At 37.6% G+C, this 144,179-nt stretch overlaps 10 protein-coding genes, 1 long non-coding RNA gene and 1 pseudogene across 16 annotated transcripts in view; 4 read left to right on the top strand and 8 right to left on the bottom strand.

The window, feature by feature from the left end:
- LOC145219386 (uncharacterized) overlaps nt 1–4,281 on the bottom strand; it is an 8,173-nt gene extending 3,892 nt beyond the window's left edge. The window contains exons 1-4 of the mRNA XM_080086758.1: nt 4,251–4,281; nt 3,906–4,060; nt 3,444–3,453; nt 230–319 (exon numbers count right to left, since the gene is read on the bottom strand). Coding sequence (XP_079942884.1) covers nt 230–319; nt 3,444–3,453; nt 3,906–4,060; nt 4,251–4,281 — 286 coding nt within the window. The remainder of the gene's footprint in view (nt 1–229; nt 320–3,443; nt 3,454–3,905; nt 4,061–4,250) is intronic.
- Nucleotides 4,282–5,265: 984 nt separating this feature from the next.
- Nucleotides 5,266–7,150, bottom strand: LOC145218522 (uncharacterized). Of its 2 annotated transcripts, none has more exons than XM_080085945.1 (2): nt 7,124–7,150; nt 5,266–6,503 (listed from the first exon to the last, which is right to left on the bottom strand). In XM_080085945.1, the coding sequence occupies exon 2, from the start codon at nt 6,428–6,430 to the stop codon at nt 5,576–5,578; it is 855 nt and encodes a 284-aa protein (XP_079942071.1). In that variant the 5' UTR covers nt 6,431–6,503; nt 7,124–7,150; the 3' UTR covers nt 5,266–5,575. The 2 variants fall into 2 exon arrangements, with proteins under 2 accessions (XP_079942071.1, XP_079942070.1); XM_080085944.1 differs by lacking the exon at nt 7,124–7,150 and adding an exon at nt 6,723–6,765 and having other exon boundaries at nt 5,266–6,435.
- On the bottom strand, nt 6,504–14,498 carry LOC145218521 (uncharacterized). 3 transcript variants are annotated; one of them, XR_013857636.1, is made up of 5 exons: nt 12,801–14,498; nt 12,144–12,284; nt 11,929–12,070; nt 7,069–10,706; nt 6,504–6,986 (listed from the first exon to the last, which is right to left on the bottom strand). XR_013857636.1 is itself a non-coding variant. In XM_080085943.1 (4 exons), the coding sequence occupies exons 1-4, from the start codon at nt 13,189–13,191 to the stop codon at nt 10,445–10,447; spliced, it is 936 nt and encodes a 311-aa protein (XP_079942069.1). In that variant the 5' UTR covers nt 13,192–14,498; the 3' UTR covers nt 6,504–10,444. The 3 variants fall into 3 exon arrangements, 1 of the variants encoding a protein (XP_079942069.1); XM_080085943.1 differs by having other exon boundaries at nt 6,504–10,706; XR_013857637.1 differs by having other exon boundaries at nt 6,504–10,706; nt 11,929–12,284; nt 12,370–14,498.
- LOC145219385 (uncharacterized) lies at nt 14,382–16,909 on the top strand. The gene is made up of 2 exons (XM_080086757.1): nt 14,382–14,391; nt 15,024–16,909. Exons 1-2 carry the CDS (start codon nt 14,382–14,384, stop codon nt 16,547–16,549), a joined length of 1,536 nt encoding a protein of 511 aa, XP_079942883.1. The 3' UTR covers nt 16,550–16,909.
- LOC145219384 (uncharacterized) lies at nt 14,617–29,275 on the bottom strand. The gene is made up of 4 exons (XM_080086756.1): nt 28,358–29,275; nt 28,202–28,277; nt 23,755–24,601; nt 14,617–18,250 (listed from the first exon to the last, which is right to left on the bottom strand). The coding sequence occupies exons 1-4, from the start codon at nt 28,836–28,838 to the stop codon at nt 17,762–17,764; spliced, it is 1,893 nt and encodes a 630-aa protein (XP_079942882.1). The 5' UTR covers nt 28,839–29,275; the 3' UTR covers nt 14,617–17,761.
- Nucleotides 29,276–45,031: 15,756 nt separating this feature from the next.
- On the bottom strand, nt 45,032–49,584 carry LOC145218519 (uncharacterized). Its single transcript, XM_080085941.1, has 4 exons — nt 48,893–49,584; nt 47,901–48,075; nt 46,159–46,330; nt 45,032–45,281 (listed from the first exon to the last, which is right to left on the bottom strand). The coding sequence occupies exons 1-4, from the start codon at nt 49,397–49,399 to the stop codon at nt 45,128–45,130; spliced, it is 1,008 nt and encodes a 335-aa protein (XP_079942067.1). The 5' UTR covers nt 49,400–49,584; the 3' UTR covers nt 45,032–45,127.
- A 2,028-nt stretch (nt 49,585–51,612) lies between these two features.
- LOC145218529 (uncharacterized) lies at nt 51,613–66,679 on the top strand. Of its 3 annotated transcripts, XM_080085952.1 has the most exons (6): nt 57,160–57,284; nt 59,757–59,859; nt 60,282–60,342; nt 60,582–61,715; nt 61,950–62,102; nt 66,510–66,679. In XM_080085952.1, the coding sequence occupies exons 2-4, from the start codon at nt 59,832–59,834 to the stop codon at nt 60,808–60,810; spliced, it is 318 nt and encodes a 105-aa protein (XP_079942078.1). In that variant the 5' UTR covers nt 57,160–57,284; nt 59,757–59,831; the 3' UTR covers nt 60,811–61,715; nt 61,950–62,102; nt 66,510–66,679. The 3 variants fall into 3 exon arrangements, with proteins under 3 accessions (XP_079942079.1, XP_079942078.1, XP_079942077.1); XM_080085953.1 differs by lacking the exons at nt 57,160–57,284; nt 66,510–66,679 and adding an exon at nt 51,613–52,275 and having other exon boundaries at nt 61,950–62,309; XM_080085951.1 differs by lacking the exon at nt 66,510–66,679 and having other exon boundaries at nt 61,950–62,309.
- Nucleotides 66,680–83,709: 17,030 nt separating this feature from the next.
- Nucleotides 83,710–84,966, bottom strand: LOC145219383 (uncharacterized; annotated as a pseudogene).
- A 15,710-nt stretch (nt 84,967–100,676) lies between these two features.
- Nucleotides 100,677–102,855, top strand: LOC145219382 (NACHT, LRR and PYD domains-containing protein 12-like). Its single transcript, XM_080086755.1, has 2 exons — nt 100,677–100,929; nt 100,984–102,855. The coding sequence occupies exons 1-2, from the start codon at nt 100,723–100,725 to the stop codon at nt 102,853–102,855; spliced, it is 2,079 nt and encodes a 692-aa protein (XP_079942881.1). The 5' UTR covers nt 100,677–100,722.
- Nucleotides 102,856–116,818: 13,963 nt separating this feature from the next.
- On the top strand, nt 116,819–120,336 carry LOC145218531 (uncharacterized). The gene is made up of 2 exons (XR_013857639.1): nt 116,819–117,042; nt 118,684–120,336. It is a non-coding gene; the product is annotated as an uncharacterized LOC145218531 (long non-coding RNA).
- A 6,690-nt stretch (nt 120,337–127,026) lies between these two features.
- LOC145219381 (uncharacterized) lies at nt 127,027–135,810 on the bottom strand. Its single transcript, XM_080086751.1, has 2 exons — nt 135,062–135,810; nt 127,027–128,555 (listed from the first exon to the last, which is right to left on the bottom strand). The coding sequence occupies exons 1-2, from the start codon at nt 135,728–135,730 to the stop codon at nt 127,371–127,373; spliced, it is 1,854 nt and encodes a 617-aa protein (XP_079942877.1). The 5' UTR covers nt 135,731–135,810; the 3' UTR covers nt 127,027–127,370.
- A 3,269-nt stretch (nt 135,811–139,079) lies between these two features.
- LOC145219380 (uncharacterized) lies at nt 139,080–142,914 on the bottom strand. The gene is made up of 15 exons (XM_080086750.1): nt 142,815–142,914; nt 142,521–142,628; nt 142,308–142,456; nt 142,220–142,244; nt 141,683–141,846; nt 141,269–141,404; nt 141,119–141,210; nt 140,906–141,068; nt 140,504–140,655; nt 140,357–140,445; nt 140,174–140,279; nt 139,956–140,108; nt 139,649–139,776; nt 139,474–139,559; nt 139,080–139,261 (listed from the first exon to the last, which is right to left on the bottom strand). Exons 1-15 carry the CDS (start codon nt 142,912–142,914, stop codon nt 139,080–139,082), a joined length of 1,833 nt encoding a protein of 610 aa, XP_079942876.1.
- Between the last annotated feature and the right edge of the window lie 1,265 nt (nt 142,915–144,179).

The raw sequence follows: 144,179 nt of genomic DNA, 5'->3' as shown, positions 1-144,179 counted from the left end.
AAGGAAATAAAACGTTTCTTGGGCAAAAGACAGAATAACAGCAAGATTTGAAATAAATGAAATCGAAACAATCAAATCGGCCGTAAGAATGGGTAACAATTTACCATCCAAGTTAATATATATTTGGTAGACAGAAAAAAATGCCATTGTTAGTTTAGTCCCCAGTCATTCGTGATTAAATACAAGAAGACACAAATGTGTTGTGAGACCCGTCCAATGAACAACTCACCACAACTTCTTACTGTTTCGATAGATTCATCATATGCGTCAGTTGGCGATCCTGCATACACAATGGAGAGGATCTCCTGATTTTGAATTCCTTACAGACAAAAACATTGATTTTAATCACTATTCTTCAAGGTTAACAAAGCATTCTAACAGACAATTTCTACCTTGTTTACAGTTTGTCCTTTTTTAAACTCGATGGTTTCGTAAGCATCGGGGTCTTTATTGACATAAATATGATTCATGTTTAATTTCTATAAAATCTGCAAAACGTAGAAACCTTACACATGATTGACGTTTTAGATGATCATTTTCAACTTGTTCATTAGAAAACTAATGCAGTTGCACCAACTGGTTGAACGCATACAACAACGTATTTGATTTTGTTTCTTGCATTATAAGTACTCTGCTCAGCCTGAACAGAAAGTGATACACATCATATGCTTATCGTTGAACGGTCGTAAAGTTGGTGACATTTAATACCTCGTTAACACCAACAATACACTATGATTTTAACCCACGTTTTGAAACGCTAGATTTGTAGGTGACACCTATCATGTTGCAATATGGGCAATACATTGCGTGGATAACCGGAACAAATAAATCTCTCAACAAAGCAATAGCGTTGACATGTATCAGCCAAAACTGAAAGTGTTATACACCATGTGCTCATTGTTTGAATGGTCGTAAACATGGCGACATTTGAAGCCTCGTTAACACCAATGATCAACATTAGTTTCAACCCACGCTGTTATGCGTTACTGAAACGCTAGATTTAAATGACAACTATCATGTTGTAATACGAGCAAAACATTGCTAGGTAACCGCAATAAAAATGTCCTATTGTGCACTGACGAGACTCTTGTGTACAATCGTATCACGACAAGAAAATTTTGTTTTGCGTATTCATCTAAATTTTCATCACTGTGCCTCAATTTATTTTAGACTTACCTAAATCGGGCGATGACCAGACCAAAAATGTCCTTATAACGTTTGTGCAAAGTTAGTCACATAAACGTTCCGTTCGCCTATATATTTTTGGATACAGTATTGTCATAGAGAGCTTTGGTCGTTCTTGAACTTTTGATTCGGTTGATGTTCCACCGCTCAATACACTTATAATTTGATCAAAAAAAATATTAACAGGTAATTGATTAAAGACGTACCCACGAAACCACAAAAACACCTGTTTCTAGTGTTACAATTTTTTGCATCTTAACAACTTTCACAATGTCACAGATATATAACTTACAAAAATTGTGGTTTGCCCATCTTTACCAAATTTTCTTGAAATTGTTATCTTGCAAGTAAAATCGGATACCAAACCAGACGAATACTTTGCCAGACTGCTGACAATCCGTCTTCGAGCCACCAACCTTGCCAAATTCAAACTGGAAGTAATTTATATTTAACGCCTATTTTCTGATCGGTCGTAAACTGGTGGATTTTATAACCTCGTTAACCATGGTTGTTGCAACACACATTAATAACGATGTGATGTTTTCTAAATCGCTTCGAGTGCAAAATGTATGAGATGATATAACATTTTTCGAACACATTAAGATGAAATTGCTTTTAATTTGAAAGCTTTCACAAAAATAATAATAGGGTAACACATGTTATGACACAGAAATGAGAAATGCACAAAAAGACACAGAAATGTCACATATGCATAAATTATTTTTAGCAATAATCGATGATTGGAGCATTTGTGTTTTAAGGCATCATGGTTAAATGCGGTACAACTAAGTAAGTGGTCTTCATGAAGTTGTTTTTAATACGAACCTATAAGGAAGTGATTGGGGCAATAAATGTTTACGTAAATACAAAGATTCCAGACATACGTTCCTGCAGAAATCGTCATGTGGGACAAATACTAATATTTAATTGTCACTCATTGTTCGTTTTACTGCCCCTAAAGACACAATCCAGCAATATCGATAAATTGACCTAACACTTAGGGAAACATTGTAAGAAGTGTGATGGTCTGTTGCACAAACCTAGCTGCAAATCAGTCCTAACATGCATCTGATTCAAATCGATTAAAAACACGTTTTCTTCTAACTGTGACAAATTCTAACTGGCGTTTGAATAGATTTGCGTTAGATTGGACTTGCTTAGATTCTGGCTGTGCTGTCAAAAACATTTGATTTAAAATTAAATTATCTTCGACTTGCCTGCGCATCAATACCAGACTAAACGCCACCTTCTGAATTGTTTGTGGGTATTGTCCCCAAGTAATTGTGTTCAAATGCAGATGTTTGTATCTTAACAACTTCCTTTCAAGGATTCATCCAACATCTTAAAAGGCAATTGGATATGAAACCGGACAAATACTTTGACTAACTGCTTACATTTCATCCACTGTACCAGCTAAAACGCACAAACTCAAACAGAAAGTGAGTTATATCATACTCCTTTTGTTTGAACATTCGTAAATTTGGGAATTTTATCAACTCGCAAACCACCACGGTGTAAATAAATAACGATCGTATGTTTGCTAAAAGTTTCGTAGTGTGACAGATTATATGATTTTAAACACATTAAATCCTTTTGATCTGAAACCCAGTAGTCCAAATAATGATATGGCAGCATATATATATGAAGACCAGACATGGGGTCGAATACACGCGTCCTGTATTCGAACACTTTCGAATACCTGCATGATTGTATTCGAATTCATGAATACTTTGGTAATTTTTGAATGACAGCAATTCGAATAACACAAGTCAAGTATATGTATTCGTGAATAGTTGACCAAAATACAATGACATCTAATTCGAATACTATTCGAATAAACCAAAGCATGTTTTCGTATTCACGAGTACTTACGCACTGTGTAAAGTCCAGCAATTCGAATTGTATTCGAATAATGCGAGTCAAATATTCGTATTCACGAATTGTTTCATAATGTTAAGTGACATAAATTCGAATTATATTCGAATGAAACGTGTGAAGTATTTGTATTCATGAATAGTTGACAAAAAACAACAACGTGCAATTCGAATACTATTCGAATAAACCCAAGCATGTATTCATATTCAGGAATACTTAAGAGTATTCGAACAAAAAGTAACGTTTGGGTTTATGAATTGCAAATTAATTGGTAAAAATGTAAACCAACAAGCTTTGTTTTGACACAATAGCTTGACTGATTTAAATCTCCGTTATATAAATTTATCCAAATTTACATGAGATGCTTCCCAAACATGCTTCACCTGTCATGTGCTGAGAACAACATAGTGTTGCAAGTTTTATAACACAATTGCATTTATGTAACGTCACAATCAAAGTTGTATGTGCCATTGTTTTGTAACATCAAACACTTGTCGAGTCAGGTCACACTCACTGCCAAATCGAATTGTATTCGAATCTATTTGGCAAAACTATGTGGCAACATATTCTAGGCTTCTCCTAGTCTGGAGGAAAACGACAATTCGAATTGTATTCGTAAAAATGTAGTCATGCATTCGATTTCACGAATTGTTACGTTGCCCAAGGCTGGCAACAATTCGAATTGTATTCGTAAAATATTATCGTGTATTCGAATTTGCAAATTCTTAGGTTGGCGGGGACCTACAACAATTCGAATGCATTCGAATACGAATTGCCCCCTGTCTGATTAACACACGTTGTTGATCATTCCACCATATAATAACACTAAGTTTTATTATACTTACCTCGATTCGGTAATCGTTTCCAAACAAATTATTATCCTGCAGCTTGAAAGGGTGAGTACCATAGTCGTAGGGATAGAAATCCGTGACTAAATTTGTGATTTCTGTTGATTTTGCATAACGTCGATCCAACATCGATTTCACGTCGGGATAAAAAACTAAAAATATGGTGTTTTAATTCTAAATAACTTTACATGTTGCTACATTGAAAAGGTTCAACCGGTCACTTTTCACAAACATTCCATTTGGTAGTTAAGTTTGCATTACTAGTAATAAACCAGAGAAACTATTCAATCATTCATTGGATAAAATTATTTGCAAAAACACTTTGTCAAGTGTTTGTCTTACCAATTTCCTCAATATATTTGCATAAATCCATTCTCTGCTTAATATTGCAAATTACTCTGCTCTCTGCTGGCCTCCAGTGGTGGTTAGTTTGAGCATGACATAACATAATGTTTTTTTTCTCCAAAAACTAGCCGTTGATTAAAAAATTCAATGCACTATACAACAAAATATTTGCCTGATATTCATAATATGTTTGACTTTTGAAATCTGATCTTGTGCAAGTATCGAATATTCCGAATGTATTCATTTTCATCCATTTTTGATCATCTGGAATTGAGAAAACACGTAAGAACAATTTTCTAGTGGAGAAAATAATCTTTTCACCCATAACATTTTCGTTGTTGTTTGACGACGTAACAAATCGTTGAATGCGGCCGCGAGAATACATCCACCACCAGCAGCTATCATGTCACAGTAAACCTAAATAGAATAAAAACGTGATTTAGGGAAATGAGTTTTGAGTGGTTTTTGAAGGCCATTTCTGAAACATACCCTTAAAAAGAGGAGAAATCTTAGAAACAAGGACGGTGTTGCAACCCTGTCTTGAGACCATTGTGTTATTTATATTTTCTGCAAAGTAAGAAAGTCAACTTTCGCACGCTTGTTTGTAGGTAATTGTTTTCAACTATTTGTATCTCAACAAATTTTTTTTAAGATTCATTCAACAAAAACTTTTGCAACTGTTAGCTTACAATGCAATTGGATACGAAACCTGGCTAGTACTTTGACTGACTTCTGAATTTTCATCCATTGCACCCGCGACCAACATGGAAAAACTCAAACAGAAAGTGAACTATATCAAACATTGTTGTTCAAACGGTCATAAATTTGTGGATTTTATCACCTCGTCAAACAACCCGATGCACGTCAATTTTGATGTCTAGTTTGCTAAAAGGTTCGCTGTGCAACATTTACGAGATGTTAATTTTGCTGCGGATGATATGATTTTAAACATATCAATTTGTACAGCAATAGGATGTATCTCATAACGACTGGCACCTAATTGTTCACAAAATTTGCAGTGGATTTGAATGGTTCGGTGAACAGCGTTAACTGTACAAAACGTAACCGTTTTTATTGTGATACATGTTTTATTTACATTGGTAGAAATAAAAGTCGGAGAAAACGGTGATATTTCAGCCAAAACATGTTCTTTCACTAACATCATATCGGTAAAGTCACTGCCTATTGCGAGTCAATAAGTGTCGGTTCAACATTAAATGACAACAAATCGTAACACATCAATGGGGCTTCTCATTAGTGGTTTAGAGTGAGTCAACATGTTAAATTTCAATCTCCACTACAAGCAAACTTTTTAACACATATTATCGATGAGAGTTCTCCTTAGTGTGAATCAATACGTGTGATTTCAAAGTACTACCACGAGCAAACCGTTTCTTACAAACATCACATTGATGAGGTTTTTCTTTAGTGTGAGTCAACATATGCCTTTTCAAATCTATACCACGAGCAAACCGTTTCTCACATACATCACATCGATGAGATTTCTCGTCAGTGTGAATCAACATGTGTGTCTTTAAATCACTACCACGGGCAAACCGTTTCTTACAAACAAAACATTGATAAGGTTTCTCTTTAGTGTGAGTCAACAAGTGTCTTTTCAAATGTCCACTCTGTGTAAATCGTGTATCACAAAGATCACACCGAAAAGGTTTCTCATCTGTGTGAACCAACATGTGCTTTTTCAAATCTCCACCACGAGCGAATCGTTTTTCACAAACACCACATCGGTGAGGCTTTTCATTGGTGTGTGTCAGCATGTGCTCTTTCAAATCACCTTTACGAGCAAACACTTTTTCACAAACGTCACATCGGTGAGGTTTTTCATTGGTGTGTGTCACCATATGTTTTTTTAATACTCCAAGCAGAGTGAATGTCTTTCTACAAACGGTACACTGATAAGATTTTTCTTTGGTGTGGGTCAACATGTGTTGTTTCAAAATCCAACTTTGGGCGAATGTTTTTTCACAAACATCACATCGATGCAGTTTCTCTTTGGTGTGAGTCAACATGTGTCTTTTCAAAATCCAACTTTGGGCAAATGTTTTTTTACAAACATCACATTGACATAGTTTTTTAATGCTGTGTTTCAGCATATGTCGTTTTACATTTCCACCTTCTAGAAACCTTTGATCACAGTCAAAATCCTTTGATGTCATCTCTCCTAAAATTAGTTATTCAGGGTATTATACAGAAAATGGTTGAACTGATTTGCGATGAATATGTTATGAGCTGAAACAACATAGAATTTTTTTGTTGATTGGCAAATGTAAATATGTCGTCGGGCGTTATACAGGGTGTCTATATCAGGGTAATGTCAGCTACCCAACATAGGCGTTAGCACCCTTGGAGTGAAAACGAAGATAATAACGTGAATCGTAGATAAGTGTTGTAAATCAGCTAATCGGCATTAGAACATCTGTTTTTATATTCATCTTGAACTGTAGGTACCTTGTAATGCTGGTTGGTTTGTGATGCGCGCTTAAACAAACTGCACCATTCAGGGGTGTCGAAATTTCTGTATACAGGAATAAAATATTCTCGTATTTGTCTACAAACAAACCAGCACATTCAGGTACCTACAGTTGAAGTCCCACCACCCGTTAAACCAAAGCCTTTATATCAGAGAACAGATCAATGAACGCGCGCCTGAAGGAACACCAAAAAGACCTAGCAAAATGGATTTCGTTGAAATCTTTGACACAAATTTGTCACCTTTCGGAACGTAGAAGCATAAATATATTTACTTCATACTAAAAATTTCCAACAACTTGCGTGCTAAGGTGAAACATACTACACATTAACAAATTTTTAGCTCCTCCAGCAGTTTTTAGAAAAGTATGCCGACGTACCGATGTCCCATACGAGTCACCTTCATCAGGGCAATGACATAAATTACACTGGCCAACACAATTTTTGGTGTCTTTAATGTTAAAACTGATATTGACTAATTTTGGGGTGCTGATTTCAAAAATCATTACGGTTTTCTTCAATCAGGTCAACTTTTTAAGTTATTTACAAAACCAAAATTTATGACCATATTGGTTCAATGACTTTAAAATCACGCTTTTATATGTTTGTTAAAGTTTTGTTACATTAAACACATCAATTTTCTACAGTGCAGTCGGTTTTATAGCATAAACATGTGTTCTATGCTTATGCTCTGTCTAAAAATGGTTGGTGTAGGCTAGTGGTAACTTTAAACTATACGTGTTTTATGGAGTGATTTCAGACTAGTAAAGCAAGGTGGTAAAACTAAAATTAATAGTGGCTAGGTCATCTATAAGGTGTTGCATGAATTACCAAGATGTTTTATTCTACAATACTGGTGAATACCCATACAACACAACTAAAAAGAAAAAAAAGATCTGTATCAAATGTTCATATCTTGCACACTTCGATGTGACTTTGGGGGTTTAGGACAAGCAATGGGCTCCACTTACCTAATGTTGATTGGAATATTGCAGTAATGGACAAAAACAGTAGAAAGATACTAACATTACTAGACATAGTACAAAACTAAGTTATTAAGCGGTCTGAAAAATTCGGAACGAAAATGAGTATAAAGCTACACTTCCCTTAAAACGTAGGGGATATAAATGATGAGAATTAAGCTGAAAGGTTCCAACAGGATATCAGTGAAACGAAACGTGTCGGGGAAGAAGGAATAATGTGGTCCTGGCTAATTACTGTTGGTAAATTAAACGGGACGATATTGCTGCCAGTCATTTCCAAAAGTTACAGAAGTACATGTGTAGGGTTGGCCTATATCCGATATACCTGACAACTTACAAATTCGAAACCTTTTTTTGTTTTTTGTGTGGAATTTTGTTTGTTAGGAGTGTCTACCTGTTACATTTAAAATTAAATCGAAACTTTGTTCTTGCAATAACGGTAATTCCACATAAAATACTCAAAACCAGTTTCACTATAGTGTATACATATAGATTGTTTTTCAAACGTGGATGTACCATAACATGAAAACTAGACGTGATACAGATAAACCGATTGCATTTTTGAAATCAGGGCACTAAAATTAGTCAAAATCAATTAAAACATTACTGACACCAGTAAAAAAATATTTTTTTGTTGCCCTGTGTTATCAACTAAAAGTTGTTATATAGCAACAAGGGCGGTAAAACAAACACAAAACGCGGTAGTAAAAAAAACGCAGTGCGCATCAATGGTCAAGTGGCGCAAAAGCGACCGATAAGTTATCGGCATTAGAACGTCCGTTTTAACGTTTATCGTGTTGGTGTGAAAATGTTTGTTCCACGACTCTAGGAAACCTCGCTTGTGTAAATCAGTTTCCCTCGCTAACACCTTGGCAGCAGAAAGACTAATGGTTTAATTGTGGACAGTAGTAATTATCCGTCGCTTTTGCAGCATTCAGCTGGGTGTTATCACTCGATCATTGGTGCAGACTGCGTTTTTTCCCACCGCGTATTGTGTGTGTTTTACCGCCCTTGTTGCAGGTGTGGCCACGTCGATCGTCTGCTTTTGTCTGGTCGATCGCACTAAATTCTCTACTACTAATCAAAAGCTTATTAAAAACAAATTAAAAATATAAAACAGCACTTCTAACATTTTAACACATCGCACAAATTGCAATGAGACAATAATTATGCAAATGTCACTTTCTTTGTTGCGTAACAATTGTTACTTTGGCACCACATTATGTCATAACAACTACGATGTTTGTCGTCACAACTTGGGTGTTTCCGAAGCAGTTGCAATTAATTGGGGAGATTTAAAAGTTCCATCTGATTACTTTGATGAAAAATATGTACATATGCGACGTTATATTGTTGTAAGAACTAGGTGATGCTTGACAAGAAAACTCATGATAAATATATAAATATGTGGTAATTGTCAACCAAATCTCATTGAGAAATTTGCGTTATTGCTTTATGTTAGTGGCAGCCAAAAATACTACAGATCAGTCGATCGTGTACAATTGAGTAAATTTTCGTTGATCTTAACGTCTAACAAGTTGGCCACCTCTGCTATGTAACAACTTTGTGTTCCCAATTTATGTCATTACCCTAATGAAGGTGTCTCGTGTGGGACATCGAAACGTCGGTATATTATAATAAATACTGCTGGAAGAGCCAACAATTTCTTCATACATTATGCCTCCAAACTTGTATTGGTCAACTCTCGACAGTCAGGTCTATGGAATATCAGATCCGTTTTGCATTCTTTTATTCTTTTCCACACATTATATCGAACATGAATCCAAATTCAAATCCAAAAATGCAATTACGTAACGGATCAGATTTCCTTACAAATGTTACCGTTGGTGCTCAATCCTATATTTAAATAGAAACAATAAAAAGTAATACGTTAATGATATGACAGCGTCTACATACAGATTCCGCACAAGTGCAGATTTCGCATCGCACAACGTAACACCAAGCAAGGCGCACGCAGTGTAAAGCGCAACAGAAGTGCCACATAAACAAGGCGCGCTGATTACACGCACCCTTTTTGCACGGAGCCAAGCGCCCCAAAGGCAAGAAATGGTCTGTTTGTGAACACAAGCAACGGTCCGTAACACCTACTAGACATTACTTCCCTCAATCCCAACACTCAATTTTTACTGTTTAAACAATTTTGCAAACCCTACATACATATTCTTTGGGGCATTATAATGTTTTCTAAACAATTCACCGGCTTGCAAACAGAATACACCCAGTCAGAAAAATTATCCTTTGCCATCCATGGTTTTTCCCCCGACATGGAAACCCGAAGAAAACGTTGGATGAAAAGTTGATACTGAGCCAGAGCTACCCCGAACCTATATCTACCTAACTTGCCACGAAACTTGACGCCGGACCACAGATAAATAATGGATAAAACTTTTCTATGAATTATCTTCGGACCTTTACCGCCTTTTCTCTGTTATTCTACGGGCCTTCTCCGATTTACCGATATTGTTCACCCAATTAACCATGGTAAGCAATACATATTTGCTCTTTGTTTGTACCACTGACCTTTCCAATAAAAGCAATACTCCAGTTGTGGTCCAGTTACTCGTTTAATTTTTATACAACAAATCATGATATGAATAGCAACTTTCAGCAAATATATGACATTGAAAATAGCACAGTAGACTTAAACGATATAATTAACAACTGCTAAATGTCGTAATGTTGTAGTTTCAAAGGTTTTTATCTGTAAAGCAACCCAAAACACAAAAGAAAATGTATCAACCAAGATTTACTACCCCATGTGCCATAGACAGGATTGTGAATTAGCTTATTGTTTCGAAACCACCTGGCCATAACACATGTGAAAAAAATAGGTGTGGTTAAACCGATTTCCGTGCATCTCGTCCTCCATCCCAGTGTGACACCCCAGCAAACACCCGCTGCACCGCATCTGCCAATATGATATATGATGCACCAGCATATTTTGTCTCCCTGATCACACCTACAAAAAGTTGCATTACTTTGTGAGAAAAATTGTGAATTGTGAGAAAGCATGAAATACGATTTGACATTAGAGCCAAGCTTGCATCGGTCCAAAACTCTAAATTACTTTTTATTACATAGTTTATGAGCCTTTAAACATCTCGAGTTGATTGCATGGAAAACAGAACCATAATGTTTATAAATTTCACTATCACTTGAATCATAAGTTTAGAAATATTATAACATTTGATTTAGCGATATTATATCTCGTCTAACTGCAACCTAAACTGTCTTTTCCTTTTCAAAAGTAGTGTTAACTTCATTCAAAAAGTTAAACAAATACTCATAAAAATTGTAAGTGCCACTTAATGGTTAGAACTTGCTACAGTTCGTGCTCCCTAATTGCTTTTTTCAATCTAATTCTTTTTTCACCAAGGCCACTCCAGGAATATTGTAGCGCTAAAGATTTTTTCATGAAAACTTTAATAAATTCTCTGACAGAAGCTCGAAGCGTTGCTCTCTCTACATGTGCTGCAATAATTGCAATGTCCTGTGTCAATAAAGAATACAGTAAGTTCCCAGTAACTTTTTCTTACAAACAATTTTTAAATGTGTCAGTAAAACTGTCACCTTGTGACTGAACTCTGAAACATGATGTGAATTACTCACTAATCTCAACCATACTGGAAACGCATTATTTAAATGTCACAATTTCTTACTTACTGGCATTGTTTTCATAGCTGCTGCAAGCTCTTCTTCATCTTCAGCTGCAATGGGCAGCTGTCAATTTACTCGTTTCTTAGGACACTCTATTAGTAATTCTGCATTAGCAGATTAAAATTCAATTTTGTACCAACTACATTTTGATTTTCATGATAAACACGATTTGCAATTTGTTGCAAAGGTTTAAATCCAGAACGTACACATGCTTTTGACAGTCCCAAATAGCTTTCGAATACAAAGCAATTAACAAGTTCGAGAGAACCATAAAGGTTATAGTCACCTGGCAAGTTAGTAATCCTATGAACGTTATAAGATACAAAAGCTTTGCCATAAATGTCATTCCAATTTAAAACAAACTAAAGAGTTGTTCATTACAAAAAAACAACTCCTCATCTGTACAGTTAGTTTTTAACAAATATCGCATTGGCAATGAAAACTGTAAAAAATGACAATACATTTTACGAGACATGATCTTTTTGTTTTTAAGGATTACAATCCCAATGTAAAGCATAAATAACCTAAGCTGAGATGCTTTCGAGTACGCTAAATCACGAAGGTTTCTCATCTTTCTTTTAAGTTCAACAGGAATGTTTTCTTTTACTTCTGAAATTGCTTCGTTTAGAACACACAGCTCCAGGAGACAATTTACCCAGGAACTGTCTGAAACACAACAGATATATATAACTATTTATTAAACAAATGCGGCTGAAGAACTGAGGGACATCTTTCGCACCTAGGGAGACACCTTTCCACCAGCTTAGCAAGCGCTTCATGACACCAAGACAAGTGAGATGCATGTAATCAAGTATAAAGTTGGAAACCATTTTGATTCCGTGATGTACCAGAACAGATGTTCCCTTATGGTGTTCATTGTCTGTTTGTGCCACAAAAGATTGATTAGTTCTTTTTTGGAACTTTTATAAGGCAAGCAAACTCTTCTATGACAATAATCACCCCACTATTTCACATCTTTCACAAGCAGAGTACCCAGTGTGAGTTTTTATACATTTTAAAGTGGATCTAGCAGGAGCATCACAAATGAATGCAACATGATTAGACAAATAAAATCTGTTTTTGTCAGATGTAAGAAGGTTCCTGTTAAGAAAGTCATTATCAACAAAAAAATCCTTCAGAAAGATATCTGGTGAGGACATTTCCCTGTTCAAAGACTTGTTGCTGCAGTATATACCAATGCAGATCGGTCGCATTTTAATTCCATACACTGTTGCTAGAATCGGGTATAATTTGTAGTCCGGCGAATGAACAAATAATGGCAACCCATCAATATTGATAATTAACATGTAACTGACATTCCCACGTTGATAGCAGGCATATGTGCACAGCACATCTTTGAGAGTGCTTATCCAATTATAAAAGTGAACATATTCACCTTGACCCATTTGTTGATAGTTTAATGCTGGAGTTGGAAGCAATGTCTTGTAGGATTTCGGCAAATTGTCATGAAATTGGTGCAGACTTTTCAAAAGTCGGGTTACAGCCAATTTTGGTACATTACTTGTTAATACCCAGTTCGTTAAAACCTGCTGCAACGTAAGTGCTGGTCTTTCGGTACAGTTATTATCAAATGTTGTACAGAGATTGTCTTCGCTTGATTCAGAGCAATCTTGCCAACATGGAGTTGTTTCACTTTCTGTGCTGTCGGATAACTCAGGTGTAACAATGTGATCGTCTGTGGCCAACTTGTTTCGTGACCACTTTTGCTGCCTACTTACAGTATCATACGGTTTGTACGCGGTTCTTTGGCTTTTGTAACGCGGCATTTCAGCAAAAGCTAGGCTAGATCCAACAGAACTAATTTCAGATTACTACCAGTTGTTGACACACAATTTCGGGAAACAATTATGGAAAATTTACTAGTATTCACTACCTCTACAACCGATTTTAACCACGCATCTTTCTACACCACGCCATGCAGTGTGTCTCCAGACCAGTGCTCTTCAACCTTTTTAGTGGCACGGAACCCTCAATGTGTTTTGTCAAACTTTGCGGAACCCACCATAAAATAAATTTAATGTAATACAAGTATCATAGAAAAAAACATGCATTTTGCACACCCCAAGCGCAAAAGTTGACTTCAATTAACGATTCACTGAAACGCATTGCCATGTTACTTGCATCGGTCGTTTCTACATTTATGTCGCAAATCGCAACTTAGCCAAAGTGTATCAAGACTGTGTTTATTACGTCACAGTTGATCAATGGTGTAACCAAGGTTAACTGGATCGTACAGGCGAGCATTGCTGTTCACAACAATGACATTATGAATCATTCGTGTTTGAATTGCTACACCAAACTGCTGTGAACCCCTGTGCAACTCAAAGTTCACGGAACCCCTGTAAGGGTTGTACGGAACCCCGGTTGAAGAGCACTGCTCCAGACATAACGACCGACATTTTGGTTATCCCGAATTGGAACTTTGCTGTGATTGGACAACGTCACAATTGAAATTTGTTTGAAACTTTGAGGTTAGGGTTGATTGGTTGGTGCGTTTGCATCACAATGCCTCACGGTTTTGTTACTTTCTCACGCTGTTTGTTTGTTTCATTTTTATTCTTGGTAGGCGGAGAACGCCTGAAAATAAGCCCGCCGTCGAGGTGCCAGGTTTTATTGCAATTCCGTTGATCATTAAAACCAAGCGAACTTGATCATTAAAATCAATGTCTCTTTTTGAGCACAGAATGGAATCTCGCATAATTAAAAAAAACAATGACAAGTAGCAACCTACCAGTTTTTATTCGTCAAGTTTATCACAAAAAGGATATTTTGTAACACGCCTTTTTGTGTGTGCTGATGATGATTTAATGCCAAATGTCGACAAACAAGCGACAGCGCATGTCGCTATCTACCAGCCATATCTGGCGTTTTTGTTTGTGCCAAGTTTGGCTTTTGCACGCTTGGCCGATGTCACTGCACAATACAGATATATCTCGCATTTCCGTGTTATGTAACAATGGCAGAAGGTAGATTTTCGACAGAAATGCAGAATAAAGCTGTTCCCAAGCCGGGGAAAAGCACAAGAAAAATTTCGACTGGGTAACGAGACAATCCAGTTATTCCACAATTTGATGTAAAACTTAAGAAAGACTCGAAATTTGAGAGGACTGTCTCAACTGCCAACAGAATCAGTCAGTAAATTAGAAAGTAGGAATATATATTTCGCCTAATAATGGCATCATCAGTTCCTGAAAAACGCAATAGATCAACACCAAAATATCAAGAATGTAAAACAAACACAATGTTCTAAGCAACTCAACAACGCGAGTGTCGCCAAACACAAAATCGTTAAAAACCTTGCAAAACGCCTGGAAAACCTAAAGGTAACACCTGTGAAAACCTGACAAGACCTACACCGTGGACAAATGTAAAGAGAAAAAGGGGGGTGGGAAAAAGAAACCAAGGCGCTCGCAACTAAAAGCCGATAAAACGATAAAATTAAGATAAAATTAAAAAATTAAACTGCCGTAAACCGTACCCAAAGGCCGTGCAATTACTAACCACAGACACACACAAGTATGAAACACGATCACAAAAATTATCGAATCTTGGGCAGCAACATCTTTTGAATATTAAGTGTGGCGCCAGTAAGTTTCAGCCATCAGCCAAAGATACTGCTCGTGCAAAGTAAACGAGTTCTGCCAAGACAGCCAACATTATTTAAAAGAATTGATCAAATGGCAAAAATGTATAGCACAATCTGGTTCGAAAAACTCATCAGAATTGTATGTTGTAGCAGCCGACGTGGTTGCATTGTACCCAAGCGTCGGCAAAGATCTTATCCAGCGTTCTATTACCGATGCATTACAGGGACAATCCGATTTTGACGACAACGATCGCAAGTGCCTGGTTGATTTCACAATGTACACTCTCGATGCTGTTGTTGTCCAATATGGCGATGCCCTTTACCGTCAACAAAAGGGCATCATTGCAGGTGACAACCACTCAGTCTCTATTGCCAATATCGCAATGCATTTTATCATTAAGTCCATCGCGGCTACCTTGAAGCGGGCCGAGGTGTTTAAACGTTATATCGACGACATCATTTGGGTCTCATCAGGGATCAAAACCACATCCCACATCAGTTCAAAGTTGCAGTACGCCTTTGCTAGGGAAGGCCTCAATCTTACCTTCCGCGTTCTCGACCCGAGAAATGACAATGGAAGAGTCGAGTTTTTAGATGTAGACCACGTGCATTCGTCATCGTCACCCTGTGGGTTTGTAACACAGGACCACGTGAAGGCAACGGCGACAGACAGATGTTTTCTACATGGCACTTCACACCACCCCAGGCATATCTACCGCGCTGTTATTTTGGGAGAAGCGTCTCGCCTAAGAAGGCTTAACGAAAAGGATGACGATTTCAAAGCGAGTCTGCTGCGGCTCGCGGTTAAATGCAAGAAATCCGCGTTTCCAGACCCCATCATCAGTATTTGCATAGAAACTGCAAAAAGCTGGAAAGACAGGTTCAAACCTCCATCGAAAACCCGCAGCACGGAAGTGGTCCCCTGGGCAACGTCGTTTCCCAGGTTCCTTCGCTTGACCAAAAAAGAACAAACACTAAAGCCTGAGGCAAGAGTTGTCTACAAGAAGCCACCTACGTTGGGCAACTATTTACTTAATTACAGGCGCCTGGCACATTATAGCCAGGAGGTCATTGCTAAATCGGCTCCCTGCGGAAGATGTGCTTTATGCGGACATTACGGTGCACATACATATATGGTGTCTACTGAACACAAACTTTGCATAGACGATAGAACAATTGCTCTGAGGCAGTCCCTGGATTGCAGCAATTTTGGCATCTATGTGGCCACTCGCAGGATTTGTAACAGCAGATACATGGGCCAAACTAAAAACAAATTTTCTACCCGTTGGTCTGGCCATAGAACAGTGTGGAACACGTTTAAAACCAGCGGTGACAATGACAACGCCTCGCTGGGCCATCACTTCGCCATCCACCACCACGATATATTTATGAAGAGACCAGATATCGCGGAATGTTTTACGGTCACCCTTGTGGAGCAACCCAATGTTGATCGTTTGGATCACTGCGAAGCGAAATGGCTGAAACTTACTGGCGGCGGGCTTAATATTGAAAAGATGTTGCTGCCCAAGATTCGATAATTTTCGTGATCGTGTTTCATACTTGTGTGTGACTTGTGTGTGTCTGTGGTTAGTAATTTCACGGCCTTTGGGTACGGTTTACGGCAGTTTAATTTTTTAATTTTATCTTCATTTTATCTTTTTTATCGTTTTATCGGCTTTTAGTTGCGAACGCCTTGGTTCCCACCCCCCTTTTTCTCTTTACATCTGTCCACGGTGTAGGTCTTGTCAGGTTTTCACAGGTGTTACCTTTAGGTTTTCCAGGCGTTGCAAGGTGTTTAACGATTTTGTGTTTGGCGACACTCGCGTTGTTGAGTTGCTTAGAACATTGTGTTTGTTTTACATTCTTGATATTTTGGTGTTGATCTATTGCGTTTTTCAGGAACTGATGATGCCATTATTAGGCGAAATATATATTCCTACTTTCTAATTTACTGACTGATTCTGTTGGCAGTTGAGACAGTCCTCTCAAATTTCGAGTCTTTTAACAATTTGCACAGTTATCGTCGGTATGCATGGCGGCTGTTGGAGGTTTAGATATTGCCCATCCACGACAATTTCTAACTTAAGAAAGAATGTGTGAGGAGTAATGTAAACAGCAAAAGACTATTTCATGAGTCGTGGGATATTCAACAACGGGGCAACACAATTAACATTAAAACAGACTTGATCCTTTCAGCTTGTTACAAACTGATGCTCATATATTAGAGGCCCAATCATTTGTTTTCGCGCAGTGTTTTCGTTGCGATGTGACGTACTTGCGTTCAATTGGTTTTACCTTTGTTTTTCGTGCAATTTACTACGCGCATTTAGTGTTATTTACCCTGGTGAAGGCGAACTGAAATGCATCTCATACCCTGATGAAGTCGACCTAAATTTATCTCATAATATCTCATCGACCGGAACATATTGTGTTACATAATTTAGTTTGGACTTGAATGGTTTAGTGAACAGTGTTACTGCACAAAAAGTAACTGTTTTCATTGTTACTCTGTGTGATACATGTTTTTTTTCAATTGGTAAAAATAAAACTCGAAGAATAAGGTGAAATTTCAGCCCAAACAAGTCTTTCCACGGTTGAGTTACTGTTTATTGTGAGTCAACAAGTGTCTATCAAACTTGATCAACACGCCAATGGGGCTTCTCCGTGATGGGGTTAGAGTAAACCAACATGAGGATTTTCAAATCTCCACTACGAGAAAACTTTTTTACACAAACATCACATCCATGAGATTACTCCTTAGTGTGAACTGATATATGTCTTTTTAAACTGCAACTTTGGGAAAACCGTTTCTCACAAACATCACATCGATGAGGTTTCTCTTTAGTGTGAGGCAACATGTGTCTTTTCAAAGTTCCAACACGAGCGAATTGTTTTTCACAAACACCACATCGGTGAGGTTTTTCATTGACGTGTGTCAGCATTTGCTCTGTCACATCACCTTTACGAGCAAACTTTTTTTCACAAACCTCACATCGATAAGGTTTCTCATTGGTGTGTGTCACCATGTGTTGTTTCAATATTCCAAACCGACCAAATGTCTTTCCACAAACAGTACACTGATGAGGTTTTTCTTTGGTGTGAGTCAACATGTGTCTTTTTAAGTTCGAACTCTTTTTAAAAGTTTTTTCACAAACATCACATCGTCTAGACACTGACGCGAAAACGACGATAATACGTTGATAAAAATCGTAGTTAAGTCCTACAAATGCGACCGACAGCTAATCGGCATTAGAACAACTGTTTTGAAATTCATTTTGAAGTGTAGGTACCTTGTAATACTGGTTGGTTTGTGATGCACGCTTAACAAAAGTGTACCATCCAGGGGTGTCGAAATTTCTGTATCCAGGAATAAAATATTCTCGTTTTTGTCTACAAACCAACCAGCACATCCAGGAACCTACAGTTGAAGTCCCACCACCGTTAAACCAAAGCCTTTGTATATCAAAGAGCCAGGCAGGTCATGAAACGGGGGCCTGAAGGAACACCAAAGATACATAGCATAATGGGTTTCATTGAAATCGGTCTAGGCAAGCCATGCAACGACGATATGAGTTTATCAATTTTGTAGCTGCTGCGATTGTCAAATAGACAGTTTACAAAAAAGTGTTTTTCAAAATCGTGGAACATTCACTGGCGCGTCAACATGGTGAATATAAAAACTGATGTTCTAATATGGATTACCTATCGGTTTTTATCTACGTTTTTGTGACATTGTCTTTCTCGTGTTCACGACTGTGTTGGTTAGCTGACATTATCTTGATGAAGACACCCCGACGTGTGATTTGTTGACGTTTGTCGGATGTTTACAGAAAGGTGTTTGAAATGTGCCTGGTAGTAACACCATATTCACTGAAACACGATGTTAGGATTTACACAGTTGTTTTGCATGTGTTTTTCTTTATCCGACATTCTACACATCAACAAATTTTTAACTCTTCCAGTCGTTTTTATTATAATATGCCAAAGTTTCGATGTCCTATACTAGACACCTTTATTAGGGTAATGGCATAAAGTGAAAACGCAAAGTTGCTATATAGCAAAGAGGGCGGTAAAACACACACAAACGCGGTGATAAAAACGCAATGATAGAGTGATAATCACATAACACCTAGCTCAATGGTGCAAAAGCGTCCGATAAGTTATCGGCATTTCGAACGTCCGTTTTAACGTTCACCATGTTGGTGTGAAAATGTATGTTCCACGAGAAAACGTCGCTTGTGGATGTCGGTTTTCCTCGCTAACACCTTGGCAGCAGAAAATTTATTGGTGTGATTATGCACATTAGCATGTTTTGCTCACACCGATTTTTTGCACTATTCCTTGCCACATCATTTTTGTGTTCTTTTCGGCGGGTCTTCAAAGACCTCCCCGTCTGGCCGATGTAAATCTCATTTAGACCGCATTCTCCACAAAGTATTCAGTACACCAAGCCCTTTGTCGCGTTTGCATCTATCTGACATGCGACGGATTATATCTGTTAACTTAGGAAGGTAAGGCAAAGTGACAGAAGCACGCTGTTTGGTATAAAACGTTTTTTTCGCACAACCTTGTTTTTTCGGTCACGGATAATCCAATTCGGGTAGCCGTTTAACCGCAGGGCCTCGTGTTCCCTTCGTAATTCCGTTAGGAGCATTCCTCGTCCTGTGGTCAAACGTCGGGCCTGATCTGTAAGTGCTTTTGACACAGCTATCTTTTTGCGTAGAGGATGGTAAGATGTGAAATGCAAGTAACGCCTGGTGCTCGTTGGTTTGTGATACACTCGCGTGGGAACTTTTCGGTCTGCGCTAGTAAATCTCTAAACCAGAAAGTGTAACCGGTTGGTAATTTGCAACTCCATGGTGAATGCGTTCCGTCCTGCCCGTTGAATGAGTGATTCAAAAAAGCTGTTACCTGGCAATTATTGATGATGCCGAATGTGTCAGCTACATATCTTTGCCAGAATCGTGGTGGTGTAACAAACGTTTGAAGAGCGCGTTCCTCCACCGACGCCATGATCATCTTGGCAACGACCACCGACACTGGACAGTCAATGACCGTGCCATACACTTGTTTGCAAAAATGTCCTCTAAAACACAGAATTACGAAGGGTAGACGAGGCGCTGCGGTTAAACCGCACCCGAACTGGATTATCCCTGACCGAAAAGATTGCATGGAAAAAGTTTCACTCCTAAAGGCGTGCTGTTGTCACTTTGCCAAACATTTCTAAGTTAACGGATGTAATACGTCGCATGTTAGATAGATACAAACGCAATAAGTTGCGTGGTGTACGCAATACCTTGTGGAGAGTGCGGTCTCAAGGAGATTTACATCGGCCAGACGGGGAGGTCTTTAAATAAGCGCCGAACAGAACACAAAGGAAATGTGGCCAAGAAAGATGCAAAAAAATCGGCATTATCACAACATGCTACTGTGCATAATCACACCATTAGTTTTTCTACTGCCAAAGTGTTAGCAAAGGAAACCGACTTCCACAAGTGAGTTTCCTAGAGTCGTTGAACATACATTCTCACACCAACACGATGAACGTTAAAACGGTCGTTCAACTGCCGATAAATTATCGGTTGCATTTGCACCATTGAGCTAGGTGTTATCACTCGACCATTGATGCGCACTGCTTTATTTGCCCCTGCGTGTTGTGTGTGTTTTACCACCCTTGTTGCTATGTAACAACTTTGTGTCTCAATTTATGTCATTACCCTGAAGATGGTGTCTCTTATGGGACATCGAAACGTCGGCATATTGAAACAAAAACTGCTGGAAGAGCCAATGTTTTCTTGATACCTTACACCTGGCAGCAACAGTTTTTTCCTACTACACATTACTTTCCTCAATGTAATAAAGACCAAAGTATAAAACATTAGGTTAACATAACATGTAAAGCAACTAATTTATATTCAATCTCAAATTTGCAAACCAAACATAAAGATTCTTTGTGGCATTTTAATGTTTCCTAAGCAATGTACAGACAAGAATAAACATTAGTGCAATCAACAATCTGCACATCAAAATGTATATAAGTTTGCCGGAACCATCTTGGTCCGCACATTACAGTCTAATTACAATTCCCAAGTGTTTAATATTCACCTGCATATGTAATAAGGGAATTACCTGCAACTTTCATCTGAAGCAATATAGCTGGCTGGAGTCAATGTAACGAACGAGTATACACTTTTCTGGTTGGTCATTTGTTACTAATTGCTTGCTTTGTGTTAGCACAGACACGCGCAACAAACAGATGTGTAAGTAAGTCAAAGCTGTATTAAAGCAGTCAAAGCTATATTAGCAAGTATAGATAAGATGTAACTTAATTTTGAGCTTTTATTTTTACCAATAATCAGGGTTGCCATCGACTTGAAACAAAAAATGAGAACAACCGAAAAATGAAATTTTAATACAAAACAAACGTTTTGAACAAATCTTTGTTTTTATACGAGCCATGACACATAGCATATGATAATATGCATAATTTTGGCCAAATACAATCTGTTCCAGCAACTCCTTGTTAATAAAAAAATACTTATTGCATCTCATAACAGCTCAGGTCTAGGTTTACGTTTACTTGTAGCAGGATTTGTGTAGTCAAAAGGCAAAAACGTTGCACTCAGACCTACAAAAAGTTTGTTTGCTTCATTTTTCCTGTCTAGTTTTGCGCTTAACAAATTTCGGGCGCTTGAATCGCGCAGAAATAAGCGAGAATTCGCCTACCATGCGTTTTTCTGCGTGTTAAGTAGCTTGATCCTGTAGTTCATAGTTTGTTGGCAAAAGTAAATGAAGATGCTCTATTTACCTTAAATATAATTATTTATGACATTGCTATGATTAAATTACATGTTGTGTTTGACAAGTTTGTGCATTTAACCCAGCACATGGTAAGCATTCAACTAATCTGAACAATAACATCCAGTATCATCTTGTATGATTACCAATGTACAAATCATGTTTACTCACAAAATATTATTTAAATTAGATTGATACAAACTGTTTTTGGATCGAAATTTTATGACAATACAGTCTTGGTGATTTATGGCCATCAACAGTTATTACGAGCGAAAAATGACGTCAAGCATTTCATTTGGCAAACTAAGGGAAGCGTAAACAATCGCTGTGCTAAGGGAAGGATCGCAAGGTAAGGTAAGACCACCTAGCATAGTGTAATCGGGTCTTTTCGGTCAGATATTGATGTCGTCAAACTTATATTTTTTCGAGGAAGGAACATGACTATATTTTTTCTACACTGTGTGATGAATAATGTTTGAATATTTGCCCCACCTTACATCGTTTAATCTATATTTTGAAAACTCAAGTGGTTTTACTAACGATTTGTAGATGGTGATGCTGTTCCGTATTTCTCCAAGTGTTTGACTACGTTATAGGTGTAACAACTTTGCAATCAAACGATCACGGCACCCTTAAACATAAATTATATTTAGCCAAACAATCAGCCGTTTACCAAGCATGTTCATGTGGCAAAGTGTCGCTACATGAATAATATTAATACAATTTCGTTTGTATGAGTTGCATGAAAACCAAAAGTAACGGTATACAGCAAATTTATTGTGTTGAAGCAAGTAACATTTCAACGGTTCGACAAACTACGAACAACAGAAAACACTACAAAAACATGATCATTTGCTTACCGATGGGCTCTTATTAAAACAAGTAAGATATGTTTTCGTTTGCAAATAGCTCATATTTAGAAATCCTGATATTTGTAAGAAGGAAATTAAATATATAATTGTTGTGAAAAAGATTGTCCTGCATGTACATAGAGAGTTCACAAAGTGTAGTTCGCGGTCGCGTGGGTTCTTCAAGGTACTGCGAATGCTACTCTCACGAATTAACAACGCAATAGGTTTGCGCTATGAGCCTAACTAAGTTTATAGTTAAAACTGCTGCCTCAAGATTCCTTGGAGATAAATTTCAGAAAACACCACTTGTGTAATCCGTTGACTACATTGTTGGTTTATTTGGTTATAAGCGAGAGAAATATTTCAAGAAGTATTATTCTAATAGAAATCGTAGTTAAATAGAATACAGCAATTAGCGGAAATATATATAAGAATTCAAAACCTATTTTAAATATTTAATAGTATGTTTAATGTTTCACAAACACGGTTAAGTATTAACTTGCATGTACGCGGCTGTGCTTTCTTTGTGGAAAAAAAAACATTGTTAGGCCACCAAAGCTGTAAAAATAGGTGGTTTTTCAGTCAAGGCAAATATTTTTGCGAAGATCAAATCGGTAAATTTACTGTTTATTGTGATTAGTGATGCACCGAAGTTTCAGTTGGCCGAAACATTTCGGCCAAATACGCTGTTTTTCGATGTTTCGGTTTCGGCCCTAACTTTTTTAAAAATTTGGCCGAAACCGAACTTTTTGATTGCAAGGAATTAATGCCCAAACTAGCATTTTCACCAATACAAAACGTCATAAATCAACTAATTGTTGTATCTATTAAATACGAACCACTTTGTCTGCAAAATATTACAAGTTTAGTAAAGCTTCCAGATGGTGTAAGTGATTTTGATTTGTCATAATTCACTTCACTCGCATCAACGACACAAGGTTCAGTTGAAAACATCCATAAAAACAGGATTTTAGGTTGGGCCTTATTCGGCCGAAATTATTCGGCATCGTGGCCAAATATTCAGTTTCGGCCCGAACCTTATTAGGCGGGTTCGGTGCATCAATAATTGTGACTCAACAAGTGTCTTTTCAAACTTGAAATAACATTAAATCTTTTTCCGAAACCAAAATATTAATGGGTTTTTGTTTTGTATGAAGCAACATGTGGGCTTTCAAATGTCCGCTTTGGGTAAATCGTTTATCACAAGTATCACATCGATGTGGTTTCTCTCCAGTGTGGATCAACATGTGTGTTTTGAAATATCCACTTCGAGAAAACCTTTTTTCACAAACATTACATCGAAGAGGTTTCTCGTTAGTGTGAATTAACATGTGGGTTTTCAAATTTCCGCTTTGGGAAAATCGTTTATCACAAATATCACATCGATGGGGTTTATCCATAGTGTGCGTCAACATGTGTCTTTTCAAATTTGAATTGATACTGAATTTCTTTTCACAAACTTCACATTGATGAGATTTCGTTTGAGTGTGGGTCAACATGTGTCTGTTTAAACTTCCACTGTCAGCAAATCTTTTTTCACAAACATCACATCGATTGGGTTTGTTCTTAGTGTGCGTCAACATGTGCCTTTTCAAATTTGAATTGATACTGAAACTCTTTTCACAAACAACACATCCATGTGGTTTCTCTTTAGTGTGAATCAACATGTGTGTTTTCAAATCTCCACCCCGAGCAAAGCCTTTTTCACAAACATCACATCGATGAGGTTTTTCTTTGGTGTGAGTCAACATATGTATTTTCAAATTTCCACTTTGGACAAAAGTTTTTTCACAAACATCACATCGATAATGTTTTTTAATAGTGGGTGTCAGAATATGTCGTTTTACATTTCCACGTTCCATAAACCTCTGATCAAAAACATCACTTAACTCGAAGTCGAAATCCTGTGATTTCATCTCGTCAATATAGTTGTTCAGATATTATAAAGAAAAGTTTTATCTGACTTTCGAGTACTATGTTACGACCTGAAACAAGATGTTAGCTTTGTTGTTCATCCGTTTGAAACCATGAAATATTATTTTACAATTGTTTTGCATAAATTTAGTAAAACAAACTTCCCACCACTGCTTTAGTGTGTAGACCAAAGTGTTAAAAATGCTGCAATGTGTAAATGTGCACATAAAATAAATTGTATACCATCCCAATAAAGAAACGAAACTTTTGTGGACATTTCTGGACTTGCTTTGTTGGAAACATTACAAAGTTAACAGAACCAAACAAAAGATTTTTAAACAGAACAAACACTTTTGATTACGCATAGTCTAATTTTCCACTGTGTTCAGTGTTGCCGCTAACTGGCATTAACTTGCTTCGCAATGCTGCAGTCAGCTGTGCAACAATTTTCTTTTCCAGCGTGTACGATTGCAACCGTCATTCATAATGGTCATAAACTGGGCCTGGGGACTGGTAACTGCTTAGTCCAAATGCTTAAACCTGTACTTTAAGATATGTGAAAAATCATTTCAATTGGCCAGGTACTAACACTCCGGTGAAAACACTTTTGTGCCATTTTTATTACCTTTTGTGGAAAATATTACAAGCAATATTAACTTATGCTTTATTTAAAACTGCAGTTACATTACACACTCAACTTAACCTCAGCAAACCGCTTGTGAAATATTATACCTGTGTGTTATAAACAATAAAGAATCGTCCTAACAAATCAATTCATCTTTTCATTAGCTTTACCTCGCTACTGAAAATCCCTCAACTGGGCTACTGTTTCCAGTTGCTTCGCATACACGAAGTAATTCAAGCAGTAATCGGTTATGCAGCTGCGTCCTCCGATGTTTGCACATTTTTGTATTACAGGAAGCAATTGACTAGTTTGACTCAGGGCATACAGTCAGGGACGAATGGTGCATGTAGCGTTTTTTTAATAGTACGTTTGGCAGCGTATGTTTTGACTGCTTTTTGAATGACAATTTAGGTGTCAACTATGCGTGATGTTACACACTCATTCAGCTACAGTGACGCGTGTGAACACTTTGCATGTGGTTGTACACAACAGTGGGACGAAGCGTTTTTCTGAATAGGGAAACGAAATTGCACAAAGTGTCAGTTAACACCTCAAATTGCGTGATGCAAGCCAACAAGTAGTTTACACGTTGTTTTTCCAAATGTTAACTATTTGATTACATTTATTCGTTTTTATATGATGCAAAATTATTTTTCAAACGTTTTTGCTTGGTGTGTTACGAAAAAGTCATTTACTCGTCATCACTAGACTGCTGAGGAGAAGTATACAAATCGGAGTACCAGAGAATCCTCAGCCGGGGTTCATTTGCCTTTAAATTAAGGGTTGTTAGTGTTTAAGTGTTGAAAAGTGTGGCTTCTAGGATATGTTCTTACGAGCGGAACCACGAATCTTAAGCATATTTACAACGCAAAGAAAAACTGCTTGAAGCTATAACATATTTTATAACACTGATGATGCGACATTGTTCAGCATAAAGGAAAAGAAATTCAGAAATTTTCCACATAGAAATTAAGGCAAACTTTGAAACAATTGAATTTTAGGAAATATTACCATCAAGAAACATAATCAAACGAAATACTGTTGGACAATAATTGCAATATATGCCAATCTCGCTTAAATTTGCACAAGGAGCAGACCAGAAAAATCTAACATGCGATGGAATCCCACGACAGGGATTTAATTATACTTTGTTTGAACAAATTCGCAGATATAAGAGACCTTTGCGGCGCATCATAATGTTTTCTTAACCTAGCATCGGCCTTATATATGCAAGTGAAAATTCTTAGCTGACGTTTTAATCTGGCTTACTATGACCAGTTGTTGCCCGTACACAAAATAATGTAGACAGAAATTAGTTGTGTAGGTGCGATCTCCGACGTTTGTACGTTTTTGTGTTACAGTAAGCTATTGACTAGTTTGACTCAGGGCATGCAGTCAATCAATCAACGTTTAGTAGCGTATACTTAGCCTGTGCTTTGAATGCCAATTTAGGTTTCAACTACGCGGCGTGATGTTACACACTCATTGAGCTACAGTGACCGTTCTGGTGAGCGAAACGTTGGCAAAAATACAAGTTCTTAATAAAACAACTAGTATTTTGTTCAGCATTACACCACGTGAACGACAAATTAGTTAAAAATTAAGTATGCAACTTGCTATCAGCTAAAACCAAAAAAAGCTTACAACGCTGTTGATACGATTATAAACTGTCACAAAACATTATTTGGAAAATAAAAATATATCACATTCATGTCAATTTCGTTTGCGGTTTTCGTTTCGTTTTAGGCGGAAAGTGTTTTTATGTTAACACGTGCCGTTAAATCCATTAATTCCGCGTGTAGATCGAAATGTTCGTAATGCTGCGAACGTTAACATAAAATTAGTTTTTTTGCATCCCACTACACTGTAGCGTTTCTAGTTATCCTGTCAAGTCTGAAGTACCTGTCAAAGCTAGCATATGTAACGTCACTTAATTTCAAGTATAAACGTTAATGTGTATGACGTTATTATAATAAACTTTTACGCAAGTTCACCAATGACGTTTTATGTACTAATTAGAGCTTTGAATTCAGAGACGAAGTTACTATCTTTTATAATAATATTAACTTCATCACATTTGCTTAGCCGAAAATAACTCTTTGGCGCGTTATACCGTTTACAAAACCAAACAAAAGTCTTTGAAACAGGGTATTATTTGTGCGATTATCTTTTTGCAAAGCCTAATTTTTCAGTGAAGGTACAAGCTATAACCGATATCAACTGGCTTCGCAATATGGCAGTTAGGTGTGCAACAATTTCCTTTTTCAGCATGTCCGATTGCAAGCGTCATTTCTATTGTTTCGAAACTGGCAAAACCAAGTGGTTGGACAGACCTCCAATAGCGCTGGGGAAAATCCCAAAGTTTGTCCAGTAATTTAATGTAGATCTGCATGTGTAATACGCAAAACACCTGCAACTTGAACATGAAGCAATATGTCTCGCTGTAGCCAATGCAACAAACAAGTAAACACCTTTCAAGTTTGCCTGTTGTGGCTTGTTGCAAAATAAGTGAGGAAAAGTAAGTAAAGTTTAAAAAAACACCAATTGAGTGAACATTGAACATTGTTTGATTAAAAAGGTGCATACATTTTTTGTGGTACATTGGAGTTATCTGAGGCATCTGGGTATTAGCAAGTTAAGATAAGATTTTAAATTATTTGTGAGCTCTTTTTTGCAAATGATGCACTTTGCTTGTATTCAGCCAGGAAATAGTGGATGCGGTTACACTATACGTAAAACGCGCACCAACCTACAAAGTTTTGATTGTGATGCCGTACTCGGCCAAACGTCTCAAATTATAAAAGTATGGTGTATGATTTCGATTCCTGATGTAATCAAATAGTATGTTTCAAAATTAATACACTGTTGATTGATCACGTTGTTTGTTTGTATGAGTTGCATGAAAACACAAATACCGGCATACAGTAAATTGTTTGTTGTTTAAACCATGCAACATTTCACCGGTCGACAGAAAACACCACAAAACATGTCATATGGTTTACCGATGAACTCTTATTAAAGCAAGTAAGATAAAACTGCTCAAATTGTAGTTTTCAACTTGCTCAGAGTTTGGTAAGCCTGATAGTAGCAAGAATGAAATTAAATATTTAATTGCTTTCAAACAGATGATCATGTATGTGAAAAACATCGGCGTTTACATTGTGACTCTGTGTGGTACATGATTTTTTGATCACATCGATGAAGTTTCTCTTTAGTGTGAATCAATATGTGTCTTTTCAAAGCACTACCACGAGCAAACCGTTTCTCACAAACATCACATTGATGTGGTTTTTCTTTAGTGTGAGTCAACATATGTCTTTTCAAATCTATACCTTGAGCAAACCGTTTCTCACAAACATCACATCGATGAGATTTCTCGTTAGTGTGAATCAACATGTGTGTTTTCAAATGACTACCACAAGCAAACCGTTTTTCACAAACAAAACATCGATAGGGTTTCTCTTTAGTGTGAATCAACATGTGTTTTGATAAAATTCCCATACGAGCAAACCGTTTCTCACAAACATCACATCGATAAGGTTTGTGAGTCAACAAGTGTCTTTTCAAATTTCCAACACGAGTAAACCTTTTTTCACACACGTCACATGGATGAGGTTTCTCATTGGCGTGTGTCAACATGTGTTGTTTTAATTTTCCAAGCTGACTAAGTGCCTTTCCACAAAGAGTACACTGATAAGGTTTTTCTTTTGGTGTGAGTCAACATATGTCTTTTCAAAATCCAACCCTGGGTAAAAGTTTTTTCACAAACATCACATCGCTTAAATTTCTCAATGCTGTGTTTCAATATATGTCGTTTTCTATTTCCAGCTTCCAAAAACCTTCGATCACAAATATCACTTTGATCCAAGTCCAAATCCGTTGGCATATTTCCAAAATGTTTCCGAATTCGAACCACAGGGCTTTTTAAGCCAATCACAAAGGCGGGTTTTCCCGGGTCATGTGACTTTTTAACCAATCAGCGTAGTCGACTCATTGAACCAATCAGAAGACAGCTTGCGTAGTAACCAGTCAATCTGCCTTGAGTTACTATATTTGAAAGTTAAGGTTGTGCTTGGTTTTATAATGGTATTACTAAAATAAAAGCATTTTAAAAGGCATTGTTAATAATTAATCACAAGTTTTTTTGTAAATAATTATCTGATATTGTTAAGTGGATTCCATGCAGCAAATTGTGGAACTTGAAGGAAAATTAGTTTTTTGTAAATCATTATCTGATATTGTTAAGTGGATTCCATGCAGCAAATTGTGGAACTTGAAGGGAAATTAGCAACAAAAGGAAATAAAGAAATGGCTTTTAGATTGACCTTACAATCAGCAAAAGAATGGGACGAGTGGCTTGAGTCTTTTTGTGTAGTTTCTGGTACTATACCAGCTATAGCTGGAATGTATGCAAAACATTTTACAACCCCAAAATATTTTGGGGAAACCTTTAAATGCCATCTTAATCAGTTTTCCAACATGAAATTGGTGCATCAAATTCAACACTTTGTGTCCTGTGTCTATGGATGTTAAGATTACACCAAGTCAACTAAGCATCAGATAAGTTGGTTTCTACTCATCCGTGTATGGCATTTAACGACAGACTAAATAATGCCTCACTTACAGTCCTGTTATGTGGTAGTCCAATTGGGGATGTATCAGGGATCAGCACCTCAGAAGCATATGTATGTAGGCGTTGCATTGGGTCAGTAGCAGGCACCATCTGTGGAATTCTTTAGTGATTTGGCCTCCACACATCTGCACAAGATCATGGTGGATGTTCAAATGCCATGGAAATCAATCCACCCACTTCATTGTCTGATAGCATTGCTGGACCCTCATAAACATAAACCAGTGACTGAATGTCCGGACTACACTGCAGAGAACTTTTCTTAAATTTAATAGTGTTTAAACTCTATCTCTTCTGCTCATTTTGTTGCACAAATAAGATCAGCACTTGATTGATTTAAAAGAAACTCAATTGGCAGCCGCAATGCTGGGAGCAAAATACATTGTTTTTTTTGGTACTGACATTAAAATGATATATTTTCTTGGTATGGTTGGTACAAAAATTCATTTCCTTTGTGTTTTACTTTTTTCCTGCAGCTTTTCCATGTATTTTTGTATAAATTGTTAAATGGTCTTCAATAAAATTTGTACAGCTGGTAGATATCATATTGCTTACTATTATTACCTAATTTGGTTTATAGATTGGGGCAATTGGTTTTTGATTAATTTATTGGATTGTAGGTTGATCTATTTGCTATTCCAGAACCTGCATGGATGCATGATCATATTTGTTGTTTAACCATTAGAATTTACTTTTCCATGGTCCAAAGTGATCACCTATAGCTTATGGTGCCTTAAGCCACTAGAACTCAGGCCTGTATGTGTGGAATCAAGGAAGAGCAGTTGCGCTGCCAAAACAAATAAAACCTTGAGAAGGGATGGACTACAGGAAAAAGCAGAGCAGATCAGAGACATCAAGCACTTCCAAGTTAAAAGGCATTTGCTTGACAATTAGCTATAACTAAAGTTATTGTACTAGTAAACATATTGACTATCATGGAGAATGTTATACCAATAGATTATTGGATCTACTTTATACAACTGTGTTGACTGATTATTTTTAACTGTGGTTACTGCATGCATAATAAACAAACTTTTGGAGGACTGTTGAAATGAGTGATATAGTGTTTTAATTTAGGTACAACTGTTTTGTTCCAAATAAAGAGTTGCAAATAAATAAACTAATGTAAACCATGAAGGAAAATAAATAGCCTGTGTAGCAAGGTCAAGACAAACTAATTTAACTTGCTGACCAATATGACTGGTAATATAGAGTGCTGTCAATACTAGCCAAGCTTGCTTACCCTAATTTAGAGTATTGTAAGTAAATAGGTGTTTTGTTTCTTACATGTCATTATAAATAAATAAATAAACAAAACTGGTGTAAACAAGAAAATATAAAATAACTGAGAAAATCTGCTCACATCAGGTGAGATAAGGAAAATAAATTTCTGACACTGCTACATAGCTGTTTTTAGGTGGTAGCTATTCTGTACAACCTTTTTTGGCACTATTATCATTTCAATGTCACAAGAAAAATAATAAATATGCTAGCACAATGACATCTTCTAATAATTTACTTTATACTGTAGTAGTTTTGTTTTAATCCTGCATTTGCTCTCAAGCACACTACTTCAATTTGCTATTCAAGATCACTTATGTTTTATTGTAAACTTACGACAAAATTCCAGCATGCACAATAAAAATAACATATACTTTGGTGGCACAGAACAACATTCCAAACTGAAAATACTGGGAGTTGTTTGGAACAACTATGCAAATGGCGTGCCTAGTGTACACTTATGTTAGAACTGCACTGTGTACAATTATAAACCATTCATCTCTGTAGGTTAGGAACAGTTTGTTGATCCCAAGGTTTGGCATGCATAATGTGTTTAATTGCGTTGATCATAGGTGCTTGCACTGGAGACAATGGGGGCATAATACACTGTTTTTATGCCATGCAAACTTGCCTGCATGCAGTGCTGATCATATACAAAGAAAAATTTTGACATTGATTGATTGAAGGGGTTGCGTTGCTATCCTAAACAAACACATAGCATTAATAATAGAAAATATTTTGCACAAAAGCTATTTCAGACTTAATAAAAAGTATGAGTGTATAATCTAACATTAATGAAGCATATATTGCACAAAAGTGATTTTACACTCAATAAAAATTATGTGTGTATAATTTACTGCTATACATAACCTAATAAACATTACCTTCAGTTCAAACATCCAAAATGCATCCGTCTTCACTATGTTCTGACTTGTAAAAACGTTTTTTTTAATCAAAACTGACATAAAACTTGCAACGTCGACAATACTGAAGTCAAAGTAACCGCTTAGCAACCTAGACGTGACGTAACGGCAACCTGCAGATTTCCGCTGCTGTGATTGGCTTAAAAAGCCCTGTGGTTCGAATTCGGAAACATTTTGGAAATATGCAATCCGTTGATGTCATCTCTCTTTAAATTAGATTTTCAGGTATTATAAGTAAAAATGGTAAAGCTGATTTACGATTAATATGTTATAAGCTGAAAAAAGACAAATTCTGGCAAATTAAAAGAAGTCATTCGACGTTTTATACTGGGCGTCTACTTGAGGGAAATGTCAGCTAGCCAATCAATCGTTCTTATAACAGCAATAGAGTGAGTTAAGTGCTGCAAATGCGAGCGATCGCTAATCGAGTTTAGAAACATCTGTTTTTGTATTAACTTCGAACTGTAGGTACCTTGTAATGCTGGTTGATTTGTGATGCACGCTTACCAAAAGTGTACCTTCCATGGGTGTCGAAAGTTCTGTATTCAGGAATAAAATATTCTCGTTTTTGTCTACAAACAAACCAGCACATCCAGGTACCTACAGTTGAAGTACCAACACCCGTTAAACCAAAGCCTGTGTATATCAAAGTGCCATGCAGGTTATTGAACGGGCGCCTGAAGGAACACCAAAGAGACATAGCATAATGGGTTTCGTTGAAATCGGTCTAGTTCAGTGGTTCCCAACCTTTTGTGGACCGTGGCCCCCTAAAAGTAACTTTTGGGCTTCGTGGCCCCCCTCAAGTAACCCTGTAGGACCTGTGGCCCCCCTAAAAATGTAAATGGCAATCTCGTGTTGAAATTTGGTACTAATTTAGGCTTTAAACAGGTCCAATAGCGCAAATAAGAATCTGTAATTGTGAAAACCTCACTATACACAAATAGTATGTGAAATAGTCGATTAAATTAGGGAATAATGTTAAAAAGAAAATGGCTTTTAGTGGGTGTTTCTGGTGAATCTACACCCGTGGCCCCCCAGAACACAGCTCGTGGCCCCCCTGGGGGGCCATGGGCCCTGGTTGGGAACCACTGGTCTAGTTGATCAATTCTGCAGCTGCTGCTGCGATTGCCAAAGAGACAGTTTACAAAACAGAGGCTTTTAAAATCGTGGAACACTCACTGGCGCGTCAACACAATGAACATGAAAACTGATGTTCTAATGTCGATTACATATCGGTCGCTTCACACTGTTGAAGAACAGTTTTTTATCTACGTCATTGTCTTTCACGTGTTTACTCTCTGGGCTCCAAAAATTGTGTTGGATATCTGACATTATCCTGATGAAGACGCCTGGTATAGGATGTCGTAACGTCGGACGATTTGTTAACATTCGAGAAATTTCAAAGAAAGGTGTTTGCATTATGCCTAGTAGTAACTGGTAACACTATACTCACAGAAACAAGATGTTAGGATGTACACAATTATGTTAGATGGTTCGTCGTTATTCCGTTTGAAACACTGGAATATTAGTTAAAAATTGTTTTACACTAATATAGATGACCACATTTGTTACGTTCCAGATCGTAAAAGCATAGATATGTTTACATCATACTAAAATTTTCCAACAACATGCTTGCTAAGGTGAAACATACTACACAAAAACAAATTTTTAGCTGCTCCAGCAGTTTTTTATTATAAAAAGGCGACGTTTTTTTTCTCAACACATAATATGCCGACGTTTCGATGTCCCATACGAGACACCATCATCAGGATAGTGACAAATAATTCGAGACAAAGTTGTTATATAGCAACAATGGCGGTAAAACACACACAAACGCGGTGGTAAAAACGCAATGGTCGAGTGATAATCTCATAACACCTAGATCAATGGTGCAAAGCGACCGATAAGTTTTCGGCATTAGCACGTCGTCCGTTTTAACGTTTATCATGTTGGTGTGAAAAGGTATTTTCCTCTCTAGGAAACCTCTCTTGTGAACGTCGGTTTCCCTATCTAACACCTAGGCAGCAGAAAAGTTATTGGTGCGATTATGGACAGTAGCATGTTTTGCTAATATCTAATTTTTCATCTTTCTTCGCAACATTCCTTTTGTGTTCGTTTCGGCGCGTATTCAAAGATCGTTGAGATTGAGATCGCACTCTCCACAAAGCATTGTACACTCTCCACAATTTTCAGCCCTACTGTTTATTGTGAGTCAACATGTGTATTTTAAATTTCCAATTCGGGTGAATGTTTTGTTTACAAACATCGCATCGATGAGGTTTCGTTTTTAGTGTGAATCAACATATGTCTTTTCAAACTTTCATTTCGGCTAAATCTTCTATCACAAGTTTCACATCGATGTAGTTTGTCCGTGGTTTGGGTCAACATGTGTCTATTCAATTTTCCACTTCGGGTAAACCTTTTATCACAAACAACACATGGGCGTGGCTTCATTTCAGTATGAGTCAACATGTGTCTTTTTAAATTTGAGCTATTATGAAATCTGTTTTCACAAACATTACATCGATGAGGTTTCTTTTTGGTGTGGGTCAACATGTGTGTTTTCAAATATCCACCATGAGCAAACCCTTTTTCACAAACAACACATCGATGTGGTTTCTCTCCAGTGTGAGTCAACATATGTATTTTCAAAGTTTCACTTCAGGCAAAAGTTTTTTCACAAACATCACATCGATGAAATTTCTCAATGCTGGGTGTCAGCTTGTGTCGTTTTACATTTCCATTCGAACAAATTTTTTTTTTCACAAACATCACATCGATGAAGTTTCTTAATACTGGGTGTCAGCATTTCTCGTTTTACATTTGCACGTTCATCAAACCTCTGATCATAAACATCACTTTGCTCGAAGTTAAAATCCTGAGATTCCATTTCGTCAAATTAGTTGTTCAGGTATTATACAAAATGTTTTATCCGACTTGCGAGTACTTTTTTAAGAGTTGAAACAAGAGGTTAGTATTTTCACCTTTGTTTTAGAAGCTTTGTTGCAAATCAGTTTGAAACAACGGAATATTATGTTTAAAATTGTTTGACACAAATTTAGTTGAACAAACTTACTACGTCCCGGAACGTAGAAGCAAACCCGTATTTGCGTTATACTGCAAACTTCCAACAACATGTGTGCAAAAGCAAAATATACTGTAAAATACTACCCTGGTGTAATGAGATTCAAATAAACAAACGAATACTAATGCGATTAACTATCTATAAAGCATAACTCCCAAGTGAATTTCAAACTAGCTCGCATCATGTTACTTAACGATGTGGCAGCCAGCTGTTCAACAATTTCCTTTTCCAGCGTGTCCGATTACGCCTCACTTAAATTGGTCCGAAACTGGGTCAAACCAACTGAGGCAAAATCAAATTGTTTTGACTACAACTCAATAATATGTCAGACTCAACCAGTAACAAAATGTAGTATACAATTTTCAATTAGTCAAAACCACAGAAAGCTTCCAATCAGTCAAAACTAAAGAAATATTGGCGAGACTGTCGGTCACCAACTTTTCGTTAACGTAATTTGGACAAACTAAGCGACTGTCACATCCACATCAAATTTAGTAAACGGTCAGGCTAAAAGCGTTTTTTTGTCAACACAAAATCAATTCATTTCGTGTATAAACCAAAATACTTATAATGCTGCAAAGTCTGAATGTTAACAAAAACTTACATGTCTCTTCATTTATGAGCGATATTCGTGTAACTTTAGCAACATGTCCATATATTTATTGATTTCAAACATATGGGCAATTCATTAAACAATTATACGCATGTGTACAGGAATTGAAAGTTCTATTATCGTTACAATTTTACCTCTCTCAATTGTACGTTCCATTATTGTGAACTGCAAGTGAATTCCAATGGGATTCAACGAAAGAACGATATAATAGTTCAGCAACGTTTTGGCAATTCGTCCCAATCTGAGTTTATTACAGAAAGTAAAAGTATTGGTATAATTTTCACACTTGAGTTTTGGGTAAACGCACTCTCCAACAACTAGCTAACTGTGGGGATGTTATTTAAAGGTAGTTACGTCTACTGTGGGAAGCACAAAAAGCAATCCCCGCCTATTAATTAACACAACATTTCGAACAACATGTTTTGCACGAGTTGCTGGTTGGTTCCAAGTGTATTTTGTTTTATTTTAATATACCATAAAAATTGTTTACTCACTGCGACCTACTGGTTAAATTATCTATTGTGACCCTAAACGCTAAAGTACAACTTAAAATCAATTGACAAACAAGTCGCTTAAAACTGCCAGAATATTTGCTTGCAATACCAACAACAGAACGTAACAGACTGCTTATCACACAAAAGTAGTCCTAAATTATCGTTTTATCATGCAGTAGATAATAACTATTAGCCGGTTTAACATGTTCACTGGAGTTTTAATGTTTACGCCTTTCGGTCACATATGTTGTTGGTGCAAGAATGTATTTATAACCATGCGTGTGCTGACCAGAATCTAATTTAACCGCGTACAGTCTCAAATATGTTGAGCTGGTCGAGTGGGAAAGAATGGGCGCCGTCTTATACGAGCAAGCAAACAATCATTCACTGTGACAAGGAAACAAAAATACGGTTGAATATAAAGCAGGTATTAAGACTCTATTTGACCTACTTGACAATACGATACTAATGACTGTTGAACACAAATCTTGTTGACACAAAAACTACTAAACCAATTTAAAAAATATGACAACATCTTTGTGAGGCCAGAACTGCTTTCGATATTAAATAAGGCATTGTTTTCACATGTGTCTTGAACAAGGAACTAATCACACTTGATATACGGAAGCTTTTATTTTGTGTTGAAGAAACACTTCACCATTTGTATGCATAATTTTAATTTCAGCGTTGGAATAATAGGCAATCGGAATTCAAATCCCTTGCATAAGGCAAAGACTAAAAAACATGTATGCGATATAATAGAATTAAATCGCAGGCAAATCTGAAGTGAGGGCTTTTTATGTAAACTGCTTAACCTACGGCTGGCTGTTCGAAATGTTTTATGTCCAACTTTAGATTGGTACGCACTTGATGCGGGTTCAAATTGAAGTAAAGGCAATTACTCTCACACAAAACACTGTATATTGGTATAGAAATGCTTTTGTAAGTTCATGAAAGAAATTAATTTGCAGCATGAAATATGTGAGAAGGAAAAAATTGATTACTAAAACAGAGATTCGAGTATTGGTAAGTAAATACGGGTTGTAATACTTTAATTCAAAGCCTAGAACACAAAAAGAATAAATTAAATCAGTTCATTTGATATGTGCACTGATAACCACAACAATAAAGCCTTTAAAACTATTTACAGATTTCAATTTATCGATAAAATATCATAATTGTTGAATCCAAATGGGATACCACCCTACCTAGTACTCTATACCGTCTTAACTCTTCGCTTGTAGTGTTTATCTGTACAACCTAATTTAAATGTAAACATTAAGTTGATATCCCTGTTAATTTGTAGGACATTTTTATGAGACTACTTATGTGCGTAACTTTTTTGTGTCTGCTTTTCTGTTTCCTACTTTTGTAACTATTTTTATCAATGGAGACGATATGATAATTTGTTTTATCGGCCGGTCGTCACATGTTGAGGCGGGGAGGGGCCTCTGCAAATAAAAAAAAACTTCTGATGTTTATTTTATAGGTTGGTCGCATCATTATTACAAGCTCAGATTAAACCAATGTCTTCTATGTGACATTTCGACAAACAATCACAGGGAACACGTGACCAAAAAATAGTGGACATGAAGCGAAGTGCAGAAATACCTGGCTGTGCAACACTGATAATCCAAATCAACAGTTGTGTGTATAGCGGGTTCAACAACAGTCGGTTCAGGGGCGCGAGAAACGAAGTTTGTGTTCATAGTGTTGCGCAGCTCGACATGCCCCACAAGGCAGGGGGTACAGCGTGTTCCCTGAATATCAATTTAACGGCCCATGAATACCAAGGTTTGAAAGCAAAATAAGCAACTCCGTATGAATTTTAACTGCATATTTAAACTGAAAATGTTGATGATGATTGCCCAGTATAACATGCAGCAGCACATGATTTTCCTCTACAGAGCGCCACAGCTCGACCAACTTTCCTGCCCCGAGTAACACTTGACATTTTAAGTTTTATTTCACAACAACATATGAGTGGTGTGCGAACATTAAATCAAGTTGGCAGCGCTAAGGAATGCGATCATTTAAATTCACAATTTATTCTTTAACTTAGCAGCCAATAAACAAACCAAACGTATTACAGAATGCAAAAACTTGTTCACCACTATCTGATTTGAATATTCGACCCCAAAAACAAAATAGGACTAAATAGATTTAAACCGGTTTAGAAATTCGGTAGGCGGAATAATCCGGCACTGGGGGGTTTGAAACTGGAATGTTCAGGCGAAAAAAACCAACCCTATGATTTTCTTTCCATTTAATAGCTTCAAACATACAAAACCATAAAAATAATACTTTAACTTTAGCTAATTTCAAAAGCATTGATGTGCCGAAGTCTCGGTGGAATTTTTTGAGCCCCGAAAATGGAAAAAACGGAAAGGCTATAGCTTGAGGTTTTTTTTCAATAATCGGGTCAAAATTTTGTCTCTCCTATTCCGGTTTAAACCGGTTTGGAGGTTCGGTAGGGGGCAGAAACCGGTCAAAATCAGTTTGAAACTGAAATATTTTGGCAAAAAGCCACGTAATTCCGGATTTTCTTTAATTTTTGAGCCCCGAAAATCGAAAAAACGGAAAGGCCTCAGGTTTTTTCAATAATTGGGTCAAACTTTTGTCTCTCCTATTCCGATTTAAACCGGTTTGGAGGTTCGGTTGGAGGCAGAAACCGGTCAAAACCAGTTTGAAACTGGAATATTTCGGCAAAAATCCACCCAATTCCGGATTTTTTTCAGTTTTTTGAGCCCTAAAATCGAAAAAACGGAAAGGCCTCAGGTTTGTTTCAAAAATCGGGTCAAACTTTGTTTCTCCTAATCCGATTTAAACCGGTTTAGAGGTTCTGTTGGAGGCAGAAACCGGTCAAAACCAGTTTGAAACTGGAATATTCCTGAGAAAACCCACCTAAAACCAGATTTTTCTTTCATTTTTTGAGCCCCGAAAATCGAAAAAAACGGAAAGGCTGTAGCTTGAGGGTTTTTCAAAAATCGGGTCAAAACTTTGTCGCTCCTATTCCGGTATAAACCGGTTTGGAGGTTCGGTTGGAGGCAGAAACCGGTCAAAACCAGTTTGAATCAGGAATGTTCCGGTGAAAACCGAACCTCCAAACCGGTTTAAACAGGAAACGGGAACACAAAATTTTGAACCGATTTTGGAAAAACCTATAGCCTTTCGGTTTTTTCGATTTTCGGGGCTCAAAAAATCGAAGAAAAAACCTGTTTTAGATTTTTTTGTTATCTGAAATATTCCTGCGAAAGCCCACCTAAAACCGGATTTTTCTTTCATTTGTTGAGCCCCTAAAATCGAAAAAACCGAAGGGCTATAGCAGGGGTGTCCAACCCATGGCCCGCAGGAAGGTTCTGAGTGGTCCGCGCGGTATTTTTCAAAATGTCTTATATTATAAACTTTAACGACTGCCCAATTTATGGAGATCTTACATTCCGAGGCTTGGCATTTATTGTTTGCTTTATTTCTTTGTTAATAGATTAATACACAACTGTTCAAGTTACTTTTATTGCATCACAATGCACCTTGTTACGCATCACAATTTCTGCATTGTTACGTCTACAATCTTACTCTTGCTTCAAGGGTCAGTCAATATTTCTTGCTTCATTGTTGTACATCTGATATCAAACACTCGTGCAAAACGCATTCAGCAGTGAAATATCTTACGCACTCTGCAGTGATATAGTTTAGGCCCAACAAGAAACGAAAAGCAAGTGACGCTAACAGAATATACTAAGAAAAGTGGACATATGGACAGCCATTTTAAGATTACAAATTAGCAGTAAACACTCAAGTGGCCCGCGCAATCATTCGTAAACCGCATGTGGCCCTTTGGCCAAAAAGGTTGGACACCCCTGGGCTATAGCGTTAGGGTTTTTCAAAATTCGGGTCAAAATTTTGTGTTTCCGATTCCGGAGACCACGTAGGATTATTCTCGAAGTTGTAACGCACAGCTGCTTTTATTTGTGTTGTTTCGTATTTTTCAAGTCTTCATTGTTGTTTTGTGGCTGATTGTTGCATCATAGACAAATAAAGTGGGTCAAGATTGTGGCTATTGTTCTAATTCATGCGACCGTAGAAGTTCTGCTAATCGGGGATATAGAATTCGCGATCAAAGTTTGACAGTCAGAATTGAACTTTTGTGCCAAGATTCGCGTGAAATAAAACACAAAAACAATCACAACTTTCTGGAACATATAGAAATAATATTGTTACTGCCAGTTCAGCAGTGTTTCGTCATTTTTGCATTGTTTGCAAACACTCATGTGATTATGTTACAAACATTTCCGCGTGTTTGTTTACGTAACAAAACCCAGTTATTACGTCAACCTGCTCGACTGGTTTCGAAAACAAGAACTTATACGCTCGAACCGCAAATAGGAATATACCCTTGTTGCAACGTGGATTTCCGATGTTTTGCAAGTAGGCTTCGATTTTGTCCATTCGATTGTAACTTTAGCAAACACATTTGTGATGTCACATTGAACCTTGAATTGCGGTTGTGACGAAAATCCCGCCTTTACTTCAACGTTATTTTCCACCCTCTTGACATTTCTCCCCATCTTCTGTCTGTCAGCAATACTTCTTCATTGAATGTCGGACCATATCATCTAGTTGTGTAGAAAGGTCGACATAATGCCATTGTCCGACTATATCGAGTTGAAGGTGCATTGGGCGCCTTTTATTAAGTCTAACTGTCCCCGTGTCAGACATCAGGGAGCCGGCAAACAGGCAATACATCAATCTAAACATTTCAGTCGAGAGGTTACAACGTTTCCGCAATCTGTCGTGGTCATCAGAATCCATTTAACTTGTTTGTCGCATAAAATACAGTTAAATTGTTAAAAGCAATAATATCGTCATGAAATCAATGCTTCTTTGTCCTTGTTTTATGCTAAGCGTGGTCGTATTAAACAGCTTGCGAAGCTTCTGATGAAAAACCTTGGGGTTGCAACTTCAAACTTTACAATCGTAAGTGCTGGAAACGTGATGAATAAAATCGACCTGGTTCGCCTCAAGTATAGAACCTGTGGTTGGATTCAACAAGTTGGCACCGGTTCTTTTGAACCGCCTTATGTAATTTAATGAGACCAGTAAACCAGTTAGCATTACTAGTTACTGTCAATGGACTTTTTGTAACAGAACCGGCTGAAAAATATCACTTTGTGATAGAACTGGCTGAAAAATACGACTTTTGTGATAGAACTGGCTGAAAAATACGACTTTTGAGATAGAGCTGGCTAAAATAATACGACTTTTGTGATAGAACTGGCTAAAAAAATACGACTTTTGTGATAGAACTGGCTAAAATAATACGACTTTTGTGATAGAACTGGCTAAAAAAATACGACTTTTGTGATAGAACTGACTGACAAAACGTTTGAATCCCACCACTGGATAGAAGTAACAGTAACAAAGGTTAAGAACAGCTGGTCCAGACACAGGTTGTGAACCGGCACAATTCTTGATCCCCGGTATCCTGACCGGATTCAGCCTCTTCTCGTGTTACAGACAAACACCGGTTGTCTCCATCGATTTTTTATCATTCTTGACATGCCAGGGTTTACAGACGTCCGACCTCTACCGCATAACACCTGTCCTTCACGCTTCGGTGATCACTCAATGACCTCTGTCTGTCATGCTTGACTGGCTATGTTTATTTTGATTTTAGCTGGTCATGGTTGAGTAGTCAAGTGTTAAGCAAGTCACGGTTTCATTGTGTTTTTAATTATGACGTAATAACCAAATCGCGACGCCTGAGTGGGATTTATTAGGGTTCGCGGTTTGAGCAGCAATTACCATGTGATGATTTTCGATTTTATCCCGAAATGACATCGGCTTAGATTAAAGTCCAAATTATGTTTATTGCGTTTAAAAAAGTGGTCGGCACCCGCCGTTACCGGGCCGAATAATTTTTCAGGTGAAATGCTTTAAAACGTTTTGCCGAAATATCCCGGGAATGATAAACTAATTGATGTATTTTAAATTGCTAAATATTTGTAGGTCGGTCCGCGATAAAATTTCCATTTCGAAAACGCTCCGCAGTAGAAAAAAGGTTGCCGACCCCTGGTTTAAAATATTGTAGCCCGCCAACATGACTTAATAAACAAACGCCAACATAAAGACTTTTTCGGAAAGCACGTGCTTAGTAAGCTTAACTCAGCACTCAGATAAAGCTGGGAAGTAGGTTAATGAATGAAAACGGAAAATCAGCAAATCCGACCGGAAATGCGCGGGGTATTGCCATAGCAACCAAAGTTCACGGGTCCACGTGGTTGAAGGTTGAAACTAAGCTTTCTGACCCGAGGGCGCACCACTAATGCAAATATGAAACAGCTATAAAAAATTAAGAATCATATTATGTAAACCAGGGGTCGGCAACCTTTTTATACCACGGACAGTTTTTAAAAGCAAAATTTTATCGCGGACCGGCCTTCAAAAAACTACAAATATTCAGCAATGAAAACGCCTGATTTATTTTATCATCCCAGGAATGCATGGGCAAAATGTTTTAACCCGGTAACGGCGGTTGCCGACCACTGATGTATTGAAGTTTTTCCGTCATCTTAGGGCCGCGCATAGTTTTAGAAGCACCAGTCAACTTTTTACATTCACCTAAACTTTACCCGTTTCCCCTTCAAACAACCTTATGTCCCTCAATACCCTGATACACCACAGCGGGCATCGTCACTGACCCTTAATATCAACAGGATATAGCGGAAGTGACGTAAATTCAAGGGTCCACCTCACTTACTGTTATAGAGTCCACTGGTTAAAAATAAGACATCGCAACTTGCATACACAGATCGCTGCTACACTTTTAAACGTTGGCCCTTGTCGGTGTTTTTGTGTTTTGGTCCTACGGCAGAAAACACCCGGAATACCTCAAGCAATATTCAAACAACAGGACACTTGACTCGATAACCAATGATTTTTTTGGGGCCTTGCTGTTTTTTACGAAAGTTTATGACTTGACTTGACTTGACTTAGTCCGTTTCATGACAAATATTTGAAATTTTTGCGGAAAGTTTGTTGGTTATTGGCGAGTTTAAGTGAAAATATTGCATTAAGCATTTTCTTACAAATGAAACAAAAACGTGCTTCGAAAAGCAACAATCCTATTTGAAACGCCACAAAGTTTACTTGTGCCGCCTCTTCAAGGCTATACAATCTTCTTTCTTTTTTAAAAAATAATCGGGTCAATTTTTTTTATTTTAAAACCGGTTTGGAGGTTCGGTAGGAGTCAGAAACCGCTTCAAACCAGTTTGAAACTTGATTATTTCGGCGAAACCGGATTTTTCTTCAATTTTTCCCAAAAACTGCGATACGAACAGTTTTATTATTCTAATAAATCATGTAAACTTTTCTTCAGGTCTACGCTTTCTTAATGTCGGTTCAAAAAACGATCCCGCCAAAATCGATCGATGTCGAATCAAACGGAGACGTTGGAAGAACACTACATCACGCTACCACGCCCATAAATGCTGGAAGCTCATTGACAAATCTAAAAGACGGTGACGTAGCCGACCATTGATTGTTGCGTCATAAACGTTGTACTTATCACGTCACAAACGAACGTGTGTGTGCGACACGGTTTTTTCTTGCTAAGTAAAGAACGCAAAATTTTTGAAAATGTATTCTCATTGCCTGAAAGTTTCGAAACAGTGTTTTTTTTTTTTAAATTGAAATATTGCCAGTTCTATTTCACCTCGGCAGTTTTATTTCATGAATCTGTAAAGCGTTTATTGTGTCATAAAATGAATTTTTAGCCTGCATTGTAAACTCTCAAACCAATGTATTGGTTTTGTTTACACATCATCAAACTGTATCATTGCTTGTACATCCTCAATATTGCAGAGTTTGTCGTCGCGGGTTCGAATTCCAACTACCGTATTTATTCCATTGTAAGCCACACAAAGTTTTTTACCCTACTGTTTGTGCGGCTTATAATTGAGGCTTACAATTTAATATCATATCGATATTATTTCTACACCCCTGCTTTTTGTTTTATTTCGCAAAATTCTATTGTATGCTGGCTTGACACGTCAACATACGCTCTGTTGGGTAGAACTATTTGCGTGAATAACAATCGTTGACAAATAGTTGTACCTTGTTGCATCATAAGAAGTATTATTAAACGATAGTACCTAACATCACCAAACCGGCTTACAATCGAGTAAATGCGGCAAAATGAATTTTGAAACGCTTTTCACTATTTTTGATTTGTTGAATTTATCCGTCAATATTCATGCAGAATATTGTGCAACCGAATTACAGTTATTTATCAATCTACTTTGCGTTGATTTGTTTCACAACAACAACATACCGTAATGGATGGGGTAAATGGGGTAAATCTGATGTAATATTCTTGGGTGTATGTTTTTCACGTTTACCTTTCAGATGCATCCGTCCCCCTTAAAGTCTCCCCCGTACAGAAAATCTGACGCATATGGCTATTAGGCTGGCAATACACTTTCTAGCCCACTAAATCTGTTGAGAGCAGTTTTGAAATGCAATTATTAAGCATCACGGCCACCAGTAAATATATTAAACATCTTCAATCGGAAATCAAACAGTCACCTTCAGTTTGTTCTCACAATTTGTCATTTTTGCTGAAACAGTGATTTTGTTTCCAGAAATGTTCGAAATTCATAGCGATATTGTCATATTTGGCCTCACGCTGCAACCCCCCCCCCACTCTCGTTTCAAATAACGCACTGTCCTATTACGTCACAACGGCATTTTCACGGTCATTGTTTTGCGTTTGTGACGTTGTTTGCTTGTGAATAAATCATTTTGTACATTTTAAAATTTCGGTTTTATTTTTTTCCTTTGAGCTATGCAGGAATCTGTAAAACAGCCGTGACGTCATTTTTCAGTCACGTGACTGGGTAGCCTAGCAACAATGAAGCTTTATTTTGGATCTGAGTTCCTTCTTGAAGAAGTCGTTCCGCAAATTGTAAATGACGAAATTGCTCAGACTGTTCATGTACAGCAGCTCCACAGAAATCATATAAAACATAGGGTTGCAACCACGTGACGTCATCTCCCTGGAAACAAATCGGTGTTAAGTTCGGATTAAAATGCTTTTTAATACGTTATCAAGCTCCCCAAGTGGGTTGTGTTCAGGAAATTACAACTATACACGAATCTGTTCCAAGTTTCATGAGGAAAATAGTGGTCTGGTGGCATGAGCACTTGCCGAAACGTTTAAATAATAAATCGTGTCACTTTTTACGTCTAATCGGGCCGTTATTTTCCTCATTAAACTTATTAACAGATTATTATTGAAACGTTTTGGCAAATGCTCTTTCCATCGTGGTGATATGACATTAGTTAAATGTCGCTTTTTATGTCTATTTGGACTGTTATATTTATCATAAAATTTAGAGTTATAAGTCAAATCAGGATTCTTAGGTTCGGGTTTGAATGAAACGGGAATAAACGGAATGATTCGTTTACAATACTTCTCCCAAACGAAACTAAAGCGAAGTAGTACGCTAGCCAGAACAATATTAAAATTCGGTTTCGTGATGGCTTACTTCAGGGGTGTCAAACTCGTGGGGTTCGAGGGCCACATTGCAGTTTGAAAATTACGTCAAGGGCCGCATGGGATTTTTAATCTATTTTTAATACACTCAAACTTAATGCTTACTTTTAGTTAGAGGAACAGTTTTACTATTGTTTCTATTCAATGACAGCACATGAGATTTTATTTATAAATTCTATTTCTGTAAATGTCTGTTTTAAGTAATAACTTCACTTTGAAAAGTTAGAAAATGTATTATATTTAGGCAAAAATCTGATAAAATATTATAACTGTTGTTGAGTGTTTGAGGGCCGCATGAGTGGGCTTCGTGTCCGCATGCTACCCGCGGGCCGCAAGTTTGACAACCCTGGCTTACAATCCCGCATTAATATCCTTACCGTGATTGGTCGTGCGCCATTGCGAGGTTTTCGATTTGCGCGGCAAGAAACGGAAGAACACAAATCGTGAAAACAGCCACCATTATAAATATTGTCAAGGTCACTCGTTCAAGGTCGCGGTTTAGGGACTGTCCCGCGGTCGATGATGTACTGCTTGCGGAAATTCTACCACCTGTAACGAAACAGACATGTTTTGGAGGAGTAAAACCTGGTAAAAGTTTTGAAGAAAAGTTTCGTTAGGAAAACTTTTTATTTCGTTATTTCGTTTGTTCATTAGGAAGACGCGTTAAGTGCAAAACGTGGTTGACTGTTTGCAAAGCACAGAACGGTAAAACAGGCGATAAATACTTTGTTAAATCTGAATCAGTCAGTTTTAATGTCAAGGAATATATATATTGTCTAAAAGGTACAATCATATAAATATATATTCATGTGTAAAAGGTTCCTATAATCAGTTCATTAAAATCGATGTAAAGATGAAACGATTGAGTAAAGCAATCATATATGAACTAAATAATGCTCTTCTGGGAAAAGTAATTATTTGCCCGACGTTTCAACGTTATATTTAGATCACCTACATCAGGGTAATAAAAGTAATAATAGTAATAACCGAAATAAACAAAATGAAAACGGGGCAAAAATGCGACACGATCAGAAACGTTACAACAAACGTTAAAAGTGCTCATGTGTTTAAGCAAGTGCCTGTAGCAAGCAGGGAGCAACACCCGTTCGTTATAATGTTCATGGTAACTGTATCATGGCTCTAGGAATATTCATTTTCTAAGGAAACTAAATAGTTGTCTCTGCCGAACTGCAAGAAAACAAATCTGCGACAATGTGGCTTAAACCTAACCGACCGAACTTGCCAGTCGTGCATTTAGCTAATTTTCGATAGGTGGCGTAAAGAGCACAAGTCCTATTGAAAACGGTATTTCTCAAAATATGCCCATGGTTAGGGCTATTACGGTTGGAGTTAGGTATTAACAATAAAAATTTGTTGAAACTAAGTCAAAAATTTAATTTTTAGTGTATAATTTAAAATAAAACGTATTTCCCAACCCACCCCTAATTAGCCGCTAAATAATTAATTCAGCTCCTGCGCCACCTATCGAAAATTAGCTAAATGTGCCGCTGACGTGAATCATGGTGTAAGTTGCTTTACCAACGTTTGCACGCCGAGAATCCGCAAGGTGTCGCACGAGCGCATATAAGCTTTAGCCACGTGACGGTCGTTATGGCAACCACGCACACGTAGGGAAGGATGAAGACGAGGATGACGAAGAACAACCCATGCGTGACCCAAGCTGTAGAAGAGACTTTAAACATGTATTTACGTAGAATGAGTTAACAAAAAAGCAAACCATCAGCAATTGCTGAGTCAGAAATAAATGTGATTTTAGCAGAAAATGCAGTTTAGTGCTACTAGAGCGTCAAACATGGATTGACATTATCTGCTAAACAAGTATACTTGAGTGAGTGAGTGCGGGTAAATCATCTAGTTGGAATGTGTAAAGATTAAACGCATCAGTTCCTATCCGTAATGTTGTGATCTGTGTTGCGTTTTTGTGGCTTCCACTAACCGTTATTCGCATTTTCACCACTCTTGGAAACTTTAACATTCGAATTCAGGTCTGAGTAAAGTAATAATTGGAACGCAACTCGATGCGTACTTTGGGGAGTCGTGGGTTTGAGATTGAAGGTTTGAGGACACTGAAGTACTTTGTCACAAACCGGGAACTTACGATTATTTGATTCGTGGAAATGTGGTTTGATTTCCAACATTGTGCTCATGGTCATGTAGTCCAAGCTGTAGGAGAAATGTTTGGTGTCACCTAGTGGCAGAACACCCAGCACCACAGACATACACCAGGTGGCGATCACGAGCAAGATGGCTCGACGGCGCGTCATCAACGAGCCCTAGAAGTGAAAAAATAAAAACAGGATCAGAAAAAAACACAACAAAGTATTTTACCTCTCTGAATCTAGTTTAAGGCAAACCTTGTCTAAAACCACTCGCAGAACATGGTTGTAAGCTGAACCGAAAATGCCAACCCGAAACTCGGCACGTACCCTTATTTTTATAAATAGCCAAACTGAGGTTTAAAAGGTCAAACTTTCAAGGTCAAATTACGACATAAATATAAGAGTATGAAGTCAGGCCCGAATTAACTCTGTTTTATTCAAACTTGATCCCGAACCCGGCCCGAGAAACCATGTCCGACTTACGACTCATGTTGAAGAGTTTTTAGGTTTGGTATCAGGCATGTAGAGTCGGAGTCAGACTGCTTAGAATACACTGGGCTACATTTATAAGTCTACATAATCAAAATGCACGTGAGGGCGCAGAGTTGGTGGCAAGATCATTTTTTGGGGTCCGAACTCGGATTTTTAAGCCTGAAATCCGGATCGTAATATTAAAAACTCGAAAGTTGTTCTTCGAATGCAACATTTTGGTAAAGCAAATATTTAAGGGAAGTCTAGAACCAAATCTTCTGTACCAAATAATAATAGTTCATCCAAAGACTTGGTAAGTCTTGATTTGCAGTGCAAGACATAGCTTCGTGCATGCAATAAGCAGAACAGTTGTCCGTGCTAAACCCGTTTGCGAACCCGCTTTTAAGTTTACTCAGCTGTGCATGTAATAAGCGCTGTGGTTGACTGCACGAAGCTCGTTAGGAAACCCGCTCTGTCGTTTCATCCCAACCCAATTCTCCTAAACTTCCTAAATTTTCACCTGTGAACATTTGAATGGCCAGTGAACGGCGAGCATTCGGTCAACCGCGAGGATCATGAGAGAAAAGAGTGAAGCTGACATGCAAATACTGAAAAGCATTCCGAGAAAAACACTTGACATGGAATTCTCAGTGTTCGCGAAATACGAGAGGTAATTCTCTGGTAACGGATAAAACATCACGAAAATTTTGTTGAACACTGCACTGGGCAGGATTATTGCGCCGACGAGAAAATCCGATGCGGCGAGGGAGGTCTTGAAAACGCTTTGTGGGTTGCAGAAGCTCGATGACGTGTTCATGGCGTAAAGAATCGTCATGTTGCCAATGACGATGCAAACTGAAAGGATGATTTCGAGGCAAACCACAACAAGCGCGCCTGACCAGCTGCAAGCCGTATCCGATGCGAGAGATGAGTTTGTGATGAAGTCCCAGTTGTGGATCGCTGGCGAACAGAAGGCGATGTGACCACAAGTCGAGTTGGCATTGTAAACAAATCTCTTCACACGCATTGTTTCCGGGTCGCTGCAGTGCCGTCACCTTTTTCGTAGTTCTCTCGCGTATCAGAAACTGAGACCAACACGTTTTTCATTTCGTCAGTAAGGGCATCGAAACCGTTTTTGTAAACATCAAAAACTCTTTGCAAATTTAATCCGACTTAGTCTCTGCAATACTTCAAGTTCTTATCTAATCTAAAACAGTGAGTCTGAAAAAAAAATGCATTGAAAACATGAACTCCCTGCCTCGTCAAGTAACTCTGCTGTAACTGTTACATCACAATCTACTGCAAGCAGAATGAAGTGCATTGTTCACGTTCTGTTTAAGAATAGTAAAGTTAAAACGGTATTGTTTGCATCACAAAGAAAGTTACGTAACTTCCTCCAACGGTGTAATCGGGATGTTTTTAACGGTGACTGTTTTGAAAATGTTACGTAACAGTTACATAATTTGAATTTTGAAACGTTAATTTTTACCAACACAAACAACTAAACACCGAAAAATTAAATCAAAAATAAGTGTTTTATTTTTTTAAGTCTTTATCTTTACATCCACAAACTATAGTGTTAATTGCGAACGGCTCAATTAGATATTTTAACAACAAAAGCTCCATCACGTTAAAGTCAAAAAGTTACTTTAGGTAAAAACTATTCAACGTTCAATTGACGAAAAAAACAAAACCAACACCTTTTCCCTGTTTTAAATTCACCTGCCAAGAAGACCGAAACACTGCGTATACAACCAACCTGCCAATACTTAAAAACATATTACTTTGTAACACTACATACTGTTTCTAAGTTTAATGGTAAAAATAACGGCCCAAACATACGTCAAAGCGACATGCTTAATTTTTCAAACGTTTCGGCAAATGCTCATGCCATTACTTTGTGGTTTTTATATCTAATTTACACACCCGCTCTGTAGTAAGTAGACACATCTCGCAGCAGTAAACATTAAATTCACAACATCAACAAAAACACGAGGCAACTTCCTCTCAATCTTGTCTTCCCGCGCGACTTCCTTCAATCGCCCATTCTTACATCACAGTCTGACGTTTGTCTTACGTAAGCAGTTGCCACTAGCCGCTAGTGACTAGCGACCTATATCTAGGGCTGTTATCAAACAAATAATTATTTGATTATTTGAAATTTTTAAATATTTGAAAATTTATCAAATAATTTTTTACACAATTTCAAATAATCAAATATTTTTTTCCTATGCAGTAAACCCTAGTTTAGGTGCAAAATTAATTGATTTGAACAAATTGGTGACATTTTTGTGAAATGGAGTGTAAACACAAGCACTGCAACATGTGTTTCTAGCATTATATACACTTACCCAAAAATATATTGGACTAAAGCATGATAATTTACTTTTAGGCTTATATTTTGGTATTAATTACAAGTAGTAACATTTATGGTTATTCAAGCAAGTGATTAAAACGTTAATGACTAAAGTTTAATGAAGTGTCCACGAAAAAACTATTAAATTAATGTGAACAAAATACCTGTGGAGAATCATATGGTTCTACCAAATGTGAAGAATAACTGAAGCATGTCTGTACTAAACTTTTTTATCAAAAAAAGTTTTATCATAGATTTAATGACAAGAGCACAACCACATTGTCATTTTTGTTTAATAAGTTTCCAATATCCTTATTCTTTAACGGTTCTGGGCCTTACATCGTTCAATTTTTAAATTATTTGAATTATTTGATTATTTGATTTGAAAGAAAAAAAAAATATTTGATTATTTGAAAAATTCAAAATCTTCATTTGATAACAGCCCTACCTATATCCCCAACTGTTGCCCACATGTCAATCAAAATTCGCTTCTTTGACGTTATCGTCGGTTTAGGTCTGGTAAAGTTGTGAGGTTTTGCGATCGAATCCGATTGATCCCGCGTGTTCCTGTTCACAGTGCTGGTTTGCTTTTGATCATTTAAGTAAAACGCTGTCACGTATAATGTATATATAATATCAGAATCGAAAAAAAAAGAGAAATGCACAGTTTGTTAATTACAAACATTTAGGTTTGAAACAAGTTGTATTAAAATTCTTTTGAAAAATCCAGTGTGTCACTTTTTTTTTTTAACATTTTAAGTTTTTACCGAATATGAATTAACCCAACCTAATTGCTGTTTAATAGCTAAATCACAAAAACGCTTTAAAACTGCCGATATATTTCAAGTGCATTTAATTTTGGTTAAGTACCTTACAATGAGCGTATCAATCCATTCATCTGCTTGTTACAAAACAATGGTAATTGTGCATCATTGTTACAATTGAACTTTGTTCATTATCTTTTACACAGAACCAACAAGTCACCAACAGAACATTCAGTTGCTAGTTAACGTGGATCAGTCATTGCATTTCTACCTCGTCTTCGTTTGAAAGCAAACTACATGTGTTACGGACACTGTTGCATGTGTTTACAAACATTTGGTTTCTTGCCCCTACCCTGTTTCGCCTCTTGCAAAAAGCGTGCGTGTAATCAGCGCCTTTTTTTCTGTTGGCAGTTCGGTAGCGCTTTACACTGTACTTCTGACTGGTCTGTATAGTTGTGTTAAGTTGTTGGACGTTGTCGAAATGTAAATGTACACTTTGGCTTTTATTAACGTGTAACTTTTGGATTTTATTTGAACACAGATTTGTGCAGCTAAGGTCACATTTTTTTGAAACCCGTTTTGTGTGATTATGTGGTCGTGATTTAAATTTACATATATGATGTGTGACAAAGAATAAAACAATTCAAAACGGTCTGAATCTCCTAAGACCTGATAGTTACGTGTGGACCAAAACAAGTTTGGAGGCCACAACATGGATTTAAACAACCAGAAAGTTGAAACAAAGTAAAGGCAGCATCCTGCAACTGTTTCTACAAAACACAAGTGAGTTTAGGAGTTGAGATTTGGTTGATGTTGCCAACAGCTAAAAGTTAAAACGATTTCGTTAACAGCGTTATTTTTGTCGATCAAAATGGGGATTTCCCGGTTTGAAGACGGTAACCCAAAAATGAAGCAAAAAAATAACTTTTTTGATTTTTACTATTTTTTTTACTATAATGATACAGCACGTGCATCAAAAACCTTAGATAACTTAGCAACAAAGTGTGGCAAAAGTACTTGCACTTAGCCTAATAGTAATACACAATACAAAATGTTTTACGGGACCAACTAAATGTGATACAAAATAAACTGTTCAAAATCAGGGTGTCGTTAGTCATCCTGTTGTGTTTACAAACTCCATGCAATTTTTTTCGGGTGACAAATAACTGTTTTATTCAACTTATTTTGTCAGTCTCAATATCTTTTAACTTAAAATTGCTCTAAGGTTTCTTTTTATGTCAGTTAGTTTATTGTCTTTTTATTTTTATCTAGTGATTATTATTCAAATCAGATTGAAAATAACTACTTAAAGCCCCGGTGTCATTTACAAACAATTTGCTTGTCGATCGTTTCTACTTTTTATCCCGCATTTTCTGCTCCCACAGACTTTGTTGTGACGAATAAATTTGCGTGTTTTTTGTTAGAAATTCTGTAGCATCGCTTGCACCTGGAGACCACGGCTGTTATCATTTAAAAATATTTAGAGTTTCACTTTGCTCAGTCATTTGGCCGTTCGCTTTTTGGCATTAAAAACCCTTTCTTTGGCGCAAAAGCATTTTGTGTACTGAGTTTCGTGCAGTCAACTGTTACAAATTTCAGTAATGCGACCTAAAATTGTTTGATATGATTGTTAGCGATACATCTTTTGGTTCCACTTCGTTACCACTTTAAATGTATTTAGTTGGAACTGTTTTGTGTTCACGTGAAGTAAGCCTCTCTGACAGAACTGCGTTTTCACATGCTCGTGATTCGTGATACAAAACGGCGTCGCATTTTACAATCACGAGCTGTTGCCTCATTTGCATACAAGTTTTTCCGCTTGGTGGAGATAAAGTGCAGTTTTACCAGTTCTGCAAGATTGCAGTGTGAACTGAGATGGTCGATCCAAGTGACAGAAACAGACCGGGATTCGTTTCACGAAATTTTTGAATCAAATAATGTTAAGAAAATGCTGACAGTGCACAATGTTTAAACATGTCAGTTTTTATTAGTGCAGTTGGTAACAAAACAATGCCGGAACTGGGTGCACTGACCTTAGTTAACTTATCCTTGTTAGTGTTCATTGATTTAATACTTCACAAAGTGTTCTAGTTTTTTTGTAGAAACGACCGAACGCAGGGCAACTTCGAAACTTATTTGTCGATAACTCAACTCTCTGTCGTTGCGCTGCGGTTAACGATTAAACAGATAAACTCCAACCTTGCTGCGCGGTATTGCGCGGAACTTATATCCCTCTTTCTACCGCAAATTTATGACTTAATGAGCCTGCAAACTTGATACGGCCAATAAATTTAAGATGCCCACCTTACCCCGCATCTATTTACAATACTTCGTGTTCATTTTAAAATATCCTACATCTTGTGTGGGTGACGTTGTCGTTGGCCGGAATGAACTCACAATCGACTTATTAAACGTGTACAACTACAACAAATGTTGACGGTTCGAGCTTTAGGGCCAGGGTGAGGGTTTGTAAAAAGATAACAATATGATTTAGGTTTAGATGCCCAATTTGGGCTTATTATTTTTATATGTGTGGTCACTAAATAACCTATGGTACCGCATGTTAACACACAAGAAAATTAGGCCCAAAAGGTATCTTAGATTAAATCATAAAGTTGTCTGTATTAAAAACCCTCACCCCTAAGCTAATAGCCCTAACCGTCAAAATCTTCGTTAGATTTTTTTTGAGTAGATTGCGTATTTTAGAGTAGCTCGTCTTTTCAGTTCAAGCTTCGGGTTTGACTTCACACTCGGGGTCAGTTGTGTCGTATATTTACTAATTTGAGGGAAGAGGCAATTGTGGTTTTTCGGGTTCAAGACAGCTTTCCGATCTATGTAAAGTTTTTGCCCATTGCTCCGCATTAAAAAATAAGCGTTAAGCTTTCGTCCCACGCTACGTTTTGACTCATGTTGTTGTTTTGGTAAATCTAAAATAATGCATTGCGTTGCAGCACGCATGGAAACTCCATCTATTAATATATCAGGTCTACTTGGCTGAAATCGATTCATGGCTCCACATCGAAAGTTTGCGAATTCCCAAACAATCGCCGACTCACTACGCGTTCTCGATTAATAGAGATGACGCGTTTCCTGATAGAAAATTCGTGGATCGGATTAATTAGGGTTGTCTACAGTGGAAAGTTTTTTAAGGAAGTTAACCTAAGATGGCCAGGTTTCAGGCTTGCTGGATTGCAAGCGGGTTTCTAAATTAGAATTATCTGATGCGCTTATTTCGTAACCACAAATGACACACAGACAAGTAACACTGAAAATCTTTAATTTACTCCACCCCTGCTGTCACACTCAGTCGCGTTGCCCTTAGCACCCTTCGCTTTTCCAACGAGATCCCAACTTCTCTGTCACGTTTTATTTGTAAATGTAGTCTTAATGGTGCGGCTGCTGCGTCTTTTATTATTGTCTCCAATTTTTCTTACATATTCTTACATTCGCGTATTTTCAATCGCAAGGTTTTTGCAGCCGTTTCCCAATTCTGTGGCACTAGTGTAGTGTTTCTGTACTGTTATGTACCATTTTTATTTTCATGTTTCACAGCTAAAAAGTTTGCGCTCACAACACAACGTATGTAAATCTGTTTCGATAATGATGTTGTTGGCTCCAAAATGGTAAAATTAAATGTGTGCATTGTTTTAAAAGTTTGGTTCTATCGTATGGTTTGTACGTAGCCTGCCAATTTTCTCTTTAATGTACTAAGTACTAAGATGTGTTTAAAGTCGTATGCGACGAATGGAAACTCGTCATATTGTTGTTTTTATATTATAATGCACAACGCCAAAAAACTTATGGGCCCTTCACTTCAAAGGCTGAATTAGAATCGATAACTTGTAAATTGGAGTCCGTTAATAGAAAGATTTTAAACTTTCGAATCACACTAATACCACACTTGGTTTGAGTGGGGAAACGCACAATGTCAAAAAAACTTTAGGATATTTAATGCATAAGGGTTCTTTACTTAAAAGGCTGGGAAAAAAGAAACAGAATTACCGATTTGATGGTAGGAGTCCGATACTAGAAACACTGCTCTAGACAATAAGAATTAAGTTGTTCGTGTGTGTTTCATGTCTGCTGTGTTTCGGGTTGGCACTGGGAGATATTACAATTTGTCCATGAAGCACAAAATGCTGAATAGCCACACAAATCCAGGTTTCAAACTTACGACTCAAACGTTGGTGCTTTTTGTGAAAAGTTTTGTGAAATAATGTGACATGATTTAGCGTGAAAACTCACCACATAGTGTAGCTGTGTTTTCTAGCGATAGTGACGTATCGCGGCGTCGGGTTGCCTTAATCACCCCAACTTCCTTTATAAACCTGAATAAATGTGTTTGGCGTTATGCTTGTGGTTTTCAAAACCATAGTGGTTGACTGTGGTAGACATAAAACATTTCTTAGGCACTATGTTGCTTTCTATGGAATTGCTTTTCACCAAATCCAACTGAATTGTTAAAACTTGGGCGGTAGTTTGCATGTATTCCACAGATGTGGTCAACACTTTCGAAACTTGTTACAGGATTGTTGTGTTTAGTTCATATCTTTTTTTAATACAACTTTGACCACAAATTGTTGACACGTAGGCTTGCCACACGCCTTCTCTTACACTCCACTTCGCAATGACCTTTACGCTCAACTGTCTCGTGTTTGTAATTACAAACTATTATATAACAATATTACATTTACTTATATAAATCACAGTACGCCAGGCCCATTGAAGGCGCTATACCGAATCAGCCGGTCACCAAGCATTCACCACCATATGGCAAGGCGTAGGCTAGAAAAATCTAGCCTGCGGTGGGATTCGAACCCACGACAGGAGTCTTTCCGGGACTCGCGCTCTACCAACTGAGCTAAACAGGCCCAGTGGAGAATCCGCCGAAAGTCGAATCACAAGCACCGTTGCCTGCCTCGTATGCTGTAGAGCGCGAGTCCCGGAAAGACTCCTGTCGTGGGTTCGAATCCCACCGCAGGCTAGATTTTTCTAGCCTACGCCTTGCCATATGGTGGTGAATGCTTGGTGACCGGCTGATTCGGTATAGCGCCTTCAATGGGCCTGGCGTACTGTGATTTATATATGAGTGTGCCGTGATCGCTGGTCTGCATAGACGCTTCAGGGCTGATCCCAGTTATGAATTTATGTTCATCTTAACATTTACTTATATTTACTAATTATAACCATAATAATAGTTGTTTGCAATGTGGTTCGCTATGTTTGAAAAACACCATGTCAATTGTCACAAATAGACTCAAACAAGCCTATCACGACAGAAACCAAACACTTAATGGCAAAGTGCTGTGCGAAACATTTTCCAAAAAATTAGCTTTTATTTGCCTGCTTGTTCGAACTCGTCCCGGTTTCAAGCCTAAATCTTTCTTATAGGTACACGATAAAAGCCACCATATTCAGAGGTTCAAATTCACGAAGAGCTTGAAATACGTTTTATGCCTAAAATAAATTATGTCAAAAACGCAGCGATTCCACACAACGAGTACAACACTATTATTTCACCGCATATTTTGCATCTTGCATTCAATGTGTTAAACAAGATGTTCTCTGTATTTGGTAATTACTTTAAATAGGATTCGCAATCAGGTTGTGGTGCAAACGTGTTTTTAATTCTTTACTAAGACTGAGAAAAAGGCGTTGCTTCAACCAGTCGTGGCGCGAGAAACAAAATGGCGGTTTGCAGTTTGCTATAAATTTGGCTGCAAGTGGTTGATGTCGACTAAAGAAGTGCGAACTTGGTTGAGTGAAGAATCGTGGAGAGGAAAAGATGCGAAGTGAGTTTTGTTTAACTTTAGTACTTATGTGTGCTGTTGAACTTTGTTCGGTTTCTAGTAATCATTTGGACAAACCATTGTTACCAGGAGATACAATTAACTCTATGTGCAATGTTATATCGTGTTTACTTTTGTCATGCAATCTGTACAATCTGTAATATTTCACATGGTTATTATCGGTGACGGTAAAAGGTTTTATTACATTTGGTGATTGTGATGTTGCAATGAGGAATAGTGTAAGGGTATGTGTACTGATTGTGTCTAAGTTTACTGCTGGTATAAGTTGTGCCAGGATAATGTTCGAAGTCACTGAATCTCAACATTGTTCAATTTGTTAAATAAAACCATCTTTAATAATACTTTGCAAAAATTGACGTTCAACTAAAATGAGATTATCATTACGTTGCAACGACTCATTTTGTGTTTTTCGGCAAAATTTTGAGACAGTTGTAGTCGTTGACATAACAACGATTTGCAACAAGCCTTATATCTAGGTGCTTGTTGGCACAAACTTGGCGATAAAAAGAGCAATTATGTGGTGTAAGAGTGCGTGTGTGTCTGATAAATACGTGGAGACGGATTCTTGTTTGTTTTTTCTGCTTATCTTGCTGTGGTGTAAATGTGTGTGACAGAACTCTCATTAATAGTTTGACATTTCAATATGATGCATATACTTTATACGACCCAACTCAATTTATATTAAACTACTTACACATGTCAAGTTTGTAGAGCTATACTGGCCAATGTAATTTCATTCCGACGTTTCGACGTCCTATACAGGTCGCCTTCATCAGGGTAAATAACACTGAATGCGACTCGTATCAGTACATGATAAACAAAGGAAAAAAGAATGAAACGCAAGCATGTCACAACGCAACAAAAACACCGCGCGATAACGAATGATTGGGCCTCTAATCTTTAAGCAGGTGCGTCGAAACGTCGGAATAAATTACATTTGCCAGAAGAGCTCTACAAACTTGATATTATGCCTGGCAGCAATAGTTTTTGTACTTATACATGTGATGCATTTGGCAACACCGGAAATTACTAAAAAACCGCCTGCAATTTTGTATGGGATAAGATTGCTTGAGCATTTTCTTCATAGTTTAAATAGACTTCATTTTTTACGGTTATGACAGTCCAATATGCCGCTGTGATAAGCGTAATAGTTATGATATTGGGCTGCCAAAAGCGGTTTTCGAAATTGACAGCAATAAATACAAGATGAAAAATAGAATGACGTTGTACATCACTGGTTCCTTCTGAAACGGAAAAATGCCGTAATTTATTCATTTTTATATTACTTGCGTTCCCATTTCTGGTGACCAAAATGCAGTTATATTTTTGTCGTTCAAGGGCACATCAAATGAGAAACGCATTTCTATGGTGTTGCCAAACGAAACGAACTTTTACTGAAACCGAACATTTGGCTCGCGTGGCTACCACACGACTGTATGTTGTATATATGTGGTGTTTATGGCGAAATTTAATTGTGAATGTTGAAAGCTGATTTCTTCGCAACTGAAGCAATAGTTTGTTTAGAAATGAAATTAAAAATTATTTAGGTCTTTTAATACCGCAACCAAATTACAATTACACTTGTGTGCTGGCAGAAACATCTTTAATGCAAAATACGTTGAAAAATATAGGCACCCTATTGAATGTGAGCAATCTTTGTCTGGGTGAGTACGCTGATTGGTTTGGAAGGCGCCTCTATTCTGTTTATCGCGAGTTAACAAAATTTACAGCTTGCCTGACAAGCTGTCTTGACGAAGCTGGTGGTTTATTGTTTTGATTTTATTTAAATTCGGTTATATTTAGGTTTCACTACTTGATCTCCATTATGTGTTTGTTGGTTTGTGGACCACTTTATTGCAAGGGTGACGAAATAGATAGGCAAACCCGGTATTTGATTTCTAGTTGGTTGTAGAGCTTATTGGGTTGGCAAAGTTGATATTGCTTCTCAACTGCTCGGACAAACTTAAAAAAATCTCAGTAACACGTGCATGGTAGGTGAACACGTGCACGCGATTCCTATTTATATTGTGCCGGAAAAATGTCAAAATAAACTGTGCTTAGCAAGTCCATTTGTTTGCAAAGAAACAACACTTATTTTTCGAGTTTGAGTTTATGATTTGACATGTACATTTGTTGTTTGACTTGATATCAAGTGACAACACATCAACCGATTAAACTAAATAACGCTCTTCTGGCAAATTTACTGTTTCTACCAACGTTCGTATGGACCTAATCCAATTTTGCCAAACAAAATATGTCACTGAAAGCGCGACGAAAGGTCGCTAGAGTTAGTTGACGGTTTGGCCATCACACGGTCATAGAAGGTCCGTTGGGCGGAAACATTGTCTTGCACTCGCCAATCCGCAACTGGAAGCGGTCACTTGTGGGTTCAGGCATGACTTTACCAAACTGACATTCCAACACACTTTTCCAACCACTTACTTCCGTTGACAGGACAATACCTGAGCTTACCAAGTGCAGCAGCAACACCTGATCTACCCTACTTATTCTACATGCTCCAGGTGCTCTATGTTGGAAGAGTGGGAAAAGAAGAGTGGTGAGCTTTGGTGTTGTTTATTTTATGATAAATAGATTGCAGTATTTTTCCCTTTTCTTCATTTCAACACATGGTCTGGGCTCTACCCGTCTGTAAATATTTTGTTTAGTTTGGAAGTTAAAATGTCACCAAAACATCTGTTATTATATTTGCACTTGGACATATAACGTAGGTGAATGTGTTGGAGCAACCAAACGTGTTTGTGGCAAACTTTTTAGTGTTTGTTTTTGCACACCCCTTATAACTGCTAGTGTTTATTTCTGCTTAATGCAAATCTTACTCTAAACTGATTTGGTAGAAAACTTAAATTTGAAATACAAGTTGACGGTGCATTGGTTTGACTTTGATGATGTGTAATTATATATTTATTGTTTTAACTTGCGACTTGTTTAATAACTTACACTCACACATGTAAATGCAAGACCTGATCTGCCCATCTTACTCGATGATCCAGTTCTGTTGGATTGGCCGAGCACAAGAGAGGTAAGCTTTGTGTCAATACGTTTAAAGCACAAACAATAAAATGTTTTACCGCTTTTGGTTGGATTCGAGCAACTTTGTCTTTTCGGTTTAATTTGCAACAAAAGCAACATTTGAGCAACTGCAAAGGACGCGAGGTTTCGCAAAAAGTTTTGTTGCTTTCCCTACATTGCTCTATATTCCATATAACGTTTAATATTTGGCAGTGGTACGTTCAGTAGCTAACATTATTTTTTGTGCAGACCGCCATTTCGGGGCTTGCTAGACGATCTTAGGAACTTTGCAGTCAATATTTGCTCTGGTGTGACACCTGGCGACATTCAAGATGAGACGAAGGCTGGAAGCAAAGCACTCGAATGCAGACGCACTGTGTTGGATGAAGGACAAAGTGTTAAGGTACTGATGTTAATGGCAAAACTATTTTGTTTATTCCACAAAAGACCGTTGCAAACACGCTTTACTGCTGGTTAATACCTCACAAACGCCAACTTGATTTAAGATTTTTAGTTTAGAGAGATTTTATTGCAGCCGTGCCACAACGCAGCTTTTTTACTTGGTAACCGTTTATGACATAATGTCAGTGTTTTGTAAAATACGTGACTTTGACAAGCTTTTGGTGATAAATATCGCCGCTAAAGAACTTTATAGTTAGAAAAATATCTGAAACCGCGTTTTTTTGTGTGAAATGTTTTGATTTTTGGGATTTCAAATTACCAATGGAAAATTAAAGGCATGATTTCAATTCAGAAAACTTTCTGCCATTTCCGTTTCAAATCCAATTAGCATCGTAACAAGTTTGCACAAGCACATGCTTGGGGACTCATAAGTTCCAGTTGCAGAAAACAATTACTGTATAAAATGCACGAAAAAAAGTAGCGATGTAAGTAAATGATTGTACTGCAGGCCTATAGAAGGCGTTATACCGAATCAGTCGGTCACCAAGCATTCTCACACATGGCAAGGCATAGGCTAGAAAAATCTAACCTGTGTGGGATTGCACACGCCATAAACTCCACTTCGAACTGCCCTTCACGTTCAATTAGTATGCCTTGTGTTTTTAAATGTAAATGCGACAGAATAACTATACATGTCGTGTTATATGTCCGTGTTTAGTGTTGTCATGCAATTTGTCCATTATGTCATTTTTTGCTTGACGTCTGCATTGTCTTGCACCCGCCAATCCGCAACTGGTAACGGTTCACTTGCGGGTTTATGCTGAAGACTTTACACAACCGACATTTCAACACACGTTTCTAACCACTTACATTTGTTGACGGGACATTATCTGCGCTTGCAAACTGCGACAGCAGGACCTGATCTGCCCATCTACCTCTCCATGGTCCATGGTTGCATTAGATTGGCCGAGAACAAGAGAGGTGAGCTTTGTGTTAATACTTTTATAACACAAACAATAAAATGTTTTTGCCGCTTTGTGGCATTAGAGCAAGTTTGTTTTTGGGTTTAATTTGATAAAAAAATATCATTTGAGCAACTGCAAAGAACGCGAGGTTTCGCAAAAATTCATTTGCTTTGCTTATATTGCTCTATATTCCATGTAGCGTTCTATATTTGGCGGTGGTACGTTAAGTAACTGACACTATTTTTTGCAGACCGCCATTTCGGGGCAGTTTGACGATCTTAGGAATTTCGCAGCCAATATTTGCTTTGGTGTGACACCTGGCGGCATACGAGATGAGACGAAGGCCTGAAGCGAAGCAATCGAATGAAGACGCTCTGTGTTGGATGAACGACAAAGTGTTGAGGTGCTGATGTTAATGGAAAAACTATTTCGTTTATTTCACAACAGACCTTTCCAAACACGTTTTGCTGCTAGTTAACACCTCACACACGTAAACTAGATTTAAGATTTTCGGTTTAAAGGGCTTTTATGCAACCGTGGCACAACGCAGCTTTTTTTACTTGGTAACCGTTACTGAAAAAACTGGTGATTTGTAAAAGACGTGATTTAACAAGAGTTAAGTTATAAATATCGCTGCTAATAAAACCTTATTGTCACAATGATTGTCATTGTTGAAAAGTTTTAGATTTGATTGAAATTATTTTCCCTGTGGCTTAGAAGTTTGAAGAATATCTGAAATTGCACTGTTTTTGTTTTATGTGTAAAAAGTTTTGATTTTTGAGATTTTAATTAACCAGTGCAATTCATGGCCATGAATGGACGTTAAAAATTTTGTTGCAATTTCCGTTTCAAATCCGATTAGTACCATGATTTCTGGTGCCGGTGGTGTTAAAGTGAATACACCTGAGATGTATCACTCTGTGATAGTTGGGCGCTTATGTGGTGCAGCATTCAGGCCCCGTGTTATTGAGGTGGGCGCTTATTAGGTGCAACCTTCAGGCCCCGAGGGTGTTGAGCTTGGCGTTCATGAGATGCAGCCTTCTGGTTTCCGTGTTGTTGAGACGGCGCTTATGAGATGCAGGCATCTGGTCCCCGTGTTGTTGAGGTGGACGCTCATGAGATGCAGCCCTCTGGTCCCTGCGGTGTTGAGAGTAGGGCGCTCATGGGATGCAGCTTGATGAGCCACTTTGTGTTGAGGTGGGCGGTTATGGGATAAAACAATTTGGTCCCTAGGGTGTTGAGATGAGCGCTCATGGGGTGCATCCTTCTGGTCCGCGTGTTTCTAAAAATTGCACACACGAGATGCAGCCTTCTGGTCCCTGTGGGGTTGAGGTGCGCGCTTATGTGGTACAAACTTCTGGTCCCCTGTTGTTGAGGTGGGCGCTCATGAGATACAGCCTTCTTGCCCCCGAGTTGTTGAAGTGGGCGTTTATGAGGTGCAGCCTTCTGTTCCCATGTTGTTGAGGTAGATGCCCATGAGATGTAGCCTTCTGGTCCCATGTTGTTGGGGTGGGCGCACCCAAGATGTCCACTATGGTCCCCGTGTTGTAGAGGTGGGCGCCCATAAGATGCCGCCTTCTGGTCCCCTGTTGTTGAGGTGAGCGCTTATGAGATGCATCATTGTGGTCCCCCATGCGTTTGAGGAGGGCGCTCATAAAATGTACAGCTTTCCTGTCTCTGTGTTGTTGAGGCAAGTCCCCCTGTTGGTTGCCGCAGTGTTAAGTGAAATGCAGTCTTCTGGTTCCCGTGTTGTTGAGGTGGGCGCTCATGAGATGCAGTCTTCTGGTTCCCGTGTTGTTGAGGTAAACGCTTATGAGATGCAGCCTTCTGGTCCTCATGTTGATAAGGTTGGCGCTCATAAAATGTACATCTTTCCTGTCTCTGTGTTGTTGAGGCAAGCGCTTATTAAGTTCAACCTTCTGGTCGCATGTTGTTAAAGCAGGCACTCATGAAAGACAGTCTTGGTCTTTGTAATGTTGAGGTGGACGCTCATGGGATGCAGACTTCTGGTCCCTGTGGTGTTGAAGGTGGGCGCTCATGTGATGCAGCTTTATGAGCCACTTTGTGTTGAGGTGGGCGCTCATGAGGTGCCGCCTTCTGGTCCCCGTTGTGTTAAGGCTGGCGCTCATGGGGTTCATCCTTCTGGTCCCAGAATTGTTGAGGTGGACGCTCATGAGGTGCTGCCTTCTGGTCCACGTTGTGTTAAGGCGGGCGCTCATGAGATGCAGCCTTCTGGTCCCTGTGTTTTTGAGGTAGGCGCTTATGTGGTGCAGTCTTCTGCTCCCGCGTAGATGAGGTCGGCGCTCATGAGATGCAGTCCTCTGGTTCCCGTGTTGTTGAGGCAGACGCATATCAGATACAGTCTTCTGGTCCCCATATTAACATGGTGGGCGCTCATGAGATGCTAAACTCTGGTCCCGTGTTGTTGAGGTGTGCGCTCATCAGATGCTGTATTTTGGTCCCTGTGTTGTTGAGGTTGTGCTAATGAGATGCAGCCTTCTGGTCCACGTGTTTGTAAAAATTGCACACGCGAGATGCAGCCTTCTGGTCCCTGTGGTGTTGAGGTGATCGTTAATGAGATGCAGACTTCTAGTCCCCGTGTTGTCGAGAAGGGCGCTCATGAGGTGCAGCCTTTTGGTCATCGTGTTGTTGAGGTGGGCACACCCAAGCTGCATCACTTTGGTCACCGTTTTGTTAAGGTGGTCGCTCATGAGGGGCAGCATTCTGGTTCCCGTGTTGTGGACGTGGGCGCTCATGAGATGCAGTCATCTGGTCCCTGTGGGGTTAAGGTGGTCGCTCATGAGGGGCAGCATTCTGGTCCCCGTGTTGTGGACGTGGGCGCTCATGAGATGCAGTCATCTGGTCCCTGTGGGGTTAAGGTGGGCGCTTATTTGGTACAACCTTCTGGTCCCTTGTTGTTGAGGTGGGCGCGGATGAGATGCAACCTTTTGGTCCCATGTTGTTTGGGTGGGCGCACCAAAGATGTACCACTATGGTCCCCGTGTTGTAGAGGTGGGCGCCCATGAGATGCCGCCTTCCGGTCCCGGAGTTGTTGTTGAGCATGTTGTTAAGTTGGGCGCACCCATGCTGTACCACGCTGGTCCCCATGTTGTTAAGGTGGGCGTTCATGAGATGCAGCCTTCTGGTCCCTAGGGCTTTGAGGTGGGCGCTCATGAGATGCAGCATTTTGGTCCTTAGGGCTTTGAGGTGGGCGCTCATGAGATGCAGCCTTTTGGTCCCCGTGTTGTAAAGGTGGACGCCCATGAGATGCAGCTTTATGAGCCACTTTGTGTTGAGGTGGGCGGTTATGGGATAAAACATTTAGGTCCCTAGGGTGTTGAGATGAGCGCTTGTGTGGTACAACCTTCTGGTTCCCTGTTGTTGAGGTGGGCGGTCATGAGATACAGCCTTCTTGCCCCCGAGTTGTTGAAGTGACCGTTTATGAGGTGCAGCCTTCTGTTCCCATGCTGTTGAGGTAGATGCCCATGAGATGCAGCCTTCTGGTCCCATGTTGTTGGGGTGGGCGCACCCAAGACGTACCACTATGGTCCCCGTGTTGTAGAGGTGGGCGCCCATGAGATGCCGCCTTCTGGTCCCCGTGTTGTTGTGGTGGGCATTCAAGATATGCAGCCTTCTGGTACCCTTGTTGTTGTGGTGGGCATTCATGAGATGCAGCCTTCTGCTCCCTGTGTTGTAGAGATGCACACTAACGAGATGTAGACTTCTGGTCCCCGTGTTGTTGAGGTGAACGCTTATGAGATGCATCCTTGTGGTCCTCATGTTGATAAGGTTGGCGCTCATAAAATGTACAGCTTTCCTGTCTCTGTGTTGTTGAGGCAAGTCCCCCCGTTGGTTGCCGCAATGTTGAAGTGAAATGCAGTCTTCTGGTTCCCGTGTTGTTGAGGTGGGCGCTCATGAGATACAGTCTTTTGGTTCCCGTGTTGTTGAGGTAAACGCTTGTGAGATGCAACCTTCTGGTCCTCATGTTGATAAGATTGGCGCTCATAAAATGTACAGCTTCCTGTCTCTGTGTTGTTGAGGCAAGCGGTTATTAAGTTCAACCTTCTGGTCGCATGTTGTTAAAGCAGTCACTCATGAGTGACAGTCTTGGTCTTTGTAATGTTGAGGTGGACGCTCATGGGATGCAGACTTCCGGTCCCTGTGGTGTTGAAGGTGGGCGCTCATGTGATGCAGCTTTATGAGCCACTTTGTGTTGAGGTGGTCGCTCATGAGGTGCAGCATTCTGGTCCCCGTGTTGTGGAAGTAGGCGCTTATGGGATGCAGTCATCTGGTCCCTGTGGGGTTGAGGTGGGCGCTTATTTGGTACAACCTTCTGGTCCCTTGTTGTTGAGGTGGGCGCTCATGAGATACAGCCTTCTGCCCACCGAGTTGTTGAAGTGGGCGCCCATGAGATGCAGCCTTCTGGTCACATGTTGCACTCCCGGGGACGAATCCCGATCAGGTTTTTATGTCGGTATAAGGGTCAAGCGCGCTGGACCATTTGCCCAAGTTCCTGTCCAGTTTGACGATCTTTGGAACTTCCCGTGTACAAGTCACTGCCGTTGGCTTGTTTCATGTCGGAAATCACATCTTCAGTACTTGCCAAAAAATACTCGAAGTCCCCCCCTATTTCAAAGCGTGTTGTGTGATGCACTTCATGTGATAGTTTTAACCGCAGTTTTACATTTTGACGAAACTGTGAAACCTAAATTTCACTTTATCAGCTGGATGTTTTTGGCAACCTAAATGCGTTAAGGACAATTCTAATTTCATGCCAAGCAATCCTATTCTCAAATGTATTTGTTGACAGGACATTACCTGCGCTTGCCAAGTGCGACAGCAACACCTGATCTGCCCTTCTACTTCTCCATGCCCAGTTTCTCCAACTTGGTCAAGAAGAAGAGTGGGCTGCTTTTGTGGTAATTATATTGGGTTCAAAGAACCAATATTTGGAAGCGAGTGGTAAGTTGTGTTTATTTTACTTTGGTGCCCGTCTAAATTCGAATAATTTATCGAAAATAAGTTAGTTTTTTTATCGAAGGGATCCCAGTTATGAATTTATGTTCATCTTAATTTATCGAAGGGAGTGCATTAGGAATAGTTGCCATTGGTATTTAAAGTTTGTAACGAAATCGAATACATGTGTCAATTTGTTTGACGCAGTAACGAAATTGAATAAATCACTTTAATAAAACACTGTTGTTTATGTGGCAATTTCTTAACTGGAATATCTTAGTATAACAGTTATATCCACATGTTATTTTAATTATAGAAGATTTAACAGTCTAGATGTGAAATCAAACTTTTACTTGATAATTGTCCCACAGATATGTATGATCTTTGTTAGTTTTGCAGCAAAATGTTTTGCTTACTGTCATTGCAGCAAATGAGAAAGTTTGAGAATTATGTTTTTTGATTCTTAATTCTTGATTATGAACTTTTATTGTGATAAGTTTGGATGTTGAACTAATGCGAGGTTCACTATGTATTTGGCGGTTTCTTGCTTTCCAAGCGTTCTGAGCTATACTTTGTTTGTGTTTGGTGCCTGGTGTGGTCGTCAGTCCTGGATCTTCGTATAGACTTACATCTCAGTTGTAACTAGTGATGGGCTGAAGTTCGTATGGCTAAAACACAACCGAATATACCCGAATATGTTTCGGCCCGAACTTCTTTGTTGAAGCACAATGTGCTTCACTGAAGGTGTTTTTTTATTTCCCACCAATATACTTGTTAGTCTTTATCCCATAGGTCAACGTTAAAGAACTCACGCCGTGTTGCTTGTTGCTGGTTCGAGCATGTCACATGGTGTTGTGCAAGGTTCCATTGAACGCTAAAAAGTTCCATCTTAACCACATAACGACAAATTCACTGCACAAAAACAAATCGAATATGTACCTTTGGGGCGTTTTTTATATTCTCGCAGACATACAACAAACGTACCGAGAAATTGTGTTGCAATGCTGACTCACGAATCGAGCGACGCTTTGCATCATATTATGACAGTGCGAGTTTTACCCTTTGTAGAGGTATTGATTTTCGCTTCGAAATCGCGCCAGTATTGGATGAATACCGATACCGCGCAAACCATAAGGTTTGGTCATCGATACACAATTATCGATCCATTTCGAAGTTGCTTTCCAGTTTAATTTCCAACAATATATCTGTTTTGTTCTAACCAAGTCCTTTCCTGACGCACGTTGTGGAGTTGTTACTTTACCACTTTTAATCCAATTACATTTTTCTAAACCGCCAAAGTAAATAGACAAATATGTTATCATACAAAACACAAACATCCATAGATAGAAGTGCTATTGACGATGCCCCATAGTTTAAAACCAAGCTTTGTGGGTTCACAATGTTTTAACAAAACGATTTTCTGGGATGTATTTGATGTTACAGGTTGCTTAGAGCGTTTATTTATATCACTGACAAATGTGGATTTGATAACACAAATGACTGAAGTACACTAAAAACTGACATCAGTCCACAAGTGTAGCATTTGAAATAAACTCTAATCTTCACGAATAACTACAGACATAGGTGAAAAATAACAACGTTGCTGAAATATAGTTAATCATTCTTTTGGTCCATAGCGGTGTTTTCCCAATTATTCTGAGATTAGTAATAAAAACAGAAACAATGTTTAGTTGCCAAAATGTGAAACATCGAAAGGTTATAACCACGATTTTATTTTCTTCTTTAACTTAAAAAAAGAACATTGTGAACTAATTTTCGCTATGCTTTTGTTCTGTATAGAGGCCATCGTCCTTAACCTCCCAAGCTCCTGAGCTTGTCGGGACAGAGTCCTGGTAACTTAACACACATGTCTTGCACTTCGGTTCGTTTGTTTATTACTTCTTGACAAAAGAAAGCGACACGCTGATATAAGCGAGCACAAGTCAAACAGAATAAACTTGGTTTTATATATACCCCGGATAAAGGCGTTAAATCATACATGTGCTCTTGTGATTGGCTCTTGCAGAATTCCCACACAAAGCAGCGTCCTATCACAGCACATGACAAAACAGTAAAAGCTCGCAAACACCAAATCACAAAGTCGCATCTGCATCCTAATTAACTGCGACAGGAAATATTACAAAGTCCGAACATGATTTGTCAATACAGTTGAATTAAGTTAGTACACCTTATAACTTCCAAGCAAGTTTTGCGCTAGCGAGTCAAAACGAGCTATTTTGATAAAATTACCGGATTTAGACCAATCCTGAAAGTTTAACAAGTTGCGCATTCTTTTGGACGTTTGAAAGGTTTTTAAGTGAGAATTTTTTTTTTCAAGTTTACAGTCTGATTCAGATCAGTTTGTTTTACAGCCGACCTGTTAAGTTTAAACAATTGTGTTTTCTGTTTTGCGAATTATGCACAATCCTGTCAATTGTGGATTTCGATTACGGTTTGTGTTGAATGTAGTTGGTTCAATAACTTGGTGCTTTTATTTGTTTTTTCCTATTTTTCCAGATGTAGAACAACAAACTTGTAATAATAGTTTTGTGTTAAAACTGTGGCCCAGATTGTGATGCAAAGACTCATGTTGTAGTCGTCAAATGTTTGTGACAGCAACAAACGAACGAAAGGAGAACACAACTGTGAAAATGTTACACAAAAAAACAGTTTAAAACGAAGAAAAAACGGCAAGTAATATTTAAAGGATGGGTAATAAACTATCTAAAAAAAGGTTATATTCTTCCCGCAAAAGTGATAACAAGTCGACCAAGTCCAACCTGTTCCGGAGACGTGAACCCCAATCCAGCTTGACGCAAGGACCAGATGATGCTAAATCTCAACCCAGCTTGACCCAAGGACCAGATGATGATAACTCCCAACCCAGCGTGACCCAAGTACCAGATGATGCTGAACCCCAACTCAACTTGACCCAAGGACCAGATGTTGCTAAACCCCAACCCAGCTTGACCCAAGGACCAGATGTTGCTAAACCCCAATCCAGCTTGATCCAAGGACCAGATGATGCTGAATCCCAATCCAGCTTGTTCTTAGGACCAGATGATGCTAAACTCCAATCCAGCTTAACCCAAGGACCAGATGATGCTGAACCCCAATCCAGGTTGATCCAAGGACCAGATAATGCTGAACCTCAATCCAGCTTAACCCAAGGACCAGATGGTGCTGAACCTCGGCCTAGTTTGATCCAAGGACCAGATAATGCTTCACCCCAATCCAGCTTGACCCAACGACCAGATGATGCTGAACCCCAATCCAGGTTGTTTCAAGGACCAGATGATGCTGAACCCCAATCCAGCTTAACCCAAGGACCAGATGATGCTGAACTCCAATCCAGCTTGACCCAAGGACCAGATGATGCTGAATCCCAACCCAGCTCGGCCCAAGGACCAGATAATGCTTCACCCCAATCCAGCTTGATCCAAGGACCAGATGATGCTGAATCCCAATCCAGCTTGTTCTTAGGACCAGATGATGCTAAACTCCAATCCAGCTTAACCCAAGGACCAGATGATGCTGAACCCCAATCCAGGTTGATCCAAGGACCAGATAATGCTGAACCTCAATCCAGCTTAACACAAGGACCAGATGATGCTGAACCTCGGCCTAGTTTGATCCAAGGACCAGATAATGCTTCACCCCAATCCAGCTTGACCCAACGACCAGATGATGCTGAACCCCAATCCAGGTTGTTTCAAGGACCAGATGATGCTGAACCCCAATCCAGCTTGATCCAAGGATCGGATGATAGCCAAGAACTTGACAACAAAAGCTTTACAATACCTGAAAATGTCCACTTTGAAAATCTTTACATTGGTGCTACAATAATTAACACGCAAGACAATTCACAAAGGTTAAACATCCCGGAACATCTGCAGTTTCCATCAGCACTGATGACGTTGCTCAAAACAACAGTGGAAGCCATCACTGATGTGGAATCATCATTAGCAAATTTTACCAAATGTCCAATAAATCCCGTCAACCTTGCCATAGCCAGCGAACCACAACAAATTGACAACGAGTTTCAAGCAGATGGACATTATCGACGGAAAGAGGAACTTTACAACGTACAACAAAGTGACATCACTGGTGAAGAAATGTTTGCTCGTGCAAAACAAACAGCAGAACGTGAAGTAAAATGGAAATTCGATAAGCATAAAGCAAAAGCAAAACAAGATTACGTGGAAAAACATGGGAACGTGGTCGGTGTGATCGGACAAGCTGGAATAGGAAAGACGACCTCAGCTAAAAAGTGGGCCATGCAAGGTTTAAGGGGTGAGTTGTTCGGAGAGACTTCCTTCTTCTTCTACATCATGATCAGGCACATCGACTTTACAAAAGAGATGACACTTCTTCAGTTTCTTCTCTCATCTATGTCGATAGAGTGGATTTACACGGACGATGAAACTAGAATTCTCAACGCCATTTGCAATGATCCAAATGTTGTGATGATTTTCGACGGTTTCGACGAGGCAGCTTTTAAATCATTTTCCACGGAAGTTCCCCAACCCCAACAACATTCAAAGTCCAAAGCGGAATACTATTTGAAGCATTTGGCGGGAGGAAACTTGCTTCCACGTGCTCGGAAGATTTTCACGTCACGACCAACTCAGCTATACAAGCTCCATCCTTCCTATCGACCCAGGTTTATTGTTCAAATACTTGGATTGACTCCAACATCACAAGATGAACTTGGACGTCAGATATGTGAAGGCAGATATGACGATGTACAACAAAAGCTAGAGCAAAACCGCAATGCATTTGCTTACTGCTATGTTCCAGTCAATTTTATATTGACTCTTGTCTACTTATTGTATTACGATGGGGATATTCAATTTGTTTCACTCACTCGAGTCCTTGCTTTTACTTGTGGCCAATATCTTACAACCAATCATTTGAGGGGCAAAGAAGGTGAGTTGGACAAACTGGCAAAATTGGCATATGATGCTTTTCTAAAGATGGAGATCGTATTCAAGGCAATGGCATTCGTGCAAGCAGGCATCGAGGAATCCACAGCCGATGCATTTACAAGCACATCAGTCACAAAGCACGGGAATCTCAAGCTGACGATATTGGATGGTCACAAAGTTCGATATTTCTCTCACCTCGTGTGGCAAGAGTTTTTTGCTGGTTTCTACCTGATGATGATCATGTCCCTTGACGAGTTTGAGAAAGTCCTCAAACAACTTGCAGACGACAGATGGGAAGTTGTTTCCAAGTTTGTTTTCGGGATTTGCGATCCTTTGGTTTTCCATCAACTCGAGCCACTTGTTCCTGAAAGTTCCCTCAAGGATTGGAAGAAAAAGAAATCTTTGCTTTTGAAATTCATCCAGTCTAAGCCGGAGCTCAGCAGTAAAGAAGAAATCTTGCAAGTTTGTAGCTGGGCTCAGGAGTCAAATGATCCGGAGATTGCTTCGTCGGTGGCCTCCCTACTTCCTGATGAACTCTACCTTCGTAGATCATCTCTCCTCCCAGTTGACTACGAGAATCTTTCCTTTGTGATTCAACACAGAGCGAAACCGGTAATTCTGTGTTAATGTGAATTGTGTTAAATTAGTTGCTGACCAAAAATGTAAAATATTCGACATAAGCCAACTTATCATTTTGTTTCTATAACGTCTTTCGTAAGCAAACCTATTTTTGACTTTTTCATTACAACGCACGTTCCCTTTTTCACATTGTTAAATTTGAAGTAGTATGTTCAGTCAGCTCTAATTTACAATTATGTCGAGATCACAGAACCTTACTCAGTCAATGCCAGGGTAAGATGGTCACACTAAACAGAGTTTCAACTGTAAACAACCTTAGACAAAATATAAACAATTAATTCAAGGCAAAACTGCACAACTTTAACGTTTACAAAAAGCACTGTGACACTCATCTCAGGAATAGCGAACCTTTTTAATTAAATTGGTCAAACATGACATAAAAATTCGGATAGAAAACAAAGTGGGTCACATATGTAGTCAATGTCAATGCTAAAAAGCTTGTTGCTGCATCTTCTTTGCAAGTCTTGCAATCGTAAGTAGTTTTCAGCTTAATACACTCAGCAGTCATATCTGAGCTGAAACGATTCCTGGCACTTGATTTTATGACATTCATGTGTTAAAACAAGGATTCGCATGAATATGTGGAACCGAACAGCGTCAACAAAGGTACAACAAATCGTTTCAATTTAAACATATTTTTGCCTCAATTTTGCCTCAATTCACTGTTGTGTTGCTTTTTAATCTTGGAAATCTGGTAACCCTACCGATAGTAATCGGTATAAATTTTTGAAACTACTAGTGGGTCACTGGAATTTACTTGGTGGGTCACTTTGTGACCCGTGGGTCAGTGGTTCGCCATTCCTGCTCTATATCATCACGTTTACAACCATAAAGCAGTAAAGTTGTTACAGAATTATTTTTATAACCTCGAATTTTTGAGAAAGTGGTTTGGGTGCGAGATCTTTAACGCCCATCCTTCCCAACTATCCCGGTTGTATCCTGTATTGGAGGCTACCTCCCTAATTCGTAAAACGGTCGAAGACCCTGCTCTAAGGGCTTATCGTTAAAACCAAATGTGATTTCACTACTGGCCAAATAATATATATTATGATAAATCAAACCTTTGAAAAGTACTGTTCAATCAGCTTAAGCTACTCTATACCACAGCGCAGCACAGCAGCATAATAGCACCAACAAAATAACGCACACTTGACTGGGACCAGGAGAGAACTGGTTCACAAAGCACGAGGGAAAACTACGTCACACGCCTCTAGCAAAGTAGCAAATCACGACCCGCCACGGGAAATCACCGAAGCGGGGATGCGTTCGAATTTTACTGGCATTAAAATACAAAAACAGTATTAAGTGAAAAAGGCTGAAAATGTAACATAAGAAAACAAAAGCAGAACAACAAGAAGTGAAAGGAAAAACGTGAAGCAAATTATGTAAGACAACAAAACAAACATTATGAAACATAAAAATATATATTAATAGACAAATCAGATTATTGTGAAAACAAGTGCAATAACTAGATATTAAATAAGCGTGTAAACAAAGGTGCGAACTTAACAGTGAATAACGAAACTAAGTGAACACCGGTTCACGTTACAAAATCACAACATCTTTATGGAAGGAAAGTCAATAAAACGTCACATGACTATCATCCAATCATTACCGACCACGTATGTCAGGTCGATAATATATTTACTTGTGTATTATGCTGACTAAAATTCATGGTAACATGTTTCGGTATATAATGGAGTCGTGGCTGAGAAGTAAAAATAGCTGTATATATCATATAAATATAAGGGTAAATATAATAAAAGAAGGCGTGGAAAATAATGTAAAATGTGAAATTGTCCAAATAATAGTGTTAAGTTCGAGACCATTTGAATGAATTTCATAACATCTTTAACACTTCTGTGGTTTCAAGTTGTTATACATTTTGTTGATAAAATGCAGTTTTTGCATGCAATGATATGAAAAGTCAGAAACGTCCACAAAACCATGTGCTACGCAAATGCGCCACTGTAGATTGTTTGAAAATAATAAATATGTTGAGTTAAATTAATGTTGATTTTTTTTTCTGGGTGAAACAAATTGCAACATTTACACCACTGTATATCAAGGCGTAATCCGATCATATGTTGTGTTGTGTTACCTATTTTTATTTACTTCCGTTTGTCACTACGACAAATCTGATAATACTTGTTTTGCATAAAAATCAGCTGAAGATACTCGACCTCTCTCGCAACGAGATCGACAACAACAAAGCAGCTTCAATTGCTCCTTGCCTTCAAAACATCGAACAACTAAAACTTGAGGAATGTGAGTTCGGAAGTGAAGGCTTCGAGAAACTCTGCGATGGAGTGAAACAGCTAACAAAGCCGGTAAAACCTTGTGAAATTTACAACATTTACATTTGCATAAACTTATATTACTGACCCTAAATTTGCATAAACCTGTATTACTGAAAAGCAAATATTCTTTCGAGGTATATATTTTGTTCAGTCAACCCCTTTTAAAAATGGTTGTCTTTTGAAATGTTGAGGTAAAAAATGTCTTTTTATTTAGTAGATACATTTGTGACGTCAGAATTTGATTTTGTCTTCACAATTAAAGCACTCTTTGAATGAACTCATATAGTGAAAGACAAACGAGAAATGCAAAACATTATTTCGTTGCTAGTTTACCCGCATGCCAGAATGATAATTTAGCTTTGAAAAACTTAGAAACATAAATTAGATAAACGTAAAAAACAACCTTGCCCATACAAGGCTAAAAACTCAACATTTTAGGAAAAAAAAGTTAATAATTTGGTCGCAACATCAAACACTAAAATTTCAGACAAAATTGAAAAGGAAGAAGACACAACGATTATGGTGTTAAAAAATTTATTGTGGTATCTTAGTTCTAGCCATTATGTCGTCATTCTGTTAAGAGAAAAACCAAACGCTTTGTACAAGCACAATCGAAATAAGTTTCACAATAACCGAAACGAAATAAGAGCATTGTTTAGTTTTTGCAATATACGCCAAGAAATTTTATCGAATTTAATCAATATTTATCGAAATATGAGCGTAAGAAGAGCAAATGCTGTAAGTAAGTATCATCTAGTAATCATATGCAGAATACACATAATCAACCAGATTCTTTTTGCATGATAGGCAAACAAATTCTTCTTATATTTTCTTTGTTACAATTAGTTTGGTTGATTTTACGAATGTTCAGGCCCTAATTCTGGCCCGAACGATATTTGTTGAAATAATGTCAAAATTATACTCAAAGTTTAGATTTACCACGGCCAAATGTGACCTAACGTAGAGACCCGAATCTAGCCTGTTTCATTGAAACTCAAACCTGACACTATTTCCAACTTAAGGTTATAATTGCCGATACAAAACCAACTTACTGACTTGTCCGAAAATGCAAACAAACAAACATACAAACCATAATTTAAAGAAAAGTACAATGCGTTAATGACGCTAATCTTCCTCGATTTTTAAACAAACAACTTTGTCACAGCCGGGTGTTGCTATAACACGGTGGGCAAGTTTTAGCATCCGCGAGCCAAATAACTTAGTGATATTGGGGAAGCGGGCCCGAACAATTCTCATGCAAAAACATAAAAACAATCACCAAGCCAGAAATAGATGCGCAACGTTGAATCGTTATGAAGCATACAAGTGAATGACACAATTATTGGATAATGGCCATGCAGCTACACCGTCGTTACAAGGCTTTATGTGACTGGGGCTCACAAAGAAAGGGAAATTTGCGTATTGTGAGTAAACACGACTGGTGGTGGAACGTTGGTGGGATAGTTTAAAGCGCCGGAAGAAATCATGTTATTTGTGCACTTTGGACAAATAATAAGTTGTTCAGACAATTAATTTAAAGGAAATGAGCGACAACTCTATTGAATAACTTTGATGTGAATGATAAAAACATAGAAAACAAGAAACAAAGAAATGAAAGCAATACAAAATAAATATCAAGATAATAAAAAAAAAAAAAAAAAAAAACGGCGCAAATTTTGGTTGAACAGCTTAGTTCATTAGATTTTGTCTTTGTGTCGTCTTTTATTTGGCGACAACTTAAATTTAAATTACGAGTTGGAATATGGCAAAACACAAAACTAACACAAAAGATGAACGTGGAAAAGTTAGCCATAACAAAACCGGCTACTAACAGACACTTTGCCGTTTGTGTCTATATTTCGGAATCAATATCCAAATGCGAGAATAATGGAACGTTTGGAAAAAACACTCCATCCACCAAGCAAGCCTTAAAATACTCAAAACAGATACCAGAACTGTAATGGCCTAATTCTATTTTTTTACTAACTCATACTGCCGTTGTTGGATGCGGCCAAAACATCGATCATCCATAGTGAAATATTGTAGCAACATCGATTACAGTGAAAAAGCTGACAAAGCATGTACACCTTTCGGATGTCTGTGCCAGTGCTCTTCAACCTTTTTTTCTGTTGTATACCTTTTACAATTTTCAAGCAACTTTGTATACCCTACAGGGGTGCACAACCTTTTCAGTACGATGGCTGCATCGCAGATCCATATTTTGATGCACAGATTCGTTGAACAGTATGCTGTTTAGTCTTGTCTGTGTATGATGTCATAATCTATATTGTGACGCTTGTGGTGGCTGTTTTTGGGTATTGTTTGCACACAATCGGCGTGCAAAAATCTGACGCGTCTGTTTACTAGGCTTGTAAAGCCCTTTCCAGTCCCACTAAATCTGTTTAGAGCAGTTTGAAAATCAAAATATTTAGCAAAAGAATTTTATTTTAAATACATGTACTAGCGGCCGTGACGTAAAAAAAACTTTGATGTTACATTTTGGATTACAAGAGTGTTCATCTCAATCTGCGAAACAAGCTTGAAATTAAATTGGCTATCACGCAGGCACCATCAGAAAGAGTTTACGACGCGGCCGTTACTGCAAAAAGGTTGTGTACGCCTGTGTTAGGCCCAGGAAATTCAGCACACAAAAGTGTATAAACGTAAGAAGTTAATCTAATGGCTAGCTTGTTGCTGCATTCTTTCAGCAATTTTGATATAATGTGGTCTTGACTTGTAAAATACCCCCTATATCAATTAATTTTTGTTTATTTGAGGTTATCTCAAAAAGATCGAAAAATCTTTATCCGTACCTATAGATATTAATGACATTTTTCGCAATCCTTTACTCCAGGAAAATTAAAAGCAAAATCTCTCCAGGTATGTGCTTTTTGCTTCATAATTCACATTACTGACGCAACAGTCGCAAACTGATGGTGATGGGACGAGTATCCGGTACTCGGTATCGAACGATTTTAGTGGTATCGATTCTCGTACTCGGTGTTGAAATATTTTATCTTAGTTTTCGATACCAACGTTCGAAACCCAAGGCCGATTTACACCATAAGAATACGAGCAACTTTTTGCCAATAGTTGCTTCGGACATATTTTACCTATATTTTTTTCGCTATCATGTGGAGAATACATTTTTCTGCAAGCGCCTGAACCCCGGCCACGGCAGATAAATTAGCCAGTGATACACAACTAAGTACAACACGATTTTTAAGTACTCGGTATCGTAAGTATATACATGTGGTACTGGGTATCGGTACTCGCTTCAAAACCTGGTATCGTCCCATCACTAGAAACTACTAATATTCACAACAAGCAGGTCAGTCTTACATAATTCAGGATGCAATGCCGACCTGCATTTCATAAAAACGCAATAGTGACCTTTAGTAACACTGATCTCAGCTGTATTCCCTTCGTATACCTTTCTTCAGTTGTATACCCTAATTTTGATGCGGTATACACTTGGGTATACAGTATACCCGGTTGAAGAGCACTGGTCTGTGCTATGAGAAATAAAGGTATCGTTATACTTGTGTTTAACCCGCTTCTGTGGGAAGCTGTTTAGCGACTCTACAGACCCGCGACTGTCGAAGCGTCTGAATTGTGCCTTTCATATTTGTCGCGCGTTGGGAATAATTCTATTATTGATCTTCACTAAATAAACAACGAACGCTCGCCTTAGGCGTATTTTGTAAAAGCAACAATTTCGGCGGGTTTGCAAAATGAAAAAAATTACAACAATAGGCGCCAACGAAATAAGCGATGTTTTGCAAAATACAAGCATCAAAAAATACAAATCTGATGGCAGTTATAATTAAATCCAGCAATAATACGACGCAAACAATATGCGAATGGTAACCAACTGCTTTTAGCATGAAAGGCTATGACAGAAGCGCTAGCGCTCTACCTATTGGACTTCACAGGTTTCATTTTAACTTTGAAAGTAAGAAAAGGTTTCTTCATACGCTTGAGGTTAATCTTTCATAATCTTTTGATCCCGACCTTGAAACGCAGCATTCAAAATTTATGTATTTACATAAAATTTCGATGTAACTCATAACACACTGTTTTCTGCTCACACTCACTACAATTGTGACTATATTTTCAAAGAATATGAAAAACGTCCCTATTTACATATATACACATGTTTTGTTTCTAACAAATAACTTTGCCACGACATTTTTTCCATCCAGCATGACATACAACAACGCATATAGTGAAACTAATGTGCAGCGCATACTTGTTTTACTCGTGTGTTGCTATAACACCAGGTCGCCCCACACACGTACAAGGTTCGATGTAATATTTTTTCGCAGAAACAAGGCCAAGGCGTTAAAACGGGATTGAGACAACGCAAATAACCTTAATAAATTTCTGAAAAAAGCTAGTAAAGCCTGGGTTGGTTTGTTATTTCTTTTGGCAAACGGAGTGTGACCATTCAACAGCTTACTTTATGTATTATCTTTTATTGATAAAATGCCAAATTTAAAGTGGAACAGAAATTATGTGTTAAAAAGTTGTAGCATTCAAAACAAGGCGTAATCAGAAGTTGTGTTGGTTTGTCTATTTTGATTTACTAGCATTCGTCATGAGTCACGACGGTAAATATGATGATATTTGTTGTATTAAAATCAGCTGAAGAAACTCGACCTCTCCTACAACGAGATCGGCAACACGGGAGCAGCTTCGCTGGCTCCTTGCCTTCAAAACATCGAACAACTTATACTGTATGAATGTAAGCTCGGAAGTGGAGGTGTCGAGAAACTCTGCGATGGAGTGAAAAAGCTAACAAAGCCGGTAAAGTTTGTTGAATTTCGATCTAAGTAATATACACGATTTTATATAATTACAAACGTTGCAACCGGTTTATTTCAACCTCATTTAATCTAAAAAAATGCTTTTTGTAAGTATGTAATTGTTATTTACAGGTATTTTTATACTGACAAACGGCGCTTTAAAATAGTTGCTTTGGGTGCGAAAGATTTTTAAATATTGAAAGTGATGATTGTCACTATAATATACCTTTGTTGCGACAGCATTCAATCTGTCGTCACAATTAAATCAACTGTAAAGTTAATGTGGTCACAATAATCAAAAGTAAAATTTCACACAACACAAAAAAGGTAGAAGACCCAGCAGTTCTGTCCTCATTTAAAATTTATTGTGGTGTTAATTCATATTAACATAAACGCAAAACGCTTCAAAAACAGAATTTGGTATCAAAACAATTGTAGCGTAACTTCGGTAAATTAAAAAAACATAATAAAAATGAAATATATGTGGTGGGGATAAGTGACGCAACAGAAAAGACAATGTTATGTTGATGACTGAAATATATTTCGTCTCAAAGCAGTTTGACCTGTTTCTCAACACAATTTAAAATAAATAATCAACTTTACACCACAACTGTTTATTGCATTTTTTGTTAAATTGTGAGTTCATTATAAGCAGTTGGTGATCTAAATTATGTAATTGTATGTGACTTAGCACAGGGGTCAGCAAACTTTTTTATCGCGGACCGGCCTTCAAAAAACTACAAATATGTAGGAATAAAAACGCCTAAATTAGTTTACAGTCCCCGGGAAACACGGGAAAATGTATTAAAGCATCTGGCCTGAAACCAAAACTACTCGCGGACCTGACTTAGCATGTGGCGCCACATAAAGAAACGTTCAAATGTAACTTTACTTAACTTGCGAATACCGCCTGGTATATCTGTTGTGTAGATGTGAAACTGAAAAGGAAATGTTCTATTGATTGACTGATATTTATTTAAATAGAAAGCAATTTAACCATTTTTTCTACATAATTGGAAATATAAACTTCACATGTATCTTGAATCCATGGTCGCTTTGACACATGCTGCGCATATGAATCCACTTTATCACATAATCATTACACAAAGCTTTCTTGTGCGATTAACTGAATGATGCGATAATCTGAATGCAATACACGTTTTTTACAGAAGTGATAATTTCCACTTCCATAGCTGAAATGACATTTTAACTTATTTTACGTCGACACAGATGCTTCCTTTCTCTTTTGTAGCATAGAACAAATGAAGTTTCTCTCTTTGAACCTGATCAACTGTCACAGCGCAAATTATGACATTAAATTTTCACAATTTCATTGTCGTGGAATGGTGCAAACGTTTTGTGTTAAAAAAGATTAGCAATGTGCACGCACACTTTACAACATGGCCAAAAGTTTGACCATACTTTGTAAATAATTGCTGCGCCAATTCTATTTTATTTTTTGTATTAATGTTTGTATTAAATCCGATGTTCGGATTTGTTTCTTTTCTCTGACGATTTGTAGAAGCGAAAAATAGTGAGACATGTAAGTTATCCAAATGAAGAAAAAAAAATAAAAGTTATAACAAAACCGGTTTGTCACGCAAATATACCTTTGTTGCATCAGAATTCAAATCTGTCGTCACAAGTAAATGAGAATTAAATCAACTATAAATTTAATGTGGTCGCAAAAATCAACACTAAAATTTCACACAACCCAAAAAAGTAGAGGATCCAGCAATTATGTCGTCACTGAACATTTGTTGTGGTGTTAATTAATACTAATAAAAACGCAAAACGTTTTAAAACAGCATTTTGCATTAAAACAACTATAGCGTAATTTCGGTAAATTCAAGAAACCTAAATATATAAAACGTGATGAGCTTTTTACAATAATTGAATCTGGTAATAATATATCAACGACGAACTGTGCAAAATATATAGTTTTTAGAGCAACAGACCACTTCTTACGTAACAATGGATGTTAAGCGACGAACAAACACAACTTTTAATGCAACTTGACCCAACACCCCAAAACGCCTACATGTATCATTTACGGAGATGTGACACTAAAAGGGATATCACAATATGCGCCAACGAACTAATCATTGTTTGACAAAATATAAGCATAAAACTATAGAATATGACGTCAGTGTTTTTTATTGAACTAATAATAATATGCAAGAGTCACGTGGGTACAAACTGCTATTTGCATTATACACTAACAACCGCATTTGTATGTGTGGATAAGTGACGCAACAGAACAATGTTTAAATGAAACTTTATCTAACTCACGAAAGCGCTCATGCACAATTGTTTTTTGTTTTTTGATTGACTCAAATTTTTTCGACACAAACCAGTTTGTTTTTCAACTAAATAATCAACTTCAAGTCTCAAGTCTTTATTATTTTTTCTTATATATTTTTTCTCACATTTCGTTGTTGCACTTTACGTAGGTAGTGACGTATATTTCGCAATTAGGTCACTTTACGGTGTTAGTCAGTTCAAGTTAAGCTATTAATTCTAATGAAGTGTTTTAAAGCATTGTGCCGCATAAAGTCATAAACTGGGTAAGAAAAGCGTTTGTTGAAGTTTTCCCGATGTGTTTTGATACTTACCAACCAATTTACCCAGGGAAATGTTGCAAAAATTTGCGGGATTTGCATTTTATTTTTTTTCCTTCATTGTAAGAACAGGGTATTACGGTAATTTACACGAATAAATTTGTGCATGTAAGCATGCTTAATAATCTAAAACGTAACTGAGAGCTACTAAATTTGAAAACAGTTTATTAACTAAATGTTATAATTGTCCAAAAAACTGAACAGCAGGATAATGTAGAGTCAGGGGAGCAAATCAATGCGAAACAAAACTGAAAACAAATAAAAAAATCATATTGATTTAAACAATGCAACTCATACTGCTGTAGTTTAATGCCGTAAAAATATCGAATAGTGAAATATTGTAGCAACATCGATCACAGTGAAAAAAATGACAAAGCATGTACACCTCGTTGGTAATTGGGTGCGGGAAATATAAGTATCGTTATACTTGTGTTTAACCCGCTTCAGTGGGAAGCTGTGTAGCGACTCTACAGACCCGAGACTACCAAAGCGTCTTAATTGTGCTATTCGTGTTTGTCGCGCGTTGGGAATCATTCTATTTTTGATCTTCACCAAATAAACAGCGAACGCTCGCCTTAGGTGTTTTTTCTTAAAAGCAACAATTTCGGCGGGTTTACAAAATGAAAAAAATACAACAATATGCGTCAACGAAATACACAAGTACAAGGTTTGATATAAAATTTTAACGTGGAAACAAAGGCCAGGGCGTTTTAACACGGGATTTAAACAACGCAATTAACCTAAATAAATTTCTTACATAAAGCTAGCAAAGCCTGGGTTGGTTTGTAAATTTTACAAATATAGTGTGAGGTGCCGCTTTCTCGACAAATATAGTGTGAACAGCTTACTTTTCATGTTACATTTTTTATTGGTGAAATGCCAAATTTAAAGTGGAACAGAAAATTTGTGTTAAGAAGTCGTGGCATTATAACAAGAAGTAATCCAAAATTGTGTTGTGTTGACTGCTTTTATTTACTTCAATTTGTTACTGCGATAAATGTGATAATAGTTGTTGCATTAAAATAAGCTGAAGAAACTCGACCTCTCCCGCAACAACATCGGCAACACGGGAGCAGCTTCGCTGGGTCCTTGCCTTCACAACATCGAAGAAGAACTTATACTGCACAAATGTGAGCTCGGAAGTGAAGGCGTCGAGAAACTCTGCGATGGAGTGACTAAGCTAACAAAGCCGGTAAAAGTTGTTGAAATATATGTTGTGTGAATTTTGTTTCTTAACAGCAAAGACAACTGTTGGTTTGAGAAACGGTAAACTGTATGAGCCAAAGCAAAATCACAAAATGCGCCAACGCAAAATAAATGTGTCGCATAATATAAACATGATCATAAAAAACGTTGATAGTATGGACTGATTTATTGGAAAAACGATGCAAGTCACACGGTGGTAACCAAATGTTACTAGTATTATTGAGTAACAGACCGCTTTTGTATGTAAAAATGGGTGGTACGTGACACACCATGAAAATGTAAATGTAATTTTTCCTAACTCACATATTTAAATCTGTACAAAGCAGTATTCACGTTTTTCTACTGGATTGACAAATGTAAACACTGACACACTGGCTAACAGTATATATTCACTGTCTTTGCAGCGAAAACTAGTCAGCTATTTAAGAATCTTAAATCCTTGGTCGTTATGACATATGCTGCACAGACGACTCGAGTTAATCGCATAATCAATATGCAAAGCTTTCTTTTACGATTAACAGGATTATGCGATCAAAAGGTGTGCGTTTAACCGGTCGATTTTTTGAACACATGATTAGCTACGGTTTAGGATTCACAATATGTATGCAATTAAACGGACTAACAAGGACACTGTCTCATCATTTCCGAATAGCTTGTAATTTACCACACAGTGGTGCCTAAAATGTACTTCTCGGCGACATCCGACGGCACATAAACAAAAGCAGTGGCTTTGATACCAGAGACGCAAAAACAGACATTTATTAGTCCTGCCATTTGACTGTGGCTACCGTTGACAAGGACAAAGCGACAGTTACTTCTGCACGACGTTTTCGTTTGTTTCTTACTTACAGCACTTGACACTAGACTGACAGTGGCCCCAGTAACAATTAAAGCAAACACAGATATGCCATTGATGTTAACATTGGTATACTTATACAGCATGCTCTCGTTGGTGTTTATCCTATGAGTTATTGTATTTTGGCGCTTTACCCCAGGCTCCTGATATTGGAACGGTGTCGGTTGTTGTACATGCGACCCCATCTTCCAGTCCCCCTGAAATCTATCCATACGGGGTCTTCCTTGCCTGCAGTTTCTTGCAAAATGACCCTCGCCATTGCAATTAAAGCACAGACGAGAGGAAAATAGATTCCTCCAATTTTTCAAATCGTTTAGTTCCAGCCGTTTCCTCTGCCAAGCATTTCAACTCTTCAGTGACTAGGTTAATTTCAGGTTTTAGCAGGGCAACATTAACTTCACGCGGCTTTTCGCTGCCATCAATAAACCAGCCTAGATCAATTGGTCGACGCGCACTTCTCTGAAGCTTGGTTCTTCCATCGAACAATTTTCGCGCAGTAAGCTATCTACAAAGCGTTTGACCAACAGGGCGGTAAACAGTTAAGTGAACCTGTCTTCTGGAAATGCTTTACTTACAAGGGTTACAGGAGCTGATACGAAATCTCGGTTGGTTTCGTCCAATGTTTGAGTGCGTTTCGCCGGTTTTAATCTTGCGTTACTCTGCAAATAATTGCCTGCGGCTACGTCGGTGGCTCGTTTCTTTTTCAGTCTCTAGGATGTTAAATTTAAAAGAGGAGACGGAAGTGCCAACGAAAATGCGGCCTTTTCGCAGATTCGCTTGCCTTCACGCTTTCAAGGATTCAAACTTATTAATAAAAGGTCCAATGCAACTTCTTGCCTCATATTTTGGGGGATGTAAACGAAAATTATTATCTTGACAACAGCGGTCCTGGAGTGCTTGCAAATATTTCTGTTACACCTCTTCTTAGTTTTGCTGCAATAACGGGCTGTCATTATCCAATTTAAACTTGTATTAAAATATTAAAACAGTAAAAACGATAAAAGACGAGCAGCGCAGATATCTTTCCTACTTTAGCTTGATCCGCAAATCTGAGTCATGTCATATATGTAAAAAGAAAGAAAGGGTTTCTTCAAATGTTTGATAACAAATCTTGAACCCGAAACACAGAGATCAAAAATTCTTGCCCTAGTAAAACAATTTTAATGACGACATTAAGTTATTTGCTCAACTTCACTACAATTGTGACATTATTTCCAACTTAATGTTATAATTTCTAATAAAAAAATCCGTACAAGGCGATAGTGTAGCTTATATCAGGCGTGTCAAACTCGCGTGTTTACATGTTTACAAAAATATACGTACTAGCGGCCGTTACGTAATTAAAAATCCTTTGCCAAGTATTTGGATTTTCAAACTGCCTTAAACAGATTTTGTGGCACTGAAAAGGATATTACAAGTCTAATAGCCATATGCATCAGACTTTTTGTCCGTGTATTGCAGTGGTTCTTAAACTTATACTGTTTGCGTGCCACCTAAATCCTGTTTTAATAGGTAGACCAAGAGTTCTTCTTGATTACACTAGCTGATTTATAGAACCTACATGTTAGCGATTCCTAACAAACGTCCTGGACAAAGCTTCTGCAAAAAACAGGGCTGATTAATTGGGTCAGTTGAGCAGCAATTCTTGATGTGGCTTGAATTAAGTATAGCAGAAAGCTACTCGCGTACCACCTGAAAAACCCTGACTTACCACTAGTATATATATATATATATAAACAGCGAACGCTCGCCTCAGGCGTATTTTCTTAAGAGCAACGATTTCGGCGGGTTTGCAAAATGAAAAAAAAAATACAACAATATTCGCCAACGAAATAAGCAATGTTTGTCAAAACACAAGCGTCAGAAAAAACACAAATCTGATTGCAGGTTTTAATTAAATCCGTCAATGAAAAGTCGTAGCATTTATAACAAGGCGTAATCGGGAGTTGTGTTGGTTTGTCTATTTTGATTTACTAGCATTCGTTACTACGATAATTGTGATAATATATTGTATTAAATGTGATAATATTTGTTGCATCAAATCAGCTGAAGAGACTCGACCTCTCCCGCAACAAGATCGGCAACACGGGAGCAGCTTCGCTGGGTCCTTGTCTTCACAACATGGAACATCTTAAACTGAAGAGATGTTCGATCGAAAGTGGAGGTGTCGAGAAACTCTGCGATGGAGTGAAAAAGCTAACAAAGCCGGTAAAAGTTGTTGAATTTCGATCTTAGTAACATACACGATTTTATATAATTACAAACGTTGCAACCGGTTTATTTCAACCTCATTTTATTTAAGAAAAATTGCATTTTATAAGTATGTAATTGTTCTTTACAGGTATTTTTTTACTGACAATCGACGGTTTAAAATAGTTGCTTTGGGTGCGAAAGATTTTTAGATATTGAATGTGATGATTGTCACTCTAATATACCTTTGTTGCGACAGCATTAAAATCTGTCGTCGTAATTAAATCAACTTTAAAGTTATTGTGGACGCAATAATCAACAGTAAAATTTCACACAACACAAAAAAGGTAGAAGACCCATCAGTTCTGTCCCCATTGAAAATTTATTGTGATGTTAATTAATATTAACATAAACGCAAAACGCTTCAAAGCAGAATTTGGCATCAAAACAATTGTAGCGTAACTTCAGTAAATTAAAAAACATAATAAAAATGAAATATGTTTGGTGGGGATAAGTGACGCAATAGAAAAGACAATGTGATGTTGATATGTTGGTAACGGAATGCCTTTGTCCTAATGTAATTATTTTGCATCGTATCCCGCTGTTTTTGTACATTTTCGTCTCTGTGCCCGCTGTATTAATAGCCATATGCATCAGACTTTTTTGTCCGTGTATTGCAGTGGTTCTTATACTTATACTGTTTGCGTACCACCTAAATCCTGCTTTAATAGGTAGACCAAGAGTTCTTCTTGACTACACTAGCTGATTTATAGAACCTACATGATAGCTATTTCTAAACAAACGTCTTGGACAAAGCTTCTGCAAAAAAACAGGGCTGATCAATTGGGTCAGTTGAGCAGCAATTCTTGATGTGGCTTGAATTAAGTATAGCAGAAAGCTACTCGCGTACCACCTGAAAAACCCTGACGTACCACTAGTATATATATATAAACAGCGAACGCTCGCCTCAGGCGTATTTTCTTAAGAGCAACGATTTCGGCGGGTTTGCAAAATGAAAACAAAATACAACAATATTCGCCAACGAAATAAGCAATGTTTGGTCAAATACAAGCATCAGAAAAAACACAAATCTGATTGCAGGTTTTAATTAAATCCGTCAATGAAAAGTCGTGGCATTTATAACAAGGCGTAATCGGGAGTTGTGTTGGTTTGTCTATTTTGATTTACTAGCATTCGTTACTACGATAATTGTGATAATATATTGTATTAAATGTGATAATATTTGTTGCATCAAATCAGCTGAAGAGACTCGACCTCTCCCGCAACAAGATCGGCAACACGGGAGCAGCTTCGCTGGGTCCTTGTCTTCACAACATGGAACATCTTAAACTGAAGAGATGTTCGATCGAAAGTGGAGGTGTCGAGAAACTCTGCGATGGAGTGAAAAAGCTAACAAAGCCGGTAAAAGTTGTTGAATTTCGATCTTAGTAATATACACGATTTTATATAATTACAAACGTTGCAACCGGTTTATTTCAACCTCATTTTATTTAAGAAAAATTGCATTTTATAAGTATGTAATTGTTCTTTACAGGTATTTTTATATTGACAATCGACGGTTTAAAATAGTTGCTTTGGGTGCGAAAGAATTTTAAATATTAAATGTGATGATTGTCACTCTAATATACCTTTGTTGCGACAGCAATAAAATCTGTCGTCGTAATTAAATCAACTGTAAAGTTAATGTGGTCTCACTAATCAAAAGTAAAATTTCACACAACACAAAAAAGGTAGAAGACCCATCAGTTCTGTCCCCAATGAAAATTTATTGTGATGTTAATTAATATTAACATAAACGCAAAACGCTTTAAAGCAGAATTTGGCATCAAAACAATTGTAGCGTAACTTCAGTAAACTAAAAAACATAATAAAAATGAAATATGTTTGGTGGGGATAAGTGACGCAACAGAAAAGACAATTTTATGTTGATATGTTGATAACGGAATGCCTTTGTCCTAATGCAATTATTTTGCATCGTATCCCGCTGTTTTTGTACATTTTCGTCTCTGTGCCCGCTGTATTATTCGTTCATTGCTCTGAAGAAGCCCTACCGTTCTGGTGGGCGAAACGTCAGCAAATATAAGTTCTTGAAACAACAACTAGTATTATGTTTAGCATAACACCAGTTGAACGACAAATTTGTTAAAAATGTCTTGGTTCTGCTGCAATAACGGGCTGACAGTACCCAATTCAAACTCTTGTTAAAATAGTAAAATATAAAGCAATGAAAGACAAGCAGCGACAGTTATGAAGCCGCGACACAACCTCAGCTTAACTCCAACTGCCGTCTTTCAAGGCTCGTGGGTCCACGGCACGTTTATAATTCGCTACAGCGACGTAACATATACATAGAATGCAAATTTTGACGCCAAAGAACTGTATGAAAGTAACAACGTAGCACGTTTACCCCGCTACAGTGTGTTGTGGAAATAAGAATATAATTTGTAACAGATAACATACTACAGAACAAGCGAAAATATAACTGCCCCATTGATACTCCGTGGTAACACAACGGCAAAGATGCAACAAAACAATATCAAATTAAAGCATGCATCACAATGTGTGTTAACTCTTTCCACCCCGACCATCTATATATAAACGATTATGCGACTACCGTAGAATCCGATCGTCTATATATAGACGATAAATGAAATCGTAATTACGTCGTGATAATTAGCGGCACTTGCGTGGAAATACCTTCAGTGTGATGTACTTGGATGAAAGAACTATTTCCAGCTTGAAAAAAATCTACAGTGAAGTTTTAATACATTTTTGTCATAAAAAAAACCCTCAAATTTAAGAAAATGTTTGCCCTGTTTTCATATATTTCGGTTGGAATACGAACAATAACGCGCCGTTATATTTTAAATAAAGTCGTTACGGCATGTCCAGCGATCGTTGGAGTCGTCCGCGTAGTAAACTCGAACGTTTCCAATTCCAGTACACCACAATTATGACGTCATAGATAATGCGTCGAAAATACATAGAAAACGTTTGCTGCTTGGTGATTGTTTGAGTACAATGGTGTCATCACTAACTCGTCCGACAAATTGGAGTTTGAATCAAGTAAATCTTGTATTGTGCAAAATTGAAAAGCATAAAACATGGCAAGTAGGACGTTTTCTGCAGAGGAGGCGTACATGCAAATTATACAGGGTACAGATGAAGAATTTGAAGAAGCCAGTGTCATGCAGCAGACTCCAGACAAAACACCTTGACATCTTCCAGCTGGCCAGATGTACCTCTAGAAACAATATTCATGGGTAACTCAGGCATCAATATTGACACACAGGATATGTCACCAATGTCAGTTTTCAATCAGTTTATTGGTGAGGATTTTTATGAGCTGATCAAAGTTCAAACCAAATTGTGTGCTGAGCAGGTGATAGCAACCAACAGGAAAGAGCTTTTAGATGAATGGGTCCCAGTTACAGTGCCAGACCTAAAGACTTTTTTTGGCATCACGATGCACATGGGTGTAGTAAAAAAGCCATCATTGCAAAGTTATTGGGCAACAAGGCCATCTCTTTTTTGAAGTGTTTTGTCCACAACACATGGGTCGGAATAGGTTTTCAGCCATCCTGCATGTTTTGCATGCTAATATTAATTTATCATACATTCCAGCTGGACAAAATGGCCATGACCCATTGCACAAAATCTATCCAGTTGTTGACATGCTGCAGGGCAGATTTAATTTAGCAGTTAAACCGACTCATTCAATTTCCTTGGATGTGGCAACTTGTCCTTTCAAAGGAAGATTTAGATTCCGCACATATAATCCAGATAAACCACACAAATGGGGAATCAAAATATATGAGCTTTGTGAGGCAGGATCTGGATACTGTTTTTCTTTTCGAATGGTTTTATTCCACATGTTCAATTTGGCATGTGTAAACTCTCACATAGTGTACAAAATCATACATTTTATTCCACATGTTCAATTTGGCATGTGTAAACTCTCACATAGTGTACAAAATCATACATTTTATTCCACATGTTCAATTTGGCATGTGTAAACTCTCACATAGTGTACAAAATCATACAAGTAGCTCAAACAAAACACGGTTCTTTGGCTGCATATTTATTCGGGCGCTGGAGAAAATCTTGACTGTCGTATCTGACGACGTGACCGTTTGATGAAGGCCACTCCTCGACGACATCCGACGACACATAAATAGATGCAGTGGTTTTGATACCAGCACCGCTAAAACAAACATTTATTCGCCCATCTATTCGAATTCGGCTACCGTTGGCACCAACAAAGCGCAAATTATTCGGCACGACTCCATCTTGACATTTGTCAGTTTCTTACTTGCAGCACTTGACACCACGCTGACAGTGGCCCTAGTATCAATTAAAGCAACGAAGAAAAGTCATTGATGTTAACATTGGCATATTTGTACAGTATACTCTCGTTGGTGTCAATCCTATGAGTTAGTGTATTTTGTCGCTTTACCTCAGGCTCCTGATATTGGAACGGTGTCGGTTGTTGTGCATGTGACGACATCTTCCAGTCCCCCTGAAAGCTATCCATACGTTGTCTTCCTTGCCTGCCATTTCTTGCAAATATCCTCGCCATTGCAATTAAGGCACAGACGAAAGATAAATCGTTTGGTCTCATTTCTCAAATCGTTTAGTTCCAGCCGCAAATATTTAATTCTCTCAGCCAAGCGTTTCAACTCTTCAGTGACTGGGTTAACTTCAGGTTTTAGCAGGGCAACATTAATTTTTCGCTGCCACAAATAAAATCGGCCGCGTTACTTTCTCGACGCGAAGCTTCTCTGAAGCTTGGTTGTTCCTTCGGGAAATTTTCGCGCAGTACGGCATCTGCTAAGCGTTTGTCCCTAAAGCCGGTAAGCAAAGACGTGTGCTGTTTGCCGGAAATGCTTGGCTTCCAAGAATTTTACACAAAGCAGTTTTGTCTGTTCCTCAACATAATTTCAACTAAATAATCAACATCGAGTCCCAAGTGTTAGTTAAGTGCAATTGATTTTACGTAGGTGGAAATGAAATTGTGTAATTACGTCATGTGGGACGTTAACGATATGTTTTATACTTCGGGCAAGTATTGGTCCGCGCAGGGCGCATCCCGGGTTCGAACTCCTTAACACTAAAACATGAAAGTTTGTGCCGATCTGCAAGTTTCAATCTGTGCGTTTTTCTGTTCCATTCCTTCTACATAAAATCACATTTTGCTGAATAAGTCAGACTCACCTCAGGACAGGGTTGGACAATTTGTTTGCAATACACGTAACTTCACACAGCACAGTTGACTCATGACAAAAAGTGTCACCGCCTCCAGGTTTTCGTTTATATTTTACTGATAAAAAGAAACAGGATTATCTTATCTACTGGTTGCTGAAAGTCCAATATGATTTTCTACTTTGCGCAAACAAATCAGAGCCATTTTCTATTTTATTTATGAACTAAAGCTGAACGGTTTGGATTTAAGTCACAGTTGTTTATTCAATTGATTTCACTTAATAAGCGTACAAAAAATAGTTTGGCTACCATTCATTCACACAAAATCCATTCAGACCAGTACTTTATGGTCAAATGTCAAGCAAATGATTTAAGAGTGTTACAGCACGTCTTGGTCCAACAAGTGTTTCAGTCATAACATCTTGACCTTTCGCACCTGAGGCGTAATTGTTTGTCGGTATTACTTAATGCAAGAGTTTTGTTGAACAAAAAAATACTCAAAAACTTTTACAAGTTAGTTTTTACACGGTGACTTTTGCAAGTTATACAAAAACGTTATGAGACCAAAAATGCGCACTTAGTTAACTCACTTTGAGATTGTTAGTGTGACAAAGTGGTGTGATTTTATTAGTTACTGACAAAAATTATTGCATTCTAAAAGATAATTTAAAAAAGGGTACTCCATTGGTCAACGGGTCATATAAAGGCAACCTGAATCTATTTGGTAATTTTCATGTGATTACAAACAACCCGAGCAAATCTACACATCAGTAGTTGTTTGCTTGTTAATTTTATCGTATAGCGTTAATTATGTTGCCTAGGTTTTCCTCAGATATATTATTCACACATCATATCACGTGACATCCGTTTTTCGTTTGAAAACAATGTGTCGTATGACGTCATACTATTTTATTTATTACAACATACTTGATTTACAATTAACTCTTGTTACTTGCGTTTAACTTATTTTTGTTTTAGATGGAAATTCTTGATCTATCTCGGAACTATCTGACAGATGAAAGTGCTGAGTCATTAGCACGATCGGTCCACAAAATTAATGTGTTGAAGGTTTGGGGCAATACCTTCACAGAAGCAGCGAAGAATCTCATCAGATCAAAGTCGCGAGGAAAAGTTGAGTTGCAAAATCCATATCTGTAGAAAATCCTGAACGTTTGTTTGCATAACAATCTTAAACAAACTTAATCTGTGCAACAATCCTTACAATAAATACTTAGACAGTGACACAAATTGACATTATTTCATCACCAATGACTACATTGGTCATTGCCTGAACGTCCGATGGAATAAGTCATTATTGTCCACTGTCTGTGTCAGTATCTTTTCATGACGATTATCAACTGTCATGTTTGTTTCAAACATTATTATTTGCGCTTAACACTGACAAGCATAGGCGCCGAACATAAGTGTGTGCAAGGTATTTTGCATCAACGTAAAAGTCCCAAATTTTATGCATAAACTGTCGCAAAACGTGCACTGCATTTGGCTTTATTAAGGAACTAAAACTTTAACAACAAATAAATATGTTCTTCTCAAACGACATCATAAATTTAAACCACATTTTTGAATTATCTTTTGTCATCGTTATAAATAACTGTTAATATTGTTTTATTTTGCTTTACCATTCAATCTACCATCGTGCTTTTCGTTTACAGTTTTTTTGTTGTGGAAATTTTTTTTTAAGTTAACAACATGGGTGTTGGTTTGTTTCTCATTATGACGAATTTTGTTCCTCGTAATTTTGTTGTTTTAATATCGTGACGTAAGTTGTATGACGTCACAAATTCAGTATCAAATTCACATCGTTTGAACATCCTGACATAAAGTTCGGCGTCTATGCTGACCACTTATTGTGGTTATAACGTTATGAAACTAATTAAGAAATCCTACAGATTTTAACCTGGAAATAAATTATTCTATGCTTGTGTTATAATAATTAATATGAACAAATTTGAGATGTTTTGTTGCGCAAATGACTCATAGCAACCTTCTTAGTTGTACATGAACGTAAACACTGGTGATAAAACATCAGTTGTTATTTTAGTGCGTGACAGAATTATGATTTGTGTTCTGCGTAATCCAGTGTCATTTGATGTTGTAACCTATTGTGTTTATATTTTTACTTTTTCTGTCGTTCGCCATGCTATCGTTTAGCTACGTCACTAGGGGTTGTCCCTTTGATTTCCACGTAACAACACGTTTTCGTTGTTTTGTTTAAAAGTTTTACTGCTAATGTCAAATTTTGCGTTAAGGTAAAAACTTTAAACCCAACTTACTTGTCTGAGACCAAAACCATGAGACTTGTTTCTAACTTTTCAATCGAAACCACACTATGTGACACGTTAACAAAACAAGTTTTTAACTTTCTTAAGACGTCGTTTTCCGTCCTTTTTTTTTCACGGGGTTCGAACCCAGGACACTCCCGGGGACGAATCCCGATCAGGGTTTTATTTATGTCTGTATGTGGGTCAGGCGCGCCAGACCATTCGGCCAAGTTCCTGCCCCCGTTTTCCGTCATAATAAGTCTGAATTTGCCATATATCTCGCACACCATCTAGTGCCGTGTCTACTTTTAAGTTTCTTCAATTGTTTTCAACAAATTAGGTCGCTCATATATTATGCACATTCTCATGTTTTTATGTTTTTGCAGCCTTTTTGCATTGTATATCTGTGCATATCATTATGTTGAAATGTTTCCTTTATTCTGTAACTATTGTCTTATTTATCAAATGTTTTCTGCGTCCCTGCTGACTTATGTAGCAAGGGACGCCGCCCTATCAAGTACTCTATACCGTCTTAACTCTCCGCTTGTAGTGTTTATCTGTACAACCTAATTTAAATGTGAACATTAAGTTATTATCCCTTTAATTTATAAGACATTTTTATGTGACTATTTGGCGTAACATTTGTGTGTTCCTGCCTTTCTGTTTTCTTCTTTTGTCAATATTTTTATCGATGGAGACGACATGATAATTTGTTTTATCGGCCGGTCGTCACATGTTGAGGCGGGGAGGGGCCTCTGCAAATAAAAAAACAACAACTTTATTCTGATACATATTTGATACGTTGGTCGCATCATTATTACAAGCTCAGATTAAACCAATATTTTCTTTATGGCATTTAGCCAAACCATTCATCAGGGAACACGTGACCAAAGCAGTAATTTAAACAATAACATGGAAGCACAAAATAGTGGGCACGATGTGATAAACAGGAAATGCAGAAATACCTGGCTGTGCAATACTGATAAGCCAAACCAACAGTTGTGTGTATAACGGGTTCAACAACAGTCGGTTCAGAGGCGCAAGAAACGAAGTTTTGTGTTCAAAGTGTTGCTCAGATCGACACATCTGTCTTAAGCGAAACCATATAATGGTATTTGTATGTGTTGTGCTAATATTAGAGTGTGTTGTGAATCAATTAGATTAGAGAAAATGTTGTCATGGAAAATTCACTTGCGAGCTTAAGCGATGAACGTGAAACAGATGTCACTTTTTCACCCCTAAGCTACATTTTTTAAAAATTAACATGCCATCACTGCGTTCGTGCCATTTATGTTTGATGCCATAAGAACAAATGTACGTGTTGTGTAGTGTGTCATTACCTTGGTAAAGCCGCACGGATGATACGTCAAAACGTCGAATGAGTTTATCATTACCCGTTGAGCAAACAGAAAAGTTAATTGAACTATTAATTTATTGATTATCTACACCAAGTTTTCTATGTGTGCAGTAGGTGCTTTCCCTGTACTTTGAATGCAAAATCGTATAGTGAGGAAACCCATTTAATGTTAAATCTAACTTAAGTCTAGCGCCCATCTTGGCGTTTGCGAAGTTAGTCGGCTGGTATGTGAGACTGAGCATATACAAAACATCAGATTACGTTAACGGCGAAAATTTTATGTATTTTTAAACAAATTAAGTGAAAAGGGCGAAAGTTCGATGTTTTTCGAACAGTAGGTCATAAATTGTTTCCAATATTCCAGTTTCTACTTTGATCAGGAGTTAAAAACGTTGCAAGAGTCAAGCATCAATATACATGGTAGCAAATGCTTTGTACTTTAATCTTATTTTTGGCCGAAAGTTAATAAACTTAAAAATAGCCGATTCAAAGACAAAAAGTCGTCACGCCTTCATGAGGTAAGCACTGTAAAGCGGCAGGTCCTGAGTTACCGTTGTCAAGAAGAAATTAGCGAATTTGGCGCGAAATACTAAAAATGGTGTTTTAAGCCCAGTTAAACTCTTAAATTAGTTGTTTAGCGAAAATAGTCAATTAGGTGAGTTAAAAGACACCGTCCTTTTTGTGCGTGACCCCTATCGAGGTTATTCGCTGTAGCAAATTAGAGGTAAATGTATTGCAACGGCCGGGAAATTATTTTTAAAAAGTCAGCAAATTCGTTTTGCTAGGGGTTTTCGGTTTTTACGCTTAAAACATCGCAGTCCGTTTTGTTAAATGCTGTGATACGCCTAGTTACACCGTACAGTAGTCGATATACCGTATTTACTCGATTGTAAGCCGCCCTCGTTTATAAGCCGCCCTCGTTTATAAGCCGCCGTCGATTGTAAGCCGCACGCTGGAATTTAAGCGTTCGTTGTGCATCCCACGGATGCAAAACCGATTTATGTAAAACAATCCATATGCATCCCTAGGATGAAGTTTTTCTACGCCTGCGTTTTCCGGTCCAAATGCATCCCACGGATGCGCTAGCCGCTGATTTCTATGGAACCAAGCGTCTATTATCGATTTCACGCTTATCGATTAGTTTAAAGTCACGTGACAAGCGAAGTTCTTTGTTATGACTGGCTTGTTGTCAGCCCTTTTTTCCTGATTTGTGGCAGGCTTTTGGTCGCTTTCTTTGTGCAATAGTGACAATTCTTTTGTATGCATTTCATTTGCAGTTGCTTGTAGCATGAGAAATGAAGTATTAGTGACTTGCTAGGGCAGAAAAACGTATGAAGTATTATTTTTTACCATTTGTATGTAGTAACTAGTAACATGCTAAGACAAGACTTTTACACAAACTGTTTTCAGTGGTTTGGTGTCGTAGCAGCTGTAGCTTACCAAGATGTTTAGTCAATGCATAGGTTGTCATGCTTTGTTGCACTTCATTATGAGACAGAATTGTATTTTTGACTTATTTGTGATCCGTTATTTTCAGGAAAATATTTCTAAAAAGTTGCAATATGACTAAGAGAACTTATGATGCTGCTGCTGCCCTTGACATGATTATGGTCCCAAGTTATGATGATAAAGAAGAGGAAGCAAGTGATGTTTCTGTGTCTGATTCGGACCGAAGTTACATTGATGAAAGTAACGAGAGTGATGCACTTTTGTCTTCGGATAACGATGATGATGTGGATGATGACGAAGGCACAGATACTCAGGGATGGAAACTATGGCAAGCTAATGATTCCAACTTCCAACCATATTCTTTTGAAGCCAACAGTGGTTGTAAGTTTGCCACTGAACCACAAACAGCATTAGAGTGTTTTCAAAATTTCATAACAGATGAAATGTTGGGTCACATAATAACTGCTACCAATGCACGAGCTGCCATCAAATTTGGAAACAAAACAATTTCTAGCAAATCAATGTAGTACAAATGGAAAGATGTGACACTGGCAGAAATGAAAGCATATCTTGGAATTATTTTGAAAATGGGACTGATTGAACAAAAATCAATCAATGCTTATTTCAGTCGCCAATTGGATGAATATATTCCGTTTTTTCTATATGTATTCTCAAGGCGCAGATTCGAACAAATACATTGGATGTGGCACCTGGAAATTCCACAACCAACAACTGGTCCAACCACAAGAAGAAGCAAAGTAGAAAATATTTTGAAAAACCTTCAGGACAAATGTTTACAAAACTTTATTCCGGGTAAAAAAATAGCAGTTGATGAAAGTACTGTCGGGTTCAAAGGCAGGATCGCCTTCAAGACATACAATCCACAGAAGCCGACAAAGTGGGGTCTTAGGGTGTATGTTTTGTCTGATAGCGAAACAGGCTATATCTCTGCCTTTGAACCCTATTTTGGAAAGCCTACATCGGAAAGCCTTGCTCATCAGCAACTGCCATTCACCACAAGGATTGTCCTACACCTTGTAGATCAAGTTTTGGAAAAGTCTCAAGGCAGTGGCTATCATCTGTATACAGATCGTTTTTACACAAGCATTACCTTGGCGGAGGAACTTCAAAAAAGAAGGATACACCTGACAGGAACCATACAAAAGAACAGGGTAGGACTGCCTGTTGAACTGAAAAAAATGAAACTGCAAAAAGAAGCAATCAGAGCTTTCCGACATCCTAATAAGAACACAATGGTCCTAGCCTGGCAGGATAAACGACTGATTCTCATGCTTAGCACATATCACAATGCTGACACTGAGGAGCGTGCAAGATACGTAAAGGGCAAAAAAGAATTCATACAGAAGCCAGTAGTGATCTGCGACTATACTGCAAACATGGGTGCAGTTGACCGCAGTGACCACTACTGTGCTTCCTACTCGTTTACACGGAAGACACTGAAATGGTGGCGAAAGCTCTTCTTTTGGATGTTGGAAGTAGGAATTATCAATTCCTTTTTGCTATTCAGGAAAATACACGGAAGACCTGCCCGCCATATTGAGTTTCGAAGAGAACTTATAAGGCTGTTGGTCGGGGATGTCAGGAACAATGAAAGGAGAGGAAAACCTAGCAGTACTGACCATGCTGAAAGGCTTCGAAAAGTTCCTCACTTTATTGAAAAAGCTGAAAGACGTCACAACAAGAATTGTCTTGTGTGTTCCACCCCTGAAGAAAGAAAAACTACTTTGTATTATTGTGAGACATGTGAACGAAAACCAGGTCTACATCCTGGACAGTGCTTCAAGCGGTACCACACCCTTCAAAATTACAAACTCTAGCTGTTTACATTGTTTTTTTGTTTTTTTTGTACAATACACTGCAAGTTCTATTATTTGTGTTTGTTTGTTTTATAAGTCAAAAACATAGCGAAGAATGCATTGCTTTTGCCAAAAGTGGTAGTAAGCACATTCGTTGCGTACAAAATAAGCCTAGTTTTTAGCCCAAATAAATTTCAGAAATCTTTAGACTTTAGGGATAAAAGATATCTAACCTTGTTTTGTATGCCTAGGGCTGTGAAAACATGCAAAAAAAATAATCCCTCCCGTAATTTGCATTTTATGGTCCAAACTCAAATTGTGCAAAGGGCCACCTCGGACGGAGATGACACCAATGCACGTGAAAGATCAAGTAGACCAGCCAGCTAACAACATCTAACATCCTGGGAGCAGCACCAAGGTCGCCCCCGCCAAAGTTACCGAGTTTTCCAAAGGCCGCGCCACGGGCACCCTGGCCAAAGAACCAAAGAAGGAGAAAACACACCAGAACTGTCGAGTCTCCCTTTAACCTACTCGGCTTTCATCAAAGAAGTAGTGCTAATCACAAAGTCTGCAGGTATTAGCACGAGTAATACGGAGGAAGAGGTAGAGGCCTTCCTTAAGAAGGTCCACTCCTCCCATTCCTTATCGTCATCAAGCGGTGGCACGAAAAAACGATATAAATTTAGCATCAACCATGCTGCGCCATGTAATTGTGGCGCAGATGTACATGTTCCGCCTGGTAATGGGTATGCTTTTGCCCAAAATGCGCAAGCTACTTTAAGCGCTGTAAAGTTGCGGAAATTACCTTCCTTGTGAAAGCATATAGCGATTTTTGCTGGTGCTCTGGTAACCTGGTACACCCTAACCCCAAACATAATTTTAACAACACGTATTGATGTAATTTCTCTCAGCGCGTGTTCTGTGTGTAGTGTTTTTCTTATTTCGAAAGTAGAATACATCGCCTTTTCGCCCTGCTTCCCTCGTTTGTTTTATGTATATGTGACCAAATATTTTGGTCATGAACGATTATGTTGTTTTGTAAACTTTGTTTTCCTGGTTTGGCACCGTCACGCGCATTTCTTTTGTCTTGTGTTATTTGGTTTGTTGCACGTTGTTAGCATTTCCTTCGTTTGCCTGTAGGGCTATACGAGTTGCGCTGATTGGCCTGGAACGCGCTGCTTTGCCTATCAGGCACTTACAAAAGCAACTTCTGCTATGTAAAACAGGCTTTTTCTCTGGGTGGCGCGTGAAGTTGCGCCGCCCAAAATTAAACCAGTGCGCGGTAACTTTGGCTTTGGTGGTGAGCCGTCATTGCAGGGTTCGGGCTCAGAAAAATTACGTAACATATACACCATGCCTATTGTCTTTTGTGTCAGCCAATTAGAGCCTTAACGTGGTTAAAAATCCCACGAATTAGTCTTGATTTGTTCCCCTCGCCATGATTAGGTAGTCCGGTAATCAGTCGTAGATTGTTTTTGAGGAAAACAACCAACAAACTTCAATTTCCGCTGTTAACCTTGTGCTTTTTCTAAAAACATTGTTACGTTTTCTTTCAGTTTTCTTCCTAGTTGTGTCCAGTTTATTATACGATCCCGCTTGAGACTTCAAGCCCCATGATTGGCCGATCGTCCGCCAATGAGGGGCATCCTTTTGTGTACACCATTTGTCCTAAATTTTGTTATATCGCCATTTTGTTTCTTTACCACCAGCTACCGAAACGCGGACTCACGCATATCCACTTAGCCGGGAAACACGAGCCTGCGTCTGCCTTTCTATTTTTTAGGTTCCTATTAGTGACCTACTTGTATTTGCCTGTGTATTATCGTTTCGTCATTGCATTTATTGTCGTGTTTTCGCCATTTTGTTTCATTGCGACCTGCTATCGAGACGCGGGCTCACGCATATCCGCTTCGTCGGGAAGCTAAAGCCCGCGTGTACCCTTTTATTTTTCTAGATGTGTAATAACTTGTGAACCAGTAGTTTACATCGTTTTATTGCCCTAAAATAAAATAAAAAAACAGTTAGTTATCTACAATTGTGATTTGTATCCTTTAAATGTTACACAACTCCGCACGTTTGCATTTTGATGAAGGTTTGTGTTGTATTACAGCCTCGATGACTTTATTACTTTTTGTACCTTGTGTTTGTAACTTTACTCTCTTTGTATAGGTGTAGGTGTTTAGGTCAGCATTGTTGTAACCTCAACATTTGTGGGGTTCTGCGTTTTAACGACTTATGATGTATTTATCAATTCTTTGGGAAATTCTCAAGCACCAGTGACACTGACAATTTGTGATGAGAAGTAAACTTGTTACATAGAACAAATAAAACAAAAAGAAGGCGGACGCAAACCTTGTTACAATCACGTGAAAAACAACCTAGTTCTTTACAATGAACGACCCGGGTAATGTTGGATCCCACCCTCGCTTGACCCAACGACTAGATGATGCTGAACCCCAATCAAACACAGTCCAAAAACAGGGTGACGTTGTACCTCAGCACAGCACAACGGAAGAATCCAGGGCTTTGATACCCCAACTAAGCTCAGGCCATCCTATTCCAGTTGATTTACAGAGCAAGAATTTGATTTTCAACTTGGTAAGTATTATACAAAATCATACTGTATTCTTCTTCAAATCTTCTTTTATACAGGAAAGCGAACAAGCACCTCAGATTGGAGACACAAACATCCACACAACTGGACCAGTTTACAACGCTCCAGTCTATCAACAACATATCACACAACATGTAACAGTGCATCAAACCTACGATCAAGCTCACTGCTCGTCTCAGTTACCTGCTCCACACTGTTTCAATGAAGAAACGTCAACAAAACATCCAGCTTCACCTCCTGTAGCCGAACAAACTTACTGCTCATCTCAGTTGCCTGTCCCACAATACTTACATGAAGAAACTTCACCCAAACTCCCTGCTACACCTTTATCCTCAGCACAAAGGCCGAGGTGTGCTGAACATGAACCTTCGACATCAACGGAGCACCACAGAAAACATGAATATGTTCAGTCTTCTACAGCATTAATCTCGCTGCTCAAACAAAGAACACAAGAAATCGCCAGTGAAGAATCGTCACTTGCAGATTTTGCCAACCGACCAATACCAACCGTCAACCTTGCCATAGTTAGCAAACCACAGCAAATTGACAACGAGTTTGAAGCAAAAGGACATTATCGACGTAAAATGGAACTTTACAACATACCACAAAGTGACATCACTGGTGAAGAAATGTTTGGTCGTGCAAAAGAAACAGCACTACGAGAAGCGGATAAGAAATTTAAACCGGATGAAGTAAACGCAAAACAAGATTACGTGGAAAAACGCGGGAACGTGGTCGGTGTGGTTGGACAAGCTGGAATAGGAAAGACGACCTCAGCCAAAAAGTGGGCCATGCAAGGTTTAAGGGGTGAGTTGTGCGGAGAGACTTCCTTCTTCTTCTACATTGTCATCCGGCACATCGATTTTGAAAGGAAGGTGACACTTCTTGAGTTTCTTCACTCCACAATGTCGATTGAACAAGATTACACCCCGGACCAAGAAAAAGGCATTCTCAAGGCCATTTGCATTGATTCAAATGTTATGATGATTGTCGACGAGGCAGCTTTCAAATCATTTTCCACTGAAGTTCCACAGCCTCAACTATATTCGAAATCGAAGGCGAAAAACTACCTGAAGCATTTGGCGGGAGGAAACTTGCTTCCACGTGCTCGGAAGATTTTCACGTCACGACCAACTCAGCTATACAAGCTCCATCCTTCATACCGACCCAGGTTTATTGTTGAAATACTTGGATTGACCGCAACGTCACAAGATGAACTTAGACGTCAGATATGTGGAGACAGATACGACGATATACAACAAAAGGTAGAGCAAAACCGCAATGTATTTGCTTACTGCTATGTTCCAGTCAATTTTATATTGACACTTGTCTACTTGATGAATTACGATGGAGATATTAAGTTTTTTTCACTTTCCCAAGTCCTTGCTTTCACTTGTGGCCAATATCTCACAACCAATCTTTTGAGGGGCCAAGAAGGTGAGTTAGACAAATTGGCGAAATTAGCCTATGATGCATTTCTAAAGATGGAGATCGTATTCAAAGCAATTGCATTCGTAAAAGCAGGTATCAAGGAATCCACATCCGATGCATTTAGCAACACATCAGTCACAAATCACGGGAATCTCAAGCTAACGATATTGGATGGTCACAAAGTTCGATATTTCTCTCATCTCATCTGGCAGGAGTCTTTTGCTGGCTTCTACCTGATGATGATCATGTCCCTTGACGAGTTTGGGAAAATCCTCAAACAACTTGCAGATGACAGATGGGAAGTTGTTTCCAAGTTTGTTTTTGGGATTTGCGATTCTTCGGTTTTCCATCAACTCGAGCCACTCGTTCCTGAAAGCTCCCATCAGGATTGGAAACAGAAGAAATCTTTTCTTTTGAAATTCATCCAGTTGGTGGAACCAGTCAAACACGTTGGTGGAACCAGTCAAGTTGGGACCTAGAAGCTAACCACCCGTGTTAGGGAAGGAGGGTGGGGTTCAACAGAAAAAAAACACCCAAAGAAACCCTGTTGGATAGTTCCAGGCGCCGGAAAAAGGGTGCAGCACAAAACTTAGTGACGATATTACAAATTATGTAGTTGTACTACATGTCACAAAAAATGACACAATAAATACAAATAAATAAATAATAATTAAAATAAACAAGAAATAAAAGATAAAATGAGTCCATGGGCTGTCGCATCGTCGAAGGGGTAAGGGGTCATGGGAGTTGGTCGTTACTTAGTCAGCTGTCTGCGGAAATAACTGCAGCGAATAATCAGCTCTTGAAAACTACAAGACATTAGCACTCTTGCAAGTAACTTGTTGGTTCACACAGCAAGTTAAAATAATTAGGTGAAGTTGAAGACAAACACACACTCAGTGAGACACAATTTTGGATACGGGATATCTAGTGGGTTGTGAAGTTTACTATGTATATGTAAATGTTGTAATGTCAACAACAAGTGGAATTTGCAGAATGTGCTATACATGAATGACAATCTGTTAGTAAAGGTAGTGCTGTAGTGGGAGTAAATAAGGCTACAAAGCGGTTACTGTACAGACAACAACTAAAAACACATGCAAGTTGAGTGACTTTGTATCTGAACCTACATTGCCAAAGGCGTAGCATTGAGCAAACACGGGAAGAGGTGTTTATAATTACTGTTCAAGGTAAAATTCACAAATGTGAAGTAAAGTGATAAGTAAACAGTCTTGCGTTTGGTGCATTTCTAATTCGGTCAGGAATAATATTCCAAATTTTCGGACCTATATATTTAATTGACTTCTGGCTTTGTGTTGTGCGGAAAAACGGTTTCATGAAGGAGGAGCTGGCACGAGTTTGCATTGTCGAGGTGTTTACATTTACAAAATTATCAAATATTTCTGGGAGTGTATTATTAACATAATTATACATAAATAATGATGTTTCGAGCGCAAATAACTCGTTGATTGAAAGCAAACGATTTTCCTCTATTTACTTATGTTTAACGATCAGACGTGTGTTTAACGCCAAAAACACATTTTAAGAATTTGTGGCATATGCTCTGTAGTTTAGAAATTAACTTTGATTGTCCGTGGTGCCAGTTCATTATACAATACCGTATGTGGGAAATAATTAAACAATGATACAAACTTAAAAAGGCTTTGGTGTTAAGAAGTTGTTTTTAACCTGAATTGGTTGACAGCTGTGGTTTTGCTGATGAAAGAGAATGGTTTTAGTTTTGGAAACATTGAGGGTTAGTTTATTAGCCGTTAACCAATTAATTATATTTGCCATTTCCTTGTTCGCCATGCACTGCAGTGTGTTGTTGGATTTGGCTGATAATAGGATGGTTGTGTCATCAGCGAACATAATGGTGATCCAAAAGCAATTAGCAAAGTCATTGATGTATATAATAAACAGTAGGGGACCTAACTGAGATCCTTGGGGCACACCAAATCGGATTGAACACATGTTTTCTGACGTGGTTCTGTTGTATACCACTTTTTGTAAGCGGCCAGCTTTCAAACCATTTGTTAGCAATTCCGCGTATTCCGCAATGATTTTGTGATCAATTGTATCAAATGCTTTTGACAAACCTAGAAATATACCCATGGTAGTTAGTTTGTTATCCAAGTTTTCTGTTACTTTTGCTATAAAGTTTGTCGTAACATGTCTGGTGGAATGGTTGCGCCGGAAACCAAAATATTACTTAGTAAAAAATCAGTGGATGAAAGAAAAGAGTTTATGCGAGTAAAAACGATCTTCTCCAGTATTTTTGAAAGGTTTGAAAGCAAACTTGTTGGCCAGTAGTTCGTTACCAATTTACGATTTCCATGTTTGTGAATTGGAACTACTTTGGACAGCTTAAATTTATTAAGAAAGACTCCTGTATTTAAAGATAGATTACGAATATGTGCAAGACTAATAATACAGTTTACAGACAACGCTTTTATTACCTTTATTGGTGTTTCATCAAAACCACATCTCAATTTCGGTTTCATACCCTTGATTGTGTTTTCTATTTCACCAGGACAGGTCGGAAACAAAAACATTGAATTAGTTTGTGGGCGATCTAAGAAAGTGGTAAACGATTGTTCTGGACTAGCTAGAGAGTCTGCAAGATCTTTGGCAACTGTGGAAAAATATTCATTAAAGTGGTTGGAAATTTTTGATGAATCATTGGTGGGAGTGTTATCCACAAGTATAGGACTTGTGCAAGGTTGCTGGGATCTTCCTATTAAGTTAAGAATTTTTTAGATGCTTTTTGTTTTGCAAGGAGTAGTTCCGTAGGTTCCAAGTCATATCATACATTTTTATTTTTAGGTTTGTTTATCTGTTGCAAGGGGAAACATTGTTCAAAATGTTCTTTCAATAATTCACTAAATAGTCCAAGTGCATGGTTCCGTTCATTTTCACCAATAATATGTGAAATATCAACCTAACCAATCAATTGTGAAAATTTTTCATTGTTCTTGTTAGAGTATTGTCTTAACAAAGTTGCTTTACTATTACCTTTTTCCTTGATCTCTACACAAACAACTACTGGCATATGATCAGATATGGAGTCCAGGAGTATAAAAGATTGGGTATGATGTTTAAAATCATTAGTCCAGATATGGTCAATACATGTGGCACTAGTGTCAGTGATTCTGGTGGGATTGTTAATTAGCTGGACAAAAGAGCTATCAAATAGAAGACCAGTAAAGTTGTCAACATGGTAGTTGTTTGTATCCAAAAGGTTGTAGTTTAAATCACCAAGTATGTATGTATGATTTTTTGTTTTTATAATATCAAGGGCATCAGTTAAATGCTTTAGAAATTCATTGCCAGTGTTTACGTCCTGTCCTGGTGCTCTATATATTGTTCTACATGTAATGGTTTCTGTTTCTAATTCTATGTCAACAAAGAGTGATTCGAATATTTTTTCCTTCAGTATTGTTAACTAACATGTCTCGGTACGTAATGGTGTCGTTACAAGCTGAGAAGTAAAAATAACTGTACATATCATATAAATACAAGGTTAAATATAAACAAAGAATGTGTAGAAACTAAAGTGAAATTGTGCAAATGATAATGTTTGACATACACAGAGAGCAAGAACCAAGTTTGCAAATACGCACAAAAAACTCCAGTTCATAACATTTTTGCTTTTTTATTTAAAAAAAAATAAGTTTCACACGTAACAGGAGGGATGAATTTCTTTGCAACAACTTAAAATGTAAATATGAGTAATTGCAAGCACCGGGGTTGATATTTGACAGATACCGTCCTCATAAACACTTTCAATGTAACCCGATTGGTTATCTGCCTAACAATTGTGGTACTATTTCCAACATTAAGTTGTAATTGGTTAAAAATCACCTTTGCCCGCAAAAAATAAACAAGGCAAAAATAACGTACAACTTTTTACTCTTGTGTTAACACCAGGTCGCCCGACACACAAACAACTTACACGGTTTGATGGAAAATGTAATCTTTAAAACAAGGCCGGTGCGCTAACACGTCACTCCAAACAATGCGATTAACTTTCAGATTCAGGACAGAGTTGTAAACGTGTTTCGAATTTTGCTCTGACAAAACCCGGCAGTTTTAAAAAAAATCTGTTACTCGATCACAATTAAATATTCAACCTTGCAACGAATACATGCCCTTTGTATAAATTTCATGACATCTTTAACACTTATGTAGCTTTCATTTGTCATACATTTTATTGATAAAACGAAGTGTTTGCATACAATGATACAACGAAAATTACCAGTCAGAAACGTGCATAAAACCATTGCTGCGCAAATGTGCCACTGTAATTCGTTTGAAAATAATTATTATATTGAGTTAAGTTAAGAATGAGTTTATTGTTATGGGTGAAACAAACTGCAACATTTACAACACTGTATATCAAAGCGTAATCCGAACATATGTTGTGTTGTTTATTTTAATTTACTTGAAATTTGCACTACGACAAATGTCCTAATGTTTTTGCATTGAAATCAGCTGAAAATACTCGACCTCTCCTGGAATAAGATCGGCAACACGGGAGCAGCTGCATTGGGTCCTTGCTTTCACAACATCGAACAACTTATACTGTGGGGATGTGAGTTCGGAAGTGAAGGCGTTGAGAAACTCTGCGATGGAGTGAAAAAGCTAACAAAGCCGGTAATAATGTTGAAATATATGTTGTGGAAATTATTTATTCAATAGTAAAGAATGTTTGTTTTGGAAATTTTAAACTTAATAAAATTAAAATTGAACAAACTGATTCAATTTAAAACTATCATAACATGCAAATGGCACAGCGGTAACCAAATGTTAACAAGACTATTGAGTATCAGTCAGTTTAATATATAGTAATGAGTGGTATTGGACGCTCAAGAAAACGTTTAAATGCAACTTTACCTATACGACCTGGTGTATCAGTTGTGTAGATGTGAAACCGAAAAGGCACTGTTGTGTTGATGGACGGTTATTTAAATCTGTACAAAATAGTATTACCCTTTTTCTGCAGAATTAACAATTATTAACCGTATCTGAGTTTTAAATCCTTTATCACATATGCTGCGCATATGAATCTAGGTAATATTATTATCAATATGCCAAGTATTCTAATGCGATTAACTGGATTGTGCGATAACGTAAAAACAATACACGTTGTTAACAGAAGTTCTAATTTCCACTTCCATAGCTGAAATGACTACGAAGCTCATTACGTCGATTTCCTTTCTCTTTTGTCGCATAAAACCGATGAAACTTCTCTTTCAGAACCAGATCCAAGTGAAATAACTAACAACGCTCGTTTACGTCCACAGAGATGCTTCCTTTCTCTTTTGTAGCATAGAGCAGATGAAATTTCTCTGAATGTAGAGAAGTGTAGCTCAAATTTTCTAAAATTTTCGTGGAGTGGTGCAAATGTTGTGTTTTAAGAAAGATTAGCAAAGCACACACATATTCTACAACCTGGTACACACCGTTTACTTTTAGTTCTTTTTCTTTTTCTTTACAGTAATGTTTGTATCAAATCAGATGCTAGGATTTATTGTCCATGACGCTTTTGTCTGGCAAATTTCAGCAGTAAAAAAAATAATAATAGAGGTTTGTTTCGAAAACAGAGGAAAAAGATTAAAACTCCAGAAAAAGATCTGTATCGTCTCACGCTTAGTGGATTACGTCACACTATGGCAGGAATGGCCGATCATTCACGTTTATGATGTTTCAAGAAATTATTTGCAAGGAAATTTACTTCCCAGTTAATCGCATACTTTTGCAATTGACCGAACAATTTTATTGACAAATGATAAGCTGCTGTTCGGGATTCACCATCTGTATGCAATTAAACGGATTGTGCGAATGACCAGTATTGGATTTACTGGTTTTGTCTGTAAATGCCTCACATAGAATGTTTGAGGATTTTTGAACCTCCTCTTGATACTCTACCATAAAGTATAAAACTCACATTACGCAAACGTACATGCAGCGAAGACTTTCTGATTTTTGTGATAATAAAATGGTATATAAAACAACAGTTCGAACTCCTCAACACTAAAACATGAAAGTTTGTGCCGATCTACATGTTTCAAACTGTGCGTCTTTCTATTCCATTCCTCCATTCCAACACAATTATATAAGGGAAAAAATCTTACATTCAGACTAAAAACTTTGACCAGTCTGAAGTGATCCGCAGTTTTGATGTATAGAAAAACATACTTTACCAAAGTAATAGACATCACAGGTATCTTTAATAAGATAACAATTAACGGTGGATGACTTGAGACAAGTTTTCAGTCTGTTATTACAGGTCATTTAGAGTCTCCGGTGACTCGTGTTTATATAATGTACTGCACACAGTTAATGTCAAATACAAGTAGGAAAGTTCTTGATTAAGACGCCACAGAAGGGGTGCATAAGATTTTCGCTATAACATGCATTCATTTACACAAAGTCTACTTATATGATTTTTTTAAGGCCAAATGTCTAGCAAACCAGTCTTAATCAGTTTACGGCCAGCATTTTTTTTTATTTAAATACACGTGTGTACGCCGCATAAATTTGTCTCCGCGGCCGCAGGTTGTGCACCTTTGCGCTACAGCAACAAAACCAAATTCCATTGCATCAGTAAAATTTAGACCGATTAGTTATTGTGGTGCGTCTTGGTCCAACAGGTGTTCCAGTCATAACATCTTAACCTTTCGCACCTGACGTGTATTTGTTTGTCGGTATTACTTAATGCAAGGAGTTTTGTTGGAACAGAAAATGACTTAAAAATGTGGTGAGTTTCTACAAGTTAAATAAAAACACAAAGTTATGAGACCAAAAATGCCCACTTAGTTAACTTACTTTGTGATTGTTGAGATAATAAAGTGGTGTGATTTTATTAGTTACTGACACCAATTATATGCATTCTAAAAGATGGTTTTTGGTACTTAGGTACTTAATGGGTCCACGGGTCGTATTGAGACAACTTAATGCTATTTGGTGATATTCATGTGATTACAAACAATCCGAGCAAATCAACACATCAGTAGTTGTTTGTTTGTTAATTTTATCTTATAGCGTAAATTATTTTGTCTAAGTTTTTCTCAGATATATTTTTTACACTTCACATCACGTGACATCCGTTTTTCGTGTCCAAAAAATTTAATTTGTAGTATGAAGTCATACTGTTTCATTTATTACAACACACTTGATTTGCAATTAAACTCTTGTTACGTTTAACTAATTCTTGTTTTAGATGCAATTTCTTGATCTATCCCGAAACGGGCTGACAGATGAAAGTGCTGAGTCATTGGCAGGATCGGTCCACAACATCAATTTGTTGGATGTTCGGTTCAATCGATTCATAGAAGCAGGGAAGAATCTCATCCGATCAAAGTCGCGAGGAACAGTTTGGTTTCAAAATTAAAGTCAAACCTACACGTTTGTTTCCATAACAATCTTAAACAAACTTAATCTTTGCAACAATCCTTACAATAAATGCTCGACCAGGTAGTGGATCAATGTGACATGATTTCATCACTAATGATGGCATTGGTTATTGCCTGACCGTCCGATGGAATAAGTCATTATTGTCCACTGTCTGGGTCAGTATCTTTTGCTGACAATTGTCAACTGTCATGTTTGATTAAAACATTATTATTTGCGCTTAACAATGACAAGCATAGGCGCCGAACATGAGTGTGCGCAAAGTATTTTTTATCAACGTAAAAATTCCAAAACTAACTGATATTTTGTGTCAAACGGATTTTATGGATAAATTGATGCAAAGCCTGAAGTGCATTTGGCTTGATTAGGAAATTAAAACCGTAACAAGAAATAATATTATATTGTTGACAAACGACATCCAAAAAACGAAGCAGTTTTTTTAATGGACAATACGTGAATGTAACCTATCTCTCTATAATCGCTGTTATTATCTTTCTACATAACTGTTAATATTGTTACATTTTGATTTTCTACCATTCAATCATACCACTGTACTTTACGCCGCCTTTTTATTGCTTTATGTTAGTAACGTTTATGACAGTTGCTTTTGGTGTAGATTTGCTTTTAAAGTTGGCAACATGGGTGTTGGTTTGTTTCTCATTATGATGTATTTTGTGCCTCGCAATTTTGTTGTTTTAATATCGTGACGTATGTTGTCTGACGTCACAAATTCAGTTCCAAATTCACATCGGTTGAATATCCTGGCATACAGTTCGGCGACTTTACTGGCAACTTATTGTGATTATATAGTTGTGAAACTCAGTAAGAAATCAGACCGATTTCAATCTGGAAATGAATGTTTCTATGCTTGAGTTTTAAAAGTTGGTATGGCTTAACATTTTGAGATGTTTTTGTTGCGTAGATGACCTGCAGTAGCCTTGTTAGAATTACATAAACACTGGTAATAAAACGTGAGCAGAAAAAAACTTTTTGGGTGCGTGACAATCTCATGATTTGTGTTCTGCAAAATCCAGTGTCACCACGATTTATTCACCACGAGCCCTCTTGATTCGTCAGGGAACACGTGACCCACGCAGTATTTTGAACAATAACATGGAAGCACAAAATAGTAAACACGACGTGATAAACAGGAAATGTAGAAATACCTGTCTGTGCAATACTAATAAGCCAATCCAAGAGTTGTTTGTATGACGGGTTCAACAACAGTCGGTTCAGGGGTGAGAGAAACGAAGTTTTGTGTTCATAGTGTTGCGCAGATCGACACATCGGTCTTAAGCGAAGCCCGATAATGGTGTTTTTTTTCAAAAAAATATGTGTTGTGCTAATATTAGAGCTTTTCCCAACCTTTTCCAGCTCACGGCCCACATTAAAAATATTTTTTTTGGCGAACCACCATTTAATATTGCGACATGCCCCACGAGATGGGGAATGCAGATGATGTTGATGATGATTGCCCAGTATAGCACGCAGCAGCACATGATTTTCGTCTCCAGAGCGATGCAGCTCGACCACCTTTCCTGTCCCGAGTGAAACTTGACATTTTAAGTTTCATTCCACAACAACATATATGTGGTGTGCGAACATTAAATTAGGTTGGCATCGCTGCGGTTATTTAAATCTTCTATTTATTCCATAACTTAATAGCCAATAAACAATCCAAAAGTCTCACAGAATGTCAAAAGCTGTTAACCATTACCTGATTTGAGTATTCGACCACCAAAAACAAAATAGAACTAACCAGTTTGAAACAGGAATGTCCCTGCGAAAAACAACCCCCAACCCTATGATTTAATAGCTTCAAATATACAAAAGCATGGAAATATTACTGCTTTCGATTAAACCGACCTAAAAGTTTTGTTTTAAGCGGTCTAGAGTAAGTATTGATCACTTCACTCTTTTTAAAGAATTAGCTTCTATCTAGTCGTACGCAACGCTTTTAATTTGTTTTACTCCACTTCAAACAAACCACAACTGTTTTCCTGGAAACAAAACACATTAAAAGCGTAGCGTACGACTGCTTGACGTCACAAATGAATCCAAGGAATGTATCCAGCTAAACTGCCTGATATTCCGGTTCGGGTCTAAACCTTCCAAAAAAAGGAGGACTACAAAAGACCCTTAAGGTGTTTCGGAACAGTGTCCTGGTCGTTACCTGGATGGCCACACAGATTTTTTCCCACCAAAACATGAACACAACTGGGTTACAAATGTGATTTGGGTTAAAAACGCCTGTTTTATGTTAACGTTTAGATAGGCAGGAACTAAAGAAAAGTCTAACCTGCGTCAGTTTAAATAAGGCTCGAAAAATGACAAAGTGTTTGAATTTAACTTAAGCGCTGGGAAGATTTATGTATGTAGCATCTCCGGTTAACCACGGCAACTATAGTCGACAGGACTTAGCGGATCGGGCAAGCGCCTGGGCATTCCACGGGAAAGCGGCGACCGAAATCCCACAGAGATCTTAACGACTGATAGACTTTAACGACTTTGAATAGCACTTACATTAATCAATATAAGTAATTAGTTTAGTTTTAGCTTGGAGATTCAATACAGGTTTAACGGTTTCTTTCCTTTTGTATTCTTTGTAATACCTATTGTTAATTGCTGTTAATGTCATTTACATTCTGTTTGAATAAGAAATCAAATATATATATGATGACCCGTAATCGTCTGATTTACTGGATGTGGATGCAATTCTAGCTAGTTAACTGTGTTTAGAAGATCAGTTCATCTTAGATGAATATTTGCATGCACGTCGGCGTCAGCCGACTCCCGCAACCAGGAAGCAAGTTCGCCAGACCGGATTTATCGCGACCTGGACGACGCAATTTCGCCTAATCTCGCTGAAGCCGGTCACGGCGAAGGGAGTATACTTACATCCAAGAGAGGTGCTTTAAACGGATTTGTCAGTATCCTGGATATGCCGGATATCGACCACCAGGCTGACGTAAGCGACGAAATCATACAGTCCAGAGCTGGGCACTCTTTCTCGGGAGAGCTCAATTCGACCCAGTATTTTTAATGGGACGAGCCCGAGAAGCGCTGACAGCAAACCCGCGAGACATTTGGAAATATATTTGAAGCCAATTGGAAAGAATTTCAACCGATAGGAGTCCGGGAAGTGGTCACACACATCGATTATCGTTTGCGTCAGCTGGGCCGTGCTTACGCTACTCCTGTCGTGCAGACACGCAGCGATCGCGCGGAAATCGCAAATCGCCACAATCGTTGCCCTAGTTATACCGCTGTCAGGTTGTATCAAAAGTGTTTGAGTGGCTAATTAACCTTACAGATCACAGGAAGATATTTCGCGCTACTAACCGCGCCAGATTTCATCGTTTGACTGCATTTTGTTGGTTTGTGATCAATTCTCATCTATTTCTTTTCCTTTTTATTTACTTCTCACAAAAAGCATTGCTTAAACAAATTAACCATAAGGATGTCAAAAACAGAATCCCACATACCTTCCATTAAAGATGATAAACAAAATGCTCAACTCACTTCATTTGTTAAAACATTAGAATACCTTCCATAAACTCTATAGACAATGTAATTGTTGTGTTAGTTAACAAAACAGACCGCACAGATATTAACCTGATTACCATTATCAATCGTAACTCATGCAATGTGACTGCTAAAAAGGAACAAGTGTGGTAGAAATTCTGAACCACTTTCCTCCCTGCCAAACGTTTTTTATATTATAAAAGTATTAAGTAAATTTCATCATGTTTTTTTACATTTTTGTCGTTGAAAAGTAAACAACAGTCACATATTTCACAAACATGTATTTAGGAAGCAAGATATACATAACATTTACAGAAAAGTTTACAAACAATTTTATGCTAAAAACTTGAAACATTTCTATTACCAGTGGAGAAACTTAATTGAAAATTGAAAAGTGTGAAAATTAAGTAATTACCTTTCAAATCAAACTAATTTCCAATTACATCCCAGGCATTTTTGAGGTAGGTTTTATCCCAGTACACGGGATGCTTCACATTGTACAAAGCAGGTTTTCTCTGCAAATTGTTAATTTTATTTTTCCTTGTCAAACTATTTCTTTTGTTGAAATTTGGCAATGAAAGCTTCTAAAAATGAACAAATTATATTTAAAGTCTTTTATGTTTAGAGTTTTTAAATCACATTTTTCTTCTGCTGGTTTCCTGGCAAGCGATTGTTATTTACATTGTTGATTTCTTTTCCCGCTTTTCTTTTTACATTCTTCTGTGTTCCACTTCCAAACAAGTTCGAAGCCTGCCGTGTTATTTTACATATAAACCCCACCCTTCAATGCTATCCCATCTATTAGTAATGAGAAAAACAACTAAATCAACAAATGTAGAACTATACCTCAGATGTGTGCTAACACTGGCACTGGCCGAAATTTGCCTGCGTACGTTCAACAAAAAATAGAACTTGTTCTACTCCGTCAGTTCTGACAAGTGTGGCTTTAAGGTCACTGATGACTTGGGGGTAAATTAAGTGGGATCACTTGTGTGTGAGCTTAAATCACCCACGCTAGGAAATAGGGCAAGGTTCAACAGGATAACATGTTTCACCTGATTTTGCTGTTTCCTTTTCAGGATATTCCTGTCGAAATTGCTTGGGAATATTGCATCACAAATTGTTATCCGATTTCCAATCCAATAGTTCAAGCGCTTTTTCTTCCAGCATTCATTTTGCATCATAGAACAATGTTCAGCATAATTAGTCACAAACTGTAAAGAAAAAAATGTTTTTTAAAAAGTAAAAGCTTTACAAGGTTACAACACTTATGCATTTTTTGTATATTAGCAGGTATGTATCTGATGAATCAGAGCTGGCTTTATTTATAAATTTGATGCAGCTACACAAAGTGAAAAATAACTTTATCGTTAACATGACATGATTCAGGATTTGTACACAATTTTGTTTACATTGATCTTCATTAAAATATCATTCAGTTTATTGTAAACAAACTCTGTTTACCTCAATTATTGCTGCACTGAATAAAGTGAACCTACTGTAGTTTAACTAAACTGATTGGAGATCTTTGGAACATGGGTACGTGTGACATTCAACATATTAAAGATGAGAAAGTCTTACGCTTGTGGACATGAAACTAGTTAACTATGACCAATAACTACTAAGGTTATACACATACATACAAAATATTCCAAAAAGTGATATACAGCACTGCACATTTTTGAGACATAAACACCCATGTTTTCTGCCAATCAGTTAAGACTGCACATAATAGCATTTTCAATAGCTTGACTTATTTTTCCCACAAATAAAACTTTCTCGTTTAAGTTTTAAGTGTTGACAAGGTTACTCTTATTATGACCCACCTTGGACCTGCAAGTTGCTTTGCAATTCCACAAATAAATTCCATAGCAAGTACAAGGACATTGCATAACTATTTCCACAATTATGCTTGTTAATTGCTGTAAAAGTACTTCCATCATAGAAGCAGAATACGAAGTCCAGTTTATTATAATACCATTTGTATTACCTTGAACTTTGTGCAAGATCCTGTGGAGAAAACACAGTAACTTAAATCAGTGATCAACTTTAGGCTTACTGGTAATAAAATAATGTAGAATCTAGAAAGTTTTTGCAATGTAAAAATAATGTAATGTAAAGAATGCAATAATTGTCAGTGATATAAAACTGAGTCTCTAAGTCTGCTTTTTATTGAATTTATGTACTGCAAAACAGTAGATACTTGTGTAAATATGTTAGTTGAATTATCTTGAATGGTTGCAGTATTTAGTTCACTCTGAATATGTTATTATGTGCCAGAAAATGTGTTGTAAATCCTCTGTCCATGCCCAAAGTATATAGTTATTCTGCAGAATCCAAATAAAATACAGCTTTCAAACAAAGTACAACATTGACACATACCAACAAATACATGCCTAAAGTTTGATTATTGCATAACTTCTACCGTGCACAAGGTTACATTTTTATATTGACATAAATTTATCTCAGATAAGAAATCATCACTGGCATCCCTTATACCAGTGGTTCTCAAACTTTGTTTGTTGCGACGCCTCTGGAAAAGTTTTCTGGACTTATTAAAGTTAGCGAGGAAACTGATTATTAAAGTTGTGTTTGTTGATACAACCACAAAAAGCCACGAAACGGAACTATTCTGCTACGCCCTTAGAAAATTGAAACGACTCACCAGGGCGTCGCGACGCACAGTTTGAGAACTACTGCCTGATACATTTGGATTTGGAAGATCATCGTTATTCGTCAAAGTCTATTTTGTACATCTCAATGTTGTTCCTGCTCAAAAGTTTACAGGTTTCAACAATGTTAAATCATAACATGTTTTACAACACCGCAAATATGGTTTTAAACAAGTATTTCATTAAGCCACGCACTAATTGTCAAAGTCTGTAAAACCACTATCACGAGTTTTGCTAATTGTTGAGCGGTGCACAGCTCAAAGACTAAGTACAGCATATAACACATTCTGAACAGAAAAATATTTTAAACCTGATTTCTCAGGTAATACCAGCAGGCACGCGGTTGCGCTACTGAGCACTTCAGACAAGATCGCTTGCCTTTCGATATTACAGGTTGCCTGGTGCTTTTGTGATTCTTGAGTGTCGCAGTATGCTTATTATGTTGGACTTATTTATCTACCTATTACAAAACAATGGCAATTATGCATCATTGGTAAAACAGAACGTTGTCTATTATCTTTCACAAAGACCAACAAGTACATTCAGTTGCTAGTTAGAGTGGAGCAGTCCTTTCCATTTTTACCTCGTCCCAGTATGAAAGCAAACTGCGTGGATTTAAACAAGAAAGTGGGAACAAAAGTTTAAGCAACTGCAAGTAAGTTTGTGTTATAATGCTGTAAATATATTCTCGAAATTGTACGTTTGTTAAGAATCTGTGAAATGCATCAATTTTGAACGTAGTGCATAGTATAAGTATTAACACCAGTGCAATATTTACTCCTGTATGTTTGAAAAAATGTTATTGCTCCTTTTTCCATGGTGACACAACATTGTTGTTCCATCAGGTATTTCACATCTGGCAATCAGCGTGTTAGGCCTTGTGTAAACGTTTTAATCTTCACCGAAAAAGGCAATGTTCAGCTGCCAGCCGTGACGGGAGGAACAAAATGGCAGTTTGCAGTTTGCTATAAATTTGGCTGCAAGTGCTTGATGTCGACTGAAGACGCACGAACTTGGTTGGGTGACGGAATGGAGATGAAGACAAGAGGCAAAGTAAGTTATATTAACTTTTGTACTTACATGTGCTGTGGGCAATTTATCAAACTATTAGCAACGAAGGTTGATTATTAGCCCAGTTTGAGGCATGCATGGTTTTGTAGTTATTACAGTTTTTGCATTGATGCAGGGTCGCCAAGAGATTATCAGCAGATTGAGCATTGTTCGCTTAACCACAGCAGAGACGAGTTGCATAAGACGTCCTATTAATGTTTGTGTTAGTGAACCGGACTTGTCATATTAACCAGCTTGAAATGTCTTAACTGTTAGGGTAATTCTAATTCCGGCTAAGGTTAGTAGAGCGGAACCAATTTTAACACAACAACAACTGTTTAGTATTTGCTTAGTAATGTCAAGTGATTCAGTATTTTCTTGGTTATGTTTATGAACTGTCTCTGAACCAGTATTTAAAGTTATTCTATATAACACGTTTGTTATTTCTGTTCAAACCTCATTTTGTTCACAATTTTAGCGTTGTGTTTAACTGGTATTGAAATCGACTTGTTTTACTTAAACATCTATGGATTTAAACAAGTATTTGTCAAGCCAAGCACTAATTGTCAAAGTCTGTTAACCACTATTACGAAGTTTGCTAATTGTTGAACGTTTCGCTGATCAATGGCTAACTACAGACACAATCAGAATCGAAAAATGTTTTAAACCTGGTTTTCCAGGCAACAACAACAGACAGGTGGTTTTGCGTGCAGTTGTGGAGACCCTTCATTAATCACATCATGTGAATTTTAGGATATGCTACATCATGTATCTGAAATTATTGTTGGTCAAAATGATTATTCGGACAATCGCGTACACACCAGACGTTGATGTGTCAGTTTGTGGTTCGACTCATGGCAAGAAACACCACAGCCAGTGCACCCCAGTTAATATAATGCTAGACACAGTAAGTCTCGTATCGTGCGTTTTGCATCCCACTTGAGTCCACAGTCCGCAGAAAGCAGCGTTATTCCAACGTTGGTCCGTATTTTGGGGTTTGAGCCGACTTACGAGTCAAACGTTACTGCTTTCGACAGTTTCGTGAAATAATGTGACATGATTTAGAGTAGAAACTCACCACAAAGTGTCGCTGTGTTTTCTAGCGTCTGCGAACTGTTTACTGTGACGTATTGCGGCATCGGGTTACCTTAATCTGCCCAACTTCCTTTCTAAACCTGTATAAATGTGTTTGGTGTTTTGCTTGCGGTTTATTAAAACATAAAACCATGGTGATTGGCTGTCGTAGACATACAACTTTTCCCAGGCACTATGTTGCTTTCTAAGAAACCTAAATGAAATTGCTTTTTATTGTTTGGTTTAGATTTTTTTCATTACTATTTGCCACATATTTTTGCCAAGTAGGTTTGCTGCACCTCACACCAGGGTGCTGTTTAAGTTCTTTGTTCTAGTCATTCTGTAGACCTATGACTTGCTCATTTATTGCTATGCTTAAAAGTGATTCGAATTGCTTGGATTCTGGTGTTGCAAGTTTGAGAGTCACAATCATAAATTGTGTTGAAGTGAGCACAAAATGACTATCACCACATAGACCCTTAATGGCAAACTTTATTGCGATTGTTGTCAACAGTTTGATAAAAGCGAATTTCCAATCATTTATATAATGTATATTTTGTTCTTAAACAGATGGAATTCGACAAAATGAAAACACACACAACCACCGGCCATCCTATAATAATAACGCCGTACAACCAACCACGTCACAATCGCAAGTTGTTGACGTCAATCCCTACTGCGTTTCCATAGCGATGTCCTGATTACATTTGAAGTATTATACAGACTATTTTATAAAAAATGTTCAAATTTGGCCTAGGCCCCAACCAAGTCTTTGCTAATGGCCCGTTTAACTATATAGGGCACATGATTATAACCTCGACCGTCTACCGACTGTTTTTTGCGTATCAAATAGATATTTCTAGCCCAAGCAATGCTATTTGCTTGAAATGCTTGGTGACCGACTGGTTCGATATGACGCCCATACATCTGGCGTACTATGATCCACATCCTAAACATATTAATTTTGTAAATTTTGCAACACAGCAAATCGTTATCAAACTTGCTTTCTTTAATACAATTTCTTCTCACTGGTTTTCGTTTGACGTAATGTGTCCATTCTCTTTCAGTTTCCAAACTGTGCCTACATAGCTGGCAGTTGTAGCAATGCGTTCTTTTTGTTTGTTGTTATTTTGCAATACGTGTTGGTCATGTTTTTCTTAATGTAGCTTGTTTCAACAGAGAATGACAATACTCCATAGATGCAGTTGTACGAAGCGATTGTTGATTATATAACACTACAGCTTTGCTTCATGCTCGATTATTATTCGCAGTGTTGCGTAAAACAACCGCATCGCTAATCATCCTCATTTACATACAAGTTTCATAACCTTGGTAAATTGCCGTATTGAGGTACACTTATGTGGAACAAGTCAATGTGATACGTGTTTACGTTTGCAATGTTTACTAGAGGTAATGTGTATGTCGTCGCATGATGGGAGTAGAGCGTATTTTTGTCATTAACCCTCACATAGCGACACTTAATGCAAACTTACGCTTGAAATGGGCTAGTTAGCACAGCATCGCTATGTGTATGGTCTTTAATTCTCGGGCTGGACAAAAGCCGCGAAGTCAGCATTGTCAACCGACAACCAGCACTTATCCTTGATGGACAATTCTTAGATTCCTGCTTAAAATACAAACTCTGTGTTGGCCAAGGTTTTTGATGAATTACAAGGTACAATTAATTTTTTTGCAATCTCTGATAACCAACATCCTTTGCGCAGTGGCAATCTTTGCAACCACGGCATTTTCATTCCCAACCATTTGTGACGAAATCCTTAAACAGACAATATTTTTTAAATGTTAAGGAGAAAGAGGAAATGTGAACATTCCCAGTTCCAGCAAAGCAAACATTGAAGCAAAACAGCTTGTGCAGTTTTGTACTTTTTAACAGCCGAACCATACAGTGAATGTGCCTTTGGAAACCTGCAAGAAACATAAGGTTTAACTTTAGATCCATGCTTTCCCAAAAATTCAAAAAGCAAAAGCAACATCTACGGCAGGGGTCGGCAACCCCTGGTACACGTGCCAGCCTTGGCACGCGAGGTGGTTTTAGATGGCACGCCTACCAATTTGCATGTTTATATGGAATTACAATTTTTACCTGTTACACTGCTTGTGTATAGTTTTTATCATGCCATTGTCTTAAAATTCAGCCTTAAATGCACAAAACAGTCAGCTTTCTCTTTATTATTGATATCTGCTGGCACAACCACTATTATTTAGAAAAAAACGTTGGCACACGAGGTCATTAACACATGGAAATAACAAGTAAATGGGCACCTGTCGCCTAAAATATTGCCAACCCCTGATCTATGGCAATACAAAACTTATACGTCACAACAGCAATGAGCAAAAGCAATGCGAACTTTCCGCAAAGGGTTATGTACAGTGGTGAGTGTAAGATTACTAAAATTTGTACATTAATAAGTTCTATAAATAAATTTTAGTATCAATAACTTCATGTCATTCTCGGATGTTCCAGCAATTTATCATAACATGTTTTTTTTCCGGTGTTATCTTGACTAATGGTTAGGAGGTTGCTCTGTTCGCTTGTCACAATACACGTAACTTCCTTTATATGATTCCACCCACTGTTTTCCAAAAACACGTTATTGGCAAAACGCAACGAGATTTAAAGTCGTGCTCTTATACGCTCTTTTACATTCTTTAACGTTAAACCTGCTCCTTGCCGAAATATGCTCACACATGCGTGAAATGGATTGGTGACTGAAGTGAATTCAAGAAATAGAGCGATACCAAATCTGCAATGAACGGTCAATATCAGCGAGACAATTTACACGATATAACATAAATACGAGTACATCTGTATGGTGTATTGCGCTACAGCAACTACACAAATCTTCTAAATTGCGGTTTGCAACAACTATTAAACTGAGCTCATTGCATTCGCTAAGTAGCCAGTTGCTGGGACTGACCTAATTTCAAATAGCCCTAAAATGCCATGTTCAACACCAATTGTATATTATTGTCCATTGTGGTTGCTGTTTTTGACTTTGATGCTTCAATAGATAGGCCTGTCAACCAAACTACACGTAACATTCGTTATATGATACCATCCGCTAGTTTCCAAAAACACTTTATGGTCAAAACGCGAATAGTTTCGTGCTATAATACACTCTTATAGATTCATACGCTTTTTTAACGGAAACCTGCTCTTTGCTGAAATACGAAGCCTCAAGATTTGAATCAGTGGATTAAATGATTTAAAAAAAAATAGAGTAATGCCACATTTGCAACGAAAAACCAAAAAAGATTTACTAGTAATCATAAATACGAAAACATCTGTGCGATGTATTACGCCACAGCAACTACACAAACCTATTATAATTTAGAAACTATTGACCATGGTTTTTCACTGTGTTTCATCGTGTTGCGCGACCGAGTGCGGAAATCATTTAGTGGTTCGTGGTAATTAAATGTCTTTGTTTGTCAGAGCGTACACTTTTTAAGCAATTACGCTGAAATGTTTCAGAACATCCAGTATCACATGTCGTTTATCAGCTTTGTTGCGACAAATCAGTAGGAGGTAGTGTGCTCTTGTGGCAGAGTAGACGTAACATCCGCTTTATAATGCTGCCCACTGCTTGGCGGTAACAAATTGATTGCAAAAGCGCATATATCTCAATAAGATCAAACACAGTTCTCAACACCACTTGGATCCAAAATTAAGTACTACTGCACATCTGCTAAAATACACCAATATGCAAATAAAATAAAATTGTCAACCTAACAAATATTACTTGCACAATAGTCTTGCACACGTTTAGGGATATGCTTTAAAACTGAAGAAGTAAAAAAAGTCTCCGCCATCGCGATATTACGCCACACTGTGGTTGAATAAAGTTAATACTTATCTCCATAGTTTAAACTTAATTTATTCTGTGTAAGTGCAATAGTGGGTTTCACAACAAAGTATTGCTCATCCAGCAGTTTTTATTATAAAGAATCGACGTAACGACGTCCTATACAAGACGCCTTCATCAGGATAATGACATAACTTGCAGGACAAAATTTTTATAAAGCGACAAAGTGCAAAACACACAGTGGGTTTCATGTTTTAGTGTTTGTATAGCCTAGAATTCCACACACTCCATGTATCATTAGTTTGGCAGAAAATCAACGTTTTTAAATGGAGGCAGGTAAATATTTTTTGGTGTAACATGATTTAACGAGTATTTCTGACACATCTTAGACTTACTAAAAACTGTGAAATGTTCAAATCCGAATAGGAGACAACATGTTGTCTTGACTCATTTGTAGGAGGTTAGTTTCTTCGCTTAGTACAACAGATGTAACATCCGTATGATGCCACCCACTACTGAAAGATGGCAGATTACCCATATGAATTAGCTTCAATAAATGTTAAAATCAATTGAAGTTCTATCGTTTGTGAGCGTGCTGACATAAGGTTGAATAGTTGTAAGAAGCTTTTATGGTAATTGAAATCAAACATTTATTTTGATTGCTGATATGTTTGTGTTTATGAGGTATGTACTTGTAAACATGATGGTTAGTGAGCCATCGAACTTCTCCCGCATTTGAAAATAGAACCTCAACAGTTTGCAAGTTTTTTGTATTTAACCCCCGAAGAAACCCATAAGGTTTGTAGCTTGAAATAGTCTGGTGAGGCATGGCTCTTCAGCTTGCTGCTGACTGCAAATTTGCTGTAAGGGCTTACACTAGCTCATACGGCCGATCTGTGGTCAGCAACTGCTCAAACAGTGCGTATTGTCTGCAGATTAGATATGGTTATAATTTAAATCGGTTCGTTCTGTCCAACCTATGTTCGTACATTAATAAAAAAACGCCTCACAAAAGAAAAGTATTTAGTTAGGTTTTACCAACATGACATATTTCTTATCTCAGCAGTCCTATTTGACTAAGACCACAATTCACTAACATAACACAATGATTGCTTTTTCAATTTTGCAATAACTTTTTCTTTTTTACTGTAAAATGCGAGCTTGTTGTTTGCATATTTTTTTCTGTTAAGGGTTGATAATAGAAAACTTATTAAAATTACACGGCACTTTTCATCACTGTGCAAATCTTAACCTTTAACATTTAAAACTTCCATCAAAACCTACGGGCTAAATTGCATTTGAAAATGCACAAAATACTATTAATTCAAAAACAAAACAATATGTAATTTATCACTTCAATATCTACATTCCTAAAAGTAATGCACAATTACTATTACAATAAAAGATACGTAAAACTTGCTTTAAAATCGGTATCAGAACAACCCAAAATAAAATAAGTTAAAAAAAGGAAGAGATAGTACACTGTCTTTAAAATAAATAGATATAAAGATAATTTACGACAATTAGATGTCAAACCTCATTAAAATATTAAACCAACCTGCAATCATGTACACGAAATCTTTAGGAGTGGACATTCTTACCGGATTTAAAATCACGAAGCTTATCTAAACTCTAAACTTTTTAAAAAAATTCTACAATCAAAACCTAATAAGCATCAGCTCTGATTGCTTTGATTACTGCCACGTTCACGGGTACACTAAATATGGGAACGACCATTGGAAGTTCTTTCACGAGTACTCTTATCAGCAACAAATCTTTACTTATACATTTATTCACATGCAACAACCTTACCCAATGAGAATCCAAACAAAGAAACGATAAATTCACTTGCCGAACGCTACCTGTTTTTTTTTCTATTCTTATTCAAATCTTGAGATAGTTTTTTTTTATGTAGCTTGTGTAACAAAGATTCGGGCAATTGAGGTGGGCACTGATGAGATGCAGCTTTCTGGTTCCCGTGGTATTGAGGTGTATGATAAATTATTATTACCCATGTGTTGTGGACAAAACACTTCAACAAGTGATGACCTTGTTGCCCAATAACTTTGCAATGGTGGCTTTTTTACTATACCCATGTGCATCGTGATGCCAAAAGTCTTTAGCTCTGGCACTGTTACTGGGACCCATTCATCTAAAAACTTTTTCCTGTTGGTTGCTATCACCGGCTCAGCATACAAGTTGGTTTGAACTTTGATCAGCTCATAAAAATCCTCACCAATAAACTCATTGAAAACTGACATTGGTGACATATCCTGTGTGTTAATATCGATGCCTGTGTTACCCATGAATGTTGTTTCTGGAGGTTCATCTGAAGGGTCATTTGGACATGTTTTATGCTTTTCAATTTTGCACAATACAAGATTTACCTGATTCAAACCCCAATTTGTCTGACGTTGAGTTGAGTTAGTGGTGACACCATTGTACTCAAACAATCACCAAGCAGGAAACGTTTTCTATGTATTTTCGACGCATTACCTATGACGTCCTAATTGTGGTATTCTGGAATTAAAAACGTTCGAGTTTACTGCGCGTACGAGTCCAACGATCGCTGCACATGCCGTAACCACTTTATTTAAAATATATCGGCGCGTTATTGTTCGTATTTCAACCGAAATATATGAAAACAGGGCAAAAACTGCTAAAAAATTTTCTTAAATTTGGGTTTTTGTTTTATGACAAAAATATATTAAAACTTCACTGTAGATTTTTTTGCAAGCAAGAAATAGTTCTTCCATCCAAGTACATCACACTGAAGGTATTTCCACGCAAGTGCCGCTAATTATCACGGCGTAATTACTATTTCGTTTACCGTCTATATATAGACGATCGGATTCTACGGTAGTCGCATAATCGTCTATATATTGACGGTCTGGGTGGAAAGAGTTTAAGAGGCAATATTTGCAAGCGAGTGGTAAGTTGTATTTATTTTACTTGAGTGCCTGTATATATTCTTTATAGTTTATCAAACAGCTCGAGTACATTTCGAATAATAAGCATTAGTATTAAACATTAGTAATAAAGATTGCATGTGTTAATTTGTATAACGCAGTAACGAAATTGATCAAATCAATTTAATAAAACCCTGTTGTTTATGTGGCAATAAGTATAACAGTTAAATCAAAATGTTGTTTGTTTTATAGAAGATTTAACATTCTAGGTGTGAAACTAAACTTGTTCATGGTATTTGTCCCACAGATGTATACGATCTTTGTCAAATTATGCAGCAAAACATTTGCTCACTGTCGTTGCAGCAAAGAGGAAATTTTGTGTTTTTGAGAACTATGTTTTTTGATTCTTGATTATGATCTTTTAAATGTGATAAGTTTGGATGTTGAACTAATGCGAGGTTCACTATGTGCTTGCGGTTTCTTGCTTTCCATAAGTGTTCTGGATTAGTTTTCCTTTTTTCCCAACGTTTCCCCTCTTTGTTTGTGTTTTCTGCCTGGTGTGGTCGTCAGTCCTGGCTCTTCGTATAGACTTGCATCTCAGTTCTAACTAGTGATGCACCGATGTTAGGATGGCTAAAACACAGCCAAATATGCCATTTTGCCGATGTTTCGGCCCGAATTTCTTTCTAGGAGCACAAAGTGCTTTAGTGAAGGTTTTTTCATTTCCTACCAATATACTTGTTGTATTGTTTGATGAGACCATAGGCACATGAGCCAATTGGGTTCAGATCAACAGACTGTTAACAACTTGGATTGAACAACGTGTTTGCACGTTTGAAAGGTTTTCATATAAGAAGTTTACTGTCGAATTAGTTCAGATTGTTTTGTAGCCGACTTGTCAATTTTAGACAAATGTGTTTTTTGTTGGCGAATAATGCACAATTCCGTCACTTGTGCATTTTGAGTATGGTTTGTGTTGCATTTAGTTGGTTTCATAACTTTTCGCTTTTATGTTTTTTCCTCTTTAGTAGATGTAGGGCCACATAGTTGTTATAAGAGTTTTTGTTAAAAAATCTGGCCCAGATTGTGATTCAAAGACTCATGTTGTTTTTACAAAATGTTTTTGACAACAACAAAGAAACGAAAGGAGGACAGAACTGTGTGAATGTTACATGACAAGACAGTTTTACACGAAGAAACAACGTCAAAAAGAATTTAGTTAAAGGATGGGCAACAAACTATCAAAAAAAAGGTTAAATTCATACCGTAAAAGTAATAACGAAGCAACCAAGTCCAACCTGTCCCGAAGAACCCAGTTCCAATCGAGCTCGACCCAAAGACCAGATGACGCTGAACCCCAATCCAGCTTGTTCCAAAGACCAGATGTTGTTCAACCCCAATCCAGTTTAACCCAAGGACCAGATGATGCTAAACCCCAATCCAGCTTGACCCAAGGACCAGATGATGCTAAACCCCAATCCAGCTTGACCCAAGGACCAGATGATGCTAAACCCCAATCCAGCTTGACCCAAGGACCAGATGATGCTAAACCTCAATCCAGCTTGACCCAAGGACCAGATGATGCTAAACCCCAATTCAGCTTGACCCAAGGACCAGATGATGCTAAACCGCAATCCAGCTTGACTCAAGGACCAGATGATGCTGAACCCCAAAACCCCAAATTTGTTTCCTGTTTGCGAAAATTGTTACAGGAAACAAATTTGTTTCAAAAATTGTTACAGGAAACAAATTTGTTTCAAAAAATTATTACAGGAAACGACATACAGTCAGGGGCAAATTTAATGCTGCATGTAGAGCACAAAGTTTTTTTAAAATTAGACGTTTGGCAGCGTATACTCCGTATGCTTTTTTTTAGTTTTCAACTACGCGTGATATTACACACTCAATCAGCCACATTGACTCATGTGAACCCTTCATATGTGGTTGTACACAATAGTGGAACGAAACGGTTTTCTGAATAGACAAACGAAATTGTACTTTAAGTGTTGTAAGTGTCAGTTAACAACTCACATTTAGCGATGCAAGCCAAGAAGCAGGTTGCTGGTTGTTTTGTTTTAGATGCTTTGTTGTTAATCGCCGGTTGGAAACAACGGAATATTGTGTTTAAAATTGTTTGACACACTTTAGTAATTAGTTACACCAACATTTACGTACCAGAACGTAGAAGCAAAGGTTTATTCACGCCATGCCACAAATTTCCCATCACATGTGTACTAAGGTAAAATATACTGCAAAATACCACCCTGGGGTAATAGATCAAATAAACAAAACAACACCATTAATGCGACTAAACAAAGTATTTTTTGTGTGTGAAGTTTCAAGTTAACCAGCATCAGATAACTTCGCAATGTGGCAGTCAGCTGTGCAACAATTTCCTTTTCCAGTGTGTCCGATTACGCCTCACTTATGTTGGTCCGAAACTGGGTGCAAAAATGTTAAGCCTTGAGAGCCGTACAAAGATGTGTTTTTCAGCAAAAGTAAATGTTTTCAGCCTAAGTTACTATTTATTGTGGGTCAACAAGTGTCTTTTCAAACTTGAAAAGATATTGAATCTTTTTTCGCAAACATCGCAGCGATGGGGTTTCCTTTTTGTATGAGTCAACAAGTGTCTTTTCAAACTTCCACGCTGGGTAAACCTTTTATCACAGGTACCACATTGATCTGGTTTCTCTTTAGTGTGAACTATCATGTGTGTTTTCAAATTGGAAATGACACTGAATGTCTTTTCACACACATCGCATCGATGGAGTTTCTTTTTAGTGTGAATCAACATGTGGGTTTTCAAATTTCCACTTTGGGTAAATCTTTTATCACAAACATCACATCGATGAGGTTTCTCTTTACTGTGAATCAACATGTGTGTTTTCAAATCTCTTCCACGAGCAAACCGCTTCTCACACACATCACATCGATAAAGTTTCTCTTTAGTGTGGGTCAACATGTGACTTTTCAAATTTAAAATGACACTGAAGGTCTTCTCACACACATCGCATCGATAAAGTTTCTCTTTAGTGTGAGTCAACAAGTGTCTTTTCAAACTTCCACGCTGGGTAAATCTTTTATCACATGTATCACATCGATGTGGTTTCATTTTAGTGTGAATCAACATGTGTGTATTCAAATTTCCAATTTGGGTAAATCGTTTATCACAAGTATCACATCGATGTGGTTTCATTTTAGTGTGAATCAACATGTGTGTTTTCAAATTTCCGCTTTGAGTAAATCTTTTATTACAAACATCACTTTGATAAGGTTTCTCTTTATTGTGGGTCAACATGTGACTTTTTAAATTTGAAATGACACTGAAACTCTTTTCACAAGCATCACATCGATGTGGTTTCTCTTTAGTGCGGGTCAACATGTGTGTTTCCAAATCTCCACCGCGAGCAAACCTTTTTTCACAAACATCACAACGAAGTGTTTTCTCTTTAGTATGGGTCAACATGTGTGTTTTCAAATCTCCACCACGAGCAAACCTTTTTTCACAAACATCACATCGATGTGTTTTCTCGTTAGTGTGAGTCAACATGTGTCTTTTCAAATTTCCACTTCGGACAAAAGTTTTTTCACAAACATCACACGGATGAAGTTTCTGAATACTGTGGTTCAGCTTATTTCGTTTTACATTTCCACGCTCAATAAACATGTGATCACTTTGCTCGAAGTTAAAATCCTGAGATCCCATCTCGTCAAATTAGTTGTCCAGGTATTATAACAAAATGTTTAATCTGAATCATAAGTATTATGTTATGACCTGAAGCAAGATGTTAGTAATTTTGCTATTGTTTTAGATGCTTTCATTTCTGTTCCTAAGTTTGAAACAAAGGAATATTATGTTTAAAATTATTTGATATAAATGTAATTGAACAAATTTACTACCTACCGGAACGTAGAAGCAAACCTATATTCACGTCATGCTACAAATTTCCAATAACACATTTGCTAAGGTAAAATATACTGCACAATACTACCTGATACAATGAGATTCTAATAAACAGAACAAACATTAATGTAATTAATTATCTACATAGGATAATACTCAAGTGAAGTTTTAAGCTGAGCTGTATCAACTTGCTTCGCGATATGGCAGTCAGCTGTGCAACAATTTCCTTTTCCAGCGTGTCCGATTATGCCTTACTTATTTGAGGCAAAAAGAAAATGGTTTGACTAGAACTCAATAACGTGTCAGACTCAACTATTCACAAAATGAAGTATGCAATTTCCAATAAAGCCAAAACTAAATAAAGCTTGTGATGTTGTTGAGATGGTGGATCACCAACTTTCACATAACGTGAACAGGGCAAAACAAGTCACTGTCACATCCAAGTCAAACTTAGTAAACGGTCAGGCTAAAAGCGTTCTTCTGTCAACACTTGCTGAAAAGCTGCCATAAAGTCTGAATGCTAGTGCTGCCATAAAAGTCTGAATGCTAACATAAAATAAATTGATTTGAATCACAATAAACAAACGAAACTTTGGTTGACATTTCTGGACTTACTGAGCCATAACAATCTCGTAGGCGACGTTCACAGAACCAAACAGTAACCTTTTAAACAGGACAAACGCTTGTGCAATAAACTGAAGTATAATTCTTGACTTGAGTATTGAGCTAACTGACTTCAACTGGCTTCGCAATGCGGCAGTCAGCTGTGCAACAATTTCCTTTTCCAGCGTGTCCGATTGCAAGTGTCATTAATTAACCACTAATCGGACACAGTCCCCTGGCGCTGGTGAAATCAAAATGTGTTCTTCAGTGCAGTAATAAAAACTCATACGTGTATTCAGTTATGCGCGATATTTGTGTAACTTTAACCTGAAGCATAGTACCCCAGGCCTATTAAAGACGTGTACCGAATCAACTGCTCTCCCGAGCATTCCCATGTGGCAAGATATTTTGCCTGTGCTTTGCCATATGGGGATGCTTGGGAGACCAGCTGATTAGCCTGTGCCTTGCCATAAGGCAGTGGTTCTCAAAGTATGGGTCGCAACCCAATGCAGGGTAAAAAATGTGTCGCGCTATGGTGGTTTAATTCTGCCCAAGCGAAGTATTACGAACTATAAACACAAAATAATTTACTTAATGCAGTAATAAAGTCAGCTCACTCGACCACGTTGTACAGTAAAATGAACCAATCATTGCAACATTCAGACAATAGCCTTCCAATTTTACTGTTCCGCACATAGCGACTGTTACGTCATAGCACGGGAAATAATAGGTCAAGTTAATCTTCCAAAACTTAACGTGGAGATGTAACAGTTAGCGTTTAAGGATGAGTAAGCATTCGATTTTAGAAGTTTTTTAGATTTCGGATTTACTTCTATCAATGATCATGGTGCGGCAAAGTCACAATGTGTGCTGTGTTATGCAGTATTGTCGAACGAATCTCTGAAGAAAAACAAACTGAAGAGATATCTGGAAACGTAACACCCGCAACATGTGAAAAAAAGATCGAATTTATTTTCAGCACCGAGAAGCGGAACTAAAACGAAGCCAATTTTGCTCACCAACGAATCCAGCGTATTTAGCCACCAACAAGCCACGCTGGCATCGTACGTAGTCGGGCTACTCATAGCTAGAGCGATGAAACCACACACGATCAGAGAAGAGCTCGTTAAGCCTACAGCCATTGACATGGCCAGACTCCTACGCGGCGACGGCGTGGCCTCGAAAATGCAGTCCATCTCGTTATCGAACAGCACAGTGAAAAGTCAAATCACAAATCTTTCACTGAATATAAAATATCAAGTGGTCTCCCGAATGAAGAAGGCGGGAAAATGGAGCTATCAACTCGATGAGTCAGCCGACATTGAAAAGAATGCGCAGCTAATGGTATATGTGAGGTACGAGGGTGACATAGACCTCGAAGAAGAGTTTCTGTTTTGCACACAACTGACAACAACGACAATGCTTGGTGCTCGACAGGGGTTTACTACACGAGTCAAACAAGTCAATACTAATGTACCGTCCTACCGTCCACTGTCTTCTACACCGTGAAAATCTTGCTGCGCAACATTTGTTTCCGGATCTTTCGACAGTAATGCAGGAGGTGGTTGGTGTTGTGAACTTTATCAAATCCAGTGCTCTTAACCCTCGTCTGTTTGAGCAGATGTGTGCCGACTTCGGATCTCAATCCCAACACCTCCTATTCTACTCAAATGTGAGATGGCTCTCTCGAGGTAAGCTCTTGCACCGTGTAGTTGATCTACGAATAGAGCTGCAAATCTTTCTCAATGAAAAAAACATCGTCATGCCATTCGGTTCCGAGATAAGGAGTGGATGTTAAAAGTGTGTTACTTAAACGACATCTTTACTGCAGTGAACGATCTTAACACATCAATGCAAGGCAGAAATCAAAATATCATCACTCTCTCTGAGAAGCGTCTGCCTTCAAAGAAAAGCTGCAACTCTGGAAGAAGAAACTGGAGCGTGGACGAACAGCAGCGTTTCCATCCATGAACGAGTATGTGGAGGAATGGAATCAAATTGCAATTAGCAGATTTGATGTCATCAAACCCATCTTATTGGAGCATTTAAAAAAACCTTATCACTGCTTATCAAAAAACCACGATCTTCTAGAAGAGTTTATTAATACCTGCAACACAAAGCCAGATGTCATTGCCATCTCTGAAACTAAACTTAATGACCATACCTCTTCAAATGTGGACATATCTGGCTACAGGTTTGTGCACCATGACTCTGAAACCCATGCCGGTGGAGTTGGCCTGTATGTAAAAAAATCACTTAACTTCACAATTACCCACACATACCTCATTACAATGCCAAAATGTAAAAACATATGGACTAATCTACAGCTTCAGGACACAAAATATGCAATATTAGGGGTAATCTACAGGCATCCAAATTACAACATTGATGAATTTCACAAAAACCTAGAAAAATGCCTGTTTGCTTTGACCAAAAAGGAAACTTTGTTCTACATTCTTGGTGATTTTAATATTGACCTCAATGCTGACAATTTACAATGCCACAACTACAAAGACATTAGAAAGCCTAAATGTAAAATCACTAATTAATTCATATTCTCACATAGCTCCCTCACTTACAAGATCTGCAATTGATCACTAATAATATACTAATAATGATACAGGAGAGCACATACCTCGTTTAATAGAATTCGACATATCCGATCATCTTCCAATATTTGTAATCATCAAGTACATCCCACATAAAACTGCAACCACATTCCGGAAATTCAGAATCTACAAAAACTGTAACTCCCAAAACTACTGTGAAGATATATTGCAAATTCAAGAAAACATTGCACCATTTTCATCTGTTGAAGAAAAAATGACACAAATGATATCACTTCTGCAAGGGATAATAAACAAACATGCACCATATGTAACATTACCACAAAAATGCCATCACAAACATAAACCATGGATCACAACGCATATTTTAAATTCGATCACTACCAAAAACAAAATGTACAAAAAAACACTCCACACAAGCAACAACCACATTACAACAATCTACAAAATTTATGCAAAAACACTTAAAAATGTCATAAAGAAATCAAAACAATTTTACTACACAAACATTTTTACAGCAAACAAAAATAATCCCAGGGAAACCGGGAAGGTAATTCAAAATATCACATCACCCAAAAAAACTGAACACAACAACATAACAAAAGTCATTAAAAACTTACAACCCATCATCACAGATCCCACATCAATAGCCAACATATTCAACAGTTACTTTTCCACAGTTGGCAAGTAAAATTCCACCCATCCCGCAATCCCCAACATCATTCCTTTCGCATCCTACTTCGAATTCATTTTCATTTGCACCCATAGACACCAGTGACATGTACAATATCATATCAGCATTGAATGAAAGGAAGACGCCAGGACCATATGATATACCGATAAAGTTATTTAAACTTGCAGCACCATATCTATCTCCCTTGCTATGCGACATGTTCAACGAATGCATAAATTCCAGTGTCTATCCAAACTGCCTGAAACTGGCAAAAATCTTCCTCTTCTCAAAGGGGGGAATTCTCAAGAAACAGCCAATTACAGACCCATATCTCTCATCCCAACTGTGTCAAAAGTCTTCGAACGATTAATCTACAACAGAATGACAGATTATCTGCACAAATTTAAACTTATCACCAAATTTCAAAATGGCTTCCGACCTAAACACTCTACAGATTTGACTATAGCTGAAATACACGACAAACTTGTTTTAAATTGTGATGATGGCAACATTACCTGCGGAATTTGTGTGGATGTGGCAAAGGCATTTGATACCGTCGACCACTCCATTATGTTACAAAAATTGGCTTGTTATGGATTCAGAGGTCATATACTAGATTTTTTTTTAAAGTTACTTATCCGATCGCAAACAATTCACTCATTTTCATCCCAATCACGATTCTTGCTACCAAAACACAACTTCATTCCACCTTCCAAATAACATGTGCACAACACTCCATACAAGAGGTCCAAACAGTAAAATACCTATGAGTGATATTTGACAATAAACTGAACTTCAAACCTCATATTCAATTCCTTTGCAAAAAAATAAGTTGTAGTGCTGGCATACTCGCAAAGCTAAGACACATCATGCAATTTCCAACCCTCCGAGCCATTTACTATTCACTGGTACACCCATACCTTCTGCATGGGATATTTGCCTGGGGTTTTGCTAATAAAACCAATTTGCAACCATTGACATCACTTCATAACAGAGTTCTTAAAACCATTACTCACAGCCCATATCATACTTCACCTACACCCCTGTATAAACAAACAAACAAACATTGTGAAGATAACAGACATTCACTTTGCAGAGATAGTTAAACTTGTGTTTCTTTACAAAAATAGGGCATCACCTGAAACTTTCCACCAATTTCAAACACCCATACAGGACATTCGCCAACACAACACCAGATTGGCATCCAGAGATCAGTATTTCCTCAACTGTGTTTCCACCACAAGAGCACAAAACACCATATTCCATGCAGGCCCCAAAATGTGGGAGACTCTACCAGATAGCATAAAACATGTGAGCTTACACGCCTTCAAAAAGAAAGTCAGAAACTTACTTGCTGCCAGATACGACCTGTGAAATTTGTATTGACATGCTGCCCTTGTCCACGTGCTTGCCTAAACATGCCTCACGTTGTTTTGGAATGATTGTTATCATGTATATTGCCCCAATCTAGCAATTAGCTAATTATGCGCGTTCTTTTCAATTTGCCCTCGAGCCTCACAATCGCAACGTACAACGATTCGTGCAAATTGTTGTTCAAGTTTTTCTTTTCAGCAGTGTTATTTCCTTCGTTTTTGGTGTCATCCCTGTTTGCTTTTGTATTTTCGCGTTTTGTTTTGTTCTGCTGCTCTAACAAAAACTTTCCACACTACCACTTACCTTCCGTTCTTAATTCGACAATAACGGGTCACTGACTTGTTGGCCAATGTTTGGCCTTTCACTGACCCCGTCACGCGTTTATGAAGGTTTTTTTTTCATATTATTGTTGCAATTTACTTTCCTTCAGGGTTCCCGCGCAATTTTCGTTCTTAAATTCCATGACTTTTCCAAAACTTTTCAAGGAAAAAAAACAAATTTCCATAACCTTTTTTGAAAAAACAGCGAGCAATTCCCATCGTGAAACTAGTTAGAATTAGACTTTGGTAGATGCAGCCAATTTACCATACTTGCAACAAATATTTTTATGTTACGTAATTTAAAATTCCTATATCTATCTGGCATTTTCAGGGTAAAACAGTCGCCACATTCCATACTTTTTCAAGAACTTTTGTAAAAGTTGGCTTTTTTCAAAACTTTTCCAGGCCTTAAAAATACAAATTTAAATTCCATAACTTTTCCAGGTTTTCCATGTCCGCGGGAACCCTGTTCCTTCCATGCGTGCCAAATAAAAGAATTGAATTGAAAATTGAAAAACATCAGCGTTTACATTGTGACTCGTGTTGTACATGATTTTTTTTACATTGTTAGGCCACCAAAGCTGTACAAATAGGTGGTTTTTCAGCCAAAGCAATAATTTTCACGAACATCAAATCGGTAAAGTTACTGTTTATTGTGATTTATCATGTGTCTTTTCAAACTTGAATCTTTTTCCGCAAACAACATATCAATGGGTTTTTGTTTTGTATGAATCAACATGTGGGTTTTCAAATTTCCACTTGGGTAAATCTTTTATCACAAGTGTCACATCGATGGGGTTTCATGTTAGTGTGAATCAACATGTGGGTTTTCAAATTTCCACTTTGGGAAAATCGTTTATCACAAGTATCACATCGATGTGGTTTCTCTTTAGTGTGGGTCAACATGTGTGTTTTCAAATTTGAAATGAAACTGAAGTTTTTTTCACAAACAACGCATCGATGTGGTTTCTCTTTAGTGTGGGTCAACATGTGTGTTTTCAAATTTGAACTATCATTGAATCTTTTTTCACAAACAACACATCGATAAGGTTTCATTTTAGTGTGAGTCAACATGTGTCTTTTTAAACTTGAAATGACCTTGAATCTCTTTTCACAAACAACACATCGATGAGGTTTCTCTTCGGTATGTGTCAGCATGTGTGTTTTCAAACTTCCACAACGAGTAAACCTTTTTTCACAAATATAACATCGATGAAGTTTCTCTTTAGTGTGAGTCAACATGTGTCTTTTTATATCCCCACTAGCAGTGAACCTTTTTTCACAAACATTACACCGATGCGGTTTCTTCTTAGTGTGAGTCAACATGTGTCTCTTCAAAGTTCCTCTTTGGACAAAAGTTTTTTCACAAACATCACATCGATGAAGTTTCTTAATGCTGGGTGTCACCATATGTTTCAATAAACCTCCGATCAAAAACATCACTTTGCTCGAAGTTAAAATCCTGAGATTCCATTTCGTCAAATTAGTTGTTCAGGTATTATAAAAAAATGAGTACTTTTTTAAGAGCTGAAACAAAATGTTAGTATTTTCACCTTTGTTTCAGATGCTTTGTTGTAAATCAGTTTAAAACAACGGAATGTTATGTTCAAAAATTGTTTGACACAAACTTTGTTGAAGAAACTTACTACGTCCCAGAACGTAGAAGCAAACCTGTAGTTACGTTATGCTACAAATTTCCAACAACATGTGTGCTAAGGTAAAATGTACTGCACAATACTAACCTGGTGTAATGAGATCCAAATAAACAAAACGAACACTTATGCGATTAATTATCTACAAAGCACAATTCCAAAGTGAATTTCAAACTTGCTAGTATCAACTTACTTAGCGATGTTGCAAATCAGCTGTGCAACAATTTCCTTTTCCAGCGTGTCCGATTTCGCCTCACTTATATCGGTCCGAAACTGGGCCAAACCAACCGAGGCCAAATCAGAATGTTTTGACTAGAACTCAACTAGTCCAAAATGAAGTGTGCAATTTCCAATAAGCCAAAACTAAAGAAAGCTTGTAATGTTGTTGAGATGGTGGGTCACCAACTTTCACATAACGTGATCTGAGCAAAATAAGCCACTGTCACGTGCACGTCAAATTTAGTAAACGGTCAGGCTGAAAGCGGTTTTATGTTAACACATGCTGAAAAAAACATTTATTCCGTGTCTAGACCAAAGTATTCATAATGCTGCAAAGTGAATGTTAACATAAAATAAATTGCATTGCATCCCAATAAACAATCGAAACTTTTGTTGACATTTCTGGACTTGCTTAGCCAAAACAAACTCGTTGGCACATTACAACGTTTACAGAACCAAACATAAGCACCTAAACAAAACAAACGCTTATGCTATTAACTATAGTCTAATTCTTGTCTGCAGTATTGAGCTAACTGACTTCAACTGGCTTCGCAATGCGATAGTCAGCTGTGCAACAATTTCCTTTTCCTGCGTGTCAGATTACAAGCGTCGATTATACAACCACTAATCGGACACAAACCACTGGCGCTGGTAAAATCAACATGCTTTCTCCAGTGTCTTAATAAAAACTTATATGTGTTTTCATTTATGCGCGTTATTGGTGTGACTTTAACCTGAAGCAATATATTTCGCAAAGTGGCAAACAACCAAATGTTTTTTGAACACACGTGACAAAGTTACTTTTTCAAACCATAAGCCGTCGACGTCGCAATCTATTTTGGCTTTCGACTTTAGAATGCAACATTATATATTTGTTAAGTCCTAAAAGCGTGAGAGGACCGGAAATTGTTTACAAACGTTCGATTTTATTTTTTAAGACACCAACGTTCGTAATATGGGCTTTGCGTAAGCGTCCGGGAATGTATACGATGTGAATGTATATGGTGTATCACGGCCGATATGTATGTTTTGTTCAGTAAAACATCAATGTTTGATTTTTGTAAAAAAATAAGCTTAATTAACATTTCCACAAACTTAGTAAATTGAAATAAGTTGGCAATTCCTTAAACGATTATAATTACCTGTACGGGAAATAAAAGTTAGGTTATTGTTACACATTTCGGTCGCTCATCTGTCCGTTGCATTATTGCAAACTGTACATGAATTCCAATCGGATTCAACGGAAGAACAATATATTAGTTCAACAAGGTTTTCGGCAATTCGTCCCAGTCTGCGTTTATTACAGAAATTGAAAAACATAAGTATGTGCATAATTTGCCCACTGGAGTTTTATTTAAACGCCTGACTATTTGCTTGCAATATCAACAACAAAACGTAACAGACAGCTAATTGCAACATATGTATTCTAAATTATCGTTTTATAACAGAGTAGATAATAACTTTTAGCCGGTTTAACATGTACACCAAAGTTTAATTTACACGCGTTCAGTTATAACTATGCGTGTGCTGACTAGAGTCTTAATTTAACCGCGTTGCGTCTCATACGTGTTTATCTGGGCGAGTGGGAAATAGTGGGTGGCGTCTTATACGAGCAAGCAAACAATGAATCACTTTGGTAGGAAACAAATAACACGGCCATAATACGGTTGAACATATAACAAGCATAAATACACTCTTTAACCTGCATGGCAATACAAAATTAAAAACTGTTCAGCACAAATCTTGTTAACGCACAGGAATTAATGGAAAAAATATGACGCCACATTTGTGTCCCCATAACTACTATTTTCAATGTTAATTATGGTATCATATTTAAACGTGCGTTTAACAACCAACTAAATACTCTTGGTATACTGAAGCTGTTGTTTTGTATTGATCAAACATGTGACCATTTGTCGATAAATTCTTCTAAGTTTTCAGCATTTGATTTTTATGCAATCGACATTTAAATCTTTTGTATGAGGCAATAAGAGGAAAAGGATCCAAAACGCAGGCAAATGCGAAGTAGGGCGTTTTATTTACCCACGCCTGACTGTTCGAAATGTTCATGATCTGCCCACACATGATGCTGGTTTGAATTGACAAAAAAATTAAACAAACCACTTCATATAATTTGGTTTAGGCAATTTAAATAATAAACAATAATTGATGCAAACAACAGGCCTACAATCTTTCACTCACTTTTTAACAAAAGGTAGTATTATACAATTAAATTTGAGGATGCAAAAAATACACTGCAGATGTAAGTATTTACTATAAACTGTAACGGGACGTGATAAACTGTGACAAACTTAACGATAAATTCTCATGGTAACAACATTATCACGAGAGATAAAGTTCGTGAAATAATTTGATTACCGTAACACAGATTCAAGTAAAGGTACGTAAATACGGATTGAAACATTTTAATTTTAAGGATTGGAAACACATGAGAAACAAAATTTCATCTTATATGTACAGTATACCAACCAAAAACAGCGATTTAAACAGTTTACAGTTTGTCAATATATTGTATTTATCGATAAAATATCATAATTGTTGAATCCAAATCTCTCTGAGAATGAGAATAATCAACTGCAGTAACTTCTTGGACCACAGTGTTCGGCATTCCGTTCCAATCTAGGTTTAATTGAAAAGATTACAAGTTAAACAATGTTTAATGGAAAAGAGCACTAAACGGTAATTTACTTGTAAAATCATTGCAGTCATCCAAATAGGAAGTATCTGGATTCTTCATTCCTCCAATACACACAAATTCGCTTCTCCAACCGTTCACTCTAAATAATTCAGAAAATAGATAAATAATTTAATTTGTTAATTTAGGCACCATTATGAAACTTTAAATCTTTAAATCGATTACGTAAATGTATGTTTTGAACAGTTTTCCAAAAATCGACTTACTTCACAGCAGGGCACATTGCATACACGCTACCAGTTCTTCCATAAGCACGAAACTGAACAAAACCGGTCGGTAGAGGTTTTACACTTGGTGGCAGCATCGAGTTAACAACTGAATCGTTTCCGGTGGAAAATTGAACTGGTACTGAAATTCCATCTTCGCCATGAGAGCAATAAGGACCTGCAACAACTAACTTCTGAAAACGTTGTAAGAAGCTTTATTAAAACTCTAGCAACTCACTTCTAAATAAATAACAAAACTTCGTAAACTTATCTTTGCATGGCAATTAATTTTGAATTTAAACAATAGGCATTAAACGTTAGTAAAAATGTTCCTTAACATAACAAAAATATAGCTAGATGATAGAGTGATTACAAACGTTTTATACTCACAAAAGTTGTCTGTCTCTGAAATAATTTGCAGTGTTTTGTATATAAAAGCGTTGATCTCTGTTTTAGGTATCAAAACTCCATTTTTCCTAAACGTGTCAATAAATCATATGTATAAAAAAATATTACGATGTCTGTGTCAGTTGTACACACAACATTCAGATAAAAAGGTTTACACCTTGAAACCATTGTGTAACCAAATAGTGTGTTGGATACTGCTTTACGAATTCTCCATCCAAAATCATAGAATGAAGAAAATGTTGACTTTTTCGGTTCTGTAGTAGGCGCTGCAGATGATTTCCATTTCTACGTGACAAAGAGCAAAAAAATGTAATTAAAATTTGAAAGTAATTTCATACTACCCGAGCGGATTTGGATGAAATTAAAAAAAGATTCATATTTTATCAAATTTGTTTGACAATGGTTTGGTTAGCACATTTGCGAAAACAACACAAGCCAGAAACAAGGCGTTGAATACAGTTTACCCTAATATTTATGACATAAAACCAAACATCACACAAGCTGGCTAATGACGATCCATATCTACATTGTGCTTCATAATGTAAAAAGAAATTGTTGAGAGTCTGGTTTCCTTTGTACAAAACTATTGAATCCGTATTTGATCGAAACGATGTTACCTATGTATAGCAGATGTAGGAAATTGAATTAGTTCAGACATATTCTTTTCGCCGTTTTGTCGTACCCTAAATTTCAAGTTGGTAAAGCAGGCATCAAAATTTCCCACAGCAAATAAGGCAAAGAAGGGGTGCGTTTTTCGGTTTGATCGAATCATATTGCCAAGGTCGCATCTTTTTGGTTTAGAAGAAAAGTAAGTGTTGACGTGAAACCAGCAAAAACGTAAAATCAAAAGCAATATTTGACTTACTTATAACTCAACCCATATCGCATACTCCCTGATAGACAATTTACTTTATACGAGCTTGGATAGCAAGACTGTGTTGTGCTAGAGTACACCTGTGTAGACACCTTTTATTAGTAATTCCACAAAAATGCGGTCATGCAGATAATTTACCTGCATTCCGTGAGACGAATAAACATTTCTATCGAACAGCCCGCTTGAATAAATACTATAATCGTAAAAATAGAAATCAGAAATGTGGTTTGTGATTTCTGAAGATTGTGCAACAAATCGATCCAACATCAAATCTAGTTTGGGGTAAAAAACTAAAAAAAAAGAATCAAAATAGAATGAAATAGGTAAAATGTTGAAGTAAATAAAGTGTTTAAATGGATAAAACGTTCAAGTATTAAATAGATAAAGTGTTCACGAAGTGCAATCAAATAAATCTTCTTTCCAACGACAGGTGTTAACACACCTGCCCACAAAACTTTGCTATGACTATTTTGTACTTAATTTTGTACTAATATTATAACCACTGTCAAGAATGAAGTATGACAATTTTAAGTATATTACCAGTTGTTGGTTGTAAAGGATAATGATTATTAAACAAATTGTGCAAATTTCCTCCATAATCTTTCATAAAACCGTTCTCTGTTTGATATTGCAGAAAACATTGCTCTTTGCTGACACCCAGTGGAGTTTGGTTTGGAACATGACGTAACATAATGTCTTTTCCCTGAAAAATTGTGGTCGCAAAAAAATCTTTTTTCACTGCATAATATTTACCTGATATTCGTAATAAGCTTCACTTTTGAAATCTAATCTTGTACAATTGGCAAACGTTCCGAATGAATTTGTGTTCATCCAATTTTGATAATCTGGAATTAACAAGTTAAAAATTAGCTGTGGCGATTATTGCAACCTTGCCAAATTTACTCAAGTAATTTTGGTGATTGTTTGACGTCATAAGAAACCACGATCCACCATAAGCTGCAGTCAAATTTGAATTATTATTATTGATAGTAGCCGCAAGAATCCATCCACCACCAGCAGCTATCATGTCACAGTAAGCCTAAATGCAGGGAAAAACTTTTTTTTTCTCTAATGTTCTATATTTTTTCATATCTTGTACTGTTTAAAAAACATTTAGAGATAAACTATCTTCCTTCACAATTCTTTCATAATGATAATTTTATTCCTCCAAGAGAAACCTTCTAGCAAGTAGCATTAAAAAATATTTCGTTACGAATATTTCATGAGTTTGGGGTTTGATTTGTTTATGGTTTGATTAACATGTTTCATGAACAATCCCAAAACAAGTAATGATTTGTAAAATGATTTGTAACTTACCTCAAAGGATTTAAGTGACGGTTGTATGACGTAGATTCCATCTTTGAATCCTGCGTCTCTCAATTCAACACATGAACGGGCAGGGTTAGGAAAAGTACCAAGTGGTGATTCTGTTGCCACTGATTCAGTTGTGTTGAAGTTTATTTGTCCAGTTGCCAGGGGTGCTAAAGAAATAATATAGCAACACTAAAATTAAATCGAATAATGAAATAACAACTATGTACTCTTGCCAAGTGTGAATGTTGTGGTCACATATTCAGCTGTGTTTCAAGTTGTTTGTCCAGTTGTCTGTGGTGCTATGCACATGATATTTGTAAATGTAAGAGAAATGAGGTATAAATGATTATTATCCTGTGCACCGAGAGTTTTCGAGTGTATTGTTGATCCCTTTGACAGCTATTACTTGACATAAAATGTACTTGATTTTCAGAAAGCGTTTCTCAATTTTAGCAACGTTACTGCCTTTGAACTAATTTATTAAACCCCAGTGAGTTATAAAAATATTCAGAAAAAAATCTTCTCAAACATTTGACTTACTTTTATCAAATTCTTCCGTTTTCTTCTAAAGCAAAAATCTTGTTGCATGAAAACATGGCATTTGTTTTACAAAACAAACATTGCATACCTGGTCTTTCCTGAAGTAAAGTATTCCGAAAACTATCGCCAAAGCAGCCAGGATTACAATAACACACACCGAGATTATGTTCAGTTTCGAGAAGCGTCGTTTTTGCACACACTTTGTTTCAGTTTTTTTCGATTGAATTTTTTTATTTCCTGAGTTAAAAAAAAATGTTTGACAATATTACGATTTTAATGAACTTTTCCTAAAACACCTTACCATATTCTTGCAAAGATGCACCTTTGGGACTCAATGTATCGCTAATTTCTCCATGAAACTTTGATATAGGTTTTCCATACACATTTGAGGATGTTTCCCAGAATCCTACTTCATTAATACAATCAAGATTAAGTAGTGAAAATCAAAATAAGGGCATAATGCACAGATTTCAATTTTTTTGAATGGACTTACTGTCAATTTACGTTTTAACTATGTATTGTAGGGTTAAAAACATACAATACAACTAATTTTTTTGCAATCCAAAACAAACCGTAAACTTAATGTAACATTTACCAGGTGCCACTATATTAGCTGGAGCATGATTATGTTGTCCTTCGTTCATCTCAATTGTTTCATAGGCATTCGCACCAATATTAACACCAACATAATTCATGATTACATTCTTTTAAAAAACATTCGTATGTATGTTTTGTCCACAACAGAAGCAGTGCAACCGATATTGTTTTGATAAAATTGTAACAAAATATATTTGGTTGAGTAAAATTTTTGATCCTACTTGTCATGTCACATGTAAAAATTTCTGTTTCGAACATTTGTTGCTTGTTTAAATTGACAAGTCGAATGCTAGAAAAAGTTAACTCAATGCTTGAAAACCGTTTTCTAAATTCAGCAACACCAATGTGTTCGCAGGAGTCGCATTAAAACATTTTCCCATATCATTAGGTTTGGTCACGCGACGACACAAAGTTCTATATGCTGCCTTATTACTGATTAAACTAAAATATGTACAAAGCTAAACTTTAGCCAGACATGAGAAACATTTAATTATGTTATATGAGTTTCCTCTTTTTTTGTTATAATAAACCACACTAAAGAAATGTCGGAACAAAGCAAACTTCACAATGACCACAAAGGAACAAAGCACATTTTCCTATTTACTAAGCATTCCAATCCTTAGTAAAAGGAAAGGCAAACAGTGAACCATTGTATTTAGGATGTTAAGTCTGTTGTGAAAAGCTAAGAAGCAGCCCCCGCATATGAGTCAAACCAACGGTACATGTTGTTGTTTCAGAGTGGTACTCTCAGTTCTTTTGTTTGTGCGATACTGTAATAATAGCTATGCGTTTGTTCATACGAATATTAATTTAACCGCGTATTCACAAACACATTTAGTTGCTAGAGTTGGATGCAATGGGCGTTGCTTTTTTACAAGCAAGCCAACAACAAATTACTCTACTCTATTGGATACTCTACAATCTACTGGATATCAACGATACAAGCTGGATGTGTTACTCCGGGTCCACAATGCTATTCGTATACCATTGTTTTTGCCAAACAATGCTCATTAAAATATACCGAATTTATAAGCAAACTTGACTTCCTTTTGTGAAATGACAATTACTGTTAACTCAGTATTTTTTGATAGTTTCCAAAGCACCATGTGAATTCCATGAAATACCCTTGACATCCTGCAGACAAGTTTATTCCTATTGTGGCAATGTGTATTTTATATTTTTGTGCGATTTCATTTTAGCTACACACCAGAAGCTTAAAACAATTTTGTATTTCCTTTAAAGTCTAGCGGCCTAAGATGTTGCGTTTTCTAAAACTACACGCCCTAGCGCGCTTACGTAATCATAAAACCGTTTCTTGTAACCGCATTCCGTGTACGATAGTTATTTGTTTTGTTTCGGAGCG

This window comes from Phallusia mammillata, chromosome 3 (assembly GCF_965637545.1).
Source record: "Phallusia mammillata chromosome 3, kaPhaMamm4.hap1.1, whole genome shotgun sequence".
NCBI classification, from domain to species: Eukaryota; Metazoa; Chordata; class Ascidiacea; order Phlebobranchia; family Ascidiidae; genus Phallusia; species Phallusia mammillata.
This window is presented reverse-complemented; position numbering and strand designations above follow the sequence as displayed.

Bases quoted from the DNA above. Each gene is read 5' to 3' on its own strand.
- LOC145219381 (XM_080086751.1), bottom strand. From the start codon at position 135,730: ATGTTTTTGATCGGAGGTTTATTGAAACATATGGTGACACCCAGCATT. The intron at 128,556-135,061 runs AGATTTACCCAA...TAATTTGACGAG, and splicing joins GATGTGACACTTGTGATAAA to ATGGGATCTCAGGATTTTAA.
- LOC145219384 (XM_080086756.1), bottom strand. From the start codon at position 28,838: ATGTTGACACACGCCAATGAGAAACCTCATCCATGTGACGTGTGTGAA. The intron at 24,602-28,201 runs GTAAACCATATG...CTTTTCTTTATA, and splicing joins GCTTTAATAAGAGTTCATCG to ATATCTGAACAACTATATTG. The intron at 18,251-23,754 runs GTTTGAAAAGAC...AATGCCGATTAG, and splicing joins AAGATTTAATGTTATTTCAA to CTGTCGGTCGCATTTGTAGG.
- LOC145219382 (XM_080086755.1), top strand. From the start codon at position 100,723: ATGAACGACCCGGGTAATGTTGGATCCCACCCTCGCTTGACCCAACGA. The intron at 100,930-100,983 runs GTAAGTATTATA...TCTTTTATACAG, and splicing joins AGAATTTGATTTTCAACTTG to GAAAGCGAACAAGCACCTCA.
- LOC145218522 (XM_080085945.1), bottom strand. From the start codon at position 6,430: ATGACATCAAAGGATTTTGACTGTGATCAAAGGTTTCTAGAAGGTGGA.
- LOC145218519 (XM_080085941.1), bottom strand. From the start codon at position 49,399: ATGCGTGTGAAGAGATTTGTTTACAATGCCAACTCGACTTGTGGTCAC. The intron at 48,076-48,892 runs GTGAAAATTTAG...TTTCACTTCTAG, and splicing joins GGCCATTCAAATGTTCACAG to GGCTCGTTGATGACGCGCCG. The intron at 46,331-47,900 runs GTAAGTTCCCGG...GTTTCGTTACAG, and splicing joins TTTCCACGAATCAAATAATC to GTGGTAGAATTTCCGCAAGC.
- LOC145219380 (XM_080086750.1), bottom strand. From the start codon at position 142,914: ATGAATTATGTTGGTGTTAATATTGGTGCGAATGCCTATGAAACAATT. The intron at 142,245-142,307 runs GTATGCAATGTT...TTTTTGCTTTAG, and splicing joins TTTACTTCAGGAAAGACCAG to AAGAAAACGGAAGAATTTGA. The intron at 139,777-139,955 runs GTAAACTGTATT...TTTGTCACGTAG, and splicing joins TTTATGTCATAAATATTAGG to AAATGGAAATCATCTGCAGC.
- LOC145218521 (XM_080085943.1), bottom strand. From the start codon at position 13,191: ATGCCGCGTTACAAAAGCCAAAGAACCGCGTACAAACCGTATGATACT. The intron at 12,071-12,143 runs GTGCGAAAGATG...GTTGTGTTTCAG, and splicing joins GTGGAAAGGTGTCTCCCTAG to ACAGTTCCTGGGTAAATTGT. The intron at 10,707-11,928 runs GTTATTTATGCT...AACTTTTTGTAG, and splicing joins TCGAAAGCATCTCAGCTTAG to GTGTGATCAGGGAGACAAAA.
- LOC145218529 (XM_080085952.1), top strand. From the start codon at position 59,832: ATGTTGGAAGAGTGGGAAAAGAAGAGTG. The intron at 59,860-60,281 runs GTGAGCTTTGGT...TGTAAATGCAAG, and splicing joins AGAGTGGGAAAAGAAGAGTG to ACCTGATCTGCCCATCTTAC. The intron at 60,343-60,581 runs GTAAGCTTTGTG...TTTTTTGTGCAG, and splicing joins ATTGGCCGAGCACAAGAGAG to ACCGCCATTTCGGGGCTTGC.